Source organism: Chrysemys picta, chromosome 4, assembly GCF_011386835.1.
Source record: "Chrysemys picta bellii isolate R12L10 chromosome 4, ASM1138683v2, whole genome shotgun sequence".
Classification (NCBI taxonomy): domain Eukaryota; kingdom Metazoa; phylum Chordata; order Testudines; family Emydidae; genus Chrysemys; species Chrysemys picta.
This window is the reverse complement of record NC_088794.1, coordinates 95,797,833-95,940,997: the sequence shown is the minus strand read 5'-3', so window position 1 is coordinate 95,940,997 and position 143,165 is coordinate 95,797,833. Positions and strand designations below refer to the sequence as shown.

General features: G+C 43.0%; 4 protein-coding genes, 1 long non-coding RNA gene, 1 other non-coding gene and 1 pseudogene across 22 annotated transcripts; 3 read left to right on the top strand and 4 right to left on the bottom strand.

The window, feature by feature from the left end:
• Window positions 1–29,912: 29,912 nt before the first annotated feature.
• On the bottom strand, window positions 29,913–43,256 carry LOC112059787 (DENN domain-containing protein 1B-like; annotated as a pseudogene).
• On the bottom strand, window positions 39,699–50,073 carry CCDC32 (coiled-coil domain containing 32). Of its 4 annotated transcripts, none has more exons than XM_005284667.4 (4): window positions 49,212–49,349; window positions 48,078–48,333; window positions 46,640–46,796; window positions 39,699–45,550 (listed from the first exon to the last, which is right to left on the bottom strand). In XM_005284667.4, the coding sequence occupies exons 2-4, from the start codon at window positions 48,319–48,321 to the stop codon at window positions 45,412–45,414; spliced, it is 540 nt and encodes a 179-aa protein (XP_005284724.1). In that variant the 5' UTR covers window positions 48,322–48,333; window positions 49,212–49,349; the 3' UTR covers window positions 39,699–45,411. The 4 variants fall into 4 exon arrangements, with proteins under 4 accessions (XP_005284724.1, XP_065449235.1, XP_005284725.1 ...); XM_065593163.1 differs by lacking the exon at window positions 49,212–49,349 and adding an exon at window positions 49,945–50,073 and having other exon boundaries at window positions 42,557–45,550; XM_005284668.5 differs by having other exon boundaries at window positions 42,557–45,550; window positions 49,241–49,407.
• LOC101942869 (protein-L-isoaspartate(D-aspartate) O-methyltransferase-like) lies at window positions 41,854–62,498 on the top strand. 12 transcript variants are annotated; one of them, XM_065593159.1, is made up of 10 exons: window positions 49,424–49,540; window positions 53,067–53,194; window positions 55,053–55,198; window positions 56,589–56,693; window positions 59,489–59,520; window positions 60,071–60,175; window positions 60,307–60,427; window positions 61,209–61,294; window positions 61,514–61,683; window positions 62,013–62,498. In XM_065593159.1, the coding sequence occupies exons 3-10, from the start codon at window positions 55,081–55,083 to the stop codon at window positions 62,023–62,025; spliced, it is 750 nt and encodes a 249-aa protein (XP_065449231.1). In that variant the 5' UTR covers window positions 49,424–49,540; window positions 53,067–53,194; window positions 55,053–55,080; the 3' UTR covers window positions 62,026–62,498. The 12 variants fall into 12 exon arrangements, with proteins under 12 accessions (XP_065449228.1, XP_065449226.1, XP_065449229.1 ...); XM_065593158.1 differs by having other exon boundaries at window positions 49,531–49,602; XM_065593160.1 differs by lacking the exon at window positions 53,067–53,194 and adding an exon at window positions 52,401–52,482 and having other exon boundaries at window positions 49,531–49,602.
• A 4,385-nt stretch (window positions 62,499–66,883) lies between these two features.
• Window positions 66,884–79,251, top strand: RPUSD2 (RNA pseudouridine synthase domain containing 2). 2 transcript variants are annotated; one of them, XM_042849477.2, is made up of 4 exons: window positions 66,884–67,465; window positions 69,369–69,665; window positions 73,362–73,970; window positions 74,013–79,251. In XM_042849477.2, the coding sequence occupies exons 1-4, from the start codon at window positions 66,980–66,982 to the stop codon at window positions 74,184–74,186; spliced, it is 1,566 nt and encodes a 521-aa protein (XP_042705411.2). In that variant the 5' UTR covers window positions 66,884–66,979; the 3' UTR covers window positions 74,187–79,251. The 2 variants fall into 2 exon arrangements, with proteins under 2 accessions (XP_042705411.2, XP_005284788.2); XM_005284731.4 differs by having other exon boundaries at window positions 66,887–67,465; window positions 73,362–79,251.
• An 8,047-nt stretch (window positions 79,252–87,298) lies between these two features.
• Window positions 87,299–87,380, bottom strand: TRNAS-GCU (transfer RNA serine (anticodon GCU)). The gene has a single exon. It is a non-coding gene; the product is annotated as a tRNA-Ser (tRNA).
• A 308-nt stretch (window positions 87,381–87,688) lies between these two features.
• On the top strand, window positions 87,689–137,151 carry KNL1 (kinetochore scaffold 1). 2 transcript variants are annotated; one of them, XM_065593152.1, is made up of 26 exons: window positions 87,689–87,839; window positions 91,354–91,408; window positions 92,679–92,718; window positions 94,654–94,713; window positions 97,129–97,190; window positions 97,705–97,754; window positions 98,291–98,330; window positions 99,599–99,636; window positions 99,983–100,035; window positions 101,402–106,999; window positions 109,029–109,176; window positions 110,328–110,395; window positions 110,538–110,636; window positions 118,513–118,628; window positions 120,148–120,238; window positions 125,205–125,321; window positions 126,124–126,211; window positions 126,805–126,885; window positions 127,331–127,370; window positions 127,497–127,598; window positions 128,074–128,174; window positions 128,485–128,553; window positions 128,721–128,830; window positions 129,489–129,607; window positions 134,846–134,968; window positions 135,101–137,151. In XM_065593152.1, exons 2-26 carry the CDS (start codon window positions 91,374–91,376, stop codon window positions 135,213–135,215), a joined length of 7,563 nt encoding a protein of 2,520 aa, XP_065449224.1. In that variant the 5' UTR covers window positions 87,689–87,839; window positions 91,354–91,373; the 3' UTR covers window positions 135,216–137,151. The 2 variants fall into 2 exon arrangements, with proteins under 2 accessions (XP_065449224.1, XP_042705412.2); XM_042849478.2 differs by lacking the exon at window positions 87,689–87,839 and adding an exon at window positions 88,004–88,141.
• Window positions 137,152–137,783: 632 nt separating this feature from the next.
• Window positions 137,784–142,934, bottom strand: LOC135983135 (uncharacterized). Its single transcript, XR_010600645.1, has 2 exons — window positions 142,745–142,934; window positions 137,784–139,238 (listed from the first exon to the last, which is right to left on the bottom strand). It is a non-coding gene; the product is annotated as an uncharacterized LOC135983135 (long non-coding RNA).
• Between the last annotated feature and the right edge of the window lie 231 nt (window positions 142,935–143,165).

Sequence of the window (143,165 nt, the reverse complement as noted above, 5' to 3'; positions counted from 1 at the left end):
GAAAACGTGACCTATGAGGGAAGATTGAAAAAATTGGGTTTGTTTAGTCTGGAAAAGAGAAGACTGAGAGGGGACATGATAAGTTTTCAAGTACATAAAAGGTTGTTACAAGGAGAAGGGAGAAAAATTGTTCTTCTTAACGTCTGAGGATAGGACAAGAAGAAGGGAGGTTTAAGTTGGGCATTAGGAAAAACTTCCTAACTGTCAGAGTGGTTAAGCACTAGAATAAATTGCCTAGGGAGGTTGTGGAATCTCCATCACTAGGGATTTTTAAGAGCAGGTTGGACAAACACCTGTCAAGGATGGTCTAGAAAATACTTAGTCCTGCCTTGAGTGCAGGGGACTAGACTAGATGACCTCTCAAGGTCCCTTCCAGTTCTGATTCTATGGTCTCTTGCTTGACGCCACTTCCTTTCCTCCACTCCTGCAGTACCAGGGTTGGCTTAGAAAATCAGGGACGTGCAACCAGTTCCCTGACATCCCTGTGTGCATCTTGGTGCAGGAGAGAATCAGGGTGCAGGCTCATTCAGTTGTCAGCCTCTCTATTGAAACACCCAACATGAATGCCAACTGTGAAAGCATTTTTTTGATAGGCTGACCCCGGGATACATAAATGAAAAATAATGGTGAATGTTTTCTGTGCCCATGTTCTGGTCAGCTATGGGCCCCAGCAAACCCATCCATGCAGATTCTTTGTAGCAGAAGCATGAGTAATCCAAATGAAGGAGGATGCAGTGGCCAGTGACATGACATGAAAAGTCTGTACTAAAATAGGCAGACCAGGCATGCCCTCAGACTTTGAGCCCTGCCCTGCAACACCCCTCTCCAGAGGATGTGTAGACGGCCTGTGTTGCATGAATGGTACAGGTCTGGGAGGAGATGAGAATCAGGGCGAAAGAGAGGCACGTGTTTCTTTTCCTTCGTTCCACCCCTGAATTTCTATTGCCATTTTTAATTTCTATTACTACCAAGTAGACAACCTTTAAAAAACAAAAGAGAAAACTTTTGGGGCTATACTTCAGCCCATTTTCAGTTACGACAAAATCATCCCCCCTGCACCCACCTCAAAGAGCTGAGCTGTGTGCTGGGAAGATTAGTGGAGGGAAGTGGGTGAGGCCTCCATTGAACTTGACTTAAGTCTATGCCAGAAGTAGCCATGCCCTTCCCTACCATGACTCCATTGTGAAAGGAGATCTGGAGGGTCCATATAGTAGCAAATCGTTGCACAGCGTGCAGCATAGAGGACAAGTATGAGTGGAGACTGTGTGGGTGCAAGAAAGGTTAAACACTAAGGTTAGTGTTACTAGTGGAGTGCCTCAAGGTTCGGTTTTGGGACCCATTTTATTTAATCTATTTATAACTGACCTCGGAACCGATTGCAGGAGTGGGCTGAAGTTTGCGGATGATACGAAGGTGGGAGGCGTTGCAAATTCGGAGGAGGATAGGGATATTCTGCAGGGAGACTTGAATGAGCTTGTGAATTGGAGTATCAGAAATAGGATGAAATTTAATAGTGAAAAGTGTAAGGTCATGCACTTGGGGATGACTAATAACAATTTTAGTTACAAGATGGGGACACATTGGTTAGAAGTAACGGAAGAGGAGAAGGACCTAGGGGTCCTTGTAGACCGCAGGATGACTATGAGTCGACAATGTGACGTGGCAGTAAAAAAAGCCAATGCGGTCTTGGGATGCATTAGGCGAGGGATATCTAGTAGGGATAAGGAGGTCCTGCTTCCGTTGTATAAGGCGATGGTGAGACCTCATTTGGAGTACTGTGTGCAGTTCTGGTCTCCCATGTTTAAAAAAGATGAACTCAAACTGGAACGGGTGCAGAGAAGGGCCACTAGGATGATCAGAGGAATGGAAAACCTGTCGTATGAAAGGAGACTAGAGGAGCTTGGGTTGCTTAGTCTGACAAAGCGAAGGCTGAGGGGGGATATGATTGCTATCTTTAAATATATCAGAGGGATAAATACAAGGGAGGGAGAGGAACTATTCCAGCTTAGTACTAATGTGGACACGAGAACGAATGGATATAAACTGGCCGTGGGGAAGTTCAGGCTAGAAATTAGACTAAGGTTTCTGACCGTCAGAGGGGTGAAATATTGGAACGGCCTTCCGAGGGAAACGGTGGGGGCGACGGACCTGTCTGGTTTTAAGATTAAGTTTATGGAGGGAATGGTTTAATGGTAAAACATAGTAGCCAAGGAATACCAAGCAATGGTACGTAAATAGTATAATGGCCAACAGGGGTCAGACTAGAGACTCTTGCCTACATGCTCGGGGTCTTACTGATCGCCATATTTGGGGTCGGGAAGGAATTTTCCTCCAGGGTAAATTGGCTGAGCCTCTGGAGGTTTTTTGCCTTCCTCCGCAGCATGGGGCAGGGATCACTAGCAGGAGGGTCTCTGCCGACTGAAGTCACTAAAACACAGGATTGGGGACTTCAACGGCAGAGTCCAGGGAAGGGTTTTGTGGCCTGCAGCATGCAGGGGGTCAGACCAGATGATCATAATGGTCCCTTCTGACCTTAAAGTCTATGAGTCTGAGTCTAGTCTGTAACACCTGGAAATGAAGCTCTGTTCCCTTGTACAACTTCATCACTCCAAAGAGACTCTGCACAGGGTAAAAACTGGCTAGGATATGGACAGAGGAGGGTTGTTTCTGAGAAGATGTGGGCTTAAGTGGATCCTCAGCATGAAATCACTCCCTGCTTTGGCCATTCTCCTATGCTAGGCATGAGGAGCTTGCTGGCCATGCAGCAGCATTCCCCTTAATGCAAGATCAGGTTTCCCTGCACTCTCTATTCTGATCCCCCCCCCTTTTTTTTTTTAATCTTGCATTTCCACATGCAGTGCACATGTGCTGTCCAGCCTGCAGCAGACATTCAGAGCAGGTAGATTAACAGATGCAGCACATGCTGTAAATGCTGCCATTGGGGAGCTAGCTATGTTTATTACCATTCCTCACACCTACTGAAGGGAAGCTGAACACTGTATGTGACATCATCTATAATGGAAGGCTAAAGTGGCCCTACCTTTGGGGATCTATATTGAGTGACTCCAGGAAATAAAAACGGTAATGGACTGAGTTAATTTTTTTTTTTTTTTTTTTTTTTTTTTTGCTCTCACCTTCACAAATCATAGATTGTATTGAATTCCAACCAATTCAGATCAACACACTTCCATTTTTAAAGCTGTAGGGAAGGAGTTCAGATCATACAAGAGGAAACACATTTCAGAACACTTTTTTTAAATGTTGCAAAACATGGGAAAAGTTGTCAACACTTGAAATATGTGCAAAGTCTAGTGACTAATACCCAGTGACAATCATAAAGCCTTAAGAGCCACAATTTGCTAGAGCCTGCCTATTCTTTTATTTTGAGATGTGTGTGGATTCATTGATCAAGCTTCATTTTCTTCCCTCTCTCCCTTTTCAGTCACCTCTCATTTGGTCCAAACTTAGCTCCTCTCTGGCAGATAAGAAATAAACAGCTTTGTCACCCAGGCTTTCATTTGTGAAGCAGCTTTCACTCTTTTCTAACATTTTCAAGGAAGAAGAGATAATCTGTGATGGTCATGCAGTTTGCTGATGTGTGGCTAAAGATTTTTAGAAATGTGTGGGTTTAGCCAGAATTAACTCAGATTATCCCTAATGAGTATTAAAGCAATTTAGTTATTCAACATGATTAAAGAGAGGCGCAGAACTGTTCTGCTGCATTGATTTCAGTTGTTTGCAAAGATAAATGTAAACTTAGACCTTGATTGGGTGTTGAATGGCTGCTGAATGCTGACTGATAATATTAATGCCACTGATTGCAGTAATTAGTCACTTTCATTAAATTACACGTTGTTAAAACAAATGTGGTGGTAATGTGAGCTGAGATTAAACCATGACATCATAGGCCTCGTGACCTGAAGGATGGACTTATGCTAAGGTACTGCAGAATGCTCAGTTGTGCACTGACTGTGACTGAGCCAAGGCTAAACTCTGTGTGTATTTGTTTGGGATTGGGGTGGTCCTGAAGAGTGGCTAGTGTTTCTGAATAGCTGCTAAATAGCCATGGCCAGATCACTGGCTACCCCAGGAGAAGAGAGCTCACATTTGCACTCCCCCCCGCCCCCCCAAACTCTGGGCTAGAAGAGCAGATAGGAGCTAGGCAGGGACTCTCCCCTTCCCTACAGCCCCTGGATTATGCTGTGGCAGACCTTTGCTGCCCTGGGGATAATTCCCTCAACACAGGCACTTCATAGGACTACCCTAACCTGACCTCCAGAGGCCTCTTGCAGATGCCCATGTTGTAAGAATACCAGGTGCAGGAGGAGGTGAGACAGTAGCACAAAGTGCTATAGTGATTCTGGAGCAACTCTGGGTTTCAGAGTTGCCCGTAAACAGCCTTGATAAGGTTGGTGTAATTTAGAGCAGCTAAGATTGCCTAAATTATGCTGTTCCCTAACATTCCAGAATCCAAAGGGCCCTTTCTCCTCTTAGCCTGTTCCTATGTGTGCTGAATTTCTTGGAAACCCAAAGCACAATCTCACCCCTAATTTTTAAGATCATATTGGAAAGACCCATGTACTTCAAATTGCATGGGACTCAGTTTATCTACTTCAGAAGGATGACAGAATGAGTTGATTGGTGGAATTTAAAATTGTGGTTCCAGGAAGTCTATCGATGAAATCCTGGCCCCACTAAAGTATATCAGAGTTTTGGTACCAGGATTTCACCCCTAGGCTCCCTGGAACCACAAACTTAAATTCTACCATACTTTTTCTGATCTAGGAAACCATTTTTAAGTACATCTACATGTACCACATCATCTTCTCCCATTATATTGGTTACATCATAAGATTTAGAAAGAGTGATCAGCAACAATTAATGACTTGCCTGGATGATATTCTAATTTTAAGTTATACAAGTACAACTGAAAAAATAAGCTTTGTATCTGAGACAGAATGTCTGTCCTGTTCCTTTTTTAAAATATTAACTAATGGTTTATGACCCGTTTCTGCCAGTACAGCTCTATCTGATATAAATGTGAAATTTTTTTGCATGCAAAAGCTAATGCCAAAGCTTCTTTTTTCTATTTAAACATACTGAAATTCTATTTTTTACATAGCTTGAGATGCATAAGCAACAGGTTTCCTTGGATCACCATACTTTTGTAATCAAACTGCTCCTGGGCCTTGTTTAAATGCATCTGAAGACAATTTTGTAAGTCTGTTACTATCAAATATTTTAATACTGGAGCTGTTTTTATTAGTTACTTAAGCTGCTTCAATTCTTGTTGATGTTGACAGTCTCATTTCCACTGATTATTTTTACAAAGGAAAGCCCTTAAATTTGTTTTTGCTAGATTAGGTATGTGTTGTTCCTACAAAATTAACCAGACCCAAAAATTTCTGTAATGACATTTGCGGATACAGACTAACACAGCTGCTACTCTGAAATCTGTATACAGTGTTGTTATAGACGTGTTAGTCCCAGGATATTGGAGAGACAAGGTGGATGAGATAATATCTTTTATTGGACCATTTCTGTTGGTGAGAGAAACAAGCTTTTGAGCTACATAGAGCTTCTATTTAGGTCTGCAAGACATGTATGTGTTCTAGGAGACCTGAAGAAGAGCTCCATGCAAGCTTGAAAACTTGTCTTTCTCACCAACAGAAGTTGTTACAATAAAAGATATGACCTCACCCTTCTTGTCTCAGTAACCGACTCCTTATCTTTTAAGTAAGCAATATCCTCAATGGTTTGTATTCATTAGTGATCACACTGCAATCCCTGTCTGGTCAGTTTTTCTCCTAGAAATGTTAATTCTTGCACTCTAAATTTACATTCATTTTTAAGTTTCAATCCTGCTTCTTTTGCTCTAGATAATGCTTTAGTTAATCTTGTATCATGCTTTTCTAAAGTTCTTCCCTATATTATGTTATCTGTGTTCTTTTATATTGCTCTATGAAACACCTCTGGAGCTAAACATAATCCAAAAGGTAATCTTTTAAAACACAAATCTCCAAAAAGTGTGTGAAACCTACACAGCAATTGACTTTCTTGCTCCAGTGGTATTTGCCAAAATCCATTTGAAGCATCTAAAGTAGAAAAGTACTTTGCTCCTGTTATTTGTCCAAGTATTTCTTCCCTGGTAGGTATTTTTAAATGTTCCCTATTAACATTCTTAAGTCTTTGGGATCTAAACAGAAACGCAAGGATCTATCTTTCTTTTCTGTTGTTGTTCATGAATTCACCCACTTAGGTCTGGACTTCTACACTACAAACTTAGGAAGACGGAAGCTGCCTTACGTTGACCTAATAATATATGCATCTACACGACCAGGTCCCTTCTGCTGACCTAAATCGCCTGTTACGTTGCCTTAATTACTCCACCTCCATGAGAGGCATAGCACTAAATTCGATGTTTATGGGTCAACAGAGAGACAGTGTAGACGCAGCTTTGTGTAAGTCGACTGAATTGGCCTTGTCACGGAGTTTGGGGAAGACAAGGCCCTGCACCCCCAGCCAGGGCCACCCAGAGGGGGGAGCAAGTGGGGCAATTTGCCCCAGGCCCCGCAGGGGCCCCACAGGAGCCCCGAGAACCCTGGCCCGGTGGCGGTCCGGGTCTTCGGTGGCATTTCGGCGGCGGGGGGCCCTTCAGTTGCTCCAGGTCTTCGGCGGCGGGTCCTTCAGTGCTGCCGAAGATGCGGAGCGACTGAAGAGCTCCCTCGCCGCCGAAATGCTGCCGAAGACCTGGACCGCTGCCAGGTGAGTACAAGCGCTGCAGCTCCCCCGCTTTGCCCCAGGCCCCCTGAATCCTCTGGGTGGCCCTGCCCCCAGCTTCCTGCGATTCACCATGACTCTCAGCCAGCCAGTAAAACAGAAGGTTTATTTAGATGACAGGAACACAGTTCAATACAGGTCTTGCAGGTACAGACCACAGGACCCCCTCAGTCAGGTCCATCTTGGGGGGAGGGGGGGGCGCGGCAGGGGAGGCCAGGAGCATAGTCGCCAACTCCATGGGTGCTCCGGGGCTGGAGCACCCATAGAAAAAAATTGGTGGGTGCTCAGCACCCACCAGCAGCTCCCCACCCCGCTCCCCCGCTCCAGCTCACCTCCGCTCCACCTCATCGGCGAGCGCACCACCCTGTCCTGCTTCTCTCCCCTCCCTCTGAGCGCTTGTGGCGCGAAACAGCTGTTTCGTGGGGCAGAGAGGGAGAGGAGGGGAATGCAGTGTGCTGGGGGAAGAGGCAGGGCCGGGGCGGGGATTTGGGGAAGGGATCCAATACAGGCAGGGAGGGGGCAGAGTTGGGGCAGGGACTTTGGGGAAGAGGTTGGAATCGGGGCAGGGCCAGAGGCAGGGAAAGGGTGGAGTCGGGGGGGGCCAGGGGTGGCACGAGCACCCACCGATGCTGGAGAAAGTTGGCGCCTATGGCCAGGAGGTCTGTCTGGCATCCCCTCCATTTTCCCAGCTAGCTCCAAACTGAAAACTCTCCAGCTCCTCCTCTCCCTTTGTCTCTCTCCTGGGCCAGGAGGTCACCTGATCTCTTTGTTCTTCAACACCTTTAGTTGGCAACTTTGCAGGGGAAGGGCTCAGGCCATTAGTTGCCAGAAGACAGGGCATCTGCCATTCTCTGTGCAGACAGGATCACACTGGCCCCCTAGGGCTCTGCAACAATCACATACCCCTAGACACTCGAGAAATGCAAAGGGGAAACGGAGGCACTCACACAGTATTCAGAGAAAACATTAAGAACATTCCCACTTTGACACAGGCCTCCAGGAGGTATCCCACAATACTCTGCTGTGACCACTCTGGAGATGGTTTTCAACTCTGCTGCTGAGCAGCCAGGTACACAGGAAACAGCCCCTCCCCTGTTAAAGCCTTGGGAACTTTTGAATTCCCATTTCCTGGTTGATCAGTGTGGAGAGCTTGCCAGCACAGCTGATCATGGCAACTCAATGCCCCAAACCCGCCTGGAATACATAGGAGGTGGTGGACCTTACTGGTGTGTGGGGAGAAGAGCCTGTGCAGGCACAGCTCCAATCCAGTAGAAGAAACGCAGACATCCAAGAAAAGATCACCTGGGGAAGAAGGGCTACAGAAGGGACATGCAGCAGTGCTGCATGAAAATCAAAGACATTCGGCAGGCATATCAGAAGACAAGGGAGGAGAACACTTGTTTTGGTTCTGCACCACAGACATGCCACTTCTACAATGAGCTGCATGCAATTCTCCGCAGCGACCCCACCACTACCCTCCAAACGCAGTGTGAACACCTCCCAGGAGTCTGACTCCCAGGCCACCTGAGGCAACAACGAGGAGGACATTCTGGATGAGGAGGAGAATGGGAGGCAGGCGAGCAATGGATCCATTCTCCCTAAGAGCCAGCAGCTGTTTTTAACCCCGGAGCCCAGTCAGGTGCAGGACAGCATGGTGGTCGAGCATGATGCCAAGGAAGGCACCTCTGGTGAGTATGCAATTCCAATCAAACTGTAGGGGTTACATGCTCTGATAGTGTATGTATAATCTGAAGAAAACGTGAGGTGCAGTGGGTATCTGCTTCTCAGTGGCCACTCCAGCTACTCAGAGGGTGCCCCCTGGAAAAGACTGTTTATGTGCACAGGGATGGCTTGGGAATCCTCCATGGAGATACTCTGCAATTCTTTGCAGAAGGTTTCTGGGGAGGGATGCCTTCTTTCTTCCACCATGGTAGGACACTTTCCCATGCCACTCCAGTATTAACTCTGCTGGCCTCATTGTGGCACACAGCATGGTAGCATAAGGACCAGGTCTGTGTACCCAGACCCTTGCAGCATCTGTTCCCTCTCCAATACCCTCAGGAGACTATCACATAGGGTCACCTAGGGGAAACAGGGGAGGTTTTCATTACAAGTGCTCGTACCACAAACAATTATAACTTATAATTAATGGAGATATCCCATCTCCTAGAACTGGAAGGGACCTTGAAAGGTCATCGAGTCCAGCCCCCTGCCTTCACTAGCAGGACCAAGTACTGATTTTGCCCCAGATCCCCAAGTGGCCCCCTCAAGGATTGAACTCACAACCCTGGGTTTAGCAGGCCAATGCTCAAACCACTGAGCTATCCCTCCCTCCCTGACATGCAAATAGAGCATGTTGTGACAGGTTTGATCACAGAAACCCTCTTGGGGCTGCCAACTGATGTGCCAAGACTACTTGTGACCCTGCTTTCCCTGCCAGCTTGGGACTCCAGCACCCTGTCTTGTTGAGCCAGACACGCCAGTCTGCTCCAACACAGACCCAGGGTCTGAACCACGTGACCCAAAGCTGTAGACTTAACTGAAAGCAACTTAAGAAGTGTTCCTGTCTTTAACATTCACATGCCCAACTCCCAATGGGGTCCAAACCCCAAATAAATCAGTTTTACCCTGTATAAAGCTTATACAGGGTAAACTCATAAATTGTCCACCCTCTATAACACTGATAGAGAGATATGCACAGCTATTTGCCCCCCACCCCCAGGTATTAATACATACTCTGGGTTAATTAATAAGTAAAAAGTGATTTTATTAAATACACAAAGTAGGATTTAAGTGGTTCCAAGTAGTGACAGACATAACAAAGTGAATTACCAAGTAAAATAAAATAAAACATGCAAATCTAAGCCTAATACAGTAATAAAACTGAATACTGATAAAATCATACCCTCAGATGTTTCAATAAGTTTCTTTCACAGACTGGATGCCTTCCTAGTCTGGGCACAATCCTTTCCCCTGGTACAGCCCTTGTTCCAGCTCAGGTGGTAGCTAGGGGATTTCTCATGATGGCTGCCCCCTTTGTTCTGTTCCACCCACTTATATATCTTTTGCATAAGGCGGGAATCCTTTGTCCCTCTGGGTTCCCACCCCCTCCTGCTCAATGGAAAAACACCAGGTTAAAGATGGATTCCAGTTCAGGTGACATGATCACATGTCACTGTAAGACCCCAAGCCTTCATTCCTCCCAGCCTGACTCACAGGAAGGTCTGCCTGCAAACAGAGCCATCCACAGTCAATGGTTGATGGGAGCCATCAAGATTCCAAACCACCATTAATGGCCCACACTTTGCATAATTACAATAGGACCTCAGAGTTATATTTCCTATTCTAGTTTTAGATACAAGAGTGACACATTTATACGAATAGGATGACCACGCTCAGTAGATTATAAGCTTTGTAATGATACCTTACAAAAGACCTTTTGCATGAAGCATATTTTAGTTACATTATATTCACACTCATAAGCATACTTTCATAAAATCATATAGAGTGCAATGTCACACATGTGATCTCCCACCTATGGTGACTTCTGGGTCCCTCAACCACGCTCTCCCTAACATGCCGGTGGTTTGGTTGGCAGGGATTGGCGTTGACCTCAGATTCTGCAAGTCCAGGGTGACTACTACTAGCAGTGTTAAGGGAAGGGGGTGGGCGGGCTTCCTGTGTTCTCTTGTGGCTGCAAACCCCACCTCCCAGAGTCGCCTGGGACAAGGACCACAATTTAGGAGTCTTAACACTGGTCCCTGGTCTCAAAGCAACGTCCATATTGCTAGGGGGAGAGGGCATTGTCCACCTGTGCTTCCAATGCAGGTTTGCCCCAAGTTGCTATGGGGCCACACTCACCGTGGCTGGAACAGCAAACCTGTTTATTGAATAGCTTGGGAGTCTGATTATGATCTGGCTTGCACTTTAGTGTAATAAAGGGACTGTTTTTTAAATAGCAACCTTGCACTAAACCCAGGGTATGGGCTGACAATGGTTGCCTTGTGCTTTGCATGCCTTACAGTGGAAAGCTCGTCCTTCAGCATATCCTTCACACCAGCACAGATGCTTTCGCAAATTAGAAGATGGGGGGGGGGGGGGGGGGGGGGGGAAGGACACGTGGTGACATATTCAGCAAGATAATGAACGCCTCTTGGACAGCTGAGATGGAGCTAAGAGCCCAGAGGATTTCATTGTCTGAAAAACTGGACATGGAGTGGAGAGCATCTGAGGAGCATGAACATGCCATGCAGGATGAGATGCTGTGGAATCTGAAGGACCAGTCAGACATGTTGAGGCATCTGGTTGAGCTTCAAGAAAATAAGCTTGAGGCTAGACTCCCTCTTCAGCCCCTGCAGAACTGCCAGCAAGCATCGCCCTGTTCCCAATTCCCCTCCCCAAAACATTCCAGGAGGTGGGGGAGAAGTTCAGTGTCCCTTCCACTCAGCACCTGGGGAGGGTACCAAGAACAAAAGGCAGCCATTCGAAGGCCATTGATGTTCAGCTCGTTTGTGAAAACACAGTAGTCTTGACTTGGTTTCTCCTCTCCCAATTTTATCACACCATTTGCCCAAGGTTAAATTATTTTACTGTTCTTTAATTTGCTTTGTGTGTGCAATAAAAGTAAATGTTTCAAGAATTAAATGTTCTTTGTTTATTCCAATCAAGGGGATTTGTCTGGGAGGAGATGCAAGGAAACTGATGCAACTGAGGGGATGCTTTGGGAAGGCCCAATGCAGATAAGTGGGGCACATTACTGTGGAGGCCGGCATACAGCTTCATGAGTCATGGGAGCAAGGGGTAAGTTGGGTCTCCCAGGATCACGATTGGCATTTCAACATCATCAATGGTTATTTTGCGGTCTGGAAAGCAAGTCCCTGATTGCAGCTTTCTGAACAGACCTGTGTTCCTAAAGATATGCGCATCATGCACCTTTCCTGCCCATCCCATGTTGATGTATGTAAAATACACCCTGTGATCCACCAGCATTTGCAACACCTTTGAAAGTATCCCTTACAGTTTATGTACTCTTTGGCAAGGTGGTCTGGTGCCAAGATAGAAATATGTGTGCCATCTATCGCCCCACTGCAGTTAGGTACCCCCATCACGGCAAAACCATCCACTATGTTTTGCACGTTACCCAGAGTTACTACCCTTCTTAGCAGAAGTTGATTAATGGACCTACATACTTGGATCACAACAGCTCCCATGGTGGATTTACCAACTCCCCACTGCCCAGTACCAGTCTGATCATTGCAAGCTTCCATAGAGTGATCACCACTGTCAGAGCAGCTCTCATTTTAGTGTTGCTGCTCCTCAGGGCTGGGGAAAGCTCCACACAAAGCTCCTGGACAGCAGTCTTCCGCATTTGAAAGTTGTGCATCCACTGTTCATCATCCCGTAGCTGAATAACTGAGATCCCACCAGTCAGTGCTTGTTTCCTAGGACCAGAAATGGTGCTCCACCGTATTCAGCTACTGCACAACTGCCAGCAGCAACCAGGAATTGTCTTGTTCTATGCCTTACAGCAGGGTTGCTTGCATGACATTGCAATGTTCTGCACGCCAGCTTCTGACTTGACTCTGGAAACACTGCAGAATAAGGTGTGAGGTGTTTGTAATGCTCACAACAAGAGTGCACAGCTGACGGGGTCCATGCTTCTCAGGCTACGGCATACACACAGCTAAGCCAGGCTTTTGGAAAAAGGCATGAGAAAGTATGGGTTGTTTGCCATTGATATCAGGGTAGGAAGGGAGGAAACTGCATCATGGAAGGCTGAAGCCATGTTCCCATTTCCCTCCCCCCCCCCCCCCCGTGACAATATTTTGGTCCCATGAGGCATTGCAAGCCCTTCCCAAAACCCCCTGTGGCTAGTTGTACTGTAGGATAGCTTCCCAAGGTGCACTGCTCTGTGCATTGATGCAAGAATTGCTAGTGAGGATGCACTCCACTGACACGATGAGCATGGTGTGGACACACATGACCAACTTAATTATTGTGGCGGCTGGATGTCGACTTACATTAAGTCAACTTTACTTTATAGTGTAGACATGCCGTTAGTTGGTTCTTTCACTCTTATGATTCAATCTCCATTAACTAACTTTCCAATTATTTTTGTACTCAACTTCTTAAAGCTCAGGGTATTTTTCTAGTTGCATATATAACTGGTTTCATTTAACTCTATTTATACACTGTATCTAATTTACCAATGCCTGGAAATAACTCTGTTAAATTAATATTGTATTTCCAGTGTTTCAGAACCCTGAATAGTCTGAATTCTACCAACTAGATTTAGTGCTAAGCATGTTTCTAAACCTAAAACAGAAATACCTTGTCCCTTAACAACTAAAAATCTTATGTTTTCTAAATTATCTTTAACTTTGACCAGTAATTCACAAATACCCAAAGAGGGATTTTTTTGCCACTATAAGATTGTAAATTATTATGTATTTGTTCTCTTAATACTAGTTTTATTTTTAGACATTTTATAATTTCTTCTGAAATTACATTAGCTTGTGCCACTATATCTATTGCATACAAAATAAATATTCCATTAGTAGATAGTGTAACTGGTAGTTCACAGAGTGACTCTGTTTCAATATACCCAGAAATAAGTTTTCTTCATCTGTTATGTCAGCTCTGTATTCTTTATTCAGTATCTTCTCGGAGAATTTTGAACTCAATGTATACTACATTTTTCCTGACTTCCCTGTCTACAAATTTTTGTAGAAAGATTTTGTTTCTTGCCATAGGTGCCAACTCTGTGGGTGCTCCAGAGCTGGAGCACCCACGGGGAAAAAATGGTGGGTGCTGAGCACCCACCAGCAGCCAGCTTCCCCACCCCTCAGCACCTCCCGCCTGCCAGCGGCCCTGCCAATCAGCACCTTCTCCTCCCTCCCAGGGCCTCCCCAAGCTTTGATCAGCTGTTCCACTGCATGTAGGAGGCACTGGAGGGGCAGGAGCAAGGGCAGGGTGAGCTCAGGGGAGGGGGCAGGAAGAGGTGGAGTGGGGGGCATGGTGGGAAGAGGCGGAGTCGGGGTGGGGTCTTGAGGGAAGGGATGGAGTGGGGGCAGGGTCTGGCACATAGCCCGGGGGGTTAAGCACCCCCCCTCTCCCAACAGATTAGAAAATCAGCGCCGCTGTTTTTGCAGATATGACAGGTATGACCATATACTGGACATTGTTTAGCTTGGTGCCTCCTTCCACTTCTAGAACATTCTTTCATATGATCATGTATTTTAACTTTAGTAATTTCACTCTATTTTTCTCCATAGACTTGTTTTTTACTTTTTCTTATTAAGTCTATATTCACATCAGTTTGTTTTCTTTCTAAAATGTGCAGTCATTGTTGATTAAGTTCAGCAGTTTGGCAAATTCTCACTGCTTATTCTAGATTTAGATCTGGCTTTCAAACAGTCTTTCTATTACACTATCTTTTTTTATGTCCATCACAATTTGGTCTTTTATCATTGACTCAGATTCTGGAAATTACATGTCTGACTTCTTATCTTTTAGATCTCAAAAGTCTCATTATCCATCCGACTTCTTGAGTGAAAATGAAATCTTTCAAATGTTACTTTTCCTTTTGATAAACAGTATTCCTCTTTTTTTTTTTAAGACCAACTCAGTCAGCTCTTTCTCTAACATTAAGTGCCAATGCATTATATACCAAAATTGTTTCATTATCTGCAATATTAAAAAAAAATAGCAATCTTTTATTCATTTTCCTTATGAGTAGATCCTGATGGCCTCAAAAATAAATCAAATTCTTGTTTAAACCTTTTCCAATTTTCTGCAGCATTTCTCAACATCTTTATTGATCCATCTTATTTCATTCAAACTTGTTTTTCACTTCTGAGTAACTTTTACCTCAAGTTTGCTTGTGGGTTTTGTTTTGTTTTTTTAACTTCTTCCAGTTCTTTTCATCACTTCCTTTGCTCCTGGTACTACTTGTTGTTTTATAGTCAAGCAATCCACTAGCCTTAATAATAATTCAGTGCTAGTAACTTAACAGTCTTTTGTTAGATACATAATTAACATATATACAGAGCATCTTAATTCAGGTCAATTTTCAGTCTTATCTAAAACCAACTGTCAGCTCCCACATCCTAGAGACTATGTTCGTTCTCTGAATACCACAGTAACACTACACCTCGTACAGTGCCAGATCTGAATCAGCAGCATGGAGTCAGCTCAGGTGGCAACATGGCAACTTCTAGCACCCTCACTTTTTCGCTCCAGCCTACCCCACTCTCTCAACAGGGTGTCAGTGACAGTAATACAGTATTTCCACTGAATAAGAGAAATTGTGGTTTCGGGCAGCGGGAAAGCTGAGAGAAGCAAAGCTGGAAATGCTGGTAAGTGCAGAAGAAATGTATTTCAGGCAAGACAATGCAATTGAATTTCCAGTGGACTTTATGGGGGTTTCATCATTTATTTTAGATCAAGGAATCCATTTAAGACTTTCACCACACAAACCTACCTCATGGTAGCCTTCCAAGTGCCTGGCTGAGAGAGCAGGCAAAGCCACGTGAGAATGAGAAAACACCATCTCTGACTAGTTCCCGAGAATTCTAAATTCAGACATTATTCCAGGAACTCTCAAATCAACGGGAGTTCTTTGTTCTGTTTTTTAAACTAAATACAAGCAGTACCACTGTACAGGCGCCAACCCATAGAAATCTGTTGTGGATTTGCATCTGGTCTTATGTTGTCTGTACACTTGGCTTCAAAAATAATCCAAACAAACAACCAAAACACACATTTCAGTTAAATAAGTACACAGTGTAACCTTTGCTGTTAACAGTCACCATGGCAATCAATACATTTCCATGCTCTCAGCCTTTCAAAGATATGCCATCAGATAGAAATGTCAAATTATTGCCCTGCACTTGTTTTTCCCCATGAAATGCAAGAGTTTTTTTTATCATTTTGATTTTTCCTTGTTTCTCTTTGGGATTCACTTTTGAAGCAAGTTCTATTAACTACTGTACAAGTCACTAGTTGATATTTAACTGGATCTGTGCTGAGTAGTCTTCTGAAATGGGAGTTTCTTGACATTGATGTTATTGTCCATCAGCAGCCTTGCAATGACATCAGCCTCAAGATACCAGGATACATCCAAAACATGGAATGGCCACCTACATCAGGCTGACACTAAAAGACCTAGCCAAAGCACTGCCGACAATGGACAACAGTTTTGTAATCAGTATCAAGTTGGTGAACTGATAATAAATAATGTGTATAAGCTGCTCAACTGGCAGTGGCCCTCCCCAGATTTATCAAAATCACAACCCCCATCCATGAACATTGATTTTAATAGCCACCCTACAGCATGGGGCTAGTCAATGAATGACACTGCAGGTGACCAGCTCGCTGAGTGGGTATTGGCACAGGATCAGTACCTGCTGTTTGATGCACCTTCTGCTCAGTCTGATGGGAGAAAGAATACACACCTGACTTATGCTTGCGTCCATGGATTCCAGCAGAACACCACTCATTGCATCTCAAACTGCCCTGGACCCCAGCATACCGTCAGCACTGTTCGGCGGCAGGCAGGAGGTACTGAGGGGAGGGGACAGAGCGGGAGGAGGCAGAGCAAGGGTACGGTGCGCTCATGGGAGGGGGTGGAGTGAGGGCAGGAAGAGGCAGAGTGAGAGTGGGGTCTTTGGGGAAGGAGAGGGATGAGGGCAGGCCTAGGGCAGAGTGGGGGTGGAACACCCACCTGGAAAAATGAAATTCGGTGCCTCTGGACACAAGCCCTCCTGGTGAGTATGTGCACACCAAAGCAAGCAGCCGAGTATGCACACACACAGGCAATATACGAAGGGGGGTGGCTTTATGCCAACATAAATTATGTCAGCAAGAGTTTATAGTGTAACTATAATATGGCCATAGTTAGAGTGGTATAATTATACTGGCTTAGCTATGCTGGTATAACTCCAGTGTGGATGCGCTAATCCTGGAATAAAAGTGCCGTTTTTGTGATTTAACTTGTACCACTTTCAAAGAGACATAAGGTAAACCAGAAAAAAAGCTCCTGCAGTACCACTGTAGGCAAGCCAGTATAATTATACTAGTATAGCCAGGGCTTAAATTCTTATAGAGTCTTTCCCGGAGGCTCTCCCCTATCATGCTATAAAAACTCCAGGGGGTTGAAAATATTTATTTACCAGAGCTCTGCTCCAGACAGCTCTGGGCCGGCTGAATTTAAGCCTTGATTACAGCTATACTAGCAAATTTCCCTGTGTAGACAAGCCCTAAGAGAGAATCCCTGGCCTGCAGAACTTACAGGCTAAATAAACATAATAGATGAAAGGTAAGAGGGGAAACAGCAATACCGAGAGGTCAAGGGACTTGCCCAAGCTAACGCAGAGCAGGTAAGTGGCAAAGCAAGGACTAGAACATAGGTCTCCTGACTCCATGTCCCATCTATTAAGCTGTAGTGCTGCCCTAATCAGAGAGCAGGCTAGCTGGATGGATAAAGTCAGAATGATTTATGAGGTATTTCCTAGGCCCTGTGCTGCTAACAGAGGGTCTCCCTAGATACTACAATCGCAGGCTGTGATTGAAGCTCAAGCAGACATATCATACTAGTGCTAATTTAGCTAGCTCAGGTCCCAGAGCAGTAAAGCTACCAGCAGCATTCACGTCGGTACGGGCTGTATGAGCCCACCCAGAGCCCGGGGTAATTACTCATGGTGCGAGGCTGCTCTAAAGCACCCGCTGCCACAGCCTCACTACTCAAGGCCCTGAGCTAGCTGGACAAAAGCGAATTCAGAGGTGTCTACTCAAGCTGCAGTCACCCCCTGTGATTACAAAAAGACCCAGAGACTCTCCGGTAGTGGCCTGTGCTTTCAGAGGGGGATTGGAGTTCTATCCTGACTGCAAGAGTGGAGTTTGGGGTATGGAGAGCATTGCCCCCACCCACCCCACTGCAAGCCTCAGGCAGGCAGCCGGAGTTTGCAATGCAATGAGTTTTGTAGAGAAGACAGGAGAGTGGTGCTTCCAGCTTGCACCCCTGAGGCAGGGAGTCAGAATTTTGTTTATAAACAGAGTGATTAACAGGTGGTTAAGATAAAAAAGGGCTGTTAGGATGTTTCCTAAAGTTAAATGATCTGTTCCAAGCATAGTGAGCTGCAAAAAGTAAGTAGCTTAAATGATAGAGAGTAATTGTAGATTTTTTTTACAATTGTTTCAATTGTTGTATTCAAGAGGTAGTAACAAAGCTACTAATATCTTTCTTTGCTAAGATAACTGACTTTTTAGACAAAAGAAATGCAGTAGATCTAATCTGCCTGGATGCCAGTGAGGCATTTGATACAGTTCCTCATGAGAAATTATTAGTTAAATTGGAGAAGATGGGGATTAATATGAGAACTGAAAGGTGGATAAGGAATTGGTTAAAAGGGAGACTACAGCAGGTCCTGCTTAAAGGTGAACTGTCAGCCTGGAGGGAGGTTACTAGTGGAGTTCCTCATGGATCAGTCTTTGGACCAATCTTATTTAACATTTTTATTACTGACCTTGGCACAAAAAGTGGGAGTGTGCTGATAACATTTGCAGATGACACAAAGTTGGGAGGTATTGCCAATATGGAGGAGGACCAGAATATCATAGAAGAACTGGAGGACCTTGAAAATGGAAGTAACAGAAATGGGATGAAATTTAATAGTGCAAAGTCCAAAGTCATGCATTTAGGGACTAACGATAAGAATTTTTGCTATAAGCTGGGCACTTATCAGTTGGAAGTGAGAGAGGAGGAGGAAGATCTGGATGTATTGGTAGATCACAGGATGACCATGAGTCGTCAATGTGATGCAGCTGTGAAAAAGGCTAACACGGTCCTCGAGTGCATCAGGCGAGGTATTTCCAGTAGAGACAGGGAAGTGTTACTACCATTATACAAGGCACTGGTGAGACCTCGTCTGGAATTCTGCATGCAGTTCTGGTCTCCCATGTTTAAGAAAGAGTCGTTCAAACTGGAACAGGTTGAGAGAAGGGCTACCTAGATGATCTGAGGAATGGAAAACCTACCTTATGAGAGGAGACTCAAAGAGCTTGGCGTGTTTAGCCTAACCAAAAGAAGGTTGAGGGGAGATATGATTGCTCTCCATAAATACATCAGAGGGATAAATCCCAGGGACGGAGAGAAGTTATTTAAGTTAAGCACCAATGTGGATCCCAGAACAAATGGATATAAACTGGCCATCAACAAATTTAAGCTTGAAATTAGGTGAAGGTTTCTAACCATCAGAGGAGTGAAATTCTGGAGCAGCCTCCCAAGGGGAGTAGTAGGGGTAAAAACCTAACTGGCTTCAAGACTGAGCTTGATAAGTTTATGGAGGAGATGGTATGACAGGACTGCCTACAACGGCATGTGGCCCATCGATGACTGCCAGTAGCAAAAATCCCCAATGGCTGGAGATGGGACACTAGATGGGGAGGGTTATGAGTTACTACAGAGAATTCTTTCCCAGGTATCTGCCTGGTGGGTCTTGCCCACATGTTCAGGGTCTAACTGATTTAGGGTCAGTAAGGAATTTCCACCCGGGTCAGATTGGCAGGACCCAGGGTGGGTTTACCTTCCTCTGAAGCATGGGGCATGAGTCACTTGCAGGTTTAAACTAGTGTAAATGGTGGATTCTCTGTAACTTAGTCTTTAAATCATGATTTGAGAACTTCAGTAACTCAGCTAGAGGTTAGTGATCTATTACAGGAGTGGGTGAGTGAGGCTCTGTGGCCTGCATTGTGCAGGAGATCAGACTAGATGATCACGATGGCCCCTTCTGACTTTAGTAAGAGTATCTGAGTAAGAATATACATTGCAATTTAAACCTAAGTGTCCCTTAAGTTATTTGCCACAAGATGTCAGAACATGTTAGTATTAGAGATGAGTGGGTCTAATATTTATTTTTCTTTCTTGATATAGGAATTAGATACAATGCTCCTATCATATAATTTCTAAGATATTATCTGCAAAGAAACTAGTTTTCAGTTGCCTAAGTAGCCCCTGGAATCAAGGTTAAAGTTGCACACTCCCCCCCCAGGGTTACCATACGTCCGGTTTTTCCCGGACATGTCCGGCTTTTCGGCAATCAAACCCCGGTCCGGGGGGAATTGCCAAAAAGCCGAACATGTCCGGGAAAATGCTGGCCGGGCACTTCCCCTCCCGCGGCTGCTCTGCTCCTCCCCGGACTCTTCGGCTCTGTTTAAGAGCCGAGCGCTATGGGCTTCAGGCAGCCCCCTTGCCTCCGGACCCCAGCCGCCGGCCGGGCACTTCCCCTCCTGGGCTCCGGCGGCGCCGGGCCCGGAGGCACGGGGGCTGCCCGAAGCCGGTAGCGCTCGGGCAGCCCAGCTCTTAAACAGAGCCGAAGAGTCGGGGAGGAGCAGAGCCTCCGGCCGCGGCAGCTCTGCTCCTCCCCTGACTCTTCAGCTCTGTTTAAGAGCCGAGCGCTATGGGCTTCGGGCAGCCCCTATGCCTCTGGACCCTGCGCCGCCGGAGCCCGGGAGGGGAAGTGCCCGGCCAGGGGGGTGCAGAGTCCGGAGGCATGGGGGCTGCCCAAAGCCCGAGCGCTACCGGCTTCACGGTTTGCCAGGCAGCCTCCAGACCCTGCGCCCCCAGCTGGGCGCTTCCCCTCCCGGGCTCCAGCTGCGCTGGGGAAGCGCCGGCCGGGGGCACAGGGTTTGGGGGCTGCCCGGCAAACCGTGAAGCCAGTAGCACTGGGGCAGCCCTTTTCGCGTGGCTGGGAGGAGGGGGCGGAGTTAGGGCGGGGAAGGGGCAGAGTTGGGGCGGGGCTGGGGAAATGGGCAGGGCCAGGGCCCCATGGAGGGTCCTCTTTTTTTATTTGTTAAATATGGTAACCCCCCCCCGCAAAATCTGAAATGGCGCCCCGTGGGCAGGCACAGAATTTCCCCCCCCCCAAGCATAGCCCTGTCCCCCCAAATATAGAAGTCAAATTATGCCTATGTCTTACTGCTCCTGTGAAGTGTTCGGATCCCTATCATGTGCGGCACAGATGACAATCAAGAAGGCCCAGGTTGCTGTGGATTTGTTACAGTATGTCTCTCTGCATCAGGCCTGCAACAGGACAATAAAGGGTAATCAGAACAATCCAGGCCAAAATTTTCACACGTGGCCTCTGCTTCTGGAGCGATGTGAGTACTCAGCTACTCTGAAAATCAGACCCAAAGTGTCTCAAGTTGGGAACCTAAAGTCAGAGGTCACATCTGAAAGTATTGTCCCTGAATCTCTGCATACCTCGGTTTTCCCAGCCACAAAATGACAATAATAATAATAATTCTTTACCTCACAATGAAGTGTAAGGCTTCATTCCTTAATGTTAGTAAAGCCCATCAAGAGTCTCAGATGAAAGAACATATCGAAATGCAAAGCTTTATTATCATTATTATACACAGTTGCCAGCTCATGCATTAATTATACCGATTTGGGCTATTTAAATACACAGTAGCTACCTTTTTTCATTTGTTGGTGGATAAGCGTGTGTGTTTGTTTAAGAAAAGAGAATAATCCCTAGAAACCTGCAAGTATTCTAAGAGCATGTACATGCCATGCTAATAGTACAGTTCATTTATCAGCAGAGATCCTAGTTTTCAGTGATTAAAAAAACCACACATTTATCTTTTAAAAAACAAAAATCTTCATTTTTCTGTGATTAAAATGAAACACTGAACGTTAGTTTCCCTAGCCACCAGAGATACAGGTATCAGCTGAACGCAATGTTTTACTGATAAACAAGGTTCTACTGTATATCTGAGCCTCCTTTATCCGGCTCCCCATATTAACCAAACCACCAGCGGCCTGGGAATGACTGTGGCGGGGGCTCGGCAGGCTGTCCCAGGTGGCAGGGACTTGAGTGGACCACCCCCACCCAGCCCAGCCAGATCTGGGCTGCTGGTGGTTCAGTTAATACAGAGAGCTGGATAATGGAGGCTCGGATAAACAGGGTTTTACTGTATGCTTTTATTTTTTCACAAAATGTAAAAACTAAAGATTCTCTGTAAAACTACAAATTCTACATTTTTCCTCAGCAAATGGACTTCTAGGATCCGAGTTTATCAGTATACATCGAGTACAAGCAAATTTACCCAATTTTATTGTGTGCAGCTCCACTGCTGGAGAGATCACCTTCCCCCACCTATCCCCCAATTAGTTTTTATGTAGAAATCAGAGACAGAAGCTGTGTTGTGCTAATTTGTTTTTAGTCAAACACCGCTTTGCCTCCTACTTATGTTTAAAACATTCTCATCAAATAAAGCAAATTAATTCAGAAAGGATTGTTGAATTATGAATCATATTAGCTTTGTAAATATGAACACCTCTGCCATGAAGCCATTCATTTGTCTTTAAGCATGATGTATTGTTGTATAAGCTTTTCTGTATTCATGCCCTTTGCCAACAAACTAGTGCATTTCCTGTTTACCAGCCATAGATTATATTTTGCTTGACTGTTGTTGTTCTCTTGGTTATTATTACGGTTCTATGGATGTTTGAGAATGTGAGCAGGCTAGTAAGCAAGCTACCTATTCACTGACAATATGTCTCTTTGACAGTTAACATGGACTAGGCATGTCACAATAGTAAATGAAGGGCCATAGCCAGCTGCAGTTTACCCTACTGGGCCTGATCTTCCCCTCACACTGGTTTTACACTCGTGTAACTGCACTGATTTCAATAGAATTACTTCTTATACTGTTGTGAGAGAGAAAGCAGAAATAGACCCAGTGCAGAAATTCATCCTTGCCCTACACAGTGCCTCTAGCTGTGCTGGACGCAACGGGACCAAAGGCAGGAATAAGCACACAGAGATTTGTCCCTGGTCAGAACACCACCGCTCTGTACAGAACAGGTTCTGCCAGCTCTGTTCCCCCTGTAAAAACCCCTGGTGCAGGGGGGCAAGAGGGATGTCAGAAGTAGATCTGGGTGGGCCGGAGGAGGCAAGAAGAGGCATTGCTGTGCCAATCTTATGCCCTGGTGATTCCCGCCGGGGCGGGCATGGCAGTGATGAGGAGGGAACATTTACAAACTAGAGCACCTCTGAGGGCTGCTCTAGCCTGCCCCAGGGGCTGAACCAACTAGCAATCTGTGAAAAGAGGAGGAACAAATCACCTTCCCTCAGTTGGTGTGTCAGTCTATGGAGGAATCTCGCCAGTAGGGAAAGAAGGCTAAATATTCCAAGGAGAGCTCCCAAAAGAAGTCTGGATGATACGAGCAGCCAGAAATGATGCTCCTACAGAGCATTCCAACTGATTCAGAGGACCAGGGTCAGGGATGCCTTGTGTTCCTTTCTGTAGGCCAGGGTGTACTAGTAGTACAACAAGGCAATGAATGAAATGTGGGTTTTTAAACACTTTGCTAGGCATTGATAGTATGAGGGGAAATGTACTTTGAGATCAGGGTATAGTGGTGTCTCGTAACCAAAGTAAGAAATGAAATGTGCTGATGAAAACATTTTATGAGGAACTCGTGTGATTGAGGGGAGCTGTACCTCGGTGACATTTTTTCAGATGAATTTTGCATAATAAAAACCTGCATTGATTCAACATAACAGTGCAAACTTCAGATTAGTGGAGCTGTGGCAGAACATGCCTAAAGTGCAGAGTGCATGTTTGTACTGATGGGCTCACAAAAATGGGTAGGTGGAGGGACAAAACTGTTCTCCTTGTCCTTGGGTGGTGGGATGGGGGGTTGAATGGCGTAGAAGGGCCTGATATTTGGGGGAATGTGAGGGGGCTCCAAGTATCCGGTGTTCTTCACAAGTGTATGACATGGCTTTTGGGTACGGAGCATGAACATAGTGCTACAGTGTTCTCTAGCAGAATTGTTGGCTTCTGCATCCTGTCCAGCAATCTTTCCTGCATGTCCTTTTCTTTGTCCATGTGCTCCCTTTCTGTGTCTAGGTGCTCCTTTGAGAACCTCTCAGACTTCTAAGGGAAACCTTCCCTCTGTTTCCTTGACTGCTGAGGTGCACTCGCAAAGTCAGCAAACATCTCTTCCCTGTCTTCTTTTGCTTCCCTCAGACTTTTGTCAGATGTAGACCACCTATATGGGCAGCCCAGGGAAGGCTGCATTGTCTCGCAATGTGTGTGCCAAAACAGAGCATTCTTTTTTTATAATTCCTACAGATCAGCGCAAAGTGCACTACAAAATAAAGAAACTTTTGCAATAATTACTTTGAACCCAAAGAGTAAACGAGCCTGTGAGGGGCCGATTAAAAACAGCCATGAATGCCTGATAATCTCTATTTCGAAATGTCTCTGTAGCCTCATTTTGGCAATTTACCTATAAAATATAAAAGTAGCTAAAACCTCAGGGCACTGGTCAAACTGTGAGCCAAAGTACCCTTTCAATTGCTTTTTCTGTGTCTGCTGTTACGATAAACCTGCCTGCTGTGCAGTGTGTTTGATTTTTAACACCCACAGAGCCATCATCTTGAATGGAGGGACAGAGGGATGCAGACAACCAGGAGGGAGAGGGAGACTCATGTGGCATGGGAAGTGGGGTGGGATGCTGGCACAAGTGGCCAGTGTTTGTAAGATTTTATACTTCAAGGAGAGAAATCCTGTGGAGCTTAAAGTCTCTGGTCAGACTTTTGAGCATGCTAAGTGCCGGGGAGCAGGTGGACAGAGCTCATCACTCACATCCACCCAACATGGCAGTGCTCTGACGGTACCCAGAAGAAAGTTGTTTAAATCTTCCTATACAGTTATATTGTAATACAGCACATAACACTAGTAGAGCTCCTCCCCACAGCAGTTTCCTCCTGTTCTGGGTCTGGGGTTGTATAGGTCCCTTACGTGTTCGACTCCAAACTACCCAGCAACCCATGTCAGTGGGTGGTGACCTCCCTTGCAAAAATCCAGTCCAGCTCTTCATAGTATCGGCAGGTTATGGGAGCATTAATGGAGGTCATGTTCTTGTCCTTCAGATTCTTGTAGTTCTGCTGGAGCTCCTTTGCTCTGAAGCTGGATTGGTCCTTGTCCCAGAAGTGTCCTTTCTCCTGCCTTTGCTCTACCAGCAACTTGCAGCTCTTTATTTTCCAGTGACTGCTGTTCATATGGAATTGCACATGCTCCTCTCCCCAAAGGGCAAGGAAGATCAGGGCCTCCTGACAGGACCACACAAAAGCACTGGGCATGGCTACTATCGTGGGTATGTGATTCTGGGTGTATGTGCTTGCTCCAAGCTGGAATTGCAAAGGCGTTCACCTGGCTGGGCTCCAGCATTTAAACAGGGTGGTGGCTCTGTGTCAAGATATATAAATGGAAAGGCTGATCCAGGCATAAAGCAGAGTGGTGCGCAACTGCTGTAGGAGAACTGCCAGAAGCAGAATTAATCTGCACTACAGATGCATGTGCACATGAACTTTACCCTGAAAAAAAATAATTCCAAAATAATCATTTCACTTCCAAATTGGATTAATTAAAACACCTCCAGCAGCATTGCTGCTGATTCCTGTAGTATCCCTTCACCTGCATTCCCCCATGCAATCTGCTTGTGGATGTCCTTGTTTCTGTGCCTGCACAGCTTCTTCTCCACATAGGTCCAGGAAATCCAATACCTCCAGGCAGAAGCATATCTGGCGCATATAGCCAGAATGGCCAGTTGGGCAGCTAGACAACACACAACAAAGGAGCAGTGGCAGAGGAGCCAGCAAACAGAGCTGAAACCTGGCAAGTTTTGAGTGGGAGTTCTGTTGGAGAAGAAGAGAGGAGGCAAGCTCCCTGTTCCTGGGACAGTGAGTGAGTTCTTGAGACTTTGTTTGCTTGCCAGGGCCGTAGTAACAAAGAACATGGCCCCCTCCGAACATATGTCCGGGCGGGGCCCCTTACAATGCAGAAACTGGAATGCGGTATTTATTTTATACAATATACAGGGTTCATATTATGTATACATAGGCCTACAGTGTACGTGTATTCCGTATTTATGCAAAGCGCTTCTTTCGAGCCTTGTTCTCCGCAAATTGGTTAATCAATGCATCATAGTCCAGAGATCTGGCAATCTTGTTTTCGATTGAGATAACTGCAAGCGCAGAAAGCCTGTCATCTGTCATGGTTGAGCGCAGGATATTCTTGATCAGTTTCATTCTGCTGAAGCTCCTTTCAGCACCAGCGACAGTAACTGGTGTGGTCAGAAGAATTCTGATGCAAATGCAAAGATTCGGATATATCTCCTGAAGGCTGTTCTTGTATATGTACGTTAAAAAATTGTTTGCCGTGACAAGTCTTCTCTCTTTCTCGATGACATAAATAAAACGATTCAATTCCATTATGAGTTCGTTGGCATCAATGTCTCCCATTTTTCTTTCAAAATTTTTGCTGTGATTCTCCAGTTCATTTTCTCTGTGACACTGCTTCAGGCTGTTAGCGTTGTACAGAAATCCGAACAACTTATACCACTCCACGAGTTGGTCAAATCACGACGAAACAGAAGATATGGTGATCAGTGAGAACAAGAAAGAACTGCGATTTGAATTTTTCTTTGGCAGAAAGACGACTCGAATCATCAGCACATTCGTAATCAAACATTTTCTTCTTTCGTCGCACCCTGGTTTCTGGAAACACCTGCTCAATACCCATATGCTCTGCTATTTCACGTGCATTTGTGACCACAGAGATATATCCTGTGTTTCGATAGTCTTCCAAAAACTTCTTTGTAGCACCGACTTCTGCCTGCAGTACGTCAATTGACACATCTGGTGACTGAATTAATTTGCTGGTTTTATTGACGTGAAATAGTATATCGTACCACGTGTACACAGTCAGAACAAAAGGCCACGTAGTAACAGGGTCTAAAAGCGCACCGGCTTCTGTTGCTGTATTGCCTTCTTTCTTTTTGAGCGCATATTCTCGCAAAGATGACAAAGCATTGCACAATTCTTCAAGGTGATAACGCAATGGCTTCACAGCATCAATTCTTGACTCCCAATGAGTGTCCAATAACCCTTTAACAGATATTGGCATATGTTCTTGAAGTATATCCCAACGTGAAGGTGAAGAAGAAAAGATAACGTATATTCTGTTAATCAGACCGAAAAAGTCAACGGCATATTTCGATGACTTTGCAGCATCTGAGATCACAAGATTCCAAGTGTGAGCTCCACATGGTACATACAAGGCACGGTCATTTATTTCTAGCATGCGGGCCACGTGCAACAATGTCACACACTTGCCTGTCCGATATTATAGACGGATAATCTCCTGGATCATCAGTCAGTGGTTCAGATTCAGATACTTCTTTCCTGGCAGCAGCTGGAATATCTGTCACAGTTTGTTTGGTAGAACAACTGGCTTCACCTTCGACCTCACTTGAAGCACTTCTGGATATGATTCGTCGCTGCTAGCACTGTCCGTTTCATGTGCCTGTACCTGTACATTGGATTGCAGCGCAAAATACGTTGACAACTTTGGAATTTTCTCAAGTTCCTTCTCGGCATCTTTTGCTGTCTTTCGTTTACTAGCTCCGCTCTTATACGTTCTCTTAGACATCACAAAGCACGCTTCTGCGTTGGAAACGAATTGTTTCAAACGATAAAAAATTAAACAACTAAATTAATAACATTTATCCGCCGACCGCCATTATGAGCGCAAATACACATTCTTTGAATGGGTCCAACTAAAATTCGAAACTGACCGACAGACAACTGATGTAGCCAATAGCATTATGATGTATCATAATGACTTCACGGTTTTGTCAGTAAAACCGACATGGATTGTGCAATAGCGTCAATAGATGTCATTTACCTAGTTATATCTTACATTTTTTTTGCCACTTTTAGGGGCCCCCTTCCTTGCGGAGCCCCCTCCGGTCGGAGGGTACGGAGGCGCTTGCTATGCCTCTGTTGCTTGCTTACTAGTTTGTGTTTGTCTTGTTTTGTTCTTTTCTTCAGTCTGCAGAGGCTGGAAGGAGGCAGTGTGCCACGAGAGAAGCAGAGCCTTCGATCACAGCAGAGCCCTGATTAGGGGACAGGGCTTCTCTGATTACGGGCCTATAAAGGCAGTGAAGCAGCCAGGAAACATCTGAAAACGGGAGTTTGAGTGGGAGTTTGTAAGGGGAGTTTGGGGGAGGAGTGTTTTTGTTTTGTTTTGTTTTTTCCTTGACAGGAGGCGAGGCGGGAAGGCTTATGACCGATATAGAGGAAGTAGTGGTAGTGACCCAAGGAATGGAAGAGACAATGAAGATGATTGGATGTGGAAACTGCAAGATGTACGTTATCCTAGAGCAGGTACCCAAAAAGAGCTCTATCTGTATAAAGTGCTACCTGATAGAGCTGATGGAAGAGAGTATCCAAGCTTTGGAAATGCAGGTGGAAACTATGGTTGAGTTTCGAAGGGGATTCAAGCAGATGATGGGGGGAAGGCGAGAGAAGACAGAAGGGAAAACTCAAGACTCACAAGCTTGATACAAGCTGGACTAGAGAACTGTGAGAGTAGACGGCTGGATGAGGAAAGTGGCCAGTTGAAGCATGTGACTATGCAAACTAGGCAGAGGAAAAGTCCATCTAGAGAAGGAGAAATAACATTGAGGTTTGCTGAGCTGGAAAATGAAAAAGGGGCACAGCAAGCAGTAACAGAAGGTGGGAGGGCAAGGAAGAAGAGAAATGTGGCTAATCCTACAAGAAGAGAGCCAGAGTTTTGAGCCCCAGGAGGACAGAGGATGACTTGCAGAAGATTGCAAATGAGAACAAAAGACAAGAGGATTTGCAGTCAGCAAGATCAGGAAGAAGGCCAGAGAATCACACAACACAAGGAAGAGGCAGGTCAATGTGATTGGTGACTCCCTAAGAAGAACAGACAGGCCTGTCACCAGAGCTGATCCGGAGAACAGAAGGGTGTGCTGTCTGCCGAGAACTAAGATATGGGATGTGAACCTGAGGCTGAAGAGATTCCATATTGGAGCAGGAAAGAATCCATTGATTTTCCTTCATGTGGGAACAAACGATAGCACTACATTCTCAATGGAATGTATCAAGGCAGACTATGCCAGGCTGGGGAATACCTTTAAAGAAATGGAAGCCTAGGTGATCTTCAGTGGGATTCTACCTATCCCTAGAGGAGGAGAATGAAGGGGAGATAAGATTATGATGATCAACGGATGGCTCAGGCAGTGGCGCTATAAGGAGGGGTTTGGGATGTTCAATCACTGGGAGGCATTCATGGACAGAGGACTGTTCTCATGGGATCGACTCCTCCTGAGTAGGGAGGGAAATAGACTTCTGGGACGGAGGCTGACACAGCTGATTAAAAGGGCTTTAAACTAGGAATCTGGGGGAGATGGTTGGGAGATGCTCATGTAATCTCCATGACTGATTCTAATGTTGACCCGGAGGAAAATCAAGAAAGAGAATACAGCAATGGAGAAAGGAACAGCAGTGGGTAGGAGAATGGACATTAAGAGGAAAGATTGTGCCAACACCAATGACATCAACAGGTAGGCAATACTGGCAGTAAAATGATTTTATCTAATCGAGTGAGGAATCTGGGCAAAGTCAAGCAGAAACAACTAAGATGTTTGTACATTAATGTAAGGAGCCTGGATAACACAATGGAGGAACTAGAACTCCTGGTGCAGGAAGTGAAACCAGATATTATAGGGATAATAGAAACATGGTGAGATCATAGTCATGACTGGAGTACGGGTATTAAAGGGTATGTGTTGCTCAGGAAAGACAGAAATAAAGGTAAAGGTGGTGGAGTAGCATTGTATATTAATGATGAGGTAGACTGTAAAGAAATTAAAAGTTTATGGAATGGATAAAACAGAATCTGTTTGAGTTAAAATTGTTACCCCAAATTGGGCCAGCTAGTAAGCTTAGGGAGGACTAATGACCCACCAGAGTTTGGCAGAAAATAGCACTTTTATTATACTGATAGCTAAGCTCAAAAGAAGGGGGAGGGTCACTCTCACACTTGCATACTCACACTCCCAGGACAGGCACAGCACTGGAGATGTCAGGATTCTTCAAGGTAAGTGTCCCACAGTGCAGCGATGAATGATGCGACAAAGGTAAGTCTTCCCAAGGCACGATGGAATGCAACGCAGCGAACCACTGGCCAGGAGGTCTGGGCGAAGGGCCTTCTATCTGCATCCCAAGCAAGGGAACATAGAATGCCTAAAAGGAATGAAAAATAAAAATTAAAAATAATCTAGGCATAGCCCAACACCTACATGAATACTTTGCCTCAGTTTTTAATAAGGTTAATGAGGATCTTAGGGAAAGTGGCAAAGTGACTACTGGGTACTGATTCAGGACCAACAAAGAAAAATGCCACTTCCAGATTCCCTGAACAACCTCCTGCAACATCTTGTGTTTTCGTTCGAGCTCCCCCATTTAAACACTGTTCAGACCTGACACTTCCTATTTCTTGATATCTGATAACCCAGCTAAAATGTTTAATAGTTTATGGGTTAATAATAATTTTGGTCCTCAGTAACTCAAACACAGTTTTGCCAAGTGTCACTTTTTGGGATAACACAAATAAAGACTCCACTTGCATCTCAGATACTATGGTGATAGGTACTACAGAAAACCCTGAGACAGATCAGGATGGAAATCTTACAATCATCCTCAGCATCAATAAGCTGCTGAGGTCCTCTTCAGAAATATATACTGAACACACCTATAAAAACTTTCATGTTCTAATCAGCCAAGGACATTGTATTATGAATTGAGTCCACAACCTGACCCTTTCCCTTGCACGTAAAACGGGGCACTTTGGCGAAGGGGCCTCATACCATTACCCAGTCATGCGGCCCATCCTCACCAGTGGTGTTGCTAAAATCTGCCTCCCCGCTCCTTTTCACCCATCCGGAGTCTGTAGTTTGGGATACAAGACCTTCTTTTACAACACAAGGGATGTTGCCAACAAAGTTATGTGAAATGACAAGATAGTATTAGACACTAGATCTCATGGGCAGAGCATCAGCCACCGCCCCACAACCTCCCCAGAGGGATCACACACCAATTCCCTTGAGCCACTTGACATAACCAATTGACTGATGCTCATGGTGATAAAACAGGAAAACAAAAGTCAAATCGCATTAAGGCCAAGAGGAAACTTCCTTTGTAAACCCAAACGTGACAACTGGTGTTAACCTGTGCAGTGATCCACTACCAAAGTACTGCAGCCCAACCTGCCCCTAACCCCTGACTTCTTCAACTTGCTCTCCTTGGTCTGTGCTGAGGATACCACTAAGCCGTCCTTGCCACAGAAGAAGATTCCTGCTGTTGGTGAGGAAGAGTGGGAGAGCATTCCTCGCAATGACAAATCCTGTTACTCCTTGCTTTGTGTTACACATGCCAATAGACAGTATTCAAAGTTGCCATTTTTGGCCTAGTGTGGTTCACCCCAGAATGTACTCGTTCTGATCCACAGAGGGTATGGGACAAATAGGGGTGGACAAGGACAATGAATAGATGTGCTCCACTCAGGGAGGAATCTACTTTTTGAATTTTAAATACAGAAATATCCTTTAGGAATGCTACGTGCTCGAAAGGGGATAAACATTTATGCCTAAATATAGTACATGCAGCATCCATTTAATTCCCTTCCTTGTAATTGCAAAAAGATTCTCTGGTACATGAGAGTGGGGTATTTGCATTCTTAATTGCTGAACCAATTACTTTTGATGTCTAGTGTTATAAGTAATCTTCATTCACTGCTCTTTAAAATACTGCACAGCTCAACTAAACAAAACTCCTAAGAAGAAAAGCAATAATGTAATGTTTCTTTTAAAGGTGGCTTGTAAAAATCAAATGGTCATGTTCAGCAGTGGCACAAATTAATTTTAGTACAGAATTATTCAATTGTAGAAATTTAAAAAACAGCAATAAAATCTATCAATTTCACGTACACTTTCCTTTCTGAAAATTCCTAGATGAAAACGTCTACATTGAGACACTGGATAATGTCTTTAAAGTGCCTTAGTTGTAAACAGAAGTTAAGTAACTTCACATTATAATTCAGCACTTCATAAAAGAAAAGTATGCGCCGCCTTTTCAAGGTCTGGAAGACATGGCCACAGTTTCTGTTTATAACAAGCTCCCTATTAGTCACAAGAGATCCTTTAGTTTAGAAAAGGTCTTTTTCCCCTTTGCTCAAGCAGATACATGCCATGGAAAATCATTATTGCTCTTCTGAACGTTTGCAAGTCATCTTCTAAGACATTTAAACCTTTTCCCAGATGATTAAGGCAATTAAATCATTACAAACATGGATATTTGTAAGTTTCAGACAAATCTAAACTGTTTTTGTTCATTTCATGCCCAACAGGATTAATACAGTACCTTCAGGATATATGCAAAGGCGATACACTTCCTGCTGCACAAAGGAACATTAGTAAGCACCATGCACCAGTTGTATATTTCACATACATACAAACTAGTACCTGATTTAAGAGTGCATTAGTATATTTAGTTCCATCTTGTGGACTTAAACACAGCCAAGAAATTAACTGAGAAACATATAAGCAGATGTCTAAATCCATGTACTAAACAAACAGAAGTATTTTAAAATGTAAAAGTAATTATTCCTTTGTGATCTTTTGGTTATCATGTATTACGTGGACTCCTGAGTAGTCTCTCTTTAACCTCTCATGGAAGTTGTTTCTCCTCTCAAAGTTCCCTTACACTTTATTTCCACTGCTATTACTGGAGTAATTATCCTCTGAAATGTTTAAACTGTGGTGGAAAGCAGAGGTCATTTTACATAATGACACAACTTCATGAAGAAGCCCGCTTTCTTCTGGGGTTTCCTTTCCTTCATCCCCTTCTTTTTGCCAAGGAATTAGAATGGATGGATGTTAACAAAGGTTCACTGGGAGCTGATCCTCTGAGGTATTGCTTAGTGTTTCATTTGGTTTTATCTTCCTATGGAAGGAGTCATCTACTTGGGAAAATTCCAGAGAAGCAAGCTGTGCAACTGATCGTGTTGGAGAAGTTGACTTTACAAAATCTTTAGAGAAATCCACATGGTCAGCACTAAGGATTTTGTCACTATTTTCCTCCTGCAGCACAGAGACAGATTCCATCTGGTCACTAAAATCAACTTGCTTTCTTGGCGATGAAGGGAGCTGTTTCCCCTAGAGAACACTATCACCCTGACCAAGATTCCACTCCACTGGATCATTAGTACCACTACAGAGCAGAGTGAGGTTGCTCTCACTAGGTGCACTAGACTTGTTCTGAAACAAAGAACATGTGTTGTTATAGTTAATGTCACAAGAAGAATCCTTGCACTCGCATCACTGAAAGAAAAATCCTGTGTTCATGAAAGGATATACATCCCCTGGATTTCCCTAGATACAGAACGGCATAGCAGGGAAACTGCAATGCAAGCTTTTTGACACTGCCTCATCCCGACGTTTAAAGATCACCTCTAGGAATGACAAAGGAGTTCAGTCTCCATTGCCCATTCAACCTTGACCACACAGCTGTGCAGTAAACAAAGGTATAGCTTGTGTCAACTGCAATGGTGGTTTTGCATTATGAGATAAGAAATTGAGATTCAGACCCATGGCCACTGTTGGCAGTGTTGGTCCCAGGATATCAGAGAGACAAGTGGGTGAGTTAATATCTTGTATTGGACCAATTTCTGTTGGTGAAAGAGACAAGCTTTCAAACTCCACGGAGCTCTTCTCCAGGTTTGGGAAAGATATTCCCAAGGTCACTGCTAAATGCAAGGTGGAACAGGTTGTTTAGCGTAAGTAGTTAAAACACACTGTAAGACCTTTCAAGGTGAATTGGACAGTTAACTAGTCTCCAGTCATAGGACAAAAAAGGGGGGTTAGTGGGTTATAGATTGTTGTAATAAGCCACAAATCCAATGTTTTTATAAGACCAGGATTTTTAGTGTCTAGCACAGTTATGACTTTAAGATCCTGGGCTCACCTTTTGAAAGTGCTGTGCAGGTTTCCTTTGAGGATGAGGACTGACAGGTCAGATATAGAGTGATCACTTCTTGAAATGTGTTCGCCCCTAGGTGAATAGGGTGTTTTTGTCTTTTATCACTTTTCTGTGTGAGTGCATTCGAGAGTGTAGTGATTGCCTGGTTTCACCTCATAGTTGTTATCGAGCCATTTAGTGCATTGGATGAGGTACACTACATGTTGTGATAGGCATGTGTAGTACCCACAGATCTTGAAAGATGTGTTGTGGGGGACATCGCTCATTGTAGCAGCAGAGATAGGTCTACAGGTTTTGCATCTGTTGTTCTGGCAGGGTCTGGTGCTGCTTTGAATTGGTATGTCTGATCTCTGGGGAGCTTGCTTCTGATAATGATGTTGGGGGGGGTTGTTTGAAGGCCAGAAGAGGGGGCTTGGGAAAGATCTGGATGACCCTGAACACTGGAGTAATAGAAATGGGATGAAATTTAATAATGCAAAGTGCAAGGTCATTCACTTGGGGACTAACAATAATTTTTGCTAGAAACTGGGGACTTATCCGTTGGAAGTGATATAGGAGGAGAAAGACCTGGGTGTATTGGTTGATCACAGAATGACTATAAGTCATCAATGTGATGCAATCCTAGGATGCATCAGGCAAAGTATTTCCAGTAGAGATATGGAAATGTTAGTACCATTATACAAGGCACTGGTGAGACCTCATCTGGAATACTGTGTGCAGTTCTGATCTCTCATGTTTAAGAAAGATGAATTCAAACTGGAACAGGGGCAGAGAAGGGCTACTAGGATGATCGGGGAAATGGAAAACCTATCTCATGACAGAAGACTCAAAGAGGTTGGCTTGTTTAGCCTAACCAAAAGAAGGCTGAGGAGAGCGATGGTTGCTCTCTATAAATACAATATAGGGATAAATACCAGGGAGGGAGAGAAGTTATTTAAGTTAAGCACCAATGTTGACACAAGAACAAATTCATATAAAACTGGCCATCACCAAGTTTAGGGTTGAAATTAAATGAAGGTTTCTAACCATCAGAGGAATGAAGTTCTGGAATGGTCTTCCAAGGGGAGCAGTGGGAGCAAAAAACCTAACTGACTTCGAGAAGGAGCTTGATAAGTTTATGGAGAGGATGGTACGATGAAACTGCCTACAATGGCATGTAGCCAATCTGCAACTGCTAGTAGCAAATATCTCTAATGGCCAGTGATGGGACACTAGAAGGGGACGAGAGGGGGCTCTGTGTTACTACAGAGAATTCTTTCCTGTGTGTCCACTGTTGGGTCTTGCAGAAATGCTAAGGATCTAAGTGACCACCACATATGGGTTCAGAAAGGAAGTTTCCCCTGGGATCAGATTGATAGAGACCCTAAGATTTTTCACCATCCTATGGAACATGAATCACTTGCAGGTTTAAACTAGAGTAAATGGTAGATTTTCTGCAACTTGAAGCCTCTAAATAATTATTTGAGAATTTGAGTAACTCAGCCAGAGGTTATGGGTCTCTTATGTGATTGGGAGGGTTAGGTTCTGTGGCCTGCAATGTGCAGGAAGTCAGACAAGATGATCATGATGGTCCCTTCTGGCCTTAAAGCCTATGAGTGCTGCTACCTGTGCTTGCCAAACTGGGCAGTCAGGAAAAGGCATTTCAAAAATATGTGTGGGTTTCAAAGGTGGGGGTGGGAGGTGGCTTCCAGTCTCCATGATCCCTGGGCAGAGGAGGTCACAATTTTGACCAGAGCAGTCAGTGTCAGGCATTGTGGAACAGCTGCTGGAGGACTGTTAAGGTAAACATACCTACACACCTCCAGCTTTCATCCAGACCACATCACATGATCCATTGTCTACAGCCAAGCTCTAAGCTACAACCACATTTGCTCCGGTTCCTCAGAGAGAGGCAAACACCTACAGAATCTCTATCAAGTGTTCTTAAAACTTCAATACCCACCTGGTGAAGTGAAGAAACAGATTGACAGAGCCAGAAGGGTACCAAGAAGTCACCTAATACAAGACCGGCCCAACAAAGAAAATAACAGAACACCACTAGCCGTCACCTACAGCCCCCAACTAAAACCTCTCCAGCGCATCATCAAGGATCTACAACCTATCCTGAAGGACGATCCCTTACTCTCACAGACCTTGGGAGACAGGACAGTCCTGGCCTACAGACAGCCCCCCACCCTGAAGCAAATACTCACCAGCAACTACACACCACACAACAAAAACACCAACCCAGGAATCAAACCCTGCTACAAACCGTGGTGCCAACTCTGTCCTCATATCTATTCAAGGGACACCATCATAGGACCTAACCACATCAGCCACACCATCCAGGGCTCGTTCACCTGCACATCTGTCAATGTGATATATGCCATCATGTACCAGCAATGCTCCTCTACCATGTACATTGGCCATACCGGACAGTCTCTACGCAAAAGAATAAATGGACACAAATCTGACATCAGGAATCATAACATTAAAAAAACAGTAGGAGAACACTTCAATCTCTCTAGTCACTCAATAACAGACCTAAAAGTGGCAATTCTTCAACAACAAAAACTTCAAACACAGACTCCAATGTGAAGCTGCAGAACTGGAATTAATTTGCAAACTGGATGCCATCAGATTAGGCCTGAATAAAGACTGGGAGTGATTGGGTCATTACAAAACCTAAACTTAAATTCCCCAATACTAATTTCTCCCTACTGTTACTCACACCTTCTTGTCAACTGTCTGTAATGGGCCACTCTCTTACCACTTCAAAAGTTATTTTTCCTCCCTTGGTATCCTGCTGTTAATTGATTTATCTCATTAGACTGACCTCACACTTGGTAAAGCAACCCCCATTCTTTCCTGTATTTTTCACTTCATGCATCCGATAAAGTGGGTTCTAGCCCACAAAAGCTTATGCCCAAATAAATTTTAGTCTCTAAGGTGCCACAAGGACTCCTCGTTGTTTTTACAGTGTTTACGCTCACACTGCGTCGACCTCAGTGTATTGACCCTGGCTCAATGCTCTTTGGGGAGCACTGTGATGGGTTCGGTCACAGAAACCCCCTTGGGACTGCCACCTGATGTGCTGAGACTACCTCTGAGCCCATTTTCCCTGCCAGCTTGGGACTTCAGTACCCTGTCTTGTTGAGCCAGACACAGTAGTCTGCTGCAAACACAGACCCAGGTCTGAACCACATTCCCCAAAAAGCTGCAGACTTAACTGAAAACAGCTAAAGAAGTGTTACTCTCTCTAGCACCTAGACATAGCTCCCAAAGGATCCAAACCCCAAATAAATCAGTTTTACTCTGTATAAAGCTTATACAGGGTAAACTCCTAAATTGTTTGCCCTCTGTAACGCTGATAGAGAGATATGCTCAGCTGTTTGCTCCCCCAGGAATTAATTACTTACTCTGGGTTAATTAATAAGCAAAAAGTTATTTTATTAAGTGTAACAAGTAGAATTTAAGTGGTTCCAAATAATACCAGACAGATCAAAGTAAGTTACCAAGCAAAATAAAACAAAAACACACAAGTCTAAGCCTAATACATTAAGAAATTGATTACAGATAAATCACACCCTCAGAGATCTTCCAATAAGCTTCTTTCACAGACTAGACTCCTTTCTAGTCTGGGCCCAATCCTTTCCCCTGGTACAGTCCTTGTTCCAGCTCAGGTGGTAGCTAGGGGATTTCTCATGACTGCAGCCCCCTTTGTTCTGTTCCACCCCCCCATATAGTTTTGGCACAAGGCAGGAATCTTTTGTCTCTCTGGGTCCCCACCCCTCCTTCTAAATGGAAAAGCACCAGGTTTAAGATAGATTCCAGTACCAGCTGACTTGGTCACGTCCTGTGAGACCCCAAGCCTTCATTCTTCCTGGCCTGACTCACAGGAAGGCTTGCAAGTAAACAGAGCCAATACAACCAATTGTCCTAGTTGATGGGAGCCATCAAGATTCCAAACCAACATTAATGACTCACGCTTTGCATAATTACAATAGGACCTCAGAGTTTTATATATCCTATTTCTAGTTTCAGATACAAGAATGATACATTTATACAAATAGGATGACCACGCTCAGTAGATTATAAGCTTTGTAATGATACCTTACAAGAGACCTTTTGCATGAAGCATATTCCAGTTACATTTATATTCACACTCATTAGCATATTTTCATAAAATCATATGGAGTGCAACGTCACACCCGCCTCCTGAACTTACTGCCACAGACTTGGACACTATCCATGGCAGAGGCAGTATAGCTAAAATTCCTCTTTGGGCTCCCCTCTGGGGCAGACACTCCTGTGTCCCCCAAAAGCAAAGGTGACCCTGATCCAGCTGTGGGTTCACAGCTACCAGCTATGACAGACCCTTCACTGGCCAGTAAAATCTCCTCCATTTCACTCAGGTTGTGCTTGCTTCCAGCTAGAGTCCTTGGGATCTGTTCCCACCACAGCAGTCACCAGGACTCCAATTCTACCTCCAGGATACATGTCTTTGTGCACCTCTTCTACTCCATTACAGCCAGTTCATGCTTCTGGGTCTCAATTTGTGCTTGTCTCTGGGCCTCAATTTCTTTGTCTTTGTAGTGGGGTGGTCACCCGCTCCTGCCCTGAAGGGCGTGAAGTCAGTCCTGGGAGAGGGCTGAGGCTGCGTGAGGGCTGCAGCTAGTAAAGGTTGCAAGCCTTGGCTGATTGGAGAAGGCAGCCACAGCTGGGGCCACTCCCCAATCAGACTGTAGCTGGCCTTATAAAAGCCAGGGATGTTAGGAGCTAAGTGAGTCTCTCTCTAGCTTGCTGAGGGAGAAGGGTCTGACTGCTGGGGAGCTAAACAAAGTACCCAAAATGGAGCAGGGCTGGGGGAAGGCTAGAGGAGCTGGGGGAGCCTGGAAACCCCCCAGGCTGCAGGCCTTGTTAAAGGCCAGAAAGGGAACTGGGGTTGCAGAGGGGCAGCCCAAGGGTAGGCAGAGGCAGCAGGTCCAACCCCCCTTCCCGGTGATGAGTGGCATTTACACTGCAGTCTGCCCCAGTGAATGGGAGGGCTAGATCAAGACTGGCAGTAGCTATAGTCTGAGGTGAGATGGTAATAGAGGGTGGGGGTTCCCTGGGGAGACCCAGATCTGTGAGGGTACTGCCAGGGGGCAGCACCCTGGCCTGAAAGGAGCACCGGGGTCCAGGAAGGACTCAGGCCCAGCAGAACAGCGGGATACCGGCCTGCAGAGGGTGCTCTGGAGGCTGGAAACACTAATTCCCTGGACGACCAGCAGGAGGCGCTGCAGCGGTGAGTCCCGCCCCGTGACAGTTTTTAAGTCCAGGATTTGCTGGTGGGGAGTCTTTTGTGCTTCAATTTGGGCCTGTTTCTGGGCCTCAAGTTCTTTGTCTTTTTTCTTCTTGGCAATTTGTAACTTGTGCAGTTCTAGCTTCTTCTGAGCTTCACTCTCCCCTATTTTGCTGATTTTTCTGCCTCTATTTCTCTTACCTGAAATAAGCAAACAGAAAATAACGAACCAGTAACCACTTTATCTGTTCTCCAGCCACCACACTTAACTCATTTAAAATCACTACCAGTATCTCAAAGCAATCAGCTGTGCACAGATCCTGCCGACTACGCCACTGTGACAGGTTGGGTCACAGAGGCCTCCTTGGGACTTCCACCTGATGTGCTGAGACTACCTCTGAGCCCATTTTTCCTGCCAGCTTGGGACTCCAGAACCCTGTTTTTGAGCCAGACATACTAGCCTGCTGCAAACACAGACCCAGGTCTGAACCACGTCCCCCAAAGCTGCAGGCTTTAACTGAAAACCACTTAGCAGGCACTCCTGTCTCCAGCATCCAGATACCCAGTTCCCAATGGGGTCCAGTTCCCAATGGGGTCCAAACCCCAAATAAATGCTTTTTACTCTGTATAAAGCTTATGAGCTTACCCTGTACAAATTGTCCACCCTCTATAACACTGATAGAGATATGCACAGCTGTTTGCTCCCTCAGGAATTAGTCATTAACTCTGGGTTCAGTAATAAGCAAAAAGTGATTTTTATTAAGTATAACAAGTAGGATTTAAGTGGTTCCAAGTAATAACAGACAGAACAAAGTAAGTTACCAATCAAAAGAAAACGAAAACACGCAAGTCTAAGCCTAATACAGTAAGAAACTGAATGCAGGTAAATCTCCCACTCAGAGATGTTCCAATAGTCTTCTTTCACAGACTAGACTCCTTCCTAGTCTGAGTCCAGCAATCACTCACACCCCCGTAGTTACTGTCCTTTGTTCCAGTTTCTTTCAGGCACCTCTTGGGGCTGGAGAGGCCATCTCTTAAGCCAGCTGAAGACAAAATGGAGGGGTTTCCAGGGCCTTTTATATTCTCTCTCTCTTGTGGACGGAAACCCCTTTGTTCTTCTGTGCAAAGTCACAGCAACAAGATGGAGTTTGTAGCCACAAAGTAAGTCACATGTCCATGAATGATTCAGCTTTTTGCAGGCTGACGCTATTGTTTACTTGCTAGTTTGAACATTCCCAGGAAGGCTCAGATGTGGATTGGCGTCTCCCAAAGTCCATTGTCAGTTAAGTGTTTCTTGATTGGGCACTTACTGAGAATAGTCCTTTCTCAAGGAGCTGACCAAATGCTTCACTGAGGCTACTTTGAATCAAACACATTGAGATACAAGTATATAGCCAATATTCATAACTTCAAATACAAAAATGATACACACAGACAGACAGCATAATCATAACCAGCAAACTACAACCTTTCCATAGACACCCCACTTGACCTCCTCTATATAAGATCTGGTGCAACCATAGGACCCTGGTTGCAACAATAATCAATACGGTCACAGTTCATGTCAATAACATCACAGTGGGGTTACTGCATCATCATAACATGGCATTTACATCAGTGGGAGACAAATTTAAGTATGGACACAAGCACAACAAGCAAGGTGGCTTACATCAGCCTGATTTTGGAGTGTAGTCCTGGCCAGAGGTTTCCACCTGAAACTAATTTTCCTTTAAACAGCCAGAATTCCTATTTTATTATAATGCCTTCTTAACATTATTCTCCTCCACATTAAATATGAACTATTATCAGAGTATTGCTGAGCTGTCACATATACCAGAATTATCCACATTTCTGGACAAATTTTAGGTGGAAAAAGTCATACTGTGATTAAAGAAAAATACTAATAGTAAAGGGTAGAAAGCCAAGGAGAGTTAGAAGATATATAGGGGGGTGGAGGAGAGAATGGGAAATTTAATTTGTGATTTATTTTTTTGTAGTCTAGAAACAGCTTCTAAATTTCATGGTAACTTTCCTGTATTTGTTTTATCATCTGAATATTAACCTTTCACATGATGCTACTGTTAATGCTGTGGTTAAGAATTTTATTGTTGGTTTGTTTTTCCAGCATCTAATTTGTTTCATCAATCCTTCTTTTCCTTCTGCTATTTGCTCTGTCATATCTCCCGGTGCACATAAGGATACTATCATGTTTTTTTTCTTATGTGGAAAGAGTGAAGTCAGTGGTTAGAACACGTAACATCTTTTTATTATTCTATAATCTTGTTCAGTATCCTGAAGTATATTAGATTCAAACTTGCTTCTTATACAGCTCATTCATTTTCATTTTCCCACAGATGCACTGAGGTAAAATTCAAGTAGGTTTATGGGGTGGTATTTTCTCCAGTTTGGATTTGTTTTTGTTTGATTTCCTGAAAGGACTTGTTTTGGACATTTTTGGAAGTCATTCATGGTGCACTCTAGCTTTCATTTCTTGGTGGTTGTGTTTTCCCCCTAGCTGCAGGAAAGTCATATTTTATCATTTATATAAAAGTGTGTATGGTAGTTTTGGTGTTCCTCTGTTTATCCATGTAGTCCAGTCAAAGTACAATGTGTTACTGTATACACACATGTACATTTTTACTCAACTGTAGTGCATCTAAATTTTTCTGTACTTTAACATATATTACTGGGCTATATCAGTTTCAATGTTGATATATGAACCAACTTCCCTTGTTTCTCTGTTTATTCTCAGGTTAATATGCCACTTCTTTCTGCCTGGATCAAGGCAGATGTAGAGATAAGCCTGAGCCAGAGGCTTTGGATCTAGATTTCACCAACATTGGGAGGGTTGGATCTGATCTCCAGTTAAAAGCCATTTAATAGAGTCTTTAAGTTTTGATAGTTTTTAATTTTCTGTTGTGAAGATGTGGACAGTTTTTTGTGGACCTGATTCACCTTTATCCTGAATCTTGTACATCCATTTACCCCCCGACAATCTTTTACAGGTATGTTTTTATAAGTTTTTCTGTGTTTTTTGTTCAGAGTTAAATTATAGCAAAGACTTATTTCACCCTGTTCTGCAAAAGGCTAAGTACACTAGTCAGTGGGCCTGATCCTGCACCATTTGAAGGCAACAAACTCCCATTGATATTACTGCATGTGGGACTCAGCTTTGTGGGAGCTGAAGGTACTCTGCTCCTCACACAACTGGCTTCACTAATACAATTGAATGGAACTATTTACCGACTACAATGGCCCACTTCCCCTTTCAGTTTTCTGTCTCTGAGGTACCAAGATTGGCTCACAATGCCATAGGACTACACGTCCATAGTTCAGTGTGTAATCTACTACCTACATCTTACTAATATACATTGTTCAGTGCAGTGACATCCAGTGGGGATGTCATGTGACTGGTGACATAGTGTAAATGGGAAGAGCTCAGTTGCTAATGATGTAGTCAGACAACAAAGCTCTTTCCACTAATCCTCCTTTTCCTTGGGGATCGCAACACTTTTTAAAATGGAAAAGTCAAAAACCAAAATTGCTTGCTCTAAGCTTCCCCCTCTGAATAAACAGAAGAGCCAATTCATATATTTAGCTTCATTTTATTATACGTAAAATTTAAGTCATAGAAACTGGTTTATTTTTGCATGAGATTGAGTAATTGAGGTAATCTGTAGGTTCAAATATTTAAATTTTGTTGAAACTTCAATTTAGGTTGAGACTTTCTGATTCCAGGTGTATAATCTCCTTACTAGCAGCTTTAAAGGGAAACTACAGTGTAGTATAAAATATCCTAACCACAATCTCTGATTACAAAGAGGAAATCATTAACACATTCTTGTGAACTGTATCAAATAGAAAGTCACCCTCATTATAGTCTGACAACATAGTTTCAGCTACAGAATAGAAACTCAGTATCAAGGTATAATAAAGCAAGAGATTTTCAAATTTACACGTACATTCTATTTTTAAACAGCATTTTAAATTTTGGGGAGTTAAATAGTGGAAATTTAATTAAAAAAAAAACATCTTGTACATCTCCTGTCCTTAATAATTCAGCACCATCTCATCTTTATGAATTACTGTGATTGACATGAGACTGGTACAGCTTAATAAGTCTGAATTTGCTAGGGGATTCTGGGATCACGGTTCCCTTAGCATCAGACAGGTGGTGTGGAAAGTTACTGAGTGAGTGCTGAACTTGCATTTGGTTGCTGACACAACTACGTACTTTGGATGTTTAATCGGGGCTCTGTGTATTTGTGCTGATCTGGAAGAACTGTCATGGGCAGTCAATGGTCAGACCACCTAGAAAACACGCTGAAAACATAGATGGTGGACTTGGTACTAACTCACTTGGGTCAACTGATTCCTTGGGACAGCACAACAAAGAGTTGTGGTGAATGATTGATGAAAAGGTAAAGGTCAGTTGGCCTTCAGTCTGTCCCTGTAGTCCCTTCCAAAAATATTAAGCAGAAAAAAAAAAAAAACAAGTTATGAAATGCCAATACAGCATATTTGGGGGACATGTGACTCCTTGGAGATAAGGGTATAAGTACTGGGGAATAATCATACGTGCCACTGCCACCCAACTACTATCGGAGGAGGCTTGTGATGCTGTAGGACTGCCACTATAGCCAACACCCTACTGTGAGGGACTTTTAAAGAGACTTTTGGATCACAAGGGTTTCAGGGTAGCCAACACCCTGCCCCAGGGACATTTGACAGACAAAGTGCTTGAGAAGAAAAGGAAAAGAAGTCTCCATCTAGAACTGGTAGCTATACCTGCTTTATTTGCCAATCAGGATAATGCGTAGGGCCAACATAGTTACTAAGAGTTTATGCTTGGGGAATTGAGGCTTATTAGGAAGAAGCGGTGTATAACCTTTTTGCTGCTTGTCTGATTCTTTCAAATAAGTAGCTTTACATTGAAGGAAACTTAAATCTGGGTTTTCACTGGCACTAATACTGTAAATTCTTCCCAGCTGTGGGCCAATAAAAGACCCAGCTCTATATGGTCAAATGACGAGCTGTATTTCCCATGTCTATGCAGGGAAATTTACTGACAGAACTATACCAGTATAGTTATATACTTGTGTGTATAATATATAGTTATATTAGTATAATTTCCCACATGGACACTAATTCTGTAATAAGAGTGTTCATGCAGGGACTTATATTGGTGTAACTATAGTGATATAGTTCTGCAGGTAAATTTCCCCATTTAGACGAGTCCCGAGTCATCCTACTGGACTTCCTGCTCAGAAGTAGCAGTAAAACCATGGCTCGAATCAAGAGACAATAGCACCACTCAATTATGGAGACATGGAAACAGTGGTAGGTATTTCAAGAAGCTGATTTGCAAGTGCATTTCACAGATCCATTTTTGCTACATAACTTCTACATGGGTATAAAGTATTAGAACTAATCACTACAGTTTTAAGAACCCAGCAGAAGCTGTAAGCCATTGCTCTCTATTGCCCTATACTGTTGATATCATAAGAAACTGCAGCTATACAATAATTATAAGAGTCAGTCTCATACAAAGGTCAGGATTACAGACCCTCTGAGTAATGATTGGGGACAGTGTGCTGTAGATAAAACAGATCAAATATCTATACAAACAGGCTTAATGTAAGAATTATTTAACATGAAAACAATCCATTGATCAGTTATCACTTCCCCTGATTTAGAATCTATAATTTAGATTTAGAATCTAACCTGCCCTGCTCTAGGGGGGGGAAAAAACAAATCGAACAGAAGAAAAAAAGTAGAGGAACACTTTTCATACAAGACTGTCTGAAAGTCCAATAAATGTCATATTCCAGGCTGGTACATTATAAAGAGAAGAATGTTAAACAGGCTTTGGTAATTATCATTGGAGAGTAGGATCCCATTTAGTTTGCACCAAATCCAAACAGGACAAATGTTTCTCATCTCTCCAGGATACAGTTTAGAGCCAACTCAAGCACAAATTGTGGAGTTTTATAGATAACTTTACAGCGGAATTGTTGTAACAGATCAACGAGTAAAGCCTGTGAAGCTAGCAACAGGAAAGATATAGCCACAAAGTGAGGATACAAGAAAGGAGGAAGAAATGTCTGTCTTCTGAGTTATTAGCTACGCTATTCTAGGATATCCCCCTTTTTTGTTCAGTAATCATCTCTGAATTACAAATTTATTTTTTTTTAACTGGAATGACTGTTTTGCTACACGATGGGAAACCACGTAGATAAAAACAAGATTTAAGTCCAGCATGCACGAAGTTGCAGGACACTTCACTCCTGTCGATAACAAATGCAATTCTATCCTCTGGATGTCCATAGCTCTTTCCCTTGCTGACCAAAAACTGGCAATTTCCTCACCCTACCCTTTTATTACTGCCACTGAATGCAGCTCCATCAGTCCTTGGACAGCTGCTTCGCATGGTTGGAGTGCATTTCATTGTTCTGCTGCTGGAGACTCTTCCCCAGTTTCTTGCTTCTCTATATGGGACTCTGGGGGAATCAGGTACTGTACCTCTTCAGTACTGATTGCCACTTTATCAGGCTGCAGCCACCGCTTTAAATGTTCCAGGGTGCTGAGGGAAAGCAGAAGTAAGAAGTTAAATATAAGGTAGCAGTAAAAGCCAGTACAGAATTATAAAATGTGGTGGTGTTAACCCTCCATAGGCCTTTCTTCCATTTTATAGGCTCTCCTATGGCTACACGAAGGATCTATTAACAGACTAATCTGTGTGCCAGAGAAGAAACAAGAATCCACTGTGCTCAAGAAGATGACTGTTTGGTTCCTGACATCCCCACATGATGATTTAATGGCATCTGTAACACAAGTCAGGACGTTGTCTCTAAGGGACTGCAGTTCAAAGTATAGGAAACAGCATCTTTCATGAGACGGAACTAGGACCATTGTTCTATAAGCCCGAACAATTTCTGTTTCCTTTATCTGACCTACCTAATGAGGATGCTAATATTTAGCACTTATATAAAACTTTATTTTCAAGGGAGAGAGCTTACAAGAGCACTACAGGCTAAGCATAGAAACAGGAGCCAGGAACTCAAGAGTTCTAATCTGAGCTCTGACACAAACTCCGGCCCGGACCTGATCTTGCAAGAAGCTCCTCACAGGTCTCTCTCTTGCTGGAACAGTGTGGACTTCAGTGGGGCTCTGCACAGATTCAGGAGCTGGCCTGGATAGAGCTTCTCACCCTAGGCTTAGGCCTAAATTTTTAGATATTTCCTAACTGAGACATATTCAGCCATATTTTCAGCAAGCCTGAGAACCCACCATTCTAAATAAAGCAATTGAAGCCACAGCACCTATGAAAAGCAGGTCCAATGTGTGTCAAGTTGGACACGCCAAAATTGAGGCACCCCAAATTAGTGGACTTTTGAAAATTCAGGCCTTAACCTCTTTGCCACAGTCATCCTATGTATAAAATGGGACTAGGACTACTTTCCTGTCTTGCTGAAATGCTGTAGTAATATCAGTGACTTGCTCGGAAGAGGCCAAGTGTTAAGTATCAATATTACTGTAATGCTATAATTCCCTACCCTACACTCCACTAGAATTCTCCAACAATTTTACTTTTTTAAAGAAAGCTCTGCTCTATTTGCTAACGGTAACCCCTGAATCAGTCTGACTGGCCTTTCCTCATCATGCTTGTTACCTCTCTTCAGATTCATGTCCCTCCACATAAAATTCAGATTCAAACTTTTCCTGCAGGAACCTATCCCAGCATTCCTTCTTTGCTTGGGCAAGAGTATGCAGCATATCCTTGGAGGTCACTTCCTGAGACAAACCCTTAATTCTCATCAGTCTTCTCTCTGGGGGGAAGAAAAAGAAGTTTTATTGAAGAGAGAGAAAAACAGGTGGTTATGGCGAGAGAGCTTAAATCCAAAGAGTTAGATTAACTCTGCATCATTAAATGATATTTAAAAGTTAACCATTTTACTACTACTTGAAATCTGGATGAGTGCAGTCTTTTGTTTAAATCAATAGGGTTGTTGTATTTTTTTTTAATTCTATTATTGTGGATTTCTTCTTTATTTGGCTCAAGTATTAACTTGTACTCACTGTAGTTTTGACAGAGAAGAGTGTCATAGGAAGGAGTCAAATTGGGCCAGCTTGTGGTGGCATAACAGGCCAGTATTTCTTTTTGGAGGCTGTCATCTTGTGCTCCAGACTCTAAGTTGTCGTTTTTAAGACAAGTCTCTAGCCCTTTTGGTTGCAAAGACTGAAACCTCGCAATTCTGCACACAGGCTGAAACAATAGTTGTGAGGTACAAAGTGTTCCTATTAGTTGCAACAGGGTACTGACTCCAAAGCCTAGTCATAAGAATTTAAGTGCCAGCATTAATTATTTAACAACTGATCAAAGCACAAGAGAAGAACTGATGTCAGGATGCGTACAGTGTGCAAGAAAGAAGAGGGATGATCACATTATGAAGATCTGCAGAACTCCTGTGAGTGACTTCTTTTTTTGATCTCTCGAGTGTGCAGGACTTAGGAAAGTACCACTGGTATTTGTTTTGAGTTTTTCTCCCCCAAGCTGGACATAGGTCACGGATCAATAGTAAACTGCATTTCTCTCCATAAGCACACAACATATTTGATAGAATGATTAGAAGTGTCTCAAAGGGTTTCACAACGCAACACATTAGATACAGGCAATACAGACATAGTAGTCATTATGAGTTCAGAACATATTCCCCATTCATAGTTTCCACTGCATTTAACTATTTTCTTTAGAGGAAGAACAGTGGTTAACTCCGAATTATTTTTGAAAGACTGTGTGGGATCTTTAATTCACCCACAGAAATACCCAGAAATGTGTAGAAAGGGCCTCAGTTTTACCAGCCCAGCTGAAGCTCAACTAAGTTAATTTTGCAGCTCCTCCGATTGCCAGTACTTCAGTGCACTATCAACATTGGGTACAAGTCAAATCCTCATGTGGAGCTTGAGTCTACAGACTTTTAATTCAGAGGGAGGAGTGTCATCCCCTGAGTTACAATTACACTAACAGAGATACAGAAGCCATCACCATTCTCTAAACTTACTTTCTGACTGAAGCAAACTCAGAAATCAGAATTTTACCCTATACTCACCTAGTGATGCTAAATATATCTCTGAATCTTTCAGAGGTGCCCAGGGCTTCAGGTTTGCTTGGAAAGAACCACCTGGTTCTTCATCCTGGCTTTCTCCACTGATGTAAGAATCTGTGAAGGAATCTGTAAAAGTATCACTAAAGTCATCTTTCTGGTCTGGATCTGGCAGACAGGAACAGATTTCAGCCCAGAGGTCCTGGCTTGACCTAGTCACTACAGAGTCAACATTCTCAATCATTTTCATGATGCAGAATTCCTGAAAAAAATACATATGACGAATTGTAAGCATCAACTGTAAAACAATGTTTACATCTACACATGATTCTTTCCCTACCCTTAAGGCTAAATAAAGGGAAAGTTTCTAGATTTTTAGAAAGCTCCTTTCAGAAAATCACAAAGTCTAGTTTCTCACTTTCCATAAAGGGAAATTTGTACTAATAGATTGTATTTGTATACAGGGATTATGTGATCTATTACTGTATGAGTCATAATAGAATGATTCAGAAAAGCTTGCACCTCAGTCAATTTAAAATAAGCTCCAGTTTACACTATCTTTTGTAAACAGCCACCCTCATTTTGATGGGTCCATCCTGTGACTTACAGGCCATTCAGCTAAGCCTGAAATTTTCAAACCAAACACTACTTCATAATGCAGCAATTCTGCAGCAGTGAATAAAGTCTAAGGTTTGCCAGAGCCTATTCACATGGGCAAAAAAGGCATGATTACAAAAACCTTGTTGCTCAGGTTATGTAAACCCCCAAAAGACAAGTGTGGTTGAGCTCCAGGTTCCATTTTTATGCACATCCCCATTCAGGGAGAGGCTAGGGCTGGGTAAATAACTGGGGGGGAGGCTGCCCATCTTCCATGCAGAGCACATTCTTTGCCTCAGGGGGCATAGGCCAAGCATGAAAATAAAGGCTCCAAATCTCAGCAGGGTCAAGTCCAAAGGATGGTGGCGATGCCAATGCCCTCATCATGGAGGCCCTTCAGCCTCGGGGGAGCTGCTACTGCCTCTGTGGGGAACACCCTCCCAGACCTTTCCCCAGCTGAAGCCAGAGGTGCGCTGACGGCCCCTCCCAGCACAGAGGCAGCAGCGACACCCCAGTACCGGCAGAGCACAAGAACCCACCTACCTGAGTCCCTCACTGCTGCCCCCTCTTACCTCCAGGGTAGGACGAATGGGGACGTACTGAGATTTCACTGACGTCTAGCCTGACCAATCAGTGAATGGAAGGGCAGCACCGCAGTGCCAGCTATTGGCTACAGGAAAGTGCCAATTATTCTTCCTCCTGGAGAGAGGGGGCGGGGAATGTAGCGTGACGCCACCTTGAAACCGGGCGGAAGTTGTCCTCATAACAAAATGAGCGCGGAGGGCAGTCGTTGTTATTCATAGTAGAGGGGGGCGTGAAAGTGGGTCTGTGCGGTATGAGGGCTCGGAGGAGGCCCTAGTGCGCCTGCGCAGGTGAGGCTGATGCTCCCCGGACCCACTCCACTTCCGCAGGGGCAGCGCGGGGTGCTAGTCAGGTGTGCTAGGGAAGGATGTAGCGTTGTCCGTGCCCCCGCCCTAAGTGGCCGTTCCCCGCGGGCTCTGTGGGCACCGGAGTCCCTGCTCCGCTGGGCGAGTGGGAGCTGCGTTCTCGGCCTGGTGGGGTGGGCGGGGCTGGGCTGGGCCCAACTGCCCGCCTCGACCCGAGCCCGGGCGGCGCCCTCAGCCTCCTTCGCCCAGCGCTGGGGCGCCCAGCCAGTCCGGGGCGAGGGCTGCCAGCGCCGGCCGGTTCCCGCAGGCTCGAGCGGTGCGAGGGTTTGTTTCGTTTGCCTCCGATTTCAACTCGCTGGCACTTGAGTCAGAGGCTTAATTTTACAAACCCTGGTTAGTCGCTGTCTGCTGAGCGCACCGCCTGGGACCCGCCCCACACTGCGCGCCCGCTCCTGGGTGCAAGCGCGGAGGGAGGGAGGCAGGAAGAGAGCTGGAAACTGTCCAGCCCTCTCGGGGCCGTGCACGTTCCCTTTGCTAGTGGGACACACGTGTTGTTTTCCAACGGGATGTTGTTATACCCGAGTGACGTGTTGCTTTGCCCTTTGCACGTGCTAATCGCAGGTGGTGGGTGGACCAAAACTCTTCAGATGAGTCAAGGGGCAGGAGCTTTAACACAGCAGAGAGCCGCATTTGCAGCTTGATTTGGTATTTGAATAGTAAATTTTTAAAAGGTCCTTGCATAGCTAACTGTTATACTAGAACCTCAGACTTAAACATCTCCGGAGTGAAGGTTGTTCATAACTCTGAAATGTTCCTAACTCTGAACAAACCGTTATGGTTGTTCTTTCAAAAGTTTGCAACTGATATTGACTTAATACAGCTTTGAAACTTTATTACATCCAAAAAAATGCTGCTTTCCCTTTGCTTTTAGTAGTTTGTTTAACACAGTACTGTACTGTATTTGCTTTTTTTAATCTCTGCTGGTGTCTGTACTTCCGGTTCCCAATGAGGTGTGATGTTGACTAGTCAGTTCGTAACTCTGGTATTCCTAACTCCAAGCTTCCATTAATCTGTTAGTCTTTAAGGTGCCACCAGACTCCTTGTTGTTTTTGTAGATACAGACTAACACGGCTACCCCCTGATACTTGACAAGCTTCCATTGTAATAACTTGCAACTGGTCATGCTCTGATTCTTATATACATAAACTGATTGTGTAATTAAGTAACCTGTAGTTAAGTGGAGAACACTGTAGGTAATAATCAGCAATATTCTCCAGGGGAATCTTCTGACAAATTAGTATGTTACATAATGTTGTGAATCCCTGCTGTTGCTTTCAGTTATTCCCATTCCAGTGTTGCCATTGTTCTCCAGATGTACCATTTAAAACTAACAAACTTTTGATTAATATTAAAGAGAGTATTTTTAATTATTTTAAGTTCTGTAAAGAGATGTAAAAAAGGCTTTTATCACTTAAGTATGGAGTAGTTTGTCACACATGCACCCTTGCCTTAAGGTTTTCTCTTTTAGGAGAATTCCCACAGTCTGATTCTCAACTCCACAATGCAACAGCATGTATAGTTATACATGTTAAAATAAGTGAGGTAATGAAATAGTTTGTGATCTGAAGATTCATTGCTTGTAGGGGTATAGACAGCATTTCCTCCCCTGCCCCTAATGCACAGCATTGCACAATTGATTGGGGGTGCATTTAAGGGATCTTGTTTTGAAGAAACCAGTTTTGGCCGTTGCTGGTGGTCAGATACCACCAGATCAGATGGAGTCAGTGGTCTGATCTTATTCCCATCTGGGGAATGGTTGCTTTTTCACATTGACTTCAAATGTAATTGTACTGAGAGTGAATCCTTAATTCTGATGTACATGTCACAGTGGGATTTCCCTCAGCCTTCTCCCATCTGATTAGCTTTAACATCAGCGGGGCAGGGGAGGGAAAATCTCTCAGGTGAACAAATGCTAGTCAACTCTCATATTGCAAGTAAAGTTTTAAAACTGAAAATAAAAAATCCACCTTACCCTTGTAATATTAACCAACATCACATTTAAACCATCTCAGTGCTGTGTTCTGCACCACAGAGATCTGTACTTTAATGCTTTAACATAGAATACTTTGTGATTAGTTTCACTATTATTCAATATTCAGCTCTTGTTGCTTATGGAGCTTTCTCATAATTGACAGATTAGTGTTATTTCCAGTTGAAAGGCTTTTGCATATGTGATTTCTGCAGAACCAGTAAAATCTTTATGGCAAAAGGAATAACTGAAAATATTAATAATCTCTAGAAATCTGGTATGGGTGTCAATATTCTTTCATTATAATGAGTTTCAGGTAGAGGTAATCTGGAGTTACCTAGCTATAAGAAGTCACAAAAGTAATTCTCTTTCTTTTACCTGCCTGTGATAAATCCTGTAAAACCTAGAGCTACGTTATAAGATTTTATTTAAAACAATTCATGATCTGTGTGAGGCTATTCTTGCTGTAGGGGGGAAAAGTGGTCTTTGAAGGGTTTGATGTTCTGTGAGGGAGCTTGACTCTAAAGATGCCCTTGGATGAAAGGCTATAGACGTGCAAAATATCCTCTTCCAATGGCCATGACCCTGGAGTTCTGGGTCACCCTTCTGCCACTCATGGTATTAGCTGAAGATAGTAATGGTCTCTCTGTGAGGTGAGAAGGGAATTCCTCACTCTCACTTTTTTTTAGAGGAAGGTGTCCTTGAAGACTAAACTTGTCTCTGGATGGGCAATAAAGTAGTATGTTAAGGAATGTGTAGTGGACATGGAGAATTTGTTACTAGTTCAACACTATTTGTAACTTTCAATTTTAACAGGATCCTGCAGTAAGCCCTTGTGGGGGTGGGGGCAAAGTTGGGCATTCCCGTTGCCTTTCCCAGCATTCTGGGTCAGACCAAGGTAGAAAGCCATGTTTTAGCCTTCTCTTTGCTTTTTCCATCTCTTATTTGACTGCCTGTCACTTCCTTTTCATCATTGTTTGCATATGTAAATCACATTGGCCATGGAAAGTAACTATAGTTGAGTAATTATAGAGACCCTATGGTTTAATTCTGGTTTCCCTTTGCTTTGAGGGCAGGGGATGGGAATGACTGACGTGTACAGAAGGCTGTATGTAACTGTGATTGAGAAGTACAGGGATGTAAAGGTTATTTCCCCCTTCTTAAAAATACAGATGATAGAAGGTTCAGAGATCTGAAAATCCACCCTGCCAGAGACTCCACATCTACCTAGCAGCCATCTATAATGTAAAATTTGGACTCTCAAGGCTGTCATCTTTAATGCCTTCCATCAATCCACACACCAATAGCATTCGATCCGCTTAAACTAAAAGCTGGGCAACTGATATTCTGCAAACTGTTGTGGCATGTGGGAGAAAAAAATCAAAATCAGGATGATGTGGTCGTATTTTAGTGAAAACAGATGTTTGAGTTCCAGTACCCTGGCCAAACTCCTATTTATCTAGCTTATGTCTTTTCTCTTAGGTTCCCTCTGCAGCTTTGGTTGGATTCATTCTTTACTTCATGTCCTAAAGTGATGTGTGCCTGTGACATTACACAGGATACAGTCTGGACTGTTGAACAGCTGTCTCCCCTCAATTCTCCAGCCTGAGGTGTCTTTTATACTGCTCTGCTGTGAAAGCAACCACTCCTGGTCTGCCCACACATATATTCCCAGCTATATTATGAGTGCTATGGCCAGTTCTCTTGAATTACACTGCAGAGCAACACCAGCAAATTCCCAGTCCCAGACTTTTCCCCAGAAATGTGCATCTTGCACTGCTCAACCCTCTCCTGGATAATACAAGCTCATATAAAGTCTGTCATTTTATTAATAGAAAATGGTATGCACAAATCCTGTTATACGAAGTGAAGTTTCCTAAACACTTCAATCCAAGCATACTGATTTATTAACTACAGAAAGACTTTAAGTGACTACAAGTAATGAGGCATAAAAGTAATAATTGGATACAAATAAATTATTATCCAATTATGACAATTTTAGCATAGTCTTGGAAAAAGGAATGAACAGAAGGGTACAGACTGTCAGTGGCATTGCTGTATATTGTTACACAGGATGATAGGAGGTTTAAGGTGTAGTTCTACTCTAAAAGGTTACTGAAATAACATTGTGGGTTTCTTGTTTGTCTTGATTACTTTTGCATCAAATGTGCTTAACTTACAGGTAAGAGTCTCTTCCAACACCCAGTCCTGCAAACTGAGCCTAGGCTCTGACAATCAATCTGGGGTTTTTCCATCTTGCACATCATCACTAGCAAAAATAGCTCTGCAGGCCAAATTAAACTCAGTGACATCTGTGCTCTACATTGAAGGGGAAGGGATTGCACAAGCATCGCTATCTCACAGGCATCATTACAGCAGAATCTGAAGACAGTAGGGCTGCACTCATATCACTGGCTGGAAGTTAGGGAAAAAATTCTGGTGCTTACCATGGAACAGGAACTTCAGCTCGCTGTCCCATAGCTGTGTTGGCTTTGAGAGGCTAAAAGGATTACAAGCTAATAAAAACTTGTGTTGACTCTAATGATAAAAAACATACAATGAAACTGACCACATATACACAAGGAGTAAGAAAATGCCATTACACTCTTCAAAGCAGACCTGTACTTGACGTAGCTCCCCAGTAATCAGGGGACTGTTATAAAGCCCTTAAATGACACAGATTCCTCCTTGCTTCCTTTAATTTTGAGAAGCAATTTTTAGTTGCTGCAAAATATGTAGAAATGCAGGAGCTGTGTTTATGTGCTATAATAGTCTATATAATTATGGACTTGTGTAGCAATAATGTTTAGTTTTTTCCTTCTTTAGACTTTCAAATTGTGTTTGTAATGTTGGTTAATTTCTTAATTTAAAAAATGAATTTAAGGGCTTATGTGAGTCCAGAGACATCTTCATATATTCGGAATGGGTGAGTCTTCAAAAACACAGTTCAGTGGTGGTCATAACACTGAGAAGTGCAGAAAAGTGGTAACTGGAAACAGAACCTTTTATTTCTATACTGCTAGTTAGAATCCAGCCCAGGTTAGTGGTGACAGAAAGCTGTTGCCATGTATGTTTGGGCATCTGATTCTATATTCCCTGGCAATAAGTGTCCACATCATATGAACCATCATCAGTTAGCCCTAACTGACAACTCTGTTCCTAAACTAAAGTACCCTTTTATTCATGGAGGTGCTTTCTCTAGGTCCACATTAAGACCTGTTGGCAGAGCAGTATGAGGAATTCTTGCATTGCAGCAATCCATGCTCTGTCTATTGTTTGGTCAGAGGTATTGATTCTTCAGGGTTGGTAATCAGGCACATCATGTAACATAAATTGTTTAATGGCTATCGGATGTGTATATCATTTTAATCTTGGCCATTTGTGATTGCGAAGGATTTTTGCTGGATGTTATCCGAGCTTGTTTTAAAGTCTCTCTCTCTCTTTCTCCCCCCATGACTGGCACGCAAGGTCTGGGAGGCCACTGCATTTCTGAGAGATGAGCCGTGTGCTGCAGTGTGCTATATTTACTGTGCTCATGGGACTGTTGCTCACAAGAACCATGGCCTGGACTTCAAGTGGGAAAACACATGCTGAGCTACTCAACAATCTTTACAGTGAGTACCACCAGCAGCCCCTCTTCAGGGCTCGCACTTAAAGCTGATGATGAAACTTCACAGCACTTTAACAGTTGTAGGTTTGATTTTTCACATTTGACTGAGTGGGATTGTAATCCATCATTCTAAAATGTCCTGCAATAGTCTTGGCACTTTTATCTTCACCCACTTCAGAATCTGGATGTCACAGCCTGAAACTGTTCTGTTTTTAATCCTAAACAGGACACGATGCTAGGAAAACTATCCTAGTTTTTTCTACTAGGGGATAAAAGTGTAAATAAATCTGTCCATTTAGTCCTTTGCCTCTTTGCTGGGACTACCAAGTGTGGTGCTTGGTAATGCAGACACTTGCCTACTAGGAAAAACTATCCAGGCCCAAAGTCTCTCATATGTGTGTCTAATTTGAGAATATGCAAAACACCTGTTGTATGATTCTGTAGAAAATTACATAGAGCAGGGGTCGGCAACCTTTCAGAAGTGGTGTGCCATGTCTTCATTTATTCACTCTAATTTAAGGTTTCGTGTGCCAGTAATACATTTTAACGTTTTTAGAAGGTCTCTTTCTAGAAGTCTATAATATATAACTAAACTATTGTTGTATGTAAAGTAAATAAGGTTTTTTAAATGTTTAAGAAGCTTCATTTAAAATTAAATTAAAATGCAGAGCCCCCAGGACCCCGGGCAGTGTGAGTGTCACTGAAAATCAGCTCGCGTGCCGCATTTGGCATGCGTGCCATAGGTTGCCTACCCCTGGCATAGAGAGACTGAAGCTGATATAACTGACTGTAAAAGTAGTGCTCTATGCGGTTAACTCCAATGAGCTATCTTGGGACTAGAATAGTTATTGGTATTCCCACTCCATTTTGGACAAATGATTTGGGTTGTAACTGTAATAGCTTTGAATTCCCCTGTTGCTAGAGCAACACAGCTGTTCTCTCAACAGGAGTTACTGCAGGGAAATTAGAAATGAAGGAAATATGAACTTCTCTGCAGTCATTCTCCTTAACTTCATAATTTTACATCTTGCCAAGGTACCTTAAATATGACCTGAAAAAACCACGTATGGGGATAAAAGTGTAAATAAATCTGTCCATTTAGTCCTTTGCCTCTTTGCTGGGACTACCAAGTGTGGTGCTTGGTAATGCAGACACTTGCCTGCTAGGAACTGACCTGAGATTGTCAACTCATTTGATGCAGGGCATCAAACTCCTATTGAAGGGTAGCTGCTTTTGCTCACTATTAACCTGGGATAGATCTGAACCACAAACCCGGAGGCACACAGCTCTATTGCCTGTCCCTCCCAAACCCTCCACTGCCTCTGTCCAAACCTGAACATGTTACAGTACTAAATAGCTGAAATCTTTCTCTCCATCTTTTTTTTTTTTTTAAGAAAATGGAGTGATTAAATCTCAACGGGTCTTGGATGTGTTAATGGCCACAGATAGAGCCCACTACACCAAGTATTTACCATACATGGATTCTCCTCAGTCAATAGGTAAGAAATTTGTAGCAGATTGACACTTTTATGGTATGTGTAATGGCTGCACTAATCTCAGTGATTGAACAGTGGAGGGAAGACACAGGGTGAGTTTGTAGGTCTTGGTTTACTATGCTAACAAGTCTTGCCTGTATGGAATAGTGTCAAGAATGGGAAAGGGGGACAGTTCATGTGCACTCTTACTGCTGGCTCATCAAGAAGAGTATCCGCATGGGTCTACTCGAGTGTTTCTTTGGGAGAAATAGAAAAAGGATCTGCCCTTTGGAGGCTGGGAATGCTCAGATATGATCACGGGGCCACTGTATTTGAAGAACAAAACTCTTTATGAAGTGAAGAAAGAATAAATGGTATGAAGATTAGCCCTGATCGTTGATAGACCATTGTTTCTTGACACAAGGTATGTCTACATTTAGGGCAGTGTATGGTGTACTGACACTGCATGTCCCGCTGGCATGGGTATAAATAGCAGTGGAGATAGTGGGGCATGACTCGGGCAAGTAGAGTGCCCAATATGCCTGAACCCTAGGCTATATACCTTACCAGCTCTCTACATGCCCAAGCGGTGCCTCCCACATCTACATGGCTGTTTTTAGCAGTGCAGTGTCCTGTTTCTGAAGCATTTCCCTGCTGTAGTGAAAGGTTCCGGCAGCTCCCTGACCCAAGCCTTTCATTGCTGCATGTAGCTACACACTGTAGTGACAAGTGTGGATACAGGGTGCAGTGAAAGCAGGCTGAAGCTAAATGTGTAGTGAGTATATACTATACACTGCTGTAAGTGTAAACAAGACAACAGATAGTTCAAAAAGCCATTGGTGTGAATTTCAGAAGTGCAGTGCACCCACAAATCCAGTTGACTTCAGTAGGAATTGTGTTGTGTATACTCAGTACCTCTGAAAATAGTCGTTTGTGAGCCAGAAAAGAGGAAAACCTTAAAACATCTGTAGATTCAAAAATTAAATAGATAAATGCAAACAGTATAAACTCAAAGGAGAAAATAGTAAACAGTATTTCTGTATGCCCTGAGTAAAGTATTCGATGCTCTCAGGAACTTGATTGTGATACTTAGCACGAAAGCCTCCTTGAAATAACTCTTTCCTTCTACATGCAAAGTCAGAAAATGGGATTTTTTATTTTTTAAAAAGGATGGCTGCAAGATGAGAGCAAAAATCCTGACTGTGCAATATCATCCATGGCACCTATCCCCTTGAATCACAAGACATGTTTGAATGGGGGGAGGGGATGTTAGGGGAAATAAAATTTTTTGGTTAGACTGTAGAATTCCTGTATTTGAGGGATGAAGCCATTTTGTGACTTGCTCATTCATGAATGTCCACATTAACTGAATAATTTCCATGAAAATATTATGAATGGTGCATATAACTGATATGACTGCAGCTAAACACTATACCAGGGGTAGCCAACCTGAGCCTGAGAAGGAGCCAGAATTTTACCAATGTACATTGCCAGAGACCCACAGTAATATGTCAGCAGCCCCTCCATCAGATCCCCCCCCTTCCTACCCCCAGCACCTCCTGCCCACTGGTAGCCCCACCGATCAGCGCCTCCCCCTCCCTCACCTTGCCTCCTGCCCACCACAATCAGCTGTTTCACGGCGTGCAGGAGGCTCGGGGGTGGGGGTGGAGGGGAAAGAAGTAGTGAGGGCACAGCAGGCTCGGGGGGAAGTGGCAGGAGCCTTGGGGAAGGGGTGGAGTGGGGTCAGGGCCTGGTTCAGAGCCAGGGGTTGAGCAGTGAGCACCCCTGGCACATTAAAAAGTTTGCTCCTGTAGCTCCAGCCCCAGAGTCAGCATCTATGGAAGGAGACGCATATTAACTTCCAAAGAGCTGCATGCGGCTCCGGAGCCACAGGTTGGCCATCCCTGCACTACACCCACAGTTTTTTGTTTTAGTTTTACTCCATTCTATGAGACAGGTTTTTTTCGTAAGTCACAAAGCATAGTAACCATACTGCACATTGATATTTCACTCATGCATGCTCAGTCCTGAAAGCTTCCCTCGCAACTTGGTCTACATCAACATTTTAAATAAACAACTGGAGCTGAAATCTCTGTCACTGAGGTATCTCAACACAGACATCTAAATTTCCTCCACACACATACATCTGTAGCACAGGCAGATACTGTTTGTAGCTTTTCTTCCTCCTCTCCTGAAATCTTGAGGGGTGAACCTTGAATTATTATTATCCATTCTAAGACTTCTCCCTGCTGCCTCCACTACCACCTTTCTATTGATTTCTCAAACAACTTATTTTTCTACACCAAGCATATTGAAATATCTGTTTGATTTTTTTTGTTGGTCTTCTATTTTGAGTGTATCCACTTTGTGGCTTAATGCTAGACAATTTGTTATATTACAGTACTTAACTATTTTTTGTGAGTGTTATGCCCCCCTTCCTTACGAACAAACTCGTAACAGGTCAATTCTGTGCTCGGAATTCTTATTGATTGGAGTGGCTGCAAAAGTGGGCTCTAAGCAGCAGAAGATCTGTCTTGATTGTGAATGAGCCTGAAAAGTTGTGTTGATTGGAACACTTAGGTGGTGATTGGAACAGTCAGGAGCTGAAATATTGCTCTTAGCTGCTTTGCTGTCATTAACACCCCCTAGAGGAGGTAGTTTAAGTCAGTACATCACCTCAGATAGGTGGGAGAACAGAAAAGGTTTGCGATATTGAAAGAAAAATAAAAACAAACAGTTTAGAGGAGGTAATAGTAATTATTCAGACATGGTCATAATTTCATATTACTTGTGTTTAACGGTCAGTGGTTTCTTTTCAGGATATAAGGCTACAATCAGTGCACCCCACATGGTAAGATAAACTTTCCGTTCTATTCATAGACTTGGAGGATAGCTTTAATTTAAAAGATGTAATAGCAAGTTGACGTAGGTCTAATAAACATGAGCATTGGACACTGCCTTGTACCGCATGTCATTTATTACTGGTGTCCTGTACAACTGTGTGAAATACTTACAGTTTTAAGGAAGGACAGTCAACCTTGAAAAATCAATTGTTAGCCTTAGTAAGACAGAATTATTGTTTAAAGTGAAGTTTTCTATTTTTTCAAGAGATCCTCTTCCTTCACAAGCCAGATATTTTCTGCTACACATTCCACTAGTTAAATTCATATTCCTAACAACTTTCAAAGGTGCTGTCATCAGAATGGTTTTACCAAACTCAACATTGGGACATCACTGCAAAATGAGTCCTTGGAAGGAAAAAGTTCTGTTTTTAAACATAATATGCTTGCACAATTAACACAATTCTGACTGGAAAAACTGGGGGAGGGGCATGAGAGAAATTAATATCTCTGTGTGAAAGTGTGCATCATGATATCATCTTGGTGGTGTTATCCCCATAGCATGCCCATGCTCTGGAGTTGCTGAAGGATCAGCTAGTGGAAGGAGCAAAGGCCCTGGATGTGGGATCAGGAAGTGGTTACCTCACAGCTTGCTTTGCTAGAATGGTGAGCAAAGTATAAGATTATTTGCTTCTTCATATTTATCTCAAGCAAAGAGAAGTAATCTGCAACAGTAAAACACCCTGTACAATGCACAATCTCTGTATGCGCATAATGAAGCATCTGTCTGTTTTCAGGTGGGTCCCACAGGGAAGGCAGTAGGCATAGAACATATTGAAGAGCTGGTTCATGAATCCATTAGAAATGTCAGAGAAGATGATCCAACTCTGCTCACTTCTGGCCGTCTGAAACTTCTGGGTGAGCTCTGTAGCCCATGCCCTTATTGTTTCATTCCTGTACCTGAATGCATTGTAGCCTGGCAGTGCTTAGCCCTTACTGTTTCTGGAGACCTGCCTCTCTCAGTGGTTGGCATAATTTTTTTTATTTTTTTTTTTTTGTAGTACTCAAGTGCTTGTCTCAGTATTATTAATTAAGAAAGAAACTATTTTTCTGTTGAATAACTTAATTTCCACAGGTAAGCGCAAATTAAAGGTTAGGTGGCTAATAACACTGACTGAAGCCATATATAATGTAGGCAGATGCCATTCAATTGATCCATCTCCAAACAGCTCTGTCAATACAACTTTCTCCTTATGGGTGTGCAACAACTCTTTTATTTTAGTACTAAGCCCCTCTTAAGTAAAGATTGCTGTTAATACCAAATAACTGGGCTTGGTTTTTGACCATATCTCCATTGGAAACTACCAAACTCTACTTCCGTTGTGACCCATCAGATTTAAATGTCGGTCTCTGGAGTCCTGTGTCTGCACTAACCTACTTTGTCATGTACGGTCTGTCCCAGCTCTGGTGTTTCCTTCCTCTAACGGTGTTGCCTGTTTCCAAAATCTATCTTCCTTTAAAAATTAGCTTTATAGAGCAGCCTGTCTTAGGAGGCTTCTTGTAGAAATCCAAATTGCCATCACAATTGACATACAAAAGCCTTCTTCACATACCTTTCAAGTGAAAGGAAAGATAGAGGGTTCTCTAGGTTGAGTTGCCATATGAACAAGGATCTTCATTGCACATTCCCTCTCTGCAGTTGGAGATGGCAGGCAGGGATACCCTGAAGAAGCACCTTATGATGCCATCCATGTTGGAGCAGCAGCAGACACTGTACCAAAGGAGGTAAGAATTAACAGACATGTCATCTGTCTGTATTCAGACCCTTACACCTGTGGCTGTAACAGATCTGGAATAGCTTCCTTTCTGTTCTGTGTGAAGTTGGCAATCCTGTAAACGCCTTTGGTGGACATAATAGACCTTATAATCAGCTTTACTTTTGTCTTTCTTTCCTTGTTCAAACTGTTTCTGGTCCTTGCTGATATTGACTCCTCTGTTTGCCAGTTGCTGAAAGAGTTGAAGCCAGGTGGCCGGTTGATCTTGCCAGTTGGGCCTGAAGGTGCAAACCAGGTTCTGATGCAGTATGACAAAACCAGTGATGGGCAAATTGTGGAAACGCAACTGATGGGCGTGATCTATGTTCCCCTGACAGATAAGGAGAAGCAGTGGCCCCGGTAAAAAAATAAGTTTCCCTGATTGTAATTAGTCTTTTGTTCCACTTGCCCTTATCACTGGCAAGATGTTGACAGAAGCTCATATCTCCAGAATCCTAGCAGATGCAGCCAGGAAGACGAAGGGAAGGGGCATACATGCTCGATCACAGCAAGAGAGCTGTATGCATCTCCTTGTATTTTAGAAACTAAAGAATAATGGAGCATGCTAGCTTCCATCACAATCTGGCCTTTTGTTTTCATAAGTATTATATTCATATGCATTATCATTGTAAAGGAAGATTGTGAATTTATTCACAGCACTAACACAGTTGCCTTTTTTCCACCCATAGGGATGAAGTTTGACAGAATATCACTTACAAAATGATCTTGGAAAGCTCATGAACCAGGCCCTGAAGAAGCAACTATAGATGTGTATGGCTTTGCTTTATAAATCAATTTTTTTTTTAACTTGGACACATCACAAAGGCATTTTCTGCTTTTTAAAGAACTCAATACGGAGGAGTGAGAGAAGAATATTCCTCCAGATCAATCAGCACCCAGTTCCTAAGCTGTGGAGATCTTGTCTGATTTCTTCCTGGACTGAGTAAAACCAGATAAGCCCAGTTGTCCTCTTTGGTCAGCTCCACATACAATATCTATGTAAGAGAATGGAGAGTGTGCAATACTGTTACAGATTTGAGAATTCATCTGTATTGTACTTGATTAAATGGTAGTGCATTTATATTCATGACTTGCTCATCTGATGCCTGAAGAAAAATTACAGTATGTATTTTGATCTGATTAATCTTCTAGATTAAACATATTCTTTTCTCATACCCTTTTTGGTGAGCTAGTTAATCAGCTGTATGAACACACTATTCCCCTGATGAAGCCAGGACTTGGTGTTAGCAATCATGTATGCTTACTCAGAATTGAGATACAAGCTCCTAAGGCTTTCTCTTAAATTAGGCACTTCTTTTCAATAGAGGGGAAAAAATGGGTATTATTTAAAATGAAACAGGCAGTATCATGTTTCATATGATACTGATTAGCACCATTGTTGTGGCATCTTTTCTGAAATTGGATTGTGCATGTTCTAGGAGCTGGAATTCTTTTCTCCCTTCAAATTGGGCCCTGAATGGTGGTGATCAAATTAATAGGGCTGAAATGAAGAAGCTCCCACTAGGGATGTAAAAGGGTAACAGGTAAGCATTAGGGTTAACGTTAACCGGCCTTAACCGTTAAGCCCTTGCACATCGGCCAGAGCAACCCCGGCTGCGCCAGCCGCAGGGACCCCACCAGGCACTCTTTCCCCCCCCCAGGGGGCCTGGCTGGAGGGACCTCGATTAACAGATATAATTTTAATCGTTTAACCAGTTAACTTTTAAAACAAAATGTACATCTCTAGCTCCCACTAGCATTTTATGCTGTACCATTCTCTAGGTAAAGGATTCATAGATTCTAGGGCTGGAAGGGACCTCGAGAGGTCAGAGTCCAGTCCCCTGCCCTCATGGCAGGACCAAATACTGTCTAGACCATCCCTGATAGACATTTATCTAACCTACTCTTAAATATCTCCAGAGATGGAGATTCCACAACCTCCCTAGGCAACTTCTTCCAGTGTTTAACCACCCTGACAGTTGGGAACTTTTTCCTAATGTCCAACCTAAACCTCCCTTGCTGCAGTTGAAGCCCATTGCTTCTTGTTCTATCCTTAGAGGCTAAGATGAACAAGGTGTCATAAGGAAGAGGGAGAAAACCTTTTAGATACACCTCTACTTCGATATAACGCTGTCCTCAGGAGCCAAAAAATCTTACCGTGTTATAGGTGAAACCGCGTTATATCGAACGTGCTTTGATCCACTGGAGTGCGCAGCCACACCCCCCCGGAGCACTGCTTTACCGCATTATATCCGAATTCGTGTTATATCGGGGTAGAGGTGTACCTAAAAACTGCTATCATGTCCCCTCTCAGTCTTCTCTTTTCCAAACTAAACAAACCCAATTCTTTCAGCCTTCCTTCGTAGGTCATGTTTTCTAGATCTTTAATCATTCTTGTTGCTCTTCTCTGGACCCTTTCCAACTTCTCCACATCTTTCTTGAAATGTAGTGCCCAGAACTGGACACAATATTCCAGTTGAAGCCTAACCAGCGCAGAGTAGAGCGGAAGAATGACTTCTCGTGTCTTGCTCACAACACAACTGTTAATGCATCCCAGAATCATGTTTGCTTTTTTGCAACAGCATCACACTGTTGACTCATATTTAGCTTGTGGTCCACTATAACCCCTAGATCCCTTTCTGCCGTACTTCTTCCTACACAGTCTCTTCCCATTCTGTATGTGTGAAACTGGTTGTTCCTTCCTAAGTGGAGCACTTTGCATTTGTCTTTATTAAACTTCATCCTGTTTACCTCAGACCATTTCTCCAATTTGTCCAGATCCTTTTGAATTATGACCTTATCCTCCAAAGCAGGTACAATCCCTCCCAGTTCGATATCATCTGCAAACTTAATAAGCGTACTTTCTATGCCAATATCTGCCATTGATGAAGATATTGAACAGAGCCGGTCCCAAAACAGACCCCTGCGGAACCCCATTTGTTATACCTTTCCAGCAGGATTGGAAACCCTTAATAACTACTCTCTGAGTACGGTTATCCAGCCAGTTATGCACCCACCTTATAGTAACCCCATCAAAGTTGTATTTGCCTAGTTTATTGATAAGAATATTATGCGAGACTGTATCAAATGCCTTAAAGTCTAGGTATACCACATCCACCGCTTCTCCCTTATCCACAAGACTCGTTATCCTATCAAAGAAAGCTATCAGATTGGTTTGACATGATTTGTTCTTTACAATCCATGCTGGCTATTCCCGATCACCTTACCACCTTCCAAGTGTTTGCAGATGATTTCCTTAATTACTTGCTCCATTATCTTCCCTGGCACAGAAGTGAAACTAACTGGTCTGTAGTTTCCTGGGTTGTTTTTATTTCCCTTTTTATAGATGGGCACTATATTTGCCTTTTTCCAGTCTTCTGGAATCTCTCCCGTCTCCCATGATTTCCCAAAGATAATAGCTAGAGGCTCAGATACCTCCTCTATTAGCTCCTTGAGTATTCTAGGATGCATTTAATCAGGCCCTGGTGACTTGCAGGCATCTAACTTTTCTAAGTGATTTTTAACTTGTTCTTTTTTTATTTTAGCTGCTAAACCTACCCCCTTCCCATTAGCATTCACTATGTTAGGCATTCCTTCAGACTTCTCAGTGAAGACTGAAACAAAGTCATTAAGCATCTCTGCCATTTCCAAGTTACTGTTTCTCCCTCCTCACTGAGCAGTGGGCCTACCCTGTCCTTGGTCTTCCTCTTGCTTCTAATGTATTGATAAAAAGTCTTCTTGTTTCCCTTTATTCCTGTAGCTAGTTTGAGCTCATTTTGTGCCTTTGCCTTTCTAATCTTGCCCCTGCATTCCTGTGTTGTTTGCCTATATCCATCCTTTGTAATTTGTCCTAGTTTCCATTTATTATACGACTCCTTTTTATTTTTTAGATCATGCAAGATCTCATGGTTAAGCCAAGGTGGTCTTTTCCCACATTTTCTATCTTTCCTACCCAGTGGACTAGCTTGCTTTTTGGCCCTTAATAGTGTCCCTTTGAAATACTGCTAACTCTCCTCAGTTGTTTTTCCCTTCAGTCTTGAGTCCCATGGGACCTTATCTATCAGCTCTCTGAGCTTATCAAAATCCGCCTTCCTGAAATTCATTGTCTCTATTTTGCTGTTCTCCCTTCTACCCTTCCTTAGAATTGTGAACTCTGATTTCATGATCACTTTCACCCAAGCTGTCTTCCACTTTCAAATTCTCAAGTTCCTCCCTATTTGTTAAAATCAAATCTAGAACAGCTTCCCCCTAGTAGCTTTTTCAACCTTCTGAAATAAAAAGTTGTCTGCAATGCAGTCCAAAAACTTATTGGATAGTCTGTACCCCCCTGTGTCATTTTCCCAACATCTATCTGGATAGTTGAAGTCCCCCATCACCACAAAATCTTGGGCTTTGGATGATTTTTAGTTGCTTAAAAAAAGCCTCCCCCCCCCACCCCAGTTAAGTGGCCTGTAGTAGACTCCTAGCATAACATCACCCTTGTTGTTTTACCCCTTTTAGCCTAACCTAGAGACTCTCAACACTTCTGTCTCCTGTGTCCATCTCCACATCAATCCAAGTGTGTACATTTTTAATATGTATAAGACAACACCTCCTCTCTTTTCCCCCGTCTATCCTTCCTGAGCAAGCTGTACCCATCCATACCAACATTCCAATCATGTGTATTATTCTACCAAATTTTGGTGATGCCAACAATGTCATAGTTGTATTTCTAATGCTGTCGTCATGGCAGCAGTTTGTGGGTGTTACAGGTTACTGCCTATGATACAAATCACATGGGCATAGTTTTGGGGGGGGAAGTACAGGGGCACATTGCTCTCCTCCACAGAGGAGCAGCTTGGGGGGGGCATGTGGGGTCATTTTCTGTGAGGGCCAAGCTGAGGGGGAGAGGAGTTCTAGCCGTCCCATGCTGTGCTGCCTCCATCTGCACCCCCAGTGGCTCCCTATTGGTGCAGTAGGGCTGGGTGGGGAGCAGGTTGCAGCAGCTACTCCCAGGTTGCTACTTCTGCAGCTGGATGCTGCTTCCTGTATTCTAGTGCCTACCTGTTTCCTATACACATTAGGTTGCCAACCCTTCAGGATTGCCATGGACTCTCCAGGAATTCAAAATTAATTTTTCATTATAGATTGTCATGTGCTGAAACCTCTAGGAATATGTCTAAGCAAAATTGGCAAACCTACAACTGAGTGGCCATGGGGCGAGGGGGCAGGGCTGGGGGTATAGGCTGATGGGGGAAGAGAGGGGGCTAGGGGAGGCAGCTGCAGGAGCACAGGGAAGTACGGGTGCAGCCACATCACCGCAGCAGCCAGTGGCAGAGTGCTCAGGTCACCGCAGCAGTAGGGTCTCTTCTCCCCCCCGGAACTGGCTTCAGCGTGCACGTGTGTGCCTGCGTACATGGGCACCCAGCCCGCGCCAGCAAACTGCGCCCATGAAATCACGGCGGCGAAGAGCTCAGGGGAGACGCGCAGGCCCTGTTTTCCCCTCGCTCCCGCCGTGACCCGGCGGCGGCGCCAAGCGCGGCCATGGAAAAGAGGCGGTGTCTAGCTCTAGGGCCGGGGAGTTTCGGGTCGCTTGTGTTAAGCGTCACAGGGAGCGGGCTGGGGCGATTGGCTGGACTGCGGGGGGTCACGCGCCGGGGTATCCCCGTCCGAAGCCATGTGGGCGAGGCTGGTGGGGACTCCTGAGCCGTGGCTGCTCCTCGCTGGCCCGAGAGTCCGCTGGTCGCTCGCCGCGCTAGCGCCCGGGGGCGGCCGCATGGAAGAGCCTGGCCCGGGGAGCCTCGAGGCGGGGGACGCGCCCCCTGCGGCCAAGAGACGGCGGCTGCTGGCCGGGGAGGAGAAGCGGCCGGGCCGCGGCGAGCGCTACGTGCCGCCCCCGAGGAAGCGCAACCCCGGCGTGAGCTTCAGCGAGACGCACTTCGCCGAGACCCACTACTACTTCGAGGGCGGGCTGCGCAAGGTGCGGCCCTACCACTTCGACTTCCAGACCTACTGCAAGGGCCGCTGGGTGGGCAAGAGCCTGCTGCACGTCTTCAGCACCGAGTTCCGCGCCCAGCCCATCGACTACTACCGGGCCGCGGCCAGCGCCGGCCGCCTGCGCCTCAACGAGCAGCCAGTGCGGGACCTCGGCATCGTGCTCAAGGCAGGTCCCAGGCGCCCCCGCCCGCCTGTGCCAGACCACGGGTTTCCTTACCGCGGCTTGGCACCGGCGGGGGCTTATGTCTCGGGTGGGGGGGCATCGATTTGGTAATCTCAGGAACATGTTCCCCACCCTTGGGGAGAGAGATCCCTTCCCGCGTGCAGCGCCCCTCTGCCCCACCCGGACCCTCATCTTCTCACTCTCCTTCCTGCTACCCCCATGGCACCAGCTGGCCGCTCTGCCTCAGTCGGGAGCAGCCCTCTCCTCTGGACCGCTGGCTCCCTACAACAGTTACTGCAGTTGCGGGTTCATTGCCTGGCTGTGTGTGTAGAGGAAGGGGCGTCCTGTTTCCCACGCTAGAGCGCAAGCCCCCAGTCTAGACTACAAAAAACTGCTAATTAAAACAATATTTTGAAATGTGTGTAGCTAATTTGTGGTGACCTGAAGTGGGGAGAATAGCCTACATAAAGAAAATAGCCTACATAAAGAAAACCTAGTTCTCTAGTATGTCATGATGGTTTTTTGTTCTTTCATTCATATGGGAAAAGAAAATAATGTAATATCTTTTGGCCACAACCACATTTAAACATAATTATTGTTTTGTATTATGGTAGGACCCAAAGCTATATGCAGTACAAACCTACAGGAAGATCTAGTCCTTTATCTGAGGAGCGTGGAGTAAGGCTTTCTCTGCATGGGGATGCTTTTCAGTATAACTTAAAGTGTGACTTTAAACCAGAAGTGCTGGATGTAACTAATGATGGTATTTGAAGCTGTATTAGTTAAAATTTCAGGGCCTAGGCAGTTCACCTGCAGGAGCCAGGAATTTATCTCCCTCAAGCAGCATTGTACACAAGTGGCCTTTTGCATTATGAGTCTTTCCTCCTTCCTAAGAAATACTAGGCATGGGAACATTGTTTGAGATAGGATTTGGTAAACCAGTATGCTTAATGATTATAATACATTCCTATTTTCCAGTATACACTGGAACCCCGCTGTAACGCGCCCCGTGATAACGCAAATTCGTTTATAACGCGGGGCGAGTCTGGCTCCGGCGGCTGCAGCAGGCGCGGGGCGTTTGGGATCCATGCCCCAGCGGCTGCAGCAGGAGCAACTCTCCCTGCAGCCTTGGCGCGCCCCTGTAGTTCTCACCTCTGTCCCCGCCAGGGCCCGCTCCAACCCGCGTCCTTCCCTCCCCGCCAACTGATGTAGTGGGCGGCAGCACAGAGGAGGGGAGCGCCCTGCTGGGAGCGGGCTGCAGAGTGGCGCGGCGCCCTCCCGGCAGTCGGCGCGGCAGGCCGGTGGCGGTCGTCTTCGGGGGCCCCGCTCCCCTGGCCAAAGCCCCGGCCGGAGCGCGGCAGCCCAGTGGCCCCGCGGCCCCGGCCGGAGCGCGGCAGCCCAGTGGCCCCGCGGCCCCGGCCGGAGCGCGGCAGCCCAGTGGCCCCGCGGCCCCGGCCGGAGCGCGGCAGCCCAGTGGCCCCGCGGCCCCGGCCGGAGCGCGGCAGCCCAGTGTCCGTCCCTCCCTCCCCCAGCCGGCAATCCCAAGTGCTGCCCCAGTAATCGGGCCCTGGTGGCAGGAGGGCCTGAGTGGCCAGCGCCCCAGCTGAAGGAAGCCCTGGCCATCCCCCTTCTCTCTCTCTCCCCGCTCCCTCCCTCCCTCTCCCTAGCCAGGGCACGGAAGCTGAACACAAGTACAGTGGAACCCTGCTATAACGCGACCCCGCATTTACCGCGATTGAATTTTTTGGACCCCAATGATTATAGTGGGGTTCCACTGTATTTTTAGCTGGTTTCTTAATGTTGGATCCCACGTTATTCTGGACATGTGTTTTCTCTCCCTTATTTCTCACAGATCGAGGATATTTGGGGAAATCATATCTATTCTAATAATCTGTTTTGCTTGTAGAATAACGATTTTCTGAGGAATACAATGCATCGCCATGAGCCTCCAGTCACTGCTCAGCCTATCCGGATCTTGGTAGAGAATGACGAGGTGGTTGTCGTGGACAAACCCTCATCTTTACCTGTACACCCATGTGGCAGATTTCGACACAACACAGTCATCTTCATCTTGGGCAAAGAGCATAACTTGAAGGAGTTGCACACTATTCACCGGCTTGATCGCATGACTTCTGGTGTGCTTATATTTGCCAAGACTGCAGAAGTGTCTAAGAGGATTGATGAGCAAATTCGGCAGAGACAGGTGAGGGCTGAGGACTTCAGTGATTTTCAAAGTACATCTTTAAAGAGCTCCTGAAGCAGGTTTGGTCCGAGTACAGGCTGTTGGCCAAACACAAGTCCCAAAGTTTACATTGCAGCCTGTGGCTGCTTTAATTTTTAATGCATAAATACAGCTTATGTCTAGGGGCATTGCATTTTAGGGCCTGTGGTCTCAGTAGGTTAGAGCTTTTTCTTTAAGATGAAGACAGGTGCAAATTACATGCACCCCTTGTGCTCTTGGTAAGATGCTAATGTGGTGCTCCACTGAGCAGAATTTGGGTGCCTCAGTAGGTTGTATAGTGGATAAGTGTGCTAGTTTGAGAGACAATAATTGAGAGGATATTGACGTTTTAATAAAACCCTATTTCAATTTTGAAGGACTCAGATTATTTTGTAAATATTCTGTGCAATAGCCTGTTGTGACATTCCCCAGGGTGCATGCTGAACTGCTATGGCCCCTTAGCTCTCCAGCCTGGGATGCCTTTTACATTTCTTTGCTAGTGAACAGCAAACCTCTCCAGGTTCTGATCACTCACAGCCACCAGCATGCAAAGTCTCTCTCAGCTGAGTACATGAATGATGTGTCCTGCCATCCATAAATAGATACAGGGCAACATCCGCATATCCCTGAGTCCGAGCCTCGTACCTTCAGTAGCCCACTGGATCGTACAAGTTCATAAATTAGTCCATCATTCTTACAAAGGGTAATGAATATGCATCAGCCTTAGTTGTCTCAAGTGGAGACTTTCCAAACACTTCAACCAAACACACTGGTTTAGATAAAACAGTATCTTTCTTTAGTTAATAAACTTGTTTTAGATTTTAAGTAGGGCTGTCTATTGATCGCAGTTAATGCATGAGATTAACGCAAAACAAATTAATTAGATTTTAAAAAGTCACGATTAATCACAGTTTTAATCACACTGTTAAACAATAATAGAATAACAATTTAAATTATCTTTTGGATGTTTTTCTACATTTTCAAATATATTGATTTCAGTTATAACACAGAACACAGTGTACAGTGCTCACTTTATATTATTTTTGATTACAAATATTTGCACTGTAAAAAAGATAAGAGATTGTAATTTTCAATTCACCTCATACTAGTCCACTCAGTCCTACTTGTTCAGCCAATTACTCAAGATAAAAACGTTTGTTTATATTTACGGGAGATAATGCTGCCCCCTTCTTATTTACAGTGTCACTTGAAAGTAAGAACAGGCTTTTGCATGGCACTGTTCTATTCAGCATTACAAGGTATTTGCGTACCAGATATGCTAAACATTCGTATGCCCTTCATGCTTCAACTTGTGGGCTCTAAAATTTTACATTGTTTTGTTTTTGAGTGCAGTTATGTAAAAACAAAAAATAATTCTACCTTTAAGTTGCATTTTCACGATAGAGATTGCACGACAGTACTTGTATGAGGTGAATTGAAAAACTATTTTTTTTACAGTGCAAATATTTGTACTCAAAAATTAAAGTAGAGTACTGTATGCTTTGTTTTGTGTATTGAAATTGAAATCAATATATTTGAAAATGTAGAAAAACATCCAAATATTTATAATAAATTAAATTGGTATTCTGTTATTGTTTAACAGTGCAATTAAAACTGCAATTAATACGCAACTATTTTTAAATCTTGCGATTAATTGTGATTATTTTTTTAATAGTTTGATAGCCCTAATTTTAAGTGATTTACAAGTGATAAGGCATAAAAGTCAGAGTTGGTTACAAAAGAAGAAAAAAGATAAACACGCAAGCAAATTCCTAAGCTTTACCAAGATTAATAAGTTTAAAGCAAAAAGTTTCTGTCACCCAAAAACTTTCAGTAGTCTGTACTGGCTGGAAAAACCTCTAGGCCAGGACCATTTAAACTCATAGGTGCTGGAACTGGGGGATGTTTCTCTGAAAATATCCACTTAATGTGCAGCAGCAGTCAACAAAGTGAACAGAGTGTCATTAAGAAAGGGATAGATAATAGAAATCCATAGTATGCCCACATCTTGAAGAGTGCTTGCAGATGTGGTTGCCCCATCTCAAAAAAGATATATTGGAATTGGAAAAGATTCAGAAAAGGGCAACAGAAATGATTAGGGGTATGGCATGGCTTCCATATGAGGAGAGATTAATAAGACTGGGACTTTTCAGCTTGGAAAAAGACAACTAAGAGGGATATGATAGAGGTCTATAAAAATCATGACTGGTGTGGAGAAAATGAATAAGGAAGTGTTCTTTACTCCTCCTAACACAAGAACTAGGGGTCACCAAATGAAATTAATAGGCAGCAGGTTTAAAACAATCAAAAGGAAGTATTTTTTCACACAACGCACAGTCCATCTATGGAACTCATTGCCAGAGGATGTTGTGAAGGCCAAGACTATAACAGGGTTTTAAAAAGAACTAGATAAGTTCATGGAAGATAAGTCCATCAATGGCTATTAGCCAGAATGGGGAGGGATGGTGTCCCTAGCCTCTGTTTGCCAGAAGCTAGGAATGGGCGACAGGGGATGGATCACTTGATGATTACCTGTTCTGTTCCCTCTGGGGCACCGGGCGTTGGCACTTGTCAAAAGACAGGATACTGGTCTAGATGAACCTTTGGTCTGACCCAGTATGGCCATTCTTATGTTGAAGTGGTTTCCGTTATATACAAGGTTAACAGCTTGGTTCAATGACTCTCAGCATCCCCACTATAAAAATTGTTCCAGTACCCCAGCTTGCCTCAGTTTAGTGATGCACCTTCTGTCTTTCAAGTGATCTATGAGTAAAGATGGGAGAGGAGAGGTATATAGAGGCATTTTTTTTCTCCCTTCTTATACTCTGACCCTTTGCACTGGAAAAGTCTTTGCTGTGTCATGGTGTCAGGAAGTTCCATGGCATATGTGAACTGCCAACTGACATTCAGGTGAATTATAAATTTCTTGTTTACAGTGCTCATGCTGGTATATCTCCGATTAAGCAGGTAATGGCCTTTTAGCACCTAGGTGATGTCTTTGTCTTTGAGAAAATGGTCTGCGGGCATTACCCAGAACTACAGCGTATTTCAGTAACAATCCTATAGTAAAATCTCATAGCTCCATATACAGTGTTGATACACAGATTTTTACAGGACAGTGTTGTTCAGTAGATTGAGTTTTCAAATGATACCTCACAAGGCATACTTTGTACAAAATATATCATAACTATATAAAAGTGCTGAACATGGGGTACAAGGTGTCACACCCGCAACCTGCCAATCCCAGTTATGGGACTCTGGCTTTTAAGATTTGCAGCAAGGGCCCAAAAGTAAGGGGGGACAACAAAAATCTGAGAATAAATCTTGACATAAATTTGGGTTTAATGTTGTTAAAATAGTTTCCTAGGACTTGACTTCATAATTCAACATTTCAACTATCAAACTCCATTAATAAAGTACACCTGAGTGGGACAGAAGCCAGTGTAGGTCTAAATAGAAGACTTCACTATATTATGAGGTACACTTGAGACGCTTGTTTGCCTCTCCTGTTTATCTGCAATCCTATAACTGAAATGTCTGAACTTCCCCACATATCTGTAAGTGAAGGGGAGGGCAGGAATGGTTCGTATTAAGTTTAATGTAGTTGGAGCTCGAGAGAGATTTACATTGAGTCTGGATTGATGTGTTTCTGACGTTCACTCTGTTTTCCCCCTGTAGCTGGAAAAGGAGTACGTCTGCCGCGTGCTTGGGGAGTTTCCAGAAAATGAAGTGACCTGTGAGGAACCCATCCTGGTTGTTTCTTACAAAGTGGGGGTGTGTCGTGTGGACCCCAAAGGCAAATCCTGTAAAACTGTCTTCCAAAGGCTTAGTTATAATGGCAAGACCAGTGTGGTCAAGTGTTTTCCATACACGGGTCGCACCCACCAGATCCGGGTCCATTTGCAATTCCTGGGATATCCGATTGTTAATGACCCCATCTACAATATGGAGGCCTGGGGTCCTACTAAGGGTAAGGGTGGTGAGATTAATAAAACCAATGAGGAGCTTCTCAGGGCTTTAGTGGAAGAACATCGTTCCAAACAGAGTTTGAGCATCTTGGACATTTCAGAGGAGGACCTGAAGCCTATTGTGGGAAGTGAAGAATGTGATCGTTCAGGTTACTGTACTAAGCCAGTTGAGATTACGTCCATAAGCGCAGACTCCTGCAGAACTGAGGTCTCTAAGGATCAGAAAGAAGCTGAAATACTGGCTTGTTCACCAAATTCTGATACCAGACCAGAAACACATGAAGCAAACCCTGAAGGAGCTAGTTCAAGTGGGAATCAGGCTGGAGCAAACCCTGAAGGAGCTAGTTCAAGTGGGAATCAGGCTGGACATACAGAAGAAAAGGACCCTCTGTGTGAAGAGTGTAAAATAGTAAGGCAGGACCCATCTCCTAGGGAGCTGGTGATGTACCTGCATGCCTTACGCTACAAGGGAGCAGAGTTTGAATACAATTCCAAGATGCCGGACTGGGCTCTAGAGGACTGGGATGAGAGCTAAGAATAGATACTGAGACTCTTGTGTTTCATTTTAGTTTTGTTGGAAGGAAAGTATTTGGTAAAGTCCTGAACTTATGTGTGGTAAAAATATCTCATTGGAGCTACTGCGATCTTACAGCATTATTTATTGTGTTGTGCTTGGATTGCTTGTGAATTTTGAGGAGGTGGGAAGAGTTCTTCCTGATTAGTCTTGAGAACTCTTTCCTAACAATGAACCTGCTGACAGCTAGTGAAGGGAGAGATGGTTAATCCAAGACACCTTAACTGTTTTCCTTTAAGATAGTAACAGTGATGGGTAAAAAATATTACTCAAAGGTGGGAAGCTTGGAACAATTGCTTCCTCTTCTCACCACATGGTGTTCGGGTTGCATCCTTGTTCGCCAATTGAATGCGGTTGCTTACTAAATGCATACAACTAAGACAATCAGCATCTTGGCTCTTTTCCTGTATGTCAGTTATCTAACTCCCTTGTCTTTCTGGGTAAGAGTTGGTGACATGTTAGTCAATCTAAAATACTTCAGGTGTCACACCCAGATCAATTTCAGTTATGTTCTTAGTTTTGTTCATACCAAGGCACTGTGCAGGCTGGTTCTTTTCCTGCCAGGTTAATCTTCATTCATTTTATTTGGATTTCTGTTGCATTGTGCAGTACTTGTCAATAAGACATTTCCATCCTCCTGTGTGTTTCCAGCTTCCTTCCTTTTGTTCTAGCATGGAGCACGGTCTGTCCTTAAATCAGCTTTGCAAAATTCCTTGGACAAGCATACTGCTCCAACTAAAAATTCAGTAGCCCAAAGAAGTGGTCTATTTTGCTGTTAATGAGTCCATATCTGTAGGGACTCCCATCCAAAACAATCTCTACATACTTTAACCAGTCTCTTGTTTCCTTTCCCTATATTTTCTACCTCCTCCCATATAGTTTCTCTCCTTATTACTTAACCCCCATTACGCTCTATACTGTACATCTTGTACTGTACATATCTTTTCTAACATATCTTAACCACCCCTTTCCATGTACTCTCACACTGGGCTTAGAAAGCTTAACAAATACATAATAGCCAGAAAGCTAAGTCTGAAATGGAAGGTGGCAGGGGCTTGCTGTTTCAAGGACAGTTCTACTCCACCCTCTTTTGGCTTTTTGGTTGTTCTAAGCAGGGGTGTTTCTACTATCCTAGCCTTCATTTTACAGCTCCCAGCCTCAGTAGAAGGAGCTTCAGTATCCGCCTCTGCTATTGCTCAGAGACTTTGGGAGCTGCTGCAGAATGAAACACCTGATTACAGCAGTGATACCAACAAGCTACAGGGTTCTGAATAGTAAAAGTAAAACTGAAAATACTTAGGTTAGTTTTCACTTTGCTGCAGCTTGTTCTGAAAGTTCTAACCCACAGCTGAGGCATTTCAAGTATTAGAGCACTCCATCTGTGTGTGTGTGTGAGAGAGAGAGAGAGAGACTTTAGGATATACAAAAAGTTAACCTTGCGTGGGTTTTTTAAGGGAAGGACAGTGGTTTACTCACTGGGACATTTCCTATTTGCCATGGCAAAGTGGATTTTTCCATCCCAACCTTAAATGATAATGCTTATGTTGGTAGATGTGTGCTAGCTCCTTTGTACTTGCCCTGCATTGGACAGTAAATCCAAACATGTACAAGCCAGTGCATTGCTGGTAAATTTTCTGTCTGATACTAGGAAGTCTAGAATGTTATCGGCTTACTCCAAGGATGCCAAGAGTGCATCTAGAATAGAAAAGAGTGTGGGGATCTTCGCCAAACAAAAATCCTCTCTCACTACCGAGTGCTTTGTTTGAACAACATGCATAGTTCTTTGATTATTACAGCAGCACTTAGAGGCCTTGACCAGAGCCTTACCGTGGTATGCATTGCCCACCCCTAATAAGAAGATAGCCCCTGCCCTAATAAGGCTTACAGACTAACTGTGAACATTCGCATCTAATCTTCTATTTGCCCTCACGAGCCATATCTTCAAAGAGGGTTTCTTCAGTATTCATAATCTTGACCGTGTGAAATACAAAGGTGACTTAAAGTAAGAAACTGCACAACTGCCACTTTACCTAGTAATTTACATGTGTTAATGCTACTTGCTTTCTTTATTATTCTGTGGCTATAGTGTGTGGGGGAGAAGTACAGAGGCTCCATGATTTACCAGCTAGTATGTCACATTGCCCCATTCTGCAAAATAAAAGATTAGTGTAACAACAGCAGGGGAAGTTTTTTTTTTTTAACTCTGGTTTAACTTTGCTGACTGACACGTTGAAGAATGTGTTGAATTTATCATTCTGCCACTTGAATAAATACATCCAACAGAGAGGTCCTCTAGCAACACCAGGAAAGACCAGAGTTGCTGAGAGTGCATGCACACACCAAAAAAACCAACCCACCCTGCAGCATTTTAAATAAATAAATATATACACACTCCCCGCCCCCCCCCAAATCCTTGGAGGATCACTGCATAAAGCTGACGGTAAAGAACAAAGTACTGTTCTATAAATCTAGGTAAACCCTTCTGTCCGCCCTTTGAAGAAATTAATTTTGAGCTTGAGCCTGGAAGCCATGAAAGCTCCAGCTGGAAGCTCTCAGGGTTTCCATGTTTCCTGATGAGGGAAGGGCAGCCCTGCCTCAAGCTGTTGCTCTCAGGAGCTGGACTCCCAGTACCATAGGGAGCTTGAAAGTTCAGAGAGACCCATCTCCAGTTGGGGCTTCCAGGCTGTCTGCCACTGAGCCAGACTCCCCAGTCAACTTGCACCCCAGATGCCTATATTCTATTAGCTTGGGGAGCCAGCTGGTGTGGGAATTTGGTAGCCCTAGGGTTGGTAGCCCTAGGGTTGCCAGCCCTGGGCCATCCATGTGGCCAGGCTGCCATGGGGCTAGTGGACCATGGAATCCCTGGCAGCTGCTCATGACTGAATGGTAGCCTTGAAAATGACTGTTTGATAGCTGCTATTTAGTGGTGGGAAGTAGTGAAACTGACATGAATTATTTCAGTTTCACTAAGCAACTACCGGGGAGCTATTTCCACAGGTGCTGGAACTAATAGTGATATCGCACCTCGGACCTTGAAATGGTTTCCATTATATACAGGGTTTACCATTAGGTTTAATGGCTCTCAGCACCCCCCCTATAAAAATTGTTCCAGTACCCCCTGCCTATTTCATTTTGAAAACACTGGTTTGGTGTTTCTGAAACATGATTTTTCAGAATCTCCAGTTCATGGGAAATTTTGAACGTTGAAATTTCCCATGACCTGGAAATTCCAAATTTCAGCCAACTGTAGTCCCAAGTTTAATTCTGCTGTCTTCTCTATCTCTTCTGTAAGAGGACCACCACAGGAAGCAAATCCCTTATAATGCTAAAGTGTGGAGGTAATTTATGTTCCTGTGTGACGAACGGAAGGCTGAAAAGCCTATTGTGGAAAATGTTGGGGAAGGAGTAAGTACAAATAATGTTTTAAGTGCTGTGTCTCAGATTCATTTTTCTCTGGCCATGCTTAACAGTTACTATTAAGGCCTTAATACACCACAACATTGTCTAATGTATCCCGTTGCTGATAGAGAAACTGATTGTGATTACTGGCCCCAAAACAACTTGAACTGTGGGAAGTTAAGGTTTATTATTCAAGCATCCTCCCTGTGAGCATTGCAATTCATTGTTTTATTTGAGTTAAAAGCTGCTGCCTACATTACAGTGTGTGTGCATTGTAATTTGTATGCAGATAGATTGGACTCTGCACAAATCTGGCTGTTTCCTTTATAAAGATAATTGAACATACCAACGGCAATTACAAGGTGGTGTAATTAAAGATGTCAACCTGTTTACCATAAACCCTGCTCTATGACTGGTTCAAGGGGGGGGGGGGGAAATTCTCAGCTAAAACCATGGGGTAGAGGGCCTTGGTGATGGAGTGATTCTGTGCATGTTTCATGTAGGTGGATATGCTGCTTGTGGAAAGGGAAGAATGTTGAGATTGAAGTTCTCTCTCTCTCTCTCTACAGAACAGGTACAGCAATGACAACAACAGTATAGGCTTCTCGCCCACTCGCTAATGTGCCTTAACCATGATCTGAAGAGGCTGGCTAGTCAGTCTCTTGTGACCCATTCATTCCTGGCCCTTTATGCCAAACTGACAACAAGGGGGGCTAATTGTGATGTTTGTGTATGTGATGTGAATGCTACCAGCTTTGGTCTTAATGTGGATAAGGCTTTTTGGGTGGGTTCCAAAGAATGGACTTGGCCAGCATGCTAGCTTGGCATCATGCGCTGTCAGTCAGCAGTTTCTAGCTTGGGGGCTGCTGAGGGCAAATACATCCCTTGTTTCCTGGGTCAACGGACTAGATAGAGGCTGGTTACCTTTACATGCAAATCACCACTTATTATTTTGTTGCTGTAGTTCATAGGAATCCCAGTAATGAACCAGGACCTGTAGAGTGATGGCCACACACCAGAAGGCACAGAGACACATAAGGATGGGGGAAGGAGTGCAGGGACAAATGGGAATGAGGGGAGGGGGTGCAGGGCTACAATAGGATGGGGGAGAGGGCTGGCTGGGGGTGTGTGGTGCTACATGGAGGAAGGGAGATGGGTGAGTTGGGGCACAGAGATACATAGGGATGGGGGACGGAGTGCAGGGACACATGGGGATGGGCAGATGTGCCTGAATGGGGGAGGCTGGGGTCAGCCAGGGTCTGCATGGGGGAAGCTCCCTAACAATCCCTCCCTGACCCCCACCCCCAAAAAAATGTGGTCCATACTTTTCCCAACCATGTCCAACAACACTCTCAAGTTCACACCCAGACTCCTTTCCAACAATTGCTTCCCTCTCCCTCAGCTTCTCCATTACCCCTGATTCCCCCAAGCCTTTGCACTGCTTCTGAGGGGTGCAGGAAATATGGTTCTGTATTGTAGTTTGAATGAATTACTCAGTTCTGTATTAATATGCCTAATAAGGAATCTATTTGTCAAAAAACATGTCCTGAATCTTTTTTGTTGTCTGTATTGTTACAGACATACTTGCTGACAGGTATTTTGAAATAAATTACCAAAATAATTGAAACTGGTGTGATTATATTGTGCTATATTGACCTAAAATATTCAGAATTTTAAAATATTGTGCACATAATTTCTTATTTTTTGGTACAGAATTCCTCCGGGAGTAACACAGCAATAGCCCCTGTTGGCAGCTCTCTTAGGGAGCTTTGCTTTACTACACCTGACCCAGAAAATGCATCAAGGGCTGGGAAGCAGCAAGATAACAAAGTGAATCCCTAAAATGTGTCTGAGATATATGTAGTCATATCTTGCTTACCTTACTAACTCATCAACCTGCCGAAAGCTATTGTGAATTGGCCGAGAGAGATTATTTTCTTTCTCTAACTTCCATCAGGATTTTTAGTATGGCTAACAACTTTTCAAATCTACCATTACACTATGCACCTAAAGGTACTGTAAACAGTTGTAATTATGTGTTTAAGCCATGGAACAGAATTGCCTCAGGGGAGCCCTTCTGTTTCATTAACTGCATATTTCATCTAAAAAGAGATGTATTAGAACTAGAAAAGATACAGAGAAGTGTTACTTGCACAAAATTCTGTTACTCGCACACTCTAGGGGCACCCACCTTTACCCAGTTCCTAGGGCTTAAGGCGTAACCTTCTTAATTTAGGCACACACACCCTTCCCTGTTCCTAGAGCTCAGGCATAATCTTACGCTCTAGGGCAGCCACCCTTACCTTGTTCCTAGGGCTCAAGTGTAACCCTGATAATTTAGGCACCCACTCTTACCCATCTGTGGGCTCAGGGCCTAACTTTACACTCTGGATTTGTGGGGTCTTTTACAGGTGAAAGAGCCTTACACAGTAATATCCTATTTAATCTCTATTAACAGTTACCAAAACAAAATACTCAAGCTAAGCACACAATGCTCACTACTCCCAATAAGGCAGATGAACTTTTCTTGACGGACAATTAGGATCAGGTCATCTGGGGACTGTAGCTTCTGTATGGTGTGGTTGGTATGGTGTTTGAGGTCTGGCAGCTCTGATCTTGGGGCTGTGTCCTGGAGTTGGTTCCAAAAAACTTCCTTTTAGATAAGTTTATATAGTGAAACTTGAGTCTTGCTTAGCTGTACCTTAACCAATCACTTTACTAAACAATTTTCTAACCAATCCTAACATACTGTAAAACAATCCTTTAACCAATCATACCCCATCATCTTAATTGATTTACACCTAGCAAAATTAATTATGTAACAGACAGAAACAATCAAAGAACCAGACAGAGCTCATACAAATAAAGAAATGAGGATTTCACAACCACGACAATTGATAAGTGATTTCTTGCCAGACAGAATGCTATTGAACTAAGTTTTCTTTAACCATCTCAAGATGAGTTTCTTCATCTTGTGATGGTGGGTGCTATTGTGATGGTGGGTGCTATTAGGACAGGATCGCCGCCTTAACAGCCCAATATTACATTGTTTTAATGTAATTTAGATGGAATGTGACTTTCTGCTTCTTAGCTCAGGCTGCTGCTCTCCTAATATGGCCATAGACAACTTACAATATGACTGCAGGAAAAGGCCTTATCCTTACAGAAGGGCAACAACAATGATAAGGGTATGGAATAGCTTCCACAAGAGGAGAGATTAAAAAACACTAGGATTGTTCAACTTGGCAAAGAGATGACGGGGACGGAATAGGATAGAGGTGTATAAAATCATGAATGGTATGGAGAAAGTGAATAAGGAAGAATACTCAACATAAAATAAGAACCAGCAGGTTTAAAACAAACAGAAGGAAGTACTTCATCACACAATGCACGGTCAACCTGTGGAACTCGTTGCCAAGGGATGTTGCTATAAAGGCCAAAAGTATAACTGAATTCAAAAGAGAATTAGATACATTCATGGAGAACAGGTCCATCAGTGGCTATTAGCCATGGTGATCAGCGATGCAACCCCATGCTCTCGGTGTCCCTAACCTCTGACAACTATTGGATTGGATGATAGGGAATAGATCACTTGATAAATTGCCCTGTTCTTTTTGCCCTCTGTGACGCATCTGGCACCTGCCACTGTCAGAGACAAGATACTGAGCTAGATGGCCCATTGGTCTCAGCCAGCATGGCCACTCTTACGTTCACTTTTGAAAAAGCAATCTAATGATAGATTGAAAGGACAGAAGGAGCCAATTTGCTTTCTTGCATATAATAATTTGTTTTAAAATCTGCTTCATTTCAGGATAGACTGGACTAGTTCCAATAAATAAGCATTTGGAACAAAAAAAAATGGTCTCCATGTCATTTTATTAAAGGGATTGGAATCAATTTGCCTGTGCCCCTGACCTTGCAAGCCTTACCCAAATGAATAACTTCACTGAGGTCAATAGCACTACTTGTATGGGGCTACAGTGAAAATGCTACAGCAGCACTGTAGCTGCACTCTTGTAGCTCTTCAGCTCTTCACTGCAGCGACAGGAGGGTTTCTCCCATCGCTGGAGTTAATCCACCTCCCCAAGAGGTGGTGGGTAGGTTGAAGGAAGAATTCTTCTGTCGACCTAGCACTGACTTCACTGGCTGTGGATTTTTCATACACCTAAGTGACATAGCTGGGTCAACTTAATTTTTTAGTGTAGACCTGGCAAAGGCTGCCTGGAGTGTAGGACTGCAAGAATAGACTCAGGAGGGGCTTGCTCTAGGAGCCTGCAGTGCCTGCAATAGCAGAGAGCAATTGCTTTCTAGGGACTTTGATCCCAATACAGCTTAGTTCTCACGATTATTTGTAGGGTGCACTTTATGACCTTGGGCCAGCCAAGACACTCAGGAAAGTGAATAACATCACTTCATTTTGTTGACAATACAAAGAGACTAATTTGCAAGGGGAACATGACAGAAATTAACATCAAAAGAAACAAGTTTATAATCAACTCCCAAATCCCAAACTTCAGCGGACTGATACTCCTTCCCTTAGCAGCTGTGTGGGCTTCCTTCCGGCCCACACCATTCTTGTCTCGGCAGGATGAGTACAGGATAGGAAGGCTGTTTTGCCACAGTGGGATAAATTAAAGATGTAAAGACATCCCGAATATCAATCCCTTTTACTTAGTTTGGTCTCACCATTAAAGGCTTTTGTGTGTCTTTGCAAATCCTCCACCGCAAATGTCACTGCCTTTCAGAGGTGTATGAAGTGCTTTCTAAAAAGCTATGAAACCTGCACCCCCAACAGATGAATCTGTTGTCTTAAGTAACTGCTTTGAGTATTCCTAAGGATTCTGCTTTCCTTTGGTCATAAATATGTCCACTTGGTCTAGCTGAAGACAGCTTCTAGAAAAAGAAGTAAACAGGGAGGTGGCAAAGTTTGCAGATGATACAAAATTATTCAGGATAGTTAAGTTCAAAGTTGACTGTGAAATTACAAAGGGATCTCACAAAACTAGGTGACTGGGCAACAAAATGGTAGGTGAAATTCAATGCTGATAAATGCAAAGTAATGCACATTGTAAAATATAATCCCAACTATATATACAAAATTATGGGGTCTAAATTAGCTATTGCCACTTAAGAACGAGATCTTGGAGTCATTGTGAATAGTTCTCTGAAAACATCTGCTCAAGGTGCAGAGACAATCAAAAAAGCTAACAATGTTAGGAGCAATTAGGAAATGGGTAGATAAAACAGAAAATATAATGACACTATATAAATGCAAAGTATACCCACATCTTGAATACTGTGTACAGTTCTGATTGCCCCTTCTCAAAAATAAAGATATATTAGACATTGAAAAGGTACAGAGAAGGGCACCAAAACTGATTAAGGGTATGGAATAGCTTCTGTATGAGGAGAAATTAAAAAGACTGGGGTTATTCATCTTGGAAAAGAGATGACTGAGGGGGAATATGACAGAGGTCTATAAAATCATGAATGGTGAGAAGAAGTGTTATTTACCCCTTCATATAACACAAAAAACAGGGGTCACCCAATAAAATTAATAGGCAGCAGGTTTAAAACAAACAAAAGGAAGTACTTCTTCCCACAGCACACAGTCAACTTCTGGAACTCATAGCCAGGGAATGCTGTGAAGGCAAAAACTATATCTGGGTTCAAAAAAGAATTAGAAAAGTTCATGGAGGATAGGGCTACCAACAGCTATTAGGCAAGATGGTCAGGGATGCAACTCCATGCTCTGGATGTCCTTAAGCATCTGATTGCCAGATGCTTGGACTGGACAGCAGGAGATGGATCATTTGATGATTGCCCTGTTTTATTTGTCCCTTTGAAGCACCTGTCATTGGCCACTGTCAGAAGACAGGATATTAGGCTAGATGGACCACTGGTCTGACTCATTATGGCCATTCTTATGTACAGCTGATTTTTGCTGTGCTCTAATGTGTTTCAATGTGCTTAATTTAGAAAGTGCTTTGGAACCCTTCAGATGAAAAGTATTATTTACATATAAATTATTATCATAAATTTGATCTCTTCCAGTTTAATATATATATTTTTAAAATAGCTAAAGCAAATCTATAAGTTTATCTGATTTCCAAGGCATTTTGCTCTTTAAAGATAACCTGTAAGGAATTTTTTTTAATTGGATTTCCATGTTTTTATTTTTGTATTTTGTTTTTGCTGCTTTATGATGTATAAAAGAAGACTGAATCAGTTTGTTTTCCTGCTTCTATTTTGCTGTGGAAATATCAAGACTGTTGTCTTTTCTGGTTTCCTGAAAGGCCTCTGGGAGATCTCTGTGATATTTATTGCGAGCTCTCAAACATTCATTGAAGGGGTGAGGGAGGTTGAAACTTTTAGCAAAGACATCATCAATCATCCTTATCATCACTACCAAAGCAAATCCCAAAGGGACATAGCTTCCTTGCAGATCGAGCACCACTCCAATCAATCTTTAGTTAGGACCTTAAGATAGTCTGGCTGGATATTCAGTCTTTGTCCATCATTGGTAATCTTATCATGTCACCAAAGCTTTTGGTAACCATATAATCACTGTCCATGCCGCAACTTTCCTTAGTAAATACGCTTTATAATTTGTTGATCTTCCATCCTAATACTATGCCTGTATCCAGAAAGCTGCTGAAACGGAATCAGTGCTGATGGAGGTGGTTGGTGGGTTTGGCTACAAATATTCTCATTTTTGATCTTGTCCTGCCACTTAATATGGAACAGTTTATAGAGATGATGAGAATCAAAAATGCCAATCAACTGCTCTTCACCCTACCTTAGTGCACGCATTTCACTGCCATACAACAGAGTTGGTATAACTGCGACTGTAGAGCTGCAGATTCATAGCAAGCTTCATGTCACAACATCACCAGAGAGGCTACTGAAGGGCTCGAAACAAAGCAACAGTTGCTGCTATATGAGTGGCCACCTCTCTCTAGCCTCCTTCAGCATTGTCTATGATGCTTCCTAAGTATTGTACAATTGCCACCTGCCGAGTGTCCCATCTGGACAGGTTAACAGTGAGCTGGTTGTAATCTGGAGCTGGAGGGTGCTTGACGGTAACGGCCAGGGACTTAGTTTTGTCTGGATTAATAACCAGGGCAATGTGCGCTGCTTCTCACCTGACCTGATAATTCAAAGACAACCTTTCTCCAAAATATGAGTTACTAATATTAAACAGTTGTAAATAAATAAAATTGGCGTTTTAAAGAATCTGACTAAAAATCCCTTCCACTGTCAATTGCTCAGTTTTCATTCTCTTGATTTGTGCAATTTCACTGGCTTGTAATCTTCCACTCTAGACAGGAGATAAACCTCTTAATACAAAAAAACAGGGCAAAAAATTTTTTTTTCTTTTTCTTTTTTCCCAGGGAACTTTGTTGGCCTTTAAAAATAAGAACTAGAACAGGGGATAAGTCTTTCCCCTGCCCCCACACCCCTTGTTAATCACCTTTAAAGCATGTAGCTGGGAGGATAGGCATACGTGTTAGTGTGAAACACATAGACACAGGAAATGTTCATGAAAGTTCAGCTATTACTTTCTACTATAAGGAAGCACAGATGTCCATCTGCTATAACTAGGCTTGGCAGAATTCAATTTTTTAAATATAGTTTTGATGGATAATATCTATGTTTATTTTTAAGCATTTTTTTATCAGTTTAAATTTTCACAGCTGCAGGAAATTATGAGAGGTGTAACATAATGGGGTCAGTCAATAATTATTTAATGACAGTTAAAAGAAGAACAGGAGTACTTGTGGCACTTTAGAGACTAACAAATTTATTAGAGCATAAGCTTTCGTGGACTACAGCCCACTTCTTCGGATGCATATCCGTGGGCTGTAGTCCACGAAAGCTTATGCTCTAATAAATTTGTTAGTCTCTAAAGTGCCACAAGTACTCCTGTTCTTCTTTTGGCGGATACAGACTAACACGGCTGCTACTCTGAAACCTGTCATTAATGACAGTTGATGTTGAGAATCAAAAGTTAAAGCTTTCCACCCATTAAAACAAAAATTGTCAATGTCACATGTCAACAATCTACAAAGTAAATATCCTTAAATCAAACTCTAATAAGTTCTGAGGCAGAATTTTTCTTACTTTACTTATCTGTAAATTTTGATTATTACTGATAGAAATAATTTTCATCAGTTTGTGTGTGTATGGTGAAATCAACATTTACTGACATTTACCAATGAAAAATCTAACTCTTCCAAGCTTACCTATAACAGAAAGCAGCTCAGTTCAGCTTGTTAAAATAGGGAAATCCAGATAAATCCCTATTACCATCAGGGGACAGCCAAGATGCACCTTCTCACCTCAGTGACAGAGGTCAAAAGTCCCCTTTGCAAGAAGCCCAGATGTTATTCCTTGCTCCCTGGGAAAGTGGATAGTTCAGGCCAGGGAGGTTACTCCCACTACAGGAACAAATCCAGTTTTTGTTCTTTATCACAGGGTGAGTGAAGCAAATACCGCAACCACCATAGCAGGGAGTTTCAGGTTATCCTAATAACAGAGGAAAGCCCATTTGTTAGCTCCAATATCAAAGGGGACTCCATATGTCTCCCCAAAACCAGATGCCTCCCTAGTCCACTCTTGTCTGCAGTGTTGTTGTAGCCCTGTTGGTCCCAGGACATTAGAGTGACAAGATGGGTGAAGTCATATCTTTTATTGAACCAACTTCTGTTGGTGAAAGAGACAAGCTTTTGAGTTCCACAGAGCTCTTCTTCAGGTCTGGGCGGTTGGGCCAGACCAGCACACAGCAGAGAGAAGCATACAGATGTTCCCCCCACCACAGTGAGAAGCACAGTGTCTTTCCTGCCACAGGAAAGAAGCTATTCTGTAACAACGAGCTGCCCAGATGTTCTTCTGTAACTAAGGAAGTGTTGCTTGCCTACAGCAGAGGGGCAGCCCAGATACCGTATTTCCCAGTAACAAAAAAGGACAAGTGCCACCCCCTAACAAAGAGCAAGTGGGCTGTCTCCCATAATTCAGTAGTCCAGATGTGTCGTCCCCACCCCGCCGCCCCATGAAGGAGATCTGAAATGTTCCCTATAAGAAAACAGGGCAGATATTTCCCCTATATACTAATACTGGAGAGCGGTTCGGATTATTCCGCCTCAGAAGAAGAAAGGCGGAGCGCTCCCCTGTAACAGCGCGGATCAGATCTTCCCTCTGTAATAGGGTGACCAGATGTCCCGATTTTATAGGGACAGTCCCGATTTTTGGGTCTTTTTCTTATATAGGTTCCTATTACCTCCCACCCCTGTCCCGATTTTTCACATTTGCTGTCTGGTCACCCTACTCTGTAACTAGGCAGCCCGCGTGTCCCGCCTAGAACAGAGCAGCCTCCTTCGCCCCCTAGAACAGAGCAGCTTGGGCCGCCTCGGTGGGAGGGAAGGCAGCACATGTCCGCCCTACGGAGCTGCTTGGGCAGCAAACTGCCTTTCAGCTGAGGAGGAATGAACTGTCTCTAGCGAGCTCCCCATCACTTTATAGTCACCCAGCGCCCTGATAGGAAATTGTGATTAATGAACCTGGCGGGGATGTTAGGCTCGCTGCTAAATAATCAAGCGCCCCTGGCCGCCCGCCAGCAATAATGTAAGTCCAGCCACTTCATTTATCTATTAAACAGAACAAAAAATACTTTCCGACGAGGATGGGATTCGAACCCACGCGTGCAGAGCACAATGGATTAGCAGTCCATCGCCTTAACCACTCGGCCACCTCGTCACAGAAATCTAGAGCCTCCCGTAGTCTATAAGAAAGGACTCCAGCTAGGTTTAACTTGTTTTTGGGCTCCCTATACGGTATACACATACAGAGGTTCCCACCACGAACGAACAATCCTCCCAGCCGCGCTTTTGGCCCGGGGCGGAGAGCCCTGAGATAGTTTAGGATGAGGCATTGTAATGCAGTACATAGAGCTGACTAAGCGGAGGCTGCCATGTTGTACGGAAATTCGGTGGCCGCCATGTTGTACGGCAGAGGGTGTAGGGGCCACCATATTGTACTTGCGGAGTTCGGTTTGCCAGGAACCCAGGGCGCATGCGCAAGAACAGGCGGTTAGGTTTGAATAGTGAAGCGGCGGCCCCGGCCGAGCCTAATGGGCGCAGCGGCAGTAAGCGGCGGCGGCGGCGGCGAGGAGGCGTTGGTGCCTTGAGGGCTGGATTTGGAGCGGAGCCGTGAAGGGTGAGGAGTCCTTAATGGCGGCGGCCCCCGAGGGGCCGGGAGTGGGCTCTGCGGGGGGTCGGCGCGGAGAGAGGTGGGAGGGCGCGGGCCCGGCTCGGGAACGTGCAGGGAGGGCGGGTCACATGAGAGCTCCCCCTGACACCGGCTGCGGGACCCGCTCAGACACCCGCCGCGCCGCCGCTCTGTGTAGGGCGGGAGGGTCTCTGACCGGGCGGGGGCTCCTTGGAGCCCGATGGGCCCCTCTCCCGGCCTGGGGCTGAGGGCGGATCGCCTCCCGCTCCTCTGTGTGTCGTGAGGTGACGGTAACTGTCTCATTGAAACTCTTACAAGAGGTCTTCGCAGTGGGGTTAGGGGGAAAGCCGAGATCTCGGGGTCCCGCACATGCAGGTCTGTGCAGCGCAGCGCAGCGCAGCTGTCTGCAGATGCTAAGCGTTCCGTTTTTAAAACACTTCTTTTTCCATTGCGAACACGGCCATCACCACTGATCGAAACCTGTTCCCAGCCAAACAGCAGCAGTTTTGGGGGGACCCCAGGGCAGCCTGTCCCATTAGTAAGTTTTGGGACCATTTACATGCTAACGTTCCTAAGCACAGCTATTTGTGCCAATATTTTGTTCCTCCCCCTTCTTAGGCCACATCTACACTAGAAACTTTTGTTGGTATGCGTTATTTCTAAGCAGAATTGTGTAGTAGTAGAATGTCAGTAGCAAGGCATAGGGCCTTTATTACAAAGGATATTTTCAGCAGTGAGGTGGAATAGGAGAGAATTCTAATGCTTTAATGATGGCTAAAAATAGCAGTATAGTTGGGGTAGCATGGGTGGGAGCTCCCAGTACAAGCCAACCTGGACTCTCTGAGTACGTTCTCGGGATGTTAGCTTGAACCATCACCTATGCTTCCTTGGCTACAGTGCTATTTTTAGCGTGCTAACTCCAGCAGAGCTAGCATAGGTTTATCTATGCGAGCTGGGAATCACAGCTCTCAGCTCAAATGTAGACATACCTTTAGGGTAAAGGAGTTGTAAAAGGACATAAAGTGGTTCTTAAATTGTACACATGTGGTATTCTTTCTGGGGAGTTGACTAAGTGTTTGAGTGTATCCAGGGATCTGGCACCTGTTGAATCTTATAGTGCCAAGGGCCAGTGTGAATTTGAGCAGTGCCTCAATATTCACAAGGAGGGTAAAGGGATGGTGATGTGAGGAACCACCCCCCTTTTGTCCTTTAATAGTGTTATATGGAATCCTGTGGGTGAGAGAGAATGGGTTGTAAAAGGAGGTGAAGAGCTTGTATGTTTCTGCAACTGTGGTGTTGGCAGACTGAAAGTATGTGTGTTAACAGGAGTAGATGAAAGAGGGCTGAATTAAGGTTGCATAGGCAACCTTAACTTAACATTTCCTGGCTTGCAGATGTTTGAGTTGTGCTCAAGTCAGCATTCTGCAAAGGGATGACCTACTGTGAAGCAACCTTAACCCTGTGTTAACATAGTTTTTCGCCACTGAATTTACTATTTCTTTAAACACGATAAGCTATGTTGTTGATAGGAGTTAGTAGTTATTTAAGTAGTTGTACTTATCATGTCCTGCAATTAGCATGCTAAGCCAGCTGCCCTCTCACCCCAAACATACATCACCTGTGCCCCACCAGTCCAGCTTTGGCACACCTTTTGAGCCAGGCCAGTTTTATGTTTGAGAGAGAGATTCTCTGACCTCTGCCCAATAGATGTACCCCATATCCGGGAGACACTGAGATATCAGAGCTTGTAATATTTCTATGTCATATAGTACACATTTCCAGTCAGCCATGAACCCTCCAATTTCCCAATCAATATACTTCCAACACGTATTAATAACTTTCATCCCGTGTTGGGATGTGCTGACAGGGCTGTGGGATGCAGGAAGCTTAGGGTGCAGGGGACTGGGATGCATTGGCAGAGCTTTGAGATGCAGAGAACTGGGGTGAATTGGTAATGCAGGAGGTTGGCGGGCACTGGCAGAGCTGGGGTGCAGGAGAGTTGGGGTGATATTAGGAAAGGGATAGAAAATAAGACAAAGTACAATGACACTATATAAATCCATGGTATGCCCACACCTTGAATACTGTGTCGAGTTCTGGTCACCTCATCTCAAAAAGGATGTGGGACTGGAAAATGTTCAGAGAAGGGCAACAAAGATGATCGGGGTATGCAATGGCTTCCATATGAGGAGAGAGAGAAAAAAATTAGGGCTGTTCAGCTTAGAAAAGGGATAATTGAGGGGATATATGATAGAGGTCTATAAAATCATGAATGGGGTGGAAAAAGTGAACAGAGAAATGTTATTTACCCTTTCCCACAATCCAAAAAACAGGGGTCCCTTGATGAAATTAACAGGCAATAGGTTTACTACAAGTAAGAGGAAATGCTTTTTCTCACAATGCACAATTAACCTGTGGAACTTATTGCTATGGGATGTTGTGATAGCCAAAAATATAACGGGGGGGCGGGGGAAACTAGACAAGTTCCTGGAGGATAGGTGCATAAATGGCTATTAGCCAAGATGGTCAGGGATCTAGCCCCATGCCTGGAGTGACCCTTAACTTCTGACTGCCAGAAGTCAAGAGAGGAAGGCGGAGTGGATCTCTCCAAAATTGCCCTGTTCTGTACATTCCCCCTGAAACTTTGGTATTAGCTACTGTTGGAGACTATGCTGGGCTAGGTGGCCCATTGGTCTGACCTGGTATGGTAGCTCTTACATTTTTATTAGTACCTCTCAGTTTTAACAGTACAAGGCAGCAAAAGAAAACCATTTGGTGATGGGGGCTTTAATTCAGGAACCCCTGGGTCAAATGACCCCAAATTTGGATCACTAACGCTACCCTGTCCTCTCTTGAGGCACACCAAATTTCAAAGCAATCAGAGTTACAATTTGGATTCTAGAGCACTTACAAAAGTCAAGTTTTAAGCATTTATAATGCAAGGAATTGAACTCTAGCTGTTTTTCTAGTATTGGCACATGCACAGTGTAAAAATGTACATTTTCTTAAATACCACTCTCAATTTGGATCCCCCAAAGATTTAGTGAATGCCATACAATACCTTGGGCAAAACTGAGACAATTTTGATCCACATTGATCAATAGTTTGACTTGTAGCTCTGGCAAAAAAAAATTAAAAAAAAAAATCCTAGAAACTTTTCAACTTTTCTGTAACTCCTAGCTTAAATGATTCCAACTTTTTGAATCCCTAACCCTGCCCTGCACCTTCTGAGGCATGCCAAACTTCAAAGAAATCCAGCTAAGCATGTTGATTTTAGAGCAGTGGTTCTCAAAGCCGGTCCGCCGCTTGTTCAGGGAAAGCCCCTGGCGGGCCGGGCCCATTTGTTTACCTGCCGCGTCCGCAGGTTTGGTTGATCACGGCTCCCACTGCTCCAGGCCAATGGGGGCTGCGGGAAGCGGCGCGGGCTGAGGCTTAATGTGATTTCCCTATTGCTTTGACTCTTAGCTGTTTTTTGGATTTTAATGTTGGTTGGCTGTTACAGGAAAAGCACGACCTTCAGAAATGGACAGGATTTATTCGGAATCAAATGAGGAAAAGTAAGTGGAAGCTTCCAGCTGAGAATTTTAAGGTTCCATACCTTGTTTTGTTTTAGTGGATAAAGATGAATTATTTCCTGTCCTTGGCCCTACACACAGCAGCTGTCCCCAGAGTCGCTAACATCTCCATTAAATCCAAAGGACAGAGGGAGCTTCATTGGTACAATAAGGGAAAGTTCTACAAATATTTCATAGCAGTAGGTTTTTTGAGGTGTGTTAGGGTTCCCTCCCCACTCTGAACTCTGGGGTACAGATGTGGGGACCCGCATGAAAGACCCCCTAAGCTTATTTCTACCAGCTTAGGTTAAAAACTTCCCCAAGGCACAAATCCTTCCTTGTCCTTGGATGAGTACTGCTGCCACCACCAACTGAGTTAGACAAAGATTCAGGAAAAGAACCACTTGGAGTTCCTGTTTCCCCAAAATATCCCCCCAAGCCCTTTCACCCCCTTTCCTGGGAAGGCTTGAGAGTGACCAAGGTGAGCACAGACCAGACCCTTGGGTTTTTAGGATACTAAAAACCCAATCAGATTCTTAAAAAACAGAATTTTATTATAAAGAAAAAGTAAAAGAAGCACCTCTATAAAATCAAGATGGAAGGTAATTTACAGGGTAATCAGATTCAAAACACAGAGGATTTCCCCTCTAGGCAAAACTTTAAAGTTACAAAAACAGGGATAAACCTCCCTCTTAGCACGGGGAAAATTCACAAGCTAAAACAAAAGATAATCTAATGCATTTCCTTGCTATTACTTACTATTTCTGTACTATTAGATGCTTAATTCAGATATGGCTTAGGGAGATGTATTTTCCTTGCCGTGGTTCCTCTCTGACCCGGAGAGAAGACAAAGGAACACCAAACAAAAATCTTCCCCCACAGATTTGAAAGTATCTTCTCCCTTTATTGGTCCTTTTGGTCAGGTGCCAACCAGGTTATTTGAGCTTCTTAACCCTTTACAGGTAAAGGAGGGATTAACCCTTTACAGGGTAAGGAGGGATTTTATGCCACCCATAGCTGTATGTTTATGACAAGGTGTCATCAGAAAAAAAAAGGGGGGGGGGGCAGGCACAGCACTATATTTTCCAGAACTTCTTTTCTGCTCTCTAGTATTGGGATCAGTTCTGCCAAGAGGGCTTGGATTGAATTATTTTCTAAACATAAAAATAATGAAATCCTGCCCATTTTAGAAATTTCTTGTTAAAGATAGTGTCATTGAAGAACGACATCCCTTGTATGGGTTTACACGCTAACAGTTTTTCTTTTCTCTCAGTGATCATACAGAACGCATCAGAAGGCAAAGGCGTTCCTCGGTGAGTGTGACTTTGAATAAGTTCTATCAGTAGTGGAAGCTGGTATAGATGAGCCTGCTTTTCTCCCTAGCATACGGAAAATCCTCAGAGTCAAAAAGAATGAGTCAGCTGGGTTTGCCTACCCATCTCTTTCTGATGGTCATTCTAGTTGCTTTTATAGTGCAGTGTGGCCATTTACTCAGTAAGCATCTACATTAAAATGTCGCTCCTGCCAATGTAAGTCACCCACTACATCAATTTAATAACGCCACTTCTGTGAAAGTGGAGTGCTTAAGTTGATGTAGTTAAGTCAATGCAGTGTCTGTGTAGACCAGGGATTGGCAACCTTTGGCACGCGGCCTGTCAGGTAAATCCGCTGACAGGCTGGGATGGTTTGTTTACCTGCAGCATCTGCAGGTTTGCTGATTGCAGCTCCCACTGGCCACGGTTCACTGTTCCAGGCCAATGGGGGCTGCAGGAAGCAGTGGCCAGCACATCCCACGGCCCACGCCGCTTCCCGGAGCTCCCATTAACCTGGAATGACGAACTGCGGCCAGTAGGAGCTGCGATAGGCTGGACCTGCAGATGCCGCAGGTAAACAAACCGTCCCGGCCAGTCAGCGGATTTCCCTGATGGGCCACGTGCCAAAGGTTGCCGATCCCTGGTGTAAGCACTGTGCTGCTTACATCACCCTTTGCCACCAGGGGCTGACAACCAGAGCCCACTGCTGCCCTCCACGTGAGGAATTGGGGGTGGGGGTGGGAAGGAGAGCCAGAACCTCACCTCTGCTTTCCAGTGACGATTTGAGGGGAGGTGGGGAGGAGAGTCTGAGCTGGGGTGGCCTCCCAGTGAGGGATTGAAGAGGGGTAAGAGGGGAAGGAGAGTTGGACCCCTGCCGCCACCTCTTGGTGAGGGACTTGGGTGTGTGTATGTATGTGGAAGGACAGCCTGAGCTTCTTCTGTCTCCTGGTGAGGAATTTGGGGAGGATGGAGGGAGAGTCTGAGCCCAGGTGGCAGGGCTCGGGCTGTCAGTGCCCCACACTGTCAGTTAAATCCGTGCAAGTGCTCCTGATGAGGATGCGCACTGCCGACAGGAGGAGCATAGTGTGGACATTAAAAATCAAATTAATTATTGCGGTGGCTGTATGTTGACTTAATTTTGTAGTGTAGATATGTCCTCGGTGTTCTCCACAGCATACTGAAATAGCCGTTCGGTGGATATACTGGTAGATCGGACAACTATTTAATGGTCCATATGTTGCATCATGGAAGAGGATGGAAGCATTGCTATTAACAAAGGGACGTCACACAGTTTGACACGGTTTCTGTGGAAAGATTTATAATTTTAAGAAAAAACATACATGGGTTCATCTAGTATCTTTCTGACAAAAGTGAAAGAACTCATTATTGAAAGGGACAGCCTGATGTTCCTTATTGTCTAATAGAAGAATTGGAAGTGCTTAAAACAGTGAAATGAAACATATGCTCAGAAATTCAGAGTGAGCTCTCTGCCTGAGATGTACATCTTGTATAATTGCTTTAAAAATTCCTAAGAGGTTTTAAGAATTGCTGCACTTTCATCTTCCTTTGGTCATTAACATCTCTTTACAAAAATCTTATCTTCTGCACCAGTGTGCAATACCAAATTAACCTTACTGTTTCATCCATTTTCTAATATCCCAATCCAGCACACTACTTTTCTCAGGTGGAGTTTTGTACTGTCTTGCTTTTTGGAAACTGTCATTTGTGGTACGTGAAGTTCTAGAAATCAGGACGCAGCAGCAAAATGTGTGCTTGATTAGCATTCTGATCATAGTAGAGGAGAGGAGAAAGATGGTTTGTATTGGAACATGTTACTCATTTGTTAGCTTTCCTGAGTGCCTGATCTTTTGTAGGAGACCAATTGTTGAAGCTGCAGAAATCATCTTCTCAACTATTATAAATATTTCCTTTTAGATTTTAAAAGCTCCACGGAGTCCTCTCAAGGACCTTGGGAGTGGGAATGAATTCACTCAGGTAGGCATTAACCCTTTACTTGTCAATATTTTTGACAACTGCAGTCTGTTCTGAACAAATGTCATTGATTGAGTCACCTCACTGGTACAGCTGCACATGTAGAAAATCTTGTTATAACTGCTCAAGAATATGAATGCTTCAGTTGCTAAAATTCTGTGGACTTCCTCTAACATTTATCTGATATTTTGTAGGCTAACTAAAGTGTTTATTCCAGTCAGTTTTTTATTTTTTGTGTTTTAGTTAACAAAAGCAAACTTACTTAAAGTAAAAGGAGAGGGACGAGAACAATAATTAACAATTAGTAGATATTACTTGCTTTTGTTACAGTCCATAAGACTTACAGTTTTAAGGCTGATTAGTGTTTATAGACTATTGTGGCAGTTAAAATGATTTTACATATGTAAAGCTAAAATTAACTTATTAAAAACTAGGCAGCAAACTCTCTATTTAAGGTAAAGGTTAACAAACATTAATATTTTCATTTTATACAGAGTAACTTTTAGTACATGATTTAGTTCAAGTATACGTCTGCCACCCCATAGTACGTGTGGAGATAGTTCCAGCCATTCTACAAGTTTGTAATACACTCCTTTAAATCTGTGCTCTAGGATATACATGGACTACGCTGTTCATTACACTATGATAAATATGAATGTGGAAAATTTAACTTACTCACCAGAAAGCGTTTGCTGTGTATATGTGGTTTTCATTGATCACAGAATCTAAATTTTCAATTGTTTGCTTGTCCCATTTTTCACTGAGGAATACAAGAAAGATATACAGGATGCCAATATTTGACCTTTGAGCTTTTGAATGTGGCTAGTTAGTTTCTGTTTCTTACTTTTATGGTCTATTTACTTAATCACTATGTTGGCCATTTTTCTTTGTTTCTTCAACTCCTCTATTCAAAATACTCCTGTCTAGCCAACAGTCTCCTCCTGTATCATGTAGAGTAGAGTTTTCAACCTGTGGTCCGTGGACTCCTGTGGGATCTTCAGACTACGTTTAAGAGGTCTGCAAAAGGTTGTTGTTACCATAGAACGGTGGTTTTCAACCTGTGGTTCATGAGCCTCTGGGGATCCACAAACTGTCTAAGATTTCCAAAGGGGGTACATACCTGCATTTGAAATTTTTTAGGGGTCCGCAAATGAAAAAGGGCAAGGCACAGAGGCACTATTGATCAGGCTGTTTATCTTCATATTTAGTCAGTGGCAAGAGCAATTACAATGAGTCTTAATGAATGTCAGTCAGCATATGTTTACTGTAAGTGAACAAAAGGTGAATGTTTTCCAACAGTATATGCAAATAAGGCCTGAGATACTTACATACAGTACGTATGCCAAATCTGGTTCAAGTGTGAAGAACAGCTCATAATCCACCTTGTTAGGGATCTTCCCAACAACAGATGTCTCCTTAAACTATCAAGGTTTTTGTTAAGATAGACGTTGATCAATGTAACTCCATCATTTCTTAGCAGTTTGACTTTACTCACAATTGCTCATGTTGCTGGCATTGTTTACGATTTTTGAAATGCATTTAGAAGAATTCCACGGAATTAGTCTTGTTGCAGGTATATAATCTGGACCCTGTCATATAAGTCTTCTGTATATTCCCTTAAATAAGTGATCCTCAACCTTGCTGAGATTCAGAGCTGCTGGATCTGTGAATGGAGTCAGAGAGCCGTAGAGCTGTGAAGTTCTAACATTCCATTGCACTGTTTACCTTGTGACAGTGTCATCACAGTGACGCAATACGAACAGTGCTATTGCAAGACACTGTGCTGTGGTTATTTTGTGATTCTTTGATACATCTCTTCCCACAGTAGTGAGGATGGTGAATCTTTGTTTCTTCCCATCCTTCTTGGCTACTTGGTAGGATTGAGAGAAATTCTGTAAATCCCTTGCTCAGCACCATATGCATTTTCTAGTGTGTCAGGCAGTATGAGAAACACTCCCTGTCAGTAGTGCTCTACTTACTGTGCCTGAGAGATGACTGATTTTTGAGAGGAAGACTCCACAATAGCTGCTTGCTCTAGGGTGGGGATCTGTAGGTTAGGGAAAGGGAAGTCTGAGAAAAGCTGCAGATGGAATTCCTGTTTTTCTAGCTAAATTAGGCCTGGTTATATTGAAATCTGAAACTGTGCATCAGACATATCACATTAGCATGGAGAATAGTTAATGCAGAACATATACTTTAAGGGCTGCATCCTTAAGTCTAATTGGTTCTCTACTGCATGACTTTGTGGATTATATGTGAACTCCAGTTTTTGTGCTCTGATGAGCTGTTAAAGATGATAGTAAATGCATTCTATGTATTGTGCGCCCATCTTTTCCAAGGAATGGTTTGCTGGTTTATATGGAATAAGATTAACAGTCACCTGTAAATCATATTGTTGTGTCCTCTCTCTATCTTTAGGATTATGACACTGAGAAGCGTCGGAAGAACTCTCGCCGTGTCAGCTTTGCAGATACCATAAAGTACGTTTAATCTGAAAGTTGCTGATCTACAGATTGTTTATGTATAAATGTACATCCCAGGCAGTGAACTGGTGGCCAGTGAAACTGACAGGTTTGCATAAATGCATGAGAATTCAAGTGAAGGAACTGTCTATTATTGGTGGCGGGAGTAAATTGAAAGTCAGAGACCTCAGGAATTTGAAGAGATCTATAACCCATTCTTCTGCCTGTCTCGAAAAGAAGGCAAAAGGGAAGATGTTATAACTAGAATTTTTTGGTTGTGTCATTAATTCACTTTCGTGGCTTTCATTTTAAGTCCAATAAAGATAATTTCCCATGGGAAGTTGGAGGTAGATTCAGGAAGTTCTTGTCTTTCTGAGCACTTGTGTTCAGGTATTTTGCAGAACATACAATATAGAGAAGGGCTGAAATCAAAAGTGATTTTTTTTAACTTGGTTTTAAACAGAACATCTTTTGCTCTAGTAGAAATAATTTTGTGTAGTTTATACAATGGCTATTCTGTTCTTTGTTTCAGAGTTTTCCAGACAGATCTTCAAATTAATGTGGTAGAGCCAGAAAATACAGGTAAAGACTCATTTCTCTTTCAATTATAGGGTCTACAGATCTGTTGGCCAGTGGGTTTTCAGCATGCGTGCAGCTACATAAGCAGAACTAGACCTGTCAGTCACTGACTGATAGGGAAGGGCGGGGCCAAGCGTCAGTGACAGGCTGAATCAGACCTGTCAATGTAGCTGCATGCAGGCTGAGAGCCAATTAGTTAACAGTTTTGTAGATCATGTAACTAAGAGAGGAAACTTTTGATAGATCAAAATAAATGTTTCTATTTTATATATTTAGCCATTTGTATTCAATTTCTACAGACCCAGCAGAATATCCTTCTATCTACTCCCAGCTCCCAAAAGTTTGTGTAGCAAGTACCTGAAAAGAGTTAACAGGACTTCAAGCTGTTCTGTTCTTCTGGTTTTCTGACTGTGAGAGGGCACAACAAAAGTCAGAAAGAGTAGAACACCTTTTTCCTGCAGTTAATTCCTATCTCTGAATGTCTTGATGTCGCTTTTCATATTGTTGCTTTAATATTTGTATTCTCATTTTATTTTTAGAGAGCGCAGCAAATATAAGGAATCAAATCCTATTTAACCAGTAAGTTTGGAAAATTGCTTTTTTGCACACCTTAAGAGCTGTGCTCTGAGGGAGGAAAGTTCCTTGCATGATACAACCATCAAAATTAATGTTTCTCTCAAAAACAAAATTAAACATGGCATACTCTTATTTTAAAAATTAGTTTAGGGGGTTTAGCTTGGTTATGGAAACGATAATCTTGAAGAAAGCACATGTTCAGTTCAACCACTCAGAATAATAAGGCTGTATGGGTCATGGTATTCACCACTAGTCATAGCTCCCAAAGAATCTAGAACAGTTTCTTCTTCAAGCTTTCTGCTGCTAGTGATGTTTAATTCTATGAAGATAGTGGAAGTCTTTAGAAAATAACAAAGCCTAAATTTTTCCCAAAGATTTTTAAAGGATGGACAGAAATAAGACCTGTATGTTTCAAAGGCTTCCACTCCCTATGCAGTACCACAGTGGTGGTATTTGCACTTCAAAAAACAATTAATGGGACAGGGAAGATAGTTTGGATCATATCTATACTAGATAAAAATATTTTTAACATGTTAGCTCTTTGAGGTGAACCCTATTGAGTTTACTAATTCATGCTAAAAATACACCACTTTTCATAGTGAAGACAAGCCCATGGAATCTGGGCTCTAAGGCCTTGTCTAGATGAGGGGGAATGTGGTGGTGTTTTAAAAAAATATTAGTGTGATTTTGATTAAAGTGTTTAAAACATATTGATGCACCTCGTGAATGTAGAGTTTGATGCCTTTAAAACATTTTAGTTGGTGAGGGAGGAGCTTAGGATTGGCTACGAACAGCTAACATTTTTAAAGGAGTCAAGCCCTGTCTAGGTACTAACATGCTTTAAACCAACCCTCGTCCCACCTCCCCCTCTTTATCCCCCATTTTTCCTTCATTGTGCTAAAGTCTATCAGTCCTGAAAGAGCAGTAAAGGACACCGAAAGGAGGGGGCATCAGAAGTCACACTGAGAAGTGTTCACTTGATACTCCCCTTTCCCCTGAGATGGAATGACTGGAGCCTTTTAGTTTACAGAAGATTGAACTCAAACTGCCTTATAGCTCATTGGGATCAGAAGGGGATAACCTAAATCAGAAGGTCTGGGCTTAGAATGAGGAATTAATTTTAGCCCTTCTCTCTTCCTCAGTGGGAAATAATAATTCACCAGTATGCAAAATATTTGGGATGCTCACTTCTTGTTATAGTACTGAAATAAGAGCCCTGTGTTTTGAAATCTTTTACTAAACTGTTTATGTAAAACTACTTTTTTTTTTAGAAATGAAGGGCCTGAAACTGTTCAGTGCGAGATTACTGGTAAGTTTGAAAGTAGATTTCTTTATTAACAAGTTACTTTTGTCCAAAACTGCTTATTGTGAAAAAGGATGTGAGCAGTCCTGGAACAGTCTGTCTGTTAATGAAGAGAACTGTTGTGTAACTGGGGTTTTTGCCCCATAAACTGCTTGGCAAGCATCCTGCTGTAGGACCTCAGCTACTTCCTCACAAGAGACTGATGAAAACTTATTTCAGGGTATATTTGTCTTAGTTGGCTGTATTTTTGTTCAGTCCACACTCAGTTACTGATACATGTAGACTAAGTTCACAGATCCCCATTTCCTATGATCCAAAACTCAATGGATGCAATACTTTTTTCTCTTAAAAGGGATGGACACTTTGCTTCATGCCCCAATCCAGACACCGGTGCAGCAGACTGAGGTATGTGAATACTTTCACTCTTTCATGCTGAGAATATTTGGGTCCAAAATCTATTGCATTCATTTGTGTAGGAAGTTGTGATCTCAGGGTATGCAGAAGAGACTTTTGTGCCAACTGCCTTTTCATAGCTAGGAGAGCTCACCCATGCTTTTCTCATCTAGTGATCTTCTTTTGAAGATTGAGGCAAGAATAGATACATTAACCCATTATCCCTGTGGCCACTGCATTGTTCCAGAAAGATAGTAAACAGTTGGTGTTTGAGTGTGTCTCTGTAGTTTACCCTACTGACTCAGGCAGTGAAAAGCCCAACCTTGCAGCTAATCTTATTGTAATCATGGTTGGTCATGGTAAATCATTGAGTTTGTGTGTTGTTACACTTCACTCATGCATCCTGGGAGGATGTAACCCAGTGTTGTGGAACATGCTCATGCTTCTTTTTTTTCAAGACAGACATTTGCCAAGATACTTGCTGCTGTTGCAATGCCATTTGACTTTTTTTAGACTAGGATTTAATGATGGGTTATCTAATACAAACTAACTAAAATGTTCTAAAGTCTAGTGTAGACAAAGCAGTGTATACCTTAACACATGCTAAACTGGTCAAGTTAAAGCCTAGACTCGTGATCGTTTTAGAAAAGCCCAAACAGATTATGCTTCTTCTAGCATACTGCTTATTGCTTGCATTGCATAAAAGAATTGTACTTTAAATAAAGTGTGTATAGAATATTTTTCCTTGATGTACGCTTTATAAAATATGAGGACCCTGGTCAATTGTGGATCATTATTGGTCAGTTTTCTTTTACTACGTTTGGTTGTCTAAATCTTTTCTTCATTATCTTCTTGGTTGTGGGGGAAAAAGAGTTGTATAACTTCCAGACCCCATTGCTGATATGAGCATACACATGCCAGCAACAAGGCAGGGCTTTTGATTGCAGCCAGGAAGAAAGGATTAGGCCACAACATATGACTGGAAAGAAAAATGGAACATTTTTGATCCATAACTGACCCAACTTTATGAATAAGGATCAGTGATCCAGCTATAATCTAAGCAAGATAGATCCAACATATTATAAGTTTATATACCACTGTAGAATTCTGAAGGAAACTCTTACTCTAAAATGTTACACAGCATTATGCTGTAATTATGGAGTCCTGTCTCTTTCCTTGAAGGTGTGTAAGCTTTCATTTTTAGCTACAGCTGTGTCTGTACTTGCTGCTCACCCAGAAGGTCAGATACAAGTGTATTTTTAAATAAATCAATAAAACTGGCCTTTATGCCACATTAATTGAGCCTTGTATTAACCAGAATAATTGATTTAGCACTTCTTGTAAATGTCAGTAACTTTCATTTCCTGTCCTTCATTAGTGGCATGATACAGACAACAATCAAATGAATAGAAACGACAGAACACTTATCTTTTTGGATGAAAATGAAATGGATATGACAGCTAGTCACACTGCAGTGATCACACGTAACCTTAAAAACAATGAAGAAATTGACAAACCTAGGAAAATAGACATCAAATCATTTTTAGCTGGGTTAACATCTAAAAACGAAGGGCCAGAAATGAACAAGGAATTTCGTTTTTTCTGTGATCCTACAGAGGCAAATTATGCATGTCCATCTCTCCAACAGAAGCCAGACTTTGACCCAGTAAAGAAAATAGATTTCAGTGAATTCTTGACAAGCCTGAAGTCAAGTGAAATGTTTACCAGCCCCACTCTTGAAGGACCTGACAAGGAGAACCTGTTTTTTGTCCCTTCACAACTTCCAGAAAGTAGTGCATTTCCTCTAGGGGAGTGTGTATATTCCCATGCACAAGAGAACACCGGCAATGTGACTAGAATCTTCAGAGGACAAGATGATGGAATGGATATTACGAAGTGTCATATATCTAACATTAATACCATGTTCCCCAATACTTGTGAGGCCTTATCAAAGCAATTAGAATGTGGTGATGTAACTGTGGCTTGTGGAGATATGGATATGACTGCCAGCCAAACTGTAAAAATGTCCCTCACCAAAAATAACACATTCAACATTGAGAAACACAGTCAGACCATCAGAATGGATTTATCCGGTTTTGTGGCTGACCATTCTAGATTAAAGAGAACATCTAACCATCAGTTGGTTGTTCCACAGGACCCCCAAAGATGTGTTGAAAAGAAAACTGTAAGTGTAGAAGATGAGGAGGGTATTACTGAAAGCCATACTATCTTGATAGACAGTCACAAAGCATCACAGACCTCTAATCAAGGTTGCAGAACAAGGACTGGGGTTCCTGGATGTGTTTCTTTTGAGTCCGTCTTCCATGGTGATAAAACCATTGTCTTTTCCAGCTGTAATGATATGGAAGTTACTGGGAATTGTACAGTTGTAAACTGTAATGAAACTTCCAAGGCAACTGGCAAGTCTTGTTATGAAGCTTTTCAAAAACCAGGAAATGCCATCTCTTTGCTAATGGAAAAAACAGTTTCAAGAGATGACGACATGGACATTACAAAATGTCAAATAACTTCAGATAATCAAGTTCTCAGGCAATGTAAAAAGAATGCACACACAATATCTTCTGTGCCAGATAATGGAAGTGAAAAAGGGATCCAAAATCACAGAGCTGCTTCTGAGACTCTGGGGCTAGATTCAAGTGCAAATCCTGGTTCTTGGACTTCTAAGGGCACATTTCGACACAGCACAGTGACTTCTCTGCTCGTTTCACGGCCAAGTGACAAAACAGTAGTCTTCTCAGGGGAAGATATGGACTTGACTAGAAGTTATATTGCCAAGGATGTTGAAAAGGGCATTGAAAGTCAACTTCCTCCTGTCTCTGCTGATATGTTCACCTCTGTGAAATTCAAACCTCAAAGTTTTGGTAACAAATCTAGCTCTTCTAATTTAAATGAGCAGGAAGAAATGGAAATAACTAAATGTCATGCTGTAGTCATTGACAATCAAAACACTGGAATAACTACAAGCCAACAACAAATGCAGCCTAAAACTATTCCAGGAGAGAACTGGAACAAAGAAGTGAATGGAGCTGTAAGTCTTCTAAACCATGACAAGGAAAATCCTCTTTCAGGAATGAGTGATCACATGGATATTAAAAGAAGTCATCCCAATCCCAAAACCATTATTTTTTCATCACAAGAGCAAGAGATGGAAGTCCCCAAAAGCCACAGCAGTGCCAGCAACAACTGTGTGCCGAAACCTTTGCAAAGGCAAAACTGTGAAATATCTCAACAATTGAGGAAAAGTCTAGTCAACCCTTCACTTGCCTATACTAATGACAAAACTGTTGTTTTTCCAGATGATCAAAGTATGGATATAACCAGAAATCCTACTGCTGCTCTTGACTTTGCTCCTATTCTAGTAGCACAAGAATATGAGCGTACACATATTCAGAACAGTATAATATCTAAACCAAAACAACTACAAAATAAGACCCTCTTATTTTCTGGTGGTTCTGATATAGATATTACTAGAAGTCAGACTGCGGCAATAGAATGTGGGAGTCTCAGAATGAACTCAAATCAAAAGAATGACACTCCTGGAAATAAGCAAATTCCAGCCCTTGCTGTTCCAAGGTTTTCTTTCACTTCTGGTGATGAGGCCCTTCCCTCTGATATTAAAGGAAATGTGCGTTTTGGGAAGACAGCAGGAATACACATTGACTCAAAAAATTCCAAATTGCAACAGCAAAGCCATACTATGGTAGCATTAAACAAGGTACTGTCAAACACTGCAAATCCTGAGAGACTTTCTTCAACTAGTAAAGCAGCTTCACTTTCTTCAACACAGGACTTCACTAAAACAGCCAGAACATCGATGCCAGATACAAAAAATTCACAGATGGCTTCTCTTTTGGAAAAGTCAGTTGTTTTTTTCTCTGAGGAAAATATGGATTTGACTGGTAGCTGTGTAGTAAGTGTTCCTGATACAGTTTTAACAGAAAGAAAAGATACTTTATTTCCAAAGAAAAAGGAGTTGACCTCATGCCCTACCATTATAGCTGCAGATAGTGTGCAGCAACAAGGATGTGACCAATGCCCCTTAAATCCATCGTCTCTTTCAAATGAGAAGACTGTCATATTTTCAGTGGATGATGATATGGAGATGACTAAAAGTCACACAATGGCAACAGACAATAAAATTTACCTACAAGGCAAGAGTTCAAGTAATGGAATACCCTTAATCCCTGCAGATAAAACTGTTGTATTTACATACAATGATGACATGGAAATAACTAGACCCAACACTGTTGTAATTGATAAACCTATGGAAAAGGCTGCATCCCAGACTGTGCCAGAACTAGGTAAAGGGATTGGAAGGAAAAGTCTGATTGGATCAACCAGTGAAAAGACTGTTGTGTTTTCACTTGGTGACGAGAATGACATGGAGATCACCAAAAGCCACACCATGGCAACAGACAATAAAATTTACCTACAAGGCAAGAGTTCAAGTAATGGAATACCCTTAATCCCTGCAGATAAAACTGTTGTATTTACATACAATGATGACATGGAAATAACTAGACCCAACACTGTTGTAATTGATAAACCTATGGAAAAGGCTGCATCCCAGACTGTGCCAGAACTAGGTAAAGGGATTGGAAGGAAAAGTCTGATTGGATCAACCAGTGAAAAGACTGTTGTGTTTTCACTTGGTGATGAGAATGACATGGAGATCACCAAAAGCCACACCATGGCAACAGACAATAAAATTTACCTACAAGGCAAGAGTTCAAGTAATGGAATACCCTTAATCCCTGCAGATAAAACTGTTGTATTTACATACAATGATGACATGGAAATAACTAGACTCAACACTGTTGTAATTGATAAACCTATGGAAAAGGCTGCATCCCAGACTGTGCCAGAACTAGGTAAAGGGACTGGAAGGAAAAGTCTGATTGGCCCAACCAGTGAAAAGACTGTTGTGTTTTCACTGGGTGGTGAGAATGACATGGAGATCACAAAGAGCCATACAGCACCAATAAACCGTGAAATCGCCTCACAAGGTGAGAGAGCACCTCAAACCCAGTCTGTAGTTCATGGAGATAAAATGGTGTTTGTATTTAATCAGGATGATATGGAAATAACTGAATCTCACACTATTGATAAAACTATGGAAAGAGTCATGCATGTGGATAGATTAAAACCGGATAAGTGGGTTGGACAGGAAGCTTTTTCAAATAGCAAAACAGTTGTGTTTGCAATGGGTGATGACATGGAGACCACTAAAATCCATACAGTGTCCTTAGATGATAAAATCGCCCTACAAGGTGAGCAAACCACCCACGTTGGTCCTGTTCTTCCTGTTAATGAAACCATTGTGTTTACATGTAACCAGGATAAGATGGATATCACTGCATCTCACACTGTTGCTATTAATAGTAATAATCTTAAAGGATCTGAGAACCAAGAAGTGTCAAGTAAAAGCCACCAGCAGCAGAATGTATGTAGAACATCGGCCCCTATCTGTGGAGAGAAAATGCATTTTATGCATGCAGAAGATTTGGGTAATGGATGCCACTCAGATTTTAGGGACAAACATGGACCAGATTTCCCTGCTTTATCAGTTTTAGTATTTCCCTATAAAAAGGAAGAAACAGATACACTGAAAATCCACAATGTTGCCACGGAAAAGTCCATTGGTCCTGTCACTCTGTCACTTCCTGAAGTCACTTTGGATAATATTCAGGAACCACAGAATGTTATTAACCTTCCCAAGGGCAACTCAAGTTCTGTATACTGCCAGGATCCGAGAAAACAAGTAAAACCTAAATCAAAGAGAGTGTCTTTCAAGCTTCCAGAGAACCAAATAGAATCCCCAACTTACAAGAGTGAAAGTCAAAGAAAAGTTGCTGAGAATAGGCTCCTGGATGGTGATGAAGAAAATTGTAATGGTGTGTCCCAGGTTCAAATTCCAGTCCAGCAGTCTCACTTATCTAAGGAGATCACTGATAGTTTGAACAGGGGTGCACTTAATGTGTTGGATACTGGAAGTATAGACTTGAAAGATGATCCAGGGAAGTTGACTTCATCTAGACATGAACACAGACCCACAGAGTTAGACATTGATGGACCAGACACTGTTATACTTTCTTACAAAAAGACTAAGGAAAATGAGGGAGTGTCTGCTGAATGGGAAAAAATTACAAAAGATTCCCCAAAAGACTCTGAACAGACTAAGCAATTCTCCCAAGTCAATGACATTCCTGCAGAACAAGTAGACCCCAGCCTTGTGTCTGAATTATCAGGTATTGTTAATATTTGTTCAAGGCTAAAAAATTGTAGAAGGAAGTCTGAAGTTGTCCCAGTCTCTCAAACTGCTGCTGTGTCTAATAGTGCTGAAACTTTTCCCAAATTGGCAACACAGCCAGAAGATCCTTTGAGCTTAGGAAAAGATGTTGAAAAGGAGTCCAATAATGCATTTTATATCAAAGAACAGGAAAATATATATTTTGAAACTGGAGATGCTCCTTTAGACACAACACATACAGATAAATGTCAAGTGAGAAAGCTACCCCTAGGTATCTTCCCGCCTAAATTGCCAAACAAAAAAAATTCCACTGTTCCAAGTGTAGAAGACCTCAATGCCAAATCAGTGGGCGGAGTAGAAGCTCAGGTTCCAGAAATAAATTTAGTCACCAGCAAAACCTCCGACAACATCTATCCCATTGGAAGGCAGAACTTGAGCCCTTCTCAGTATATAGATGAGGAATTGCTTCCTACATGCCCAGAGGAAATGGATTCAGTTGAGTTTGTAAGTTATGAGCCCCTTGATGGAACCTGTAATGAGATGAACAAAAAAGAGATCTTTCACAATAAAAGCTATCCATTAGAGGAGCAAGAAACTTTCAGCAACCAGAAGAGAGCTTGGGAACAAGAGGAAGAGGAACTCCAGAAAGGAAAGAAGATCAAGAGGAGTGAGAGCTGGGATGGAGATAGCACAAAAGAACAGCGGGTGAGCCTAATCACTCAGTAATCAGAATGTGGTCAATTGTCCCAGGGCTTTGATTTCATTCTGCCTAAATTATAGGAGTGTGAATTAAAAAGTTTCTTAGTGTAGTCTTTACTCTTGGGTTTCTCTCAATCACCAGTTCATTAATGTTTATGGTTCTCTGCCTTTCCCCACTGTCTTTCCTGTCTTTTGCCTTAGCCACAAAATAAATTGATGTGTGGAACTCCCTACTGAAGTGAGAGGAATTTGGGATAACGGAGAGAGTACTGATTTTCATGCCAGTTTTAAAGCACCCACCCTTAATAGTTTCATGCTAATTCTTTCTTTGGTATGTGTTTATAGTCATCAGACTATTTGGCAGGGTCACATTGCTTCGTTAGCTTTTCCCTACATACCCAAACTTAGCAACATTTGTGTTTCTAGTAAGAAAGATGGAGCAGGATGTTGTTAATACTTAGAATTATGACCTGTTCTCCAGCAGATTTAACTTAATTCCTGCCAAATGCACAGGCAACCTTAATTATAGCATTTTTCAGTGCTTGAATTTGCAACCTTAATAATGTTCTTAGTTCTTTGTGTCTAATAGAGATTTAACTTAAACTGATTCCTTATCCAGGCTTAAATTGAGTTTGCCATGTCCACACAGGATTTTGCACAGATTTAATTAAATTGGTTTAAAATTATACCTTGAGTTAAACCACAGTGCAACTTGGAATGTAAACAAAGAATAAGTTATTGTCCTTGCCCTGAATAGCTTTAGCTGAGATAAGGCTCAACAAGTGAGGGACAAACAGCAGGAAGAAGGGATAGGGAGAACAAGGATAACAGTAATGAGGTCATGTGGTTATATAGACTAGTCGTAAGTCATGCCTTTATTTGGCTCTTTTTAATACCTTAGCTTTTTCTGTTTCTTTATTTTTAATTCCTGTACCTACTTTTATTTTTATAACTTTGCCTGGCTCTTTTCTAAAATTATATTTTTTAATTCCTTAGACTATTTCTGTAATGAGAGCAGGTGGGAGGCATGAAACAGAGCAAACAACAAAATAGTTAGCATTACCAACTGCATACAAAACAAGGGGCAACTGACTGGTTGTCCTTGGAGGAGTGATGTTCTGGAGTGGGACTGAACTGGGGTTTTACTTCACAAAGAGTTGTGAGACTGTCCAAAAGCTGGAAAGGTGACTGCAGCCCCAGCTGCCAGAAGAGCTGGGAGTTAGACAGGTGGCTGGTGTGGCCTTTTGGTGGGATGCCTTACTATTTAGTACATATAAATAGGGCCCTACCATATTCATGGCCATGAAAAATGCGTCACAGACTGTGAAATCTGGTCTCTTGTGTGCTTTTACCCTATACTATACAGATTTCACGGTGGAGACCAACGTTTCTCAAATTGGGGGTCCTCACCCAAAAGGGAGTTGCAGGGGGGTCACAAGGTTATTTTGGGGGGGGGGTCACAGTATTGCCAACCTTACTTCTGCGCTGCCTTCAGAAGTGGGCGGCTGAAGACTGGCAGCTGTTGGCCGAGTGCCCACCTCTGAAGGCAGTGCCCCACCAGCAGCAGCACAGAAGTAAGGGTGGCAATACCACACATGCCACCCTTACTTCTGTGCTGCTGCTGGCGGCGGATCTGCCTTCAGACTTGGGCTCCCTGCCAGCAGCCGCTGCTCTCCAGCTGCCCAGCTCTGAAGACAGCGCCGCCACCAGCAGCAGCACAGAAGTAAGGGTAGCAGTACCGCAACCCCCCCTACAATAACCTTGCGATCTCCCCCCCCCCAACTCCTTTTTTGGGTCAAGGCCCCTATAATTCCAACACTGTGAAATTTCAGATTTAAATAGCTGAAATCAGGAAATTTATGACTTTTAAAATTATATGACTGTGAAATTGACCAAAATGGACCGTGAATTTGGTAGGGCCCTACATATAAATATGCAGACGCTAAACATGATTTGCTATGGAAAGTCACAACGTGGCTTTTATATAGCAAGTGTCGTAATAAATATCTGTTTTCTTAACGCTGTTTGATTTCAGGCTACCTCCAGCATCATTTTATCTCATACCCAAGCAGAAACTCATGAGGGTGAAAATCCTCCAAGTCTATCAGCTAAAAGCCTGGAGAGGACCAACTCTAGCAACAGCAGCTGTCTGGATTCTCTTAAAGCTGACATAGATCTTAGTAGTAAGACTCTCTTGGCAGTATTCACCTAAAACTGTTAACTTATTTCAGTTTTAATCAACTTAGTAGATAAGGGTCTCTTACCAGCATTTATTTTCTCTGGGAATGTTGCATGTCGTGTAAGCTCTGTATGGTAATATGTATTAATCTTTTTCAGTTAAGATAGCTCTTTGATTCTGTGGATGAGTACAAATTGTAATGGCATTTTTCCTAAGAAGTGATTTAGAAAAAGCAGACTGTTGTTACTAGTTGAAGGAAGGCCTGCAATAATTTTTCTCTGTCCTCACCAGAAATGGTGGTTATATTCATAACAGAGAGGCTCAGGTGTCACAGATCAATTGAGATGACACAAGGGGAACATATAATAGAGAGAACTGAAGAAAATATAGATAAGTTTCTTTCATTTGATTATTCAGACAAATAAGATTTGAAAGTTGAAAATATACTTTGAACAGAAAATCGAATTAAAATGTAACTTAAAAACAAAAGCAGGCTTGAAATTTGAGAATGTTGGAGTTAAGATTCATAAGCAACTTAACTCTGATCCCATAACCCTTTTCACCACCAGCCTAATAAGTCATGTGAATAATATTCAAATGGTATTAGGATATATTCTAAAACATAAACATTAGAAACTTCATATTATTAACTACTAATGAACTTTCCTATTACCTCAAATTTCCCCAACAGTATTTCTTTGGCTGCTAAGCCCTGGTCTACATTATAAACTTATGTCAGTATAACTACATTACTGAGGGGTGTGGAAAATCCACAGCCCTGAGCGACATAGTTATACCGGCCTATAACTCCCAGTGTAGACAGCACTATGTCGACGGGAGGGCTTCTCCTGTCAACATAACTACTGCTTCTCAGGGAAGTGGAGTACCTACGTCGATGGGAGAAGCTCTGCCTTTGGCGTAGGTAGTGTCTGCACTAAGCCCTACAGCGGTGCATCTGCATCGCTGTAGTACCGTACGTGTAGACAAGCCCTGCGTAAGCATATTTTTTAGGCAGAAAAAGCATTGTTCATATGGTTTGAAGGTCAAACTCTGAATTATATGAAAATTGTTCTTGTAATCTGAACTGGTATGGACCTACGGTCATGACTTCATAAAGTTTTATTTTTGAACCACAGCAATCTCCTTTCTCTCTAGTGCAGCGAAGCAGTCAGATGGAGTCTCAGCTTCTCATGGACAGTATTTGTGAACAGAATTTATTTGAGGTATGTAGATATCTAAAAGGCTTTTAATTTTTTTCCTAATAAGAAACATGTTGCCTGTTTTCTCTTTAGATACTTTTTTGGATGCACCCTTGCTAATAAGCTTACTCTAATTATTGATGTGTACACTTTATTCACTCTGTAGAAATTTCAGGATGGTGTTATCACTGTAGGGGAGTTTTTTACGCTTCTCCAGGTCCATATTCTAATTCAGAAGCCCCGGCAGAGTCATCTTCCAGCCAATGTGAGTATCTAACCTCTCACACGCATACTCATCACTGCCACTTAAATTGTGTTTCTCTGTCTTTATTTCAATATTTTATAGAATCTGCCTAAAGACAGCTAAAGAAGTTGAGTTGTAAAGATCTTTGTTATCAGGCCCACAGACTAACCATTCCCTTTCCCTTTTCCCCAGTTTACTTCTGAATAAATATAGATAGTTTATTTTCCAACCCTGTAGATCAGGTCACCTCAGAATTATTACACACTAAGGGCGTATCTACATGAACACTTAGTTTGTGGCATGCCAGGGTGTGAATCTACCCCCACTAGCCTGCTGCGTGCTAAGTATCTGTGTGGGCACTTCTGACGTGCACTAGCAGTTCTTTTGTGTGCATTGATCTACTCCCGTATCCTGTACTCTGCTTTGAAACTGGCTTTGTAAATATATTCTGGAGTGCAGCTTTTATTTGGTAAAATGGCAATGATTACATTGGGGCTGGTCTAGTAGTCCAGTTTCTGTTTCTGATCTCTTCCTTGTGCCAGTAGGAACTGCTCGTTGTGCCAGAGATAATGCACACAGCACTCCTGGAAAGTGGGAATATTTAGCTTCTTACAACAGCAATCTCTGTCTAGTTTAGGAGTAGCTTTGGCGGGATATTTTATTGTATTTTATTATATTACTCCTGAGGGCATTCTGCACCTAAAAATTATGCGCACAATATTTTAAAATTCTGCAAGTTTTATTTGTCAATAAATAAATGCAGAGGCTCCGGCATGGCAGTATGGGGAGCACAGGCCACTGGCTGCACAAAGGTGGAAGGTCACCTGCTGTCTCCCCACCCCCAGGACACGGACTCAGCAGTGAGGCTGCACCCGACCCTGACACAGCACAAGACCTGGGTCTGCCCCAGAAACACCCTGGGGCCATGCCCCTCTGTACCAGGTGTGGGGCAGGTAGGCTCAAATAGGCAAGATCCAAGTGTGGAGGGGCTCAATGTGGGGGAATCCACGTGTGGGGTGAGAAGATTCTGTGTGGGACAATCTGGGTACAGGCAGCTCAGTCGGGGGGTCTAGGTCTGGGAGGATCTGGGTGCACAGTGGCTTGTTCCAGGTGCAGGAGCAATGAGACTCTGCAGGGGCTTCCAGGGGAAGGTTGTTGGGGCTCAGCAGAGTGGTCTGGATGTGGGGGTCTCAGGAGAGGCATCTGGGTGCTGGGGGAGTGGGGCTTGCTGGGGTGAGGGTCTGGGTGCAGCTAGTTGGGGGTCAGTCACATGGGGGTCTGGATGTGGGGGCTCAGGGTGGTGTAGGGGGTGGGGCATCAGGTTGGGGGTTTGAGTGCAGGGAGCTCAGTGGGGGGTGGTCTGGGTGCAAGGGTGGGGGTCTGGAGGCAGGGGGTCTGGGTGCAGAGGGGCTCCAGATGCAGGGGTTGAGGTACAGTGGGGTAGGGTTTGGGTATGGAGGGCTAGGGGGGTTCTGGATGTACCAGGTGAGGCTTGGCAGGGGTGTCTGGGTATGGGCAGTCTGGATGCACAGGGGTTGGGTGGATGGGGGAGCAGCACCCTGTACAGTGACCCCTTCCCCCACAGCTGAGAAGTGGAGTGATGCGGGGAGGATGCTGAGCTTCCTGCAGCTGGGGGAGGTTTCTGGGGGTGGGTCTGTCACAGCCCCAGCCACTCCTTGCAGGGGAAGAGGAAGTCCCAACATCTCCTGCCTCCAGCCCAGCCGAGACTAGCAGCTGATCCTGGCTCAGGGTAGGAGCCACTGGCTGGGGTGTCCCCAGCCCTGCAGTGATTTACCTCTTCACCGGCTGCTCTGGGTTCCTGAAATGTTGTACCTGTGCTGCTAGGGAATGGTGTGTCACTGCTCTTGCAGAAACCTGGTAGAGTGAGGATAATCAATGGGACACAATCATTCCAGGGTACAAAATACATCGGACAGAACAGGTCGTGAGGGAGGACTGGCACTATATGTGAAAGAAAATGTAGAATCAAATGAAGTAAAGATCTTAAGTGAATACACATGTTCCATAGAATCTCTATGGATAGTAATTTCATGCTCTAATAAGAATATAACATTAGGGATCTATTATCGACCACCTGAGCAGGACAGTGATAGTGACGATGAAATGCTAAGGTAGATCAGAGAGGCTATCAAAATGAACTCAATAATAGTGGGGGATTTCAATTATCCCTATATTGACTGGGAACATGTCACCTGAGGACGAAATGCAGAGACAACATTTCTTGATACTTTAAATGACTGCTTCTTGGAGCAGCTGGTTCAGGAACCCACAAGGTGAGAGGCAATTCTCGATTTAGTCCTGAGTGGAGCGCAGGATCTGGTCCAAGAGGTAACTATAACATGACCGCTTGGAAATAGTGACCATAGTATAACAACTTTTAACATTCCTGTGGTGGGAAGAACACCTCAAAAGCAAAACACTGTGGCATTTAACTTCAGAAAGGGGAACTATGCATTTAAACAGAAATGAAAAGGTACAGTGACTAGAGTGAAATCCCTGCAAGCTGCATGGACACTTTTCAAAGACACCATAATAGAGGCCCAACTTAAATGTACACCCCAAATTAAAAAACACAGTAAAAGAACTAAAAAAGAGCCACTGTGGCTTAACAACCATGTAAAAGAAGCAGTGGGAGATAAAAAGGCATCTTTTAAAAAGTGGAAGTCAAATCCTAGTGAGGTAAATAGGTGCATAAACACTGCCAAATTAAGTGTAAAAATGTAATAAGAAAAGCCAAAAAGGAGTTTGAAGAACAGCTAGCCAAAAACTCAAAAGGTAATGACAAAATGTTTTTTTAAATACACCTCTACCTCGATATAACCCTGTCCTTGGGAGCCAAAAAATCTTACCACATTATAGGTGAAACCGCGTTATATCCGAATTCGTGTTCTATCGGGTCGCGTTATATCTGGGTAGAAGTGTACATCAGAAGCAGGAAGCCTGCTAAACAACCAGTGGGGCCCCTGGACGATCAAGATACAAAAGGAGCGCTTAAAGACGATAAAGTCATTGCGGAGAAACTAAATGAATTCTTTGCTTCAGTCTTCACAGTTGAGGATGTTAGGGAGATTCCCAAACCTGAGCCAGCTTTTGTAGGTGACAAATCTGAGAAATTGTCACAGATTGAGGTGTCACTAGAGGAGGTTTTGGAATGAATTGATAAACTTAACAGTAACAAGTCACCGGGACCAGATGGCATTCACCCAAGAGTTCTGAAAGAACTCAAATGTGAAATTGCAGGACTAACAACTATGGTTTGTAACCTGTCCTTTAAATTGGCTACTGTACCCAGTGACTGGAAGATAGCTAATGTAACGCCAATATTTAAAAAGGGCTCTAGAGGTGATACCGGCAATTACAGACCGGCAAGTCTAATGTCCGTACTGGGCAAATTAGTTGAAACAATCATAAAGAATAAAATTGTCAGACACATAGAAGAACATAAATTGTTGGGCAAAAGTCAACATGGTTTCTGTAAAGGGAAATCATGTTTTACTAATCTATTAGAGTTCTTCGAAGGGGTCAACAAACATGTGGACAAGGGGGATCCAGTGGACATAGTGTACTTACATTTCCAGAATGCCTTTGACAAGGTCCTTCACCAAAGGCTCTTACGTAAATTAAGTTGTCATGGGATAAGAGGGAAGATCCTTTCATGGATTGAAAACTCGTTAAAAGACAGGGAACAAAGAGTAGGAATAAATGGTAAATTTTCAGAATGGAGAGGGGTAACTAGTGGTGTTCCCCAAGGGTCAGTCCTAGGACCAATCCTATTCAACTTGTTCATAAATGATCTGGAGAAAGGGGTAAAAAGTGAGGTGGCAAAGTTTGCAGACGATACTAAACTGCTCAAGATAGTTAAGACCAAAGCAGACTGTGAAGAACTTCAAAAAGATCTCACAAAACTAAGTGATTGGGCAACAAAATGGCAAATGAAATTTAATGTGGATAAATGTAAAGTAATGCACATTGGGAAAAATAACCCCAACTATATATACAATATGATGGGGGATAATTTAGCTACAACTAATCAGGAAAGAGATCTTGGAGTCATCGTGGATAGTTCTCTGAAGATGTCCACGCAGTGTGCAGCAGCAGTCAAAAAAGCAAACAGGATGTTAGGAATCATTAAAAAGAGGATAGAGAAAAAGACAGAGAATATCTTATTGCCCTTATATAAATCCATGGTATGCCCACATCTTGAATACTGCATACAGATGTGGTCTTCTCATTGCAAAAAAGATATACTGGCACTAGAAAAGGTTCAGTAAAGGGCAACTAAAATGATTAGGGGTTTGGAACGGTTCCCATATGAGGAGAGATTAAAGAGGCTAGGACTTTCCATCTTGGAAAAGAGGAGATTAAGGGGGGATATGATAGAGCAGGGGTAGGCAACCTTTCAGAAGTGGTGTGCCGAGTCTTCATTTATTCACTTTAATTTAAGGTTTTGCGTGCCGGTAATACATTTTAACGTTTTTTTAGAAGGGGTCTCTCTCTAAGTGTATATTATGTGACTAAACTATTGTTGTATGTAAAGTAAACAAGGTTTTCAAAATGTTTAAGAAGCTTCATTTAAAATTAAATTAAAATGCTGATCTTACGCCGCCAGCCTGCTCAGCCCGCTGGGTGGGGGGTTCAGGGCAGAGGGCTGGGTGTTGGGGCGGGACTCGAGGTCAGGGCAGAAGGCTGGGTGTGGGGGGGTTCAGGGCAGAGGGCTTGGTGTGGGGGGGGACGACTCGAGGTCAGGGCAAAGGGCTGGGGTGTGGGGGGGGGTTCAGGGCAGAGGGTTGGGTGTTGGGGTGGACTCGAGGTCAGGGCAGAGGGCTGGGGTGTGTGGACGTGCAGGGCAGAAGGCTGGGTGTTGGGGGGGCGACTCAAGGTCAGGGCAGAGGGCTGGGTGTGGCGGGGTTCAGGGCAGAGAGCTGGGGTGTATGTGGAGATGCAGGGCAGAAGGCTAGGTGTTGGGGGCAATTTGAGGTCAGGGCAGAGGGCTGGGGTGGGGGTGGGGGGTGCAGGGCAGAGGGATGGGTGTGTGTTGGGGTGGGGAGGTGCAGGGCAGAAGGCTGGGGTGTTCGCCTCGTGGGGGTGCTCCCAGCCCCCTGCCCTGAGCGGCTCACGGCAGGGGGCTGGGAGGGATATGACCTGTTCCACCCCTTCCCCCAGGCCCGTCCCTACCTCTCTCTGCCTCCTCTACGGAGCAGCCAGCATGCTGCGCTTGGCTCTGCTCCTCTGGGAGGAGGAGGGGCTGGAATGCACCATGTTGTGCGAGGGAGGAGGGAAGCTTGGCTGCCGCAGGACCAAGCTTCTGCCTCCTGCCCCCGCAGGGGAGAGCGGTGAGCGGGGGGGGCTGAGTGGGGCAGGGGGCTGGGACCCCCTTCCCACCGCTCTCCCCTGCGGGGGCAGGAGGCAGAAGCTTGGTCCTGCGGCAGCCAAGCTTTCCCCTCCCCCTTCTTCCCACAGTGTGGTGCATTCCGGCCCCTCCTCCTCCTCCTCTCAGTGGGCAGCAGCGTGCCACTCAGAATCGGCTCGCGTGCTGTAGGTTGCCGACCCCTGTGATAGAGGTATATAAAATCATGAGTGATGTGGCGAAAGTGAATAAGGAAAAGTTATTTACTTGTTCCCATAATATAAGAACTAGGGGCCACCAAATGAAATTAATGGGCAGCAGGTTTAAAACAAATAAAAAGAAGTTCTTCTTCACACAGCGCACAGTCAACTTGTGGAACTCCTTGCCTAAGGAGGTTGTGAAGGCTAGGACTATAACAGGGTTTAAAAGAGAACTGGATAAATTCATGGAGGTTAAGTCCCTTAATGGCTAATACTTTCTCTAAATAGTGAGTTTTGTGGGCCTACAGATTAATGTAGCTATTTCTAGAGCCCTGCGTGGATACAAAAATGTGGATCTGCATCCGCAAGAATCAACTTGTATCCAACCCACGATCCACACTCCAGCTTTTATCTGTATCCACACTGCACCCGCAGCAGCACACTATCTCACAGTGCCTCTCGGAGGAGCATCTGTGTTTGTGTGCATGCGTGTGTACTGGATAAAGAAATCTATATGGCTTAATAAATGTACACACTGCTATTATTGTTATTTTAAATATCAATCTTATTATAGAACAGGCATGAGAACAAATAGCCTTTTACATTAAAAATAATAAAATAAAGTCTCAAGTCAATAATACTCAAAATCACAAACTGAACTGTAAAATAAAAAAGTCTGCCACCTATTTAGCTTGTGATTTATAAAGTCCTCACACTTAGAGCTCAGCAATCCCAGTTTCTTTCCACCCGCCACTGTTCTCCCTGTGGAACCATGCAAGGGGAATACTATCTCAGGGCTACAGTGCTTCATTTTTTCTGGGGCTCAGCAGGTCATCCTCCTAGGCGGGCTGTGAGCAGGGGAGCGAGGAGCAACGACAGGCGTACTGTGACGCAAGGCCAGTTTCCCCATATGGGCGCAGGAGGGCGGTGCAGGGGTGATGGGCATAGGAGGGGGGGTGAAGGTACTTTCCAGCTGCCCAGCCAATGTTTTGGTAGGTTATCCTCCACGGCCCCCTAGAGGGCTGTGAGTAGGGGAAAGGAGCAACGATAGCAGGCGGTCCGTGACTCCAGATCAGTTTCCTCAAATGGGCACAGGAAGGGGTGCAAGGGTTAGGGGTGAAGGGGGCACAATACAGGGAATAGGAGCGATGGGGGGAATGCAGGGATTAGGGGTGCAGGAGGTTGGTGCAGTGGTATGGGGTGTAGGAGGGGGGTGAAGTAGCTCTTTGGCTGCCCAGCCAGTGCTTAATTTGTGCCGTATCAGGTCAGTTGGAGAGGGAAGCAGCTTCTTCTGCAAAGTAAGTCAATATGGCTTCCTGACTTACTTTGCAGAAGTAGCTGCCTCCCCCTCCAATTGACTTGATATGACAATGAAGTCGGGAGAGGTTTCCTAAATTGCTTGGCTGCTTAAACTGTGGTGATAGGAGCATGGGGGATTTTGCTACCTGTCTTGATCTATCACCTCCCTTTTCTCTGTACATGTGGGGAGAGGGAATATAGGATCTGGAAGGTGTGGAAGTAGCCTCATAGGCTATGAGCTGAAGACAGCTGCTTCCCTGCTGAGATCCTATATTTAGAGCTCTGCGCAGATACAAAATTTGTATCCGCAACCGATCCACGATCCGCAAAAATGGTCCGTGGATATCTGCATCCACGTATGTGTATATCTGCTGATATAAAGCGGATATACACGGATTTGCAGGACTCTAGCCATTTCACTAGTGAATGAACAGTCAACAAAACCAGAAGCTTCCTTCGGCCATCCTTGCTTCAAATTAGAACAGCCTACATAAATTCTTGTCTATGAATAAAATTTTCAAAAGCATCCAGTGACTTAAGCACTTAGGAGTCTGTCTGATTGAAAGTCAACTGGACTTGGTCTAAGTCAGATGCGTGCTTTTGAAAATTGTATCCTACATGTTTTACTCTAGCAGTTTTCCTGAACTGTAACCTGTGTACAGATACTCTAGGGCTGGCCTTTAAGAATAAAAATAATATTTGGCACTCATATAGCATGCTTCATCCCTTGATCTCAAAGTGCTTCACAAAGGTGAGTAAATTCGAGGTACAGAAGTGATGTGTCTTACCTTAAGATGCATAGTAAATCTGGTACAGGATGGAATAGAACTCAGCACTTCTAACTCCTAGTGCTCTGCCCTTTCCACTAGGCCATGCTGCCCCCCATAGGAACTTTCTCTGCAATAAAATTTCTGCTAAATAACTATCTCAATCCTGGTACTAATTTCTGGATGTGGATTTGACTTGAAGTTGGTGTTTCTGAAATGCACTCTTTTGGATTTTTTAGTTTCATTCCTCTTTCCCTCTCTAGTATGCAGTGAACACAGCTCCTACTCCAGAAGACCTGATTTTCAGCCAGTACATTTATCGCCCCAAGCTGCGGATTTATGAAGAAGATTGCCAGGTTCTTTCTCAGATGATAGAAGAGTAAGAGAGGGGTTGTGTTTTTTGTCATTCACAGGGAATATTAGTTTTTTGTTTGTTAACCCATCATCTTAGATTTGGCTGCATGCAGGATGATCTGAAGGGAGTAATTCCATTATTTTCCAATGGACAGGTGGAAAAAAGTTCAAGACTGTAGTAAGCCTGTTTAATTTTAAACAAGTAATCATTTAAACCTGTGTATTAAAGCTGAATGTGGGAAAGTCTTAGTAGGACTTGTGGGTCTGGAGGTGGGTAGAGACAAATCTTGCAATAGTGATTTAATTTGTTCTTTATCTCATCAGACTTGTAAATGTAACTTAATGTTAGCAAAAGTAAACATTTTTGGACACTTTTATCAAAGACAATAAAAGATAGCAAACAGAAGAAAGAGCATGATGGATTACAATCTGCCATTATCTGTTCTAATTCTCCAGAATTTATCAAGTTAAAATATAGACAGTACGATATCCCAGAGTCTTAAGTTTTCTTGTTCATGATTGATTCTAGTATCTGATTCTTTAGTCACCCGGCAGTTAAACTGCTAAAACAAAACATAGGAAATAGAATGTAAAAGCCCTCCTAAAAACTTAACAACCACACCACCAATTCCATTTCCTCCTCCGTTGTTCCCTGAACAATTCTGCCCTTCATGCTCAGCCTTCCTTGAAAAACAAAAAAAACAAAAACAAAAAAAAGACAGCTGGGGAAAGCATGAGCTTTGCATCATATTCTGTAGGTTATCAAATCTGGGCTTGTGCAGATTTGAGATGGAAATAAATTCCAGGTTGCCTCTTGTTTAAACCAATGGATTGTTAGATTATCCATGACAGTAAAGTTAACACAGTATCTCACAGGGAGAGGCAGTCTCTCAAGTAATCAAGGAAAAATCCACTTGGGAATTTATAGCTCAAAAACACCACCTTAAACTTCACCTGGAACACAACTAGTAACCAATGGAGATATCGGAGCAGCAGATGTTTAATGTGCTTTCAGCATGAAAGCAAGCTGCAACTTTCAAATTCAGCTTCTAGATTTCATTGCAATAATCCAGCCTCAAGGTGACAAAAGTCTTGATAACCATAGCATGGTCCATATAAAAAAAAAAGGTACCGCCTTTATGCCCCAGGCCGAGGATAAAAAAAAAAAGTCACTCTTGGCAAATTTTTACGTGGATATCCAATAAAATCTCCAAGTTGTGAATAAAACAGTAGGCGTATCCTGTTAATTGGGGTAGATTCTGATATAATGCAAATCATTTCTGGGTGCCTTGCTTATTCTGTAAACATTATGGATGAAATCTTGGCCCCACTGAAGTCAAAGGCAAAACTCCATTGACTTCAGTGGGGCCAGGATTTCATCCTAAATTACCTTGACCTCATCCATACCCCAATCTTAGACACCAAATAAGTCATTGCACTGCACCAGCCAGTTCAGATATGGAAATAAGTTGAATGACGACAGCATATGTGCTGGCTTACATGACTACAACAAGACCCTTCTCTAACCTTTTTTCATATTTCAGTTTAAAGTTGTGTGCAGGTGTCCAGGATAAACTTTTGGTGGATGTGAATAAGAGCCTCTGGGAGGTGATGAGGACCTTCTCTGACAAAGAGGTAATGCCAACTGTTGCAGTCTTATTGCATGCAGTTATAAAAACTTGAATGGTGACTGGGCATGACTAGCTAATTGTAGGACAAAAAGCAAATTATTATTATAGATCCAAAACTGGCTAGGAGACAGGAAATAAAGAGCTGGAATAAACAATGGTCAATTTTCATCATGGCAAAAAGTTAACAGCAGAATGTCTAAGGATTGTTTATTAGGTCTTGTGCTTAGTACACCTCTACCCCGATATAACGCGACCCAATATAACACAAATTTGGATATAATGCAGTAAAGCAGCGCTCCGGGGGGGTGGGGCTGTGCACTCCGGTGGATAAAAGCAAGTTTGATATAAGCAAGTTTCACCTATAACGCGGCAAGATTTTTTGGCTCCCGAGGACAGCGTTATATCGGGGTAGAGGTGTATATTAATCTGGAAAAGGGGAATGAGTTGTAAGGTAGCAAAATTTCATAGGTCTAAGGCCAGAAGGGACCATTTGGATTATGGTGTCTCACTTCTTGTATAACAGGCTGTAGAACATCCCCAAAGTAATCCTGAGAGTATTAGCTTTTAGAAAAATATCCAATCTTGATTTAAAAATTGTCAGCGATGGAGAATCCACAGGACCATTGGTAAATTGTTCCAATGGTTAATTAGAACAACTGTTAAAAATGTACCCCATATTTCCAGTCTGAATTTTTCTAGTTTCAGTCTTCAATTTGACAGTGATACAAAGTTATTTGGGTTAGTTGAGTTAAGAGAAGAGAGAGGAATTTCAGAGGGACCTAACCAAGCTAGGAGAATAGACTACACAATGGCAGATGATGACCAGTGTTGATAAATGCAAAGTAATGCACATTGGATGGAAAATTTTGAACTACTCACACACCTTTCTGGATTCTAAATTAATTCATCAACTCAGGAAAAGAATTGGCATGTCAGTGTAGACCACGCAATGAAGAATTCTGCTCAGTGCACCCCTACAGTCAGAAGAGCAAACAAGATGTTAGGATGTGTAATGAATGTTATGGATAACGCTGTGTCTGTCACGAAAGTCACTGATTCTGTGAGTTTCTGTGACCTCCGTGACTTCTGCAGCGGCTGGTGCTGGCTCAGAGGCTGCCCGAGCCGGGCAGCCCCTGGGCCAGCAGCAGCAGCAGTTTGGGTGTGTGGGAGGGGGCTCAGGGCTGTGGCAGGGGGTTGGGGTGTGGGGCAGTGCTTACCTGGGGGAGGGGCACCCCGGCTTCCACCGGCATGTCCCTGCAGCTCCTAGGTGGAGGGACCAGAGGGCTCCGCACACTGAGCAGTGCATGGAGCCCCCCAGACCGCTCCTCCCCTAGAAGCTGCAGGGACATGCTGGTGGGAGCCTGCCAGCCCCGCCAAACCCCGTCCCCCGCCCCAGCACCAGCAGGGGTCCTGGGCCCACACGCTGCCGCCTGTCTCCACCCCACCCCAGCACCAGCACCCACGGCCTCCTGGCCCAAGTTTTAGTTAAGGGTATATAGTAAAAGTCATGGACAGGTCACGGGCCATGAATTTTTGTTTATTGCCCGTGACCTGTCCATGACTTTTACTAAAAATACCCGTGACTAAAGCATAGCCTTAGTTATGGATAATACAGAAAATATTATGCCATTATATAAATCAGTGGGCCTCCTTCCATCTGGAATGCTGTATGTAGCATTGGTCACCCCATCTCAAAACAGGGTTTGGAGAAGGACAATGAGAACGATTAGGGGCATGGAAAAATTCTTATATGAAGAAATGGAAAACATTTGGATCTGAAAAAAAGGGGGACACACTAAAAGTATACACAATAATTAATAGTATTGAGAAAGTAGATCAGGAGCTTCACTGTCTCAATACAAGAACAAGGGGACAGTCAATGAAATTAGAATATGGTAAATTCAAAAGTGATAAAGCAATACTTTTTCACACAGTTCATAATTAAACTGTGGAACTCATTGTCACAGGATGTCATTGAGATCAAAAATTTAGCAGGATTCAAAGATGGGTTGGACATCGGTATGGATAACAACTTTTGGATATTTTCGTTATAGTTAATGCTAACAAATGTTACAAGGGATACTAAGCCAATCTCTATTAGGCATTAGAATGAAACCTTCATGTGGAAGTAGATTGTCATGTATCTGTGTGTCTAGAGTGTGGATGGTGTGTCTTTCACCCTCCCCTGAAGCTTCTGGTGTTGGCCACTATTGGAGCCAAGATATTGGACTAGATGAACCACAAATGTGATCCAGTATGGCAATACCATATATATATATTGCCATACAATATATATATATATATATTGTAGAGTTGTGCTAAGTGTCTCAAATAACCAGGGTAACAAACTTTCAGAGTACTTACGGCAAAAAAAATGCATATCACGCCTTGTATGTGCTGAAAGCTCCTCTTTTCTGGTTATTTGACATAAGTGTCCAATGCTATTGGTGTTTTGATACTTTGTGTGCCCCTCTACTTTTGAATAAGGGATTTCCAACTTGCTATGTCTTTGCAAAGAATAAAGTACTAAATTATATTAAGCCTGATTATCATTATGGAACTTCCTGACCCAAATTTTTGATTCCTGGTGTGTAGAGCCCTGTGTGGATACAAAAATTTTATTCACATCGTATCCACAAACATGATCCCTGCCCCAAAGAGGATTGTGATGGACTTCCCTGGGATGCAATCCGGAACTGGGGTACTGCTGAGCCCTCTGGTATACCAGCCTGGGCCCCATCTCGCGCTGTGAGGAAGTGACAAGCTGAAATCCTCTCCAGACCTTATATTTACACAGCCATACACAACCAGGGACACTCCAAGCTGCAGTTACATGAATGTTTCTCCTAGCCACTCATGAACCAAGAATAGAGAGGTTCCAGCCAGTCTCCTATTCCCTCCCACCCCCCAACTCCACAGCCTAGGACCCCAGAGCTGTACCATCTTGCCCTGGTCTAAAGCCTGACCAGTGTAAGTTTATTTCCCAGTCCACCTCTCCCTCAGTGTGGAAAGAACAATGCATCAGCCCCTGTTCCTGAGCAGATTACCTTTGCACTTCTAACAACACACTCTTTTAGTAAAAATATAAAACAAATTTATTAACTACAAAAATATTTTAAGTGATTATAATGAATAGTGTATAGATCAAAGTTGGTTACCTAAGAAATAAACAAAATCGCAATCTAAATTTATTAAACTAGATAAGATTTGAAATAAGCAGTGTCTTACCCTGATGGTACCAACAGTCCACCAATCTTCCACACATAGGCAGTGCTTTCTTCTTTCTCGCCTGGGACCCCCGTCCCCCCGATCAGTCTTTCTTCCTCAGGTGTTTCCAGGTTGTTCCCCATACAATATGATGGGGGCTAATTTAGCTACAAGAAGTCAGGAAAAAGATCTTGGAGTCATCGTGGATAGTTCTCTGAAGATGTCCGCGCAGTGTGCAGAGGCGGTCAAAAAAGCAAACAGGATGTTAGGGATCATTAAAAAGGGGATAGAGAATAAGACTGAGAATATATTATTGCCCTTATATAAATCGATGGTACGCCCACTTCTCGAATACTGCGTACAGATGTGGTCTCCTCATCTAAAAAAAGATATACTGGCACTAGAAAAGGTTCAGAAAAGGGCAACTAAAATGATTAGGGGTTTGGAACGGGTCCCATATGAGGAGAGATTAAAGAGGCTAGGACTCTTCAGCTTGGAAAAGAGGAGACTAAGGGGGGATATGATAGAGGTATATAAAATCATGAGTGATGTGGAGAAAGTGGATAAGGAGATGTTATTTACTTATTCCCATAATACAAGAACTAGGGGGTCACCAAATGAAATTAATAGGCAGCAGGTTTAAAACAAATACAAGGAAGTTCTTCTTCACGCAGCGCACAGTCAACTTGTGGAACTCCTTACCTGAGGAGGTCGTGAAGGCTAGGACTATAACAGCGTTTAAAAGAGAACCGGATAAATTCATGGTGGTTAAGTCCATTAATGGCTATTAGCCAGGATGGATAAGGAATGGTGTCCCTAGCCTCTGTTTGTCAGAGGATGGAGATGGATGGCAGGAGAGAGATCACTTGATCATTGCCTGTTAGGTCCACTCCCTCTGGGGCACCTGGCACTGGTCACTGTCAGTAGATAGGATACTGGGCTAGATGGACCTTTGGTCTGACCCTGTACGGCTGTTCTTATGTGTGTTGTAGGGGGATTGAGGCCAGTAGTGATGTCACTTCCCCCTTTTATAGTTTCTTCCATGTGGAGGGGACTTCATTGTTACAAGCAAAGCCCCAACACAGTTAGTGGAAAAATACAGGCACAGGATGAAGTTTAATATCACATGATCTAGTCACATGCCCTTGCATGCTTCGATAAGTCATAGCAGCCATTATCCATATATTGGCTCAAGCATCCACAGGAAAGCTCATCAGGTGAGGCTAAGCCTTTCCCATGGCCCATTGTTTTCGTTGATGGGCAATTACCTTGAATAGACCGTTCACAATTTGCTGGCTAGACTGGGTGTAAATTAACTTATGGGAGTTACCCTGGAGCAAGCACATTTGAAATACAGATGCATAGTCAATATTCATAACTCCAGATACAAAAATGATACATGCATACAAATAGGATAATCATATGCAGCAAACCATAACTTTTCCATTAACACCTCACATGACATATTTTGTACAAGATTCATCATAATTATATCACAATCATATCATAATCCTAGCACAATGGTGAATATGGGGTGCAGAGTTTCACAAGGATATCTGCAGATTTGCAGGGCTCTGGATATAAAACTTGGATCCGCATCCATCCGTGATCCACAAACATGGTCCATGGATACCTGCAGATTTGCAGGGCTCTACTTGTGACTCATATATGCTGCTACCAGACAGCTGAATCAGTCCCAAAGACTAACATTATGTAACTTTCTAATTCACCTTGCCTATTGTTGTTCTTCCCATCCATTGCAGCTGAAGAACTTTGGAACAGAGTTGAATAAAATGAAATCCTGTTTCACCAAGAAGAGTAAAGTCCTGGCTCACAAGGGGAAAGTGAAATTGTATGACAATTTGGTGCAGAACACACAGGTATTAGGGTTGGAGAAGGGAAGAGGGTGGTAGAGGGCCATTAGGGATTCCTGATTTATTTATTTAATTTATATTTAAAATTTGTAAGGTGAGTTGTGACTATAAAGTTATGCACATAACTATCCTATGTAAATATGCATCCTATTACTGTTAATCTCCTACTTACTCCCTCATATTGTTGCATCTTATTTTAAATTTGATTGGGAACACTTTAGGGCAGGGGCAATATCTATCTATGCACTTACACAGTGGGGACCGTGCTCCTGATTCAGACCTGTGGATGCTACACACTACAAAGTATAAAAGGGGAGGGAAAGTAGCAATGACGTGGGCACTGCTATCTTCTTACAGTGTGATCATATTGCACTACAAGTAATGAGAGAGTGGGGATATCGGCATAGGCCACCAGTCAGAGAAATAAATTCAGCATTTGTCCCAATGTGAAGGACATCTCAGAATTTGCTTATTTCTTAAAGAGTCAAACAGGTTAGCATTTGCTAAAAAAAATCTTCTCAGTTAGCACCCTGCATCATCTCTCCTCTTCTTGAGAAAAGTGATTGAAAGATTATGGCAAAGCAGCTTTGGTATCATCTGAAATCCTGTGATTGCCTTAACTGCTCTATCTGGTTTTAGGTCAAAGTATGGTAGATTGCATTGGTTTCATTGGTCCATCTCCTAGCAAGCAGAGATCAGTGTGAGAGTCCTAGCAAACACAGAACTATTATTTAAATGCAGCCATAGATTTATGTGAAAATATATTACTAAACAAAAATGAAACATAATTGTTCAATTTTGCCCTTAGATCCAATGGGAGAAACTACAGTCAAGAATAGCAAAAGTGGATGAATTCCTCAGGGAGATGGATAGTTGTCTTTTAGCTCTGGAAACAGGTAAGTGTTTCAGATACCAGTTCAAGAATTTTCATTTACTGGAGTGTAAACACCTCTTAACTTCTTTGGAAGAACTACTATTCAAATGATCACTTACAAGCAGAAACTAGAGAAGGGGTATTTGAGCATTACAACTCCTGTTCTATGAGTAACTTGTCTGTATGAGGCTGGTTGGGTAGGCCTGTGATTGTAGATTTGGCTTAAGGGAACCTTGTAAGTAGGACGTGGAGACTAAGTGACCAGTTTTTGTTTTTTTTCTAATATATTTCGGTGCTCAAGACAAATGTGTGCTATGAGTTTCAAAACTGCTATAATGAGATATAGCACAAATAAGATTTTTACCCATCATCCACTCCTACCTGAAATTTTCTGTGTAAATTGTAGAACTACAGACTTCTTGTCATATGTGTCCATATTGTCATTTTTGACAAAGTAAAACTGCAGCTCATTATTATAATAGCTGAAGACAACTGAAACCTAAACATTGAGCCTGACATTCATACAAAGAGAGGCTGCATTCTTGCAGGAGTCACTGCTGTGCCTCAGAATAGTGTGATGGGTAGAGAGTGGCTTCTAACGCTTCTTTCCTTTAGTTACTAAGTTGGAAGATTGTGAAGCAGATATCAGTGATCCAGTGGCAGAATGGGAGTCCAAAGTGAGAAACTCTGAGAAAGGTAATGGGGCCACTTGAGGTGCATTTCTCTTAATGAACTCTGAGGGTGGAAAGGTTTGTGGCCCAGAGTAGAGGATATGTACCTCCAGGCTAGTGTGAAAGCAAACACTGAAGGTGAGCATCTTACCACCACAGTTGTCTTCACTGGGTTGGGTTGGGAGATGGCTATCCACATAAACCATCCTTTCTGCATTATATGACCTTTTTTCTGGAAAATCAGAACTTGGAATACAGTGAGCTGAAAAGAACATGAGCTGGCTACAATGCATTGTTCTCCAAGTGCTGAATAATTGCCCATTTCTACTGACATCCTAGCAAGGGTAACTACCATCACCCTGGGATCTCTCCTGATTGTGAGAACCAGGGCTGCACAGCCAGTCAGGGTTTTTTTTCATGCTTCTCGTACTGCTTGCAGATCTCTTTCATAGCTTTTTTAAATTTCTTAGAGCTTGAAAACCTCAAAGCCCAAGAAGAGGAGCTTCAAAGGTAGAATTTTACACAATGATTCTTTTACCTTTATTTAAAGCCTGCATGTGCACTCAGGTTCTAGAGATTGTATCAGGGTGCTTTGTCTTCCCAGGAGCATCTGATTTTATTGCTATATTTCTATAGGGATCTGTCAAATTTGGAGGTTCAGAAGAAGCAGGGGTTTTCTGAGATAAAACGTCTGCAGAATAAAGCAAGTGATTGTGAGGAGCTCCTCGACAAATACAAGTAAGGGAAGGAAAGGGTCTTCACCTTTGATTTTTATCCCAGAGATCAACCAGTTCCCTCTCCTCACATTGGTAGTGCTAATGTATTTTTAATTGATGCTACATTTGGGAGCCTATCTCCTGGCAATATAGGGTTAAAGTAAAGCTTCTGTGAGTTTAGTGAATAATAGGATGAACTGATTTTATATACATAAGGGTCATTGCAAAATCTCTTCCTATAGAGGTCTCCTCCCCTTCCAAAATGAGTATTTTTGTTTTAATGTTTAATGTTACTTCTTAATAGAATACAAACTTTTCAATATTTCCTGGAAGGTCATGCTCATGCTACTGTTTCCATCTGATTTGATGATCCACAGGAACAAAAAGTGCCAGCTACCATTAGCACATTTATGTGGTGGTAGATGTTGTATGTACATCTAGTACTTTTATCTTTTTCCACTTTTTCTTTGGTTGTAACTCAGGTTTTTCTTCTTTAGCTTCACTGAATGGGAGATCAGTGACTGGAGTGATCAACACGCAGTGTTTACCTTCCTTTATGATTCTATAGAACTGACTATCACATTCGGACCACCAGTGGGTGAGTGGCAAAATTTGGCAGGAGCTTTTTCCGGTTTACAAATCAAAAGGTTTACATAATATAAATCCATCGGATCAGGCTGACATCTTTAGACCTTATACTAGTAGAAGAGGGCAAACATACTAGAGTGGAAGCACTCAAACTGTGAGTTAAGGTAGTTATGAATTGGAGTCTGGGCCTGATTTTTTTTTAACAAAAAGATTAAATTATACAACCTAGATGTCTGCTCCTGGAGAGAGATTTCTGAGGTGTTAGGAAGTCCGCACAGTCTGGAAATACACACTTATGGTTTGTTTTTGGTCTCTCACAGATGGTGCTGTTTTCAATGGCAATCCCTGCAGAAAGATTGTTGATATGAGCTTTGAATCTCTGTTGGATGGTAAGGCTCTGAAGTGGCTTGCTGCTCTGATCCTTGAGTTTGCCTGTTTATGGGAAGGTATCTTCACACTTGCACTTTATCTGCAAGTGCATTGCCTGACAGCCCCCAAAAGATTATTGATTACAAATATAAACAGTTCTGAAGAATAATTTTCTTTTGTCTTACAGAAGAAAAAGCTCCACTCTCATCATGTCTAGTCCAAAGGCTCATCTTCCAGTTTATTGAAAGTCAGGGTTCCTGGCAGACAAAATGCACAACAGTGCACCACCTGCCCCAGGTAATGTTCCAAGAAGCTAAACTACAGAGCCCTGAGAAGATGATCATGGAATCTGTTCTGTTCAACAGAATAAAGATGATATTCTTTAACAATGATTTCTTAAAATAAAGTTCAGCCTTGAATTAATGAATGTTCTGCTGCTTAAGTGTTTGCCATAAGGAAAGTGATTCTAAAGCTGTAGTTTCACTCAATCATAAATCATACAGTAAAGTATGTGGTTCTGCTCTGAATGGTGACTGTATAACTGTAGATTCCTCAATCAATAGATCTGTTCCCTGATTGAAGTCTGCTTGCTTTACGATTGGAATAAGTTTTACTACTTCTATTAGCACTACAGAGCCAGCACAACTATCCAAGACAGAAATTCTATTCTGGTTCCTACATAATTAATAGAATAGTGGTTTTAATTGCAGAACCAAATTTGGCCTTCCCACAAGGATGCAGAGGTATATTTGAGGGCAGAATTTGGGCAGCAGAATTTTTATCTATAGTAATACTTGACCAGTTTCATTTTTAGATCTCAGACTGAGTGTAGAGCTAGCAGTTAAGATTATGGGTTTTTTTATGTACTTTCTAGAATAGAATTGCAATTTAAAATGTTATATAGCTTACCAAGAGTGAACTCTAATGTGATTACTTTTTCTGATTGTCCACTTAGATGCTTCATGAGGTCTCATTAGTGGTGAATCGCTGTCGACTCTTAGGAGAAGAGATTGAGTTTTTGAATAGATGGGGTGGAAAGTTTAATCTTCTGAAGACCGAAGTGGATAATACAAAGTGAGTGATTAAAGTTCAAACCTACTCCAATTCAACCCCCAAAAAAGTGCTGTTAGTGACTACTCACAAACAGAAGACTTTGAAACACACTTTCCGTCTAACTTTAATAATGGAAGCCAGCTGACATCCAAAAATTTCATTGTTTTTGTTTGTTTGTTTTTGGGTGGTGGTGGTTTGTTTTTTGTTTACAAAAAACAGCATCTTTTAAAAAAACAAAACCCTAACTTCAGAATAGCAGAAAATGAACAGTTCATGGATTCTGTCAGCTTCCTTATTAACATATCTTTCATCACTTGCTACCTGCCACTTTGACACATACCTCTATCCAAAGCATTTTAGATCAGGGTGCAGCAACATACAGGGAGTCAGGACCAAGAGTAGTTCTGCAAGTAGATGTAGCTATGTATTCCACTTAGGTGTGTGCGCACCCAGCACACTGAAGCTGGAGAATTTTGCCTAGCAGTACCAGTAGAGGGGCAGTGCTCATACCTCATGGCCACAGCCCCTCCCTGGCTATATGGGGCAGCGTCACCCCGAAACCTGCCCCTCCTATGCCCCCCAGTTCCTTCTTTCCACTTGTGGCTGGAGTCAGAGCTCTGTGTGGTCTTAACCTCTCACTATTTTAGTGTTTTTTCTAGTTGTATATAGTTAATTAGTACCCTTAGTAGTAGTTAAATTAGTGTTAGCTGTATTTAGTTAAGTACTCCCTTCTGATAACCTTGCCAGGGTTTAAACAGTGTCTGTCGTGTCGGGGAGCGATCTCTAATAACAATCCTTCGGACGTGGAGTTTGCTGTGTTTGGGTGAGGCCCACATCTAGGAGCAGTGTTCGATCATCTGTAAATCAATCACAAAATGAACTCAACTGGCTAAGGGCCTTTGCCTAAAACAGCACCTGCTTGAAGAGGCCATGTGGCTTCCTTCGACAACAAAGCCCTTGTTGGATCAGAGGTCGCCCTGGGGTTCTGAGAGTGCTGCCACTTTGTGCCCTGGAGCAGGTGTCTCTCCAAAGAGACAGAGGAACCGTTCCCTGTGGAGTGTACCAATGAAAAGGTCGCATAAGACCAATCAAGACTACTCTAGATCTTGTGGGGACTCTTTTGCCTCTTCCAGGAAGAGCATGGAGCAGCACAGAGTTAGTGCCAACCTCCCTACCGCTCCCCAGGACTGAGGAGGGAGGTTAGAGATCCTGTTAGATTGTTTCCATGTCGGTAGCATGCCAGGTGGCTGCAGACCTCCTTTGCCTTTCTGTCCTGACCTCTCCTTTGGTCCTGGACTTTGCCACGGCTAAGTCATTTTTAGCCCCATTGGCTGGATAGGCCACTGAACCCTTATGTCTCCCCGATGTTCCCCTTCCACAGTCTGTGGAACTGGGGAAGTACCAGGCTCAATGCAAGGGACCTTGGCACTGGGAAACTCCTTGGCACTGTTGCAATTGGCGCTGCAGATGTTACTGTGGTGGCACTCATCACCTTCCGCTTCAGCACCATCAATCACCTCGGTACCAGGGCCAACGTTGGGGTCAACTCTACTTCCACCACCAGAAACAACGGAGGTGTACTCGGTGCCAGCAATACCATTTCCACTGTCAGTGTCAGTTTCCTCTTCGATGTCGGCTACGGATGAGTCAGACTGGTTGCTCGCACCCTCAGAACTGGCTCCACCTTTATCTCCTTAAGCTCAGGACTCATCAGCATCCAGATTAGGATCTTCCTCTCCTCTCCCACTTTCCATTGCCTGACTCACAGCGGGGGCCATTTATGGAATGCTGTTGCTATCAGAATTGGTGCTTATCTTGCGGTCAGGAAGCCTATTGGCCACCAATGCCCTTACCGATACTGTGGAATCCATGGATGCTCCTCATCTTGCCCTAAGGCGAGGTCACCGAGCAAGTCTGTGACGGTGAGCGTCAATCCACCACAGGCCCAGGCACTGGTAAACCTTCCCATCGCCTCCAGTCTCGTCCATCCAGGTCCATTGGTCCTGGAGTAGGATCTGGCTCTGGCACAGTTAACCACTTCCTCTTTATCCCTAAACAATTCTGTATTGCCAAGCTCTTCCTCTCCTTTAGTACCAGAGGATGCCAAGGCATACCAGGACCTCCCTCAGTATTCAGGAGAAGTTTCTCTAGAAGAATACCCATATGTTGGATATCTTGCAGCCATCTCTCCCTGTGAGAGTCACACCCCCCCCCCCACACACACACACACTAACAATGCACTCCTAAAGCCTGCTACAGTTCTCTGGAGCACTCTGGATTCAGTACTGCCTAATGTGAAACCCATGGAGAAATTCTACTTCATTCCAGTGCAGGGATTTGAGGGGTTTTAGTCCCATTATGCCCCAAACTCCATGGTTGTAACTGTGGTGAACAATAGAACCCAACAGGGCAGGTTTATTTCCACTCCCAACGACAAGAACCCTAAATGGATCATCCTGATGGGTAGGAAGATTTACACCTTCTCTTCCTTGCAGATGTGCATTGCTGACCAGCAGGAATTGCTGTCCAAATACGATTTTCTGAACTGGATGGCTATGTCTAAGTTTGCAGACTAGCTGCCCGAAGTCTTGAGGAAGAACTTCCAGGCATTTATCACTGAGGGCTGCTTGGTGGCTAAGGCTTTGTTGCAGTCTGCACTGGATATGGTCGGAGAGTTCAGCCAGAGTGATGGCCTCGGCAGCGACTGTGAGAAAAGCATCTTAGCTGCAGAATTTGGGCATTGCTCCCAATGTGCGACAGGCCATAGAAGATTTGCCCTTTGATGGACGAGTGCTTTTTTGGACAAGACAAATGAGACTCTGCACTCTAGGGCTATCCTACAGTTCTTGGGGATGTACACACCGGCAATGGAGAGGCACCACTGCTGTGGTCAATAGCAGCAGCAGTATCATCAACAGCATGCATTTGGGAAGCCTTTCCCTCCCCCAGGACAGTGGGACTACCCCAGAAAGGGGCATAGGTCCAGGAGGAGGAGGCATTCGGGTCTGGGGTTTGACCAATCCCACACACCTTCACCCGGCACCCCCCGAGCACCTGTTTTGATTCCTTGGTCCAGAGCAGTGTTCCAGTGGTCACTCCCTTCTTCCCGTCCCCTTTGTTTGGGGACTGGCTGACTTGCTTTCACTATGCTTGGGGTTTGCTCTCCAGAGACAGCTGGGTCCTAAGCACTATCAGATTGAGCTACACCATCCAGTTCCTTTTCACCTCTTCCCCGACCCTCCCTCCCCATTCCTCTTTAGGGACCCCTCTCACGACATACTGCTCCTTGAGCAGGTTTGCTCGCTATTGGCTTTGAGAGCGGTAGAGGACGTTCTGCCAGAACACTGGGGTCAGGGCTTCTAATCTCAGTCTTTCTGGTGTCCAGCTCCAAGGAAGAAATGAGACCTATTCTTGACCTTCGTGGCCTCAACAAATATATCAGATACATGAGGTTCTGAATGGTCACTCTATTGACTGTCCTCCCTGTGTTGTCTCAGAATGTCTGGTTTGCTGCTCTGGACCTTCAGGATGCGATTCACGTGACGATTTTGCCGAGCCACCGGCTATTCCTTTGTTTCATCATAGCGGAGCACCATTTTCAGTATACGGTGCTTCTCTTTCGCCCCTCGGGTTTTTACCAACTACATGTTCATGGTGATGGTGTACCTCAGGAAGAAAAAATCAACATCTTCCTGTACCTTGATGACTGGTTACTGAGAGGCAGGTCCAGAGAGGAAGTCCTTTCCCACATCGATGCTACATTGCGCTTGCTTGACTGTCTGGGTCTCATCTTAAATACCAGTAAGTCAACTTTGGTTCTTGCTCAGAAAATTGAGTTCATTGGGGCTCTACAAGTTTGAGAGCATTTTTGCCTACCAAGAGCTTTCAGGCAATTTGCCACCTTTGCCTCAGTCTGTAGTCTCAGTCTTCCACAACGGTTTGGACATTTGCAGGGCTGCTATGTGGGCAACCATTCATACGTTTACGAACCATTATGCCATTACCGCATCTTCCAGGGCAGAAGCAAGCTTTGGTAGGGCTGTCCTGTAATCTTTGTTTGAGTAGGCTGTAAGCCCTGCCTCCTTGGGTGGGTACTGCTTGTGAGTCACCTAAGTGGAATATACGGCTGCATCTACTCGAAGAAGAAATGGTTACTTACTGTAACTGTGATTCTTCGAGATGTGATACAGACATGTATTCCGTGACCCACTTCTGTCCCCTCTGCATCAGAGTCTACTCTCTGCATGTTTGGTGTGAAGGAACTGAGGGGGGTTGGGGCACCTCCACCTCATATGGGCAAAGGAGGGGCTGTGGCCACAAGGCACAAGCACTCCCCATTTATGGTACTACTGGGCAAAATTCTCTGGCTTTGGTGCGCTGAGCGTGCACACATCTAAGTGGAATACACAGCTATATCACATCTCAAAGAATCACAGTTACAGTAAGTAACTGTCTCTTTCTTACAGTTGGTCTTCAGGGAAAAAAATCAAAACAACAAAGCGAAGACATCTTAAGTTTGCTTCAGCCAGGTAGAAAAACACAGTGCTCAACTTAAAGTTCATTTAAAGCACAGTAATCCTTCATTTTCCCAGTTCCCACTTTCCTGTGGTGCTTCCTTGTCCTGTGGCATGGCTGGGCTGAGCTGGACAAGTACTTACTCTTCACTGCAGGATCCCTCTTCCAGATTCCCACTGCCTCTTTGTATCCCTGTTCTAGTTAACCCTTTCTCTATGTTCCTTAATGTGGGGCATATACACATCATCACAGGCTGGGTTTTTTTGGTAATATCCCTCACTAATATTCTGTGTCCCTCATCACAACATAACAACAAAAGAAAAGGCAGTACTCTTTAGCGAGGTCAACAAAACAAATGTGCAGTTACAGATTTGGAGAAATGAGGGTTTTGTTTTTTATTTTTTGAAGGGTAGAAATCCAGAAAAGGAATCTTTCCTCTCCCTTCCTGCCCTAGTCTTTCCAAAACAATTCTGCCCTAAGACAAAATGGGACATATTAACCTTTAGGGAGATTGGTTTCTTCTGAGGGCCTTATTACTTAAAATGGGAAGATTCCTTCAACCTTACCTACTGCTACACGATAAACAAATTCTATTGATGCTCTTCAAGAATATAAAGTGAGGCTGTGTATAATGTCTGTGTTAAGACACTAGGCTTTCACATCTGGAGACACAATTTCAAAGGAAGCTGTATTATAGGAAGCCATGACTTAACCCTTTGCATGTACATTTTGTTTTCCATGCAGAGTGAAGCTCTTGTTCTCCACTTCCACAGCTTTTGCAAAGTTTGAGGTGACATTCTCTTTATCTGCCAACTACCCATTAGCTCCACTCCCTTTCACTGTCCAAAAACGGATTGGGAGCCTTGGGTGAGTAGCAAAGGCAGAAGCATAAAGGACTTTGGGCATACTTTTCACTTCAAAGCAGGGAACAGGAAGTTAAATGCTAATAAGTATACTGTCAGAAGTTCATCTGAGATAATTTCTTTTTGTCTTTCCCAGCCATGATGAAATTTCTGCTGTTGTGTCCAATGTGCCACTGGGCACCAACTACCTGATGAGAATGGTCAAAATGATTCATCATAACTTGCTCCAGGGTTCCCTGATCGTTCACTAAATCCACTCAGGTCAATACAGTTCTCAAGTTGGATGTCTGTCCTCTTCAAAGTTACAAGAGTTGCCAGCTTCTTTTAATGCTATGAGAATCTGATTTAGCAACTGACTGTGAAATTGTCCAATATTTAAACCACTGAAATGAAATCTCAGTAAGCCTACTACTAAGCACCTCTCCTATACCAAAGCATGCTGAGGGAATGCAGAAATCTGTAGAGCCAAGGAGGAATTTCAGATGGCTTCCATTAACTTGTCCCACTTTTCTCATATTTTTTTTCCTCTTCCCCAACCCCTTCAGCCACTGCTGGTTGTGGTTTCCCTTTTGTTACACCGCCACATAAAAGAAATTCTAGCTCCTATAACCACCAGAATTAGCCTGATAATTTATCTCTGGTTTGTTATTACCAAGGTCTATTGTCTGTCTTCCAAGGTTTGCATGACTGGAAGTTACTATCACTAACTAGCCCAGATTTTAAGTTTGATTATATCAGCTGACTTGGAATGTCTCTCAGATCACAGAAACTATCATTCTGGTTTCTGCTGCTTGACAAAATTATAATTTACAAAATTCACAAGTGGCATGCACAGTTAGAAGTTAGAAGTTTCTCTTTAAGGTTACAGATCCCTGTTTCTAACCATTGATTTTGCAGTGCAACAGAACCCAAAGTCACATGGATCAAGTTGTGAACTTTTCCTTGTGCAATTTGGTTCTAATCATTCTGCATGTAGAGCCTTTTCTATTGCTAAGGTGTTAAGCTATTTGATGCACTTACTTAGGCTAGGCTCCCTATTTCTCAAAGGGGTAAGCAGGCTAAATATGTAAATCTGCTTTTGCTTAATGTGTTCAACAGGTGACATGGTAGGAGATGTTCAAAAGGGCTGGATCTAGCAGGCACACTTCTAGCACTGACCATTAAGTTACTGTCTTGCTTGAGGCAACTGTTTCCTTAGAAAAAAACTCTGTGGTGATTTTCATTAAATAGATGGACTTTTCTCTGCCTAAACAGAGACCCAAATAGTTTTTGCTCTCTTTTTATCTGCAGTATTGGTACAAATGGTTAAAATAGGTACAACAAATCCAGCTAAACAAATTCCAGCTATCTGAAAATGTCTTGTGATGTGCACTATGGTCTCAGAAACAAGCAGCTCTTTTAGCTGTATTTCAGTCAAATTGATCATGTTTTGCTTAATTATTTTATAATTAAGTTTCTAAGGAACCTTTTAGTAATTTTAATGAAACTGACACTACTAGACTTTTTGCTTTACCTTTAGGGATACTTTATGGCAAAACTTTTTTAAAATTTCATCATAAATTCATGTTTCTTCCAAATACAATCTCCTTTACCTGTCCTACTTTTGTATCCTCACTGGAATAGGATCCTTGTTTAGCAAACCATCCATATCATTGTTTCCTTTAACTCTTTGTACTGATCCTGGTAATAGATAAACTAGTAACAAATTCTAAACATTTGCTGAATGCCCTGGAGAAGTTGGTGTATAATTTGCCACAGAAATCACTAACTGACATCCTGTCTGTCCCCAAGTTTCCTATAAATTGCATAAGCTTGTAATGTTCTATGAGCCTTAAGAAACAATCAGTGCACTATATTTCAAAACTAGGAGATCTGAATAATACCTTTGGCATACTCTGGACTGTTTTATTAGTCTTAATAGTAAAGTACATTCTTCAGATTGTTGGGACTGACATGGTCATGTCCTGGGTAAACAGACCCTGTTCTTATGGTGTTGAAGCATCTAGCACTTCTCAACTCTCCATTCTGTAGGTGCCTGACCGTTTCTATCTGTCTGTAAAATATAAGAATTTTAAAATGTGTTTTCAGATGTTTAAGCATTGATATATTTTTATGAAGTTCTCTGGTTTTTACAATTTTTTCTTCTACAGAAGGTAGTGAAAAACTCATTAAACATTTGTATTAATACTTCCCTTCTCTTCTTTACTGTGAAATAATTTAGAAGTTAAATGGATATTGTCAACTCATATCAGATTTCCATCTGAAAATTTATCTGATAGCATGGGAGTAACTTTTGTCATTACCTGTAAATTATTACAGCAATATATTTCTTCTGTCTTTTGTTTGTAAAATTGACAGTATTTGTGTGTGTGTGTTGCACTGTTTCTCCTGTATATAGTCTTAATTTCCTCCATTGTCTGTGCATGACTTTCACAAAACAGGAGAAAAAATATATATAAAAATACCTAGGAAAATGACCACAAACTGGCAGAAGACTCTTGAGACTCTTGCAGTACTGGAAACTACTTTTAATGCATTTAAAAATATATATATTTAAATTGATGAAGTATTGATCTTTTTAACCAGCAGAGGGTGCTCCTGCAATACTTCATAAAGTGCTATGCTGCATGGTGGTAAACAAATTGTCTGAGAGACATCAAAGAAAAATTAAGCCAAAGAACATCAGGGGACTACAAGGAGGGGGTTGGAATGTGGTGAATTGTCTGATCAGAGCTGTCTTTGTAGCTGCTCTGGTTGGAGACCTAGAGGGTAGGGGAAATAGCAGAGAGAATGTAAACACAGCAGAAATGAAGCAGCTCTAGTCTTGCATATAATATTTATTCATAATGTGTGTACACATGAACTCCTCCAAGAGTTTTAGAAATTGACGTTCACAGCATATTGTCATTCAAAGAGTGATTTCACCCAGTTTTCCTCTAGTTTCAGACTTGACTTACGACTCTAAATGTCACAAGGTATTAGTTATTTCCATAGAAGTAATATAGCTACTAGAATTAATTTGCAAAGTTAAATTCAATTAGAACCTAATTTCTAAAGTTTTAACAATTATTCTGCCATATGCCCATTGTTCAGTCAGGGAACTCCATGAATAACTCTGTAAAGTATCTGACTATTTGCGTCAGCAATTGTATCCTCTGAAAGTGTTGAACTGGGTTTAGAACCCAACACCTCTAAATCCCAGGCCTGTGCCACTTTTTTCAAAAGCCTAGGTGGTAGTTAGGTTTTGCGTAAAAGGAGAGAGACGACTTCCATATGAGTAATCTACAAATGACAGTATTTGCTCCTTTTAAATTCTGTTTTATCATAAGGATACAGTGCCATCTGTAGAAAAGGCTGGTGATGCAAAAGCAGGCACATGCGTCAGAACTACCCTATAAACTAGGGCTGTCAAGGGATTAAAAAAAAAAATCAAAATTAATTGTGTGATTAAAAAAATAATTACAATTAATCGCACTGTTAAACAATAATAGAATACCATTTATTTAAATATTTTTGCATCTTTTCTACATTTTCAAATATATTGATTTCAATTAGAACACAGAATACAAAGTGTATACTGCTCACTTTATATTTATTTTTATTACAGATATTTGCACTGTAAAAAACAAAAGAAATAGTATTTTTCAATTCACCTAATACAAGTACTTTATCATGAAAGTTTGAACTTATAAATGTAAAATTGTTAAAAAAAAATGCATTAAAAATAAAACAATGTAAAACTTTAGAGCCTACAAGTCCACCCAGTCCTATTTCTTGTTCAGCCAATCACTCAAACAAGTTTGTTTACATTTGCAGGAGATAATGCTGCCCACTTCTTGTTCACAATGTCACCTGAAAGTGAGGACAGGCGTTCGCATGGTACTGTTGTAGCTGGCATCGCAAGATATGAATCTTTAGCGCATCTGGCATGTAAATATGTCCCTTCATGCTTCAACCACCATTGCAGAGGACATGCATCCATGCTGATGACTGGTTCTGCTCGATAAATCCAAAGCAATGTGGACTGGCATATATTCATTTTCATCATCTGAGTCAGATGTCACCAGCAGAAGATTGATTTTCTTTTTTGGTGGTTTGGGTTCTGTAGTTTCCGTAGGTTCTGTAGTGTTGCTATTTTAAGATTTCAGAAAGCATGCTCCACACCTCATCCCTCTCAGATTTTGGAAGGCACTTCAGATTCTTAAACCTTGGGTCGAGTGCTGTAACTATCTTCAGAAATCTCACATTGGTACCTTCTTTGCATTTTGTCAAATCTGCAACAAAAGTGTTCTTAAAATGAACAAGTGCTGAGTAATCATCTACTAGAACATGAAATATATGGCAGAATGCAGGTAAAACAGAGCCGGAGACATACAATTCTCCCCCAAGGAGCCACAAATTTAATTAACACATTTTTTTAACGAGCATCATCAGCGTGGAAGCATGTCCTCTGGAATGAGGGCTGAAGCATGAAGAGCCATACGAATCTTTAGCATATCTGGCACGTAAATACCTTGCAATGCCAGCTACAAAAGTCCCATGCAAATACCTGTTCTCACTTTCTGGTGACGTAAATAAGAAGTGGGCAGCATGATCTCCCATAAATGTAAATAAACTTGTTTGTCTTAGCGATTGGCTGAACAAGAAGTAGGACTGAGTGGACTTGTAGGCTCTAAAGTTTTGCATTGTTTTGTTTTTGAGTGCAGTTATGTAACCAAAAAAAATCTACATTTGTAAGTTGCACTTTCATGATAAAGAGATTGCCCTACAGTACTTGTATGAGGTGAATTGAAAAATACTATTCCTTTTGTTTATCATTTTTACAGTGCAAATATTTGTAATCAAAAATATAAAGTGAGCACTGTACACTTTGTATTCTGTGTTGTAATTGAAATCAATATATTTGAAAATGTAGAAAAACATTCAAAAATATTTAATAAATTTCAATTGGTATTCTGTTGTGTAACAGTGTGATTAAAACTGCGACTAATCGCAATTAATTTTTCAAATTGCAATTAATTTTTTGCGTTAATTGCGTGAGTTAACTGCGATTAATTGACAGCCCTAATATAAACAGTAAATTTAAATCTTAACTTGACTGTGGTGTTCTGTCTGGATAGTTTTTATAGCTATCAGTGATAAAACATGGTAATTGTACTTATTGTACTTTCACTTATTAATTTGATTTAATTTAAAACACCTGTTTTTGACTGTAAATATTAAGTGATGTACAGGCATCTAAAATCACCAATTACAAAACAATCATTTGTGTAAAATAAACAGTGTATGTTTCAGGAGGGGTTCAAATTTGACTAATGGCTTGTTTACACAGGAAATTATTCCAGAATAGCTATTCCTGATTAACTCTGTGTAGAAGTTTTATTCCAGAATAAATCCAAAATAGCTATTTCACTTTAAAGTCACACCTTCCCTTAATCTGAATTAATTTCCCAGTGTAGACAAGTCCCAAATTCACAGTGTCATGAGAAGGAAATCTTTCTGAGGAAACATAGGGTATCTGTTTCTCTCCAATTACTGATTTGGGACTGATTTCTGTGTAGCAGTAAGTGCAGAAGCCACTCAGTACTCATGGTGTCCATTCTTCATGTTCAGTCTTTACATCTTGTTTGAGTAAATCAAATCTGATACTGGATTAAATTCTCCATCTAGCTGCAGAAGGATTAACTGGGATGAGGATGAAGATCACTTTGCCCTGTATTATAAATATTGCATTTCTTGTGCCCTCAACTTTAATTTTCATAGGAAACATCTAAAAATCTGCCCATAGGAGAGGTGCACTGGTTGAAAGAAGGTGCCTGCTGCTGCTCCCCATTCAAGTCTCTGCCTTCAGTCGTGTACACCAGGTAGTGCCCCAATGTAGTATGCCAAGTGATTAACCTACTCATCAAAGCTAATGAGAGAATGAAAAGGAAATTCTTGAGTTGGGATTAGATTTACATCTATCCCCAGAGCAGAAGTAAAAATAGGACGTAAAATAAAGCCTGATCTTGCCTGTGCTTCTGTCTTGTTGGGCCTGGTGTCTCTAGCACTTGAGAAACCAGGTTCTTTTTAAAGAGCCCCATGTGCCATTATACTTGTAAAATAACTTAAAAAAAAAAAAAAATTTTAACTTTGTGAAATACACACTAACTTTTTTTTACATCACCTGCAAATAGGGAAGCTACTAATATTTACCTAGCTTCAATGTAAATTCCATTGGTTTTTTTTAACTCTATGAGGAAAAAGCCTCTTCTCAGGCTCCTGGATTGGAAATGGGGTCTCTAAATATGCTTCTCAGGGTTATGCTTTCAAAGTTACTTCCATTTAACTCAGAATGACTGGTTTGGTATCAAGGACTTCATTACATCTAATGGCTTAGACTTCTGCACTTACAGTACACTGTTCATTTAATTTTATTCAGATAAACTGATAATCCTGTGTAACACTTTCTCAGCCAGGCTCCCAAAACTGTGGACATTTTTTATGATTCCTCCAGTCCAGCTGATGCAGTGCAGTTGCTGGTCTGGATAGATATTTGTAGTTAGTTCTCATTATACTTGTACCTTATTTTTCTAATCAAACCTATAAAGGCCCCTCTATCATCAGAACTATTCTATATGTTAATGTGAAAAACAGGGCCTGCTGCTGTCCACTTTTCAGACTGGTGTGGCTCTAAGCCATATGAAGCTCCTGTCTGGGGCTCCAGTGCATGTGAGCAATAAACTGCTCCTAACCTTTCCAGCCCAGTGAAAGTTGGTATGAGTGGTTCCAGGAGTCGGATTACAACTGCCAATAATTTCCTGTTCTTTCAGCTCAGTGCTGTGAGGTCAGCAAAGTTCAGTAATGAATCCAAGGCTACAACACCTCTGTTAACCCTTTGGCTTCCTCTTGTGCCAGGAATTTCTTCACAATGAGAGAAAATCAGGCTTTATGAGATAACTAGTTCCCTTTTTCCTGTCTCCCTCCTGCACAGCCCACAGTTCTCAAACTAAAGCTCTCCAAATTTGTAACCCAGTTTTGGCAGAGGACTTTTTATATGAAGAGATCATTTTACAGGCTTTATTTAAATTTAGTTGGGAGTGGGGAGGCGGAATAGGTACTGATTGATGAGAAAGCCATGGTGGCATGATCAAAAATGTACAGTGGAAATGTTTTTTTGATTCTACATACTATAATCTCTGTGTGTGTTGTTTAAGGTCGATCATTTGGAAAGTACTGCTCTTTTCAGGACTTGCTTTTTACGAAGTTAGACATTTACCATTGTGATGGGTTAGATCACAGAAACCCTCTTGGGAGCTGCCACCTGATGTGCCAAGACTACTTCTACCACTGTTTTCCCTGCCAGCTCGGGACCCCAGCACCCTGTCTTGCTGAGCCAGACACAGACCCAAGGTTTGAATTACTTGCCCCAAAGCTGGAGGTTTACCTGAAAGCAGCTAACAGAAGTGTTCCTGTCTTTAACACTCAGATGCCCAACACCCAATGGGGTCTAAACCCAAATAAATCCATTTTACCCTGTATAAAGCTTACACAGGGTAAACTCATAAATTGTTCGCCCTCTATAACCTTGATAGAGAGAGATGCACAGTTATTTGCTCCCCCAGGTATTAATACATACTCTGAGTTAATTAATAAGTAAAAAGTAATTTTATTAAATACAGAAAGTAGGATCTAAGTGGTTCCAAGTAGTAACAGACAGAACAAAGTAAGTCACCAAGCAAAACAAAATAAAATGCGCAAATCTATGTCTAATCAGACTGAATACAGATAAGATCCTCACCAGTTCCAGAATGCTCCCTTTTACAGACTAATCTCCTTTTAGCCTGGGTCCAGCAATCACTCACATCCCTTGCACACTGTCCTTTGTTCCAGTTTCTTTCAAGTAAGAAAGAAGTGGAGAGGCTCTCTCTTTAGCCAGCTGAAGACAAAATGGAGGGGTTTCCCAGGGGTTTAAATAGACTTTCTCTTGTGGGTGGAGACCGCCTCCTCACTCCTATGCAAAGTCCAGCTCCAAGATGGAGTTTAGGAGTCACCTGGGCAAGTCACATGTCCATGCATGACTCACAGTTTTTACAGGTAGCATCCATTGTTTACATGCTACCTTGAACGTCCTCAAGTAGACTTCTTATGTGGCTTGGAGCATTCCAAGATCCATTGTCCTTTAAGTGTTCCTTGATTAGGTACTTAATTTTAACATTCCT

Excerpts from the sequence above, each read along its gene's own strand:
- CCDC32 (XM_065593163.1), bottom strand. The coding sequence starts at position 48,321 with ATGAAAATGATTGAGAATGTTGACTCTGTAGTGACTAGGTCAAGCCAG. Across the intron at positions 46,797-48,077 it reads GATATATTTAGCATCACTAG|AGAGAAGACTGATGAGAATT; the intron begins GTGAGTATAGGG and ends TCTTCCCCCCAG. Across the intron at positions 45,551-46,639 it reads GGACATGAATCTGAAGAGAG|CACCCTGGAACATTTAAAGC; the intron begins GTAACAAGCATG and ends GCTTTCCCTCAG.
- LOC101942869 (XM_065593156.1), top strand. The coding sequence starts at position 55,081 with ATGAGCCGTGTGCTGCAGTGTGCTATATTTACTGTGCTCATGGGACTG. Across the intron at positions 56,694-59,488 it reads GGATTCTCCTCAGTCAATAG|GATATAAGGCTACAATCAGT; the intron begins GTAAGAAATTTG and ends GTTTCTTTTCAG. Across the intron at positions 60,176-60,306 it reads CAGCTTGCTTTGCTAGAATG|GTGGGTCCCACAGGGAAGGC; the intron begins GTGAGCAAAGTA and ends GTCTGTTTTCAG.
- RPUSD2 (XM_005284731.4), top strand. The coding sequence starts at position 66,980 with ATGTGGGCGAGGCTGGTGGGGACTCCTGAGCCGTGGCTGCTCCTCGCT. Across the intron at positions 67,466-69,368 it reads ACCTCGGCATCGTGCTCAAG|AATAACGATTTTCTGAGGAA; the intron begins GCAGGTCCCAGG and ends TTTTGCTTGTAG. Across the intron at positions 69,666-73,361 it reads AGCAAATTCGGCAGAGACAG|CTGGAAAAGGAGTACGTCTG; the intron begins GTGAGGGCTGAG and ends TTCCCCCTGTAG.
- KNL1 (XM_065593152.1), top strand. The coding sequence starts at position 91,374 with ATGGACAGGATTTATTCGGAATCAAATGAGGAAAA. Across the intron at positions 99,637-99,982 it reads TGTTCAGTGCGAGATTACTG|GGATGGACACTTTGCTTCAT; the intron begins GTAAGTTTGAAA and ends TTCTCTTAAAAG. Across the intron at positions 120,239-125,204 it reads GGACCTTCTCTGACAAAGAG|CTGAAGAACTTTGGAACAGA; the intron begins GTAATGCCAACT and ends CATCCATTGCAG.